Genomic DNA, 133,089 nt, shown 5'->3' with positions numbered 1-133,089 from the left:
TAATTAAATTATTTAATTAATTGATTAAAATTTTATTTAAAAGTAAATATTTGAATTAATTTTTATTTAAAATAAAAAGTTGAAAATTTGTATTTTATGAAAATTCAAATAAATAATCAATTTTTTTTATTTAATTTTGAAAATTAAATTCATTAAAACAATTATTTAATTTTATAAATATATTGATTTTTAAATCATTTTTTATCAGGTGGGTTTATCCCACTTTTAGCACTACAATTCCATTTAATTTTCAACTACTTGGTGTCATTACCATGTTGATTTGGTTTGCATGAATAAGATGGAATATATTTCAGCCATTTTTGTGCAAAAAGAGGGAGGACATGCAAGAAAAATTCGAGCTCAAAAAGCTGTTGAAGAAGGATTCTTCATAATTCTCTGCAATATCCCTCCTTCTCTAAATATCCCTTGAATTCACGATCAATTTTGGATACGACAATCCAATCTAAGGTTCTAGGGAATAGCAGGAAAGATCAAGTGGTGGTCTACATCCATTTGGAGTGAAGAATCAGGCTGATTTCGTGGATTGAAGAAGTTCTTCAAAGGTAACTTCTAAAACCATCTTTTTATCTTATGAGCATCCTGTCTTAATTGCTAAAATTGATGAATTAGAGTGTTTAATGATCTTGATTTCTTCCACTAATTACATACTAACTCCAACAGTACAATCGCCTGAATAGATATTTATTGAAAGAATGACATAAAAATAATTTAATATGTCTGTGTGTTTATAAAAAGTCACAATCAGGATTTGCTATTATAAATATATATATTGATCACTTAAATATAACTGGAACTTCATAAAAGCTTTCTAAAGCATTATAATATCTTAAGAAAGAATTTGAGATGAAATATCTCAAAAAAAAAAAAAATTGTTTTGGCATGCAAATTGAGCATTTATCAGATGAGATATTTGTTCATCAATCAACTTATACAAGAAAAATCTTTAAAAGATTATATATGGATAAAGCACATCAATTGAATATTCCATTGGAAGTTTGTTCATGAATGTAAAGAAAGATATCTTTCGACCCCGAGATGATAATGAAGTACTTCTTGGTCCTGAAGTATCATATCTTATTGCAATTGGTACATCTTGCTAATAATTCAAGACCAAACATTGCATTTTCAGTAAATTTATTGGCTAGATACAATTCTTTTCCAACAAAAAGACGTTGGAGTGAAATTAAACATATACTCCATTATCTCCGATGAACGGTCGATATGAGTTATCTATTCATATGTGGAGGAATTGCTATATCATGGAAATCAGTAAAAACATACCATAATGGCAACTTACTCAAATCATGCTAAAATTCTTACAATTCATGAGGTTAGTCGAGAATGTGTGTACGGTTAAGATCAATGACTCAGCACATTCGTGGAACATGTGACTTGTCTTCTAGTAAAAATCTTCCAACGATATTATATGAATACAATATAACTTGCATATCTCAAATCAAAGGAGAATATATTAAAGGAGATAAAACAAAGCATATTTCACCAAAGTTTTTCTATGCTCATGATCTTGAAGAAAATGGTGACATCAGCGTACATTAAATTTGTTCGAATCATAACCTGACAGACTTATTTACAAAACTTTTATTAACCGCAACCTTTAAAAATTGATGCACAACATTACAATACGACGATTCAAAGATCTCAAGTGATGTTTCTATGAGGGGAAGCAAACATATTGTATCTTTTTACAAGTATAAATAATATGAAATATGTACTCTTTTCCCTTCACTGGAATTTTTTTCCCATTAGGTTTTTTCCTAGTAAGGTTTCAACAAAATATATTTCATATATATAATGGGTATCTAAGTGGAAGTATTATAAATATTATAATAAAAATAGATGTACATTACTACCTAAGCTTAGTGTCCTAAAAACAACAAATGACCTATTCCCCCACTGGCCATGTGTTCTAAAAAGAACATGTTTCGTCCCCTCATTGTTCCATATGGCTTAGTATTCATGTGTCATGTAATTACACATTATTAGTGTCCAAATAAACCCATCTCCTACTAACCAAACTGCCTATAAATAGTGATATTTAGTGGATTGTAAAAGAATACACATCGGTGGAGTGAAATCCAAAAAGATCAGAGAAATTTGAGAAATATTTGATTCCACTTTTGTTATTTTATTTTATTGATTTGTTTTCTTACATTACATTATATTTATTTTAAAATTATATTTTATTAGTATCCATATTTTCATTGTATCTCGTTTTACTCCTCAATTTTACTATAATCTTTTTAATTATGAAATTTCTCATTTTTGTCCTTAATCACCCATTGAAATTTTATTATTATTATTATTTTTCTTCATTCATTCTCAATTATCTATGAACTTCCTCTTCCAACACAATATTTCAAAATAAACATTCCAGTATATTCCTATAGTGTATTCAAATACTATGAAACGTTGTAGTGGGTCTTACACCTTCAGATACAAGGTGTAGACCCACCAACTACCTAGTTTTTACAAAAGGTAAAAGGGAAAAACGTCATGTCAATAAAATAAGGTTAAAAATCACTTTTAGTCCCTAAACTTCCGTAAAGGTAATAATTTTAATCTCTAAATTTTGGATTGTAATGATTTAGTCCCTCAACTTTCAATTTTGTAACAATTTAGTCCTTAAACTTTACAATGCAACAATTTTGTCTTTGTACTTTAAAATTTGTAACAATCTAATCCCTATTTTAAAAATTAGTATTAAGATTTAACGAGTTCTCTTGCATAAATAAACCAAGAAATTAATTAGAGACTCAATATTTTCATAAAATACAAAGTATACATCATAAAATAATAAAATTTGACATCTAATTTTGATAAATTTGTTTACATTGGAGACTAAATTGTTACATACTAAAGTTCAAGGACTAAATTATTACAGAATTAAGAACTAAATCATTACAAAACAAAGTTTAGGGACTAAATTGTTACTTTCATAAAAGTTTAAGAACCAAAAATAATTTTTAACCATAAAATAATATACAATTTGCCTAATCATTTAAAATTGGCCACGTCACCACTCCTATGTCATTTAGGACTAACGACAAACTTTAACTTAAGAACTATTTAGAACTTTTTAAAAGAACATTAGGGACTAAAGTCCATAAAACTTTAGGGATCGAACAGACTCTAAGCTCAAATATTAGACACCAAAAATATATTTAAGAAATCAAATAGTTATTACTAAAAGAAATCACTTATATAATTTCATATTCATGGCATACTTGGTAGCATGTAATCACAGAAATTATTCCAAAGAAGACCAATCCAACCAATCTAAACACACAAACAATAAAAATAATATTACAAACTAACAAGCAAAAACGAAAAGGAAATGTTAAATGAATACAAAAAGCACACCTAGTGGGATGCGCAACCTTGGACAAACCCACCCCTAGTTTTTAACCAAAGCCCAATCACCAAATACTAAGCAAAACTGAAACCATATAAATATATATAATGCTATCAAAACCACAAATATAGGCCATTATTTGATGATCAAATTGGATTATTTTTTAAAATTGAAGGTGAGCCAAGATGCGACCGCAGTTATTGAAGCTTATAGCTATGGCCACTGTAATTGCAGCCGTGAGTTGGTGTGTTAATGGAGATTGGTTGGTCGGCGTCGGGAGCTTCGACATGACTGGACCGGCTGCCGGAGTGAACATGATAGGCTATGCGAACATGGATCAGAACACGGCGGGGATTCATTTTAGGCTGAGAGCCAGGACTTTTGTTGTTGCCAAGACTGTTGATGGGCCACGAATTGCGTTTATTAATTTGGATGCTGGAATGGCTTCCCAATTGGTCACCATTAAAGTGCTTGAGAGGCTCAAATCTAGGTATATTAATATGCATATTAATATAGGTGGTCGGTGAAATATTTATGTCCAATGAGCCAACAAAAAGGTTAAAAAAAAGGAAGGAAAAAATAACTACCCAACATTACCATATATAACTCAAGTGGTATAAACTTGTATTATCAATATCAAGTTCGATCTTTCCATCCCCTCTCTCTATATATAAAGATAACTACCCAACGCATAAGCATATATAGCTCAACTGACATGAACTTTATTATCAACCTTAAGTTCTCTCCACCCTAATTTTAGAAAACATATATTTTTTTTCTTTTTAAATAAATATGTTTTCTAAAATTAAAGTATATATAAAAAATGTAATAAAAAATTAAAAAATTTGAACTTTCACAATTTTTTTAGCTTTAGTATGGTTATAAAAATGTAATCAAATTCTTTTCTTAATTTAAAGTATAAAAAAAGTAACCACAACAAAAAGAAAAGAAGAAAAATTTTCAATTTTGACTTTTTTTTAAAAAAAAAAAATTAGTGTAATCTTAGAAAAATGAAGCGTACAAAATTTAATCAAAACTTCTTTCTTAAATTAAAGTATAAAAATGTAATTACAATAAAATTTGAAAAGGTTCAAAATTTGCCTTTTCATTTATATATAGTTTTAGTATAGTTACATAAATGAAGCTTATAAAATGAATAAAATCTATTTATTAAATTAAAGTATAAAAAAACATAATTATAAAAAAAAAGTTGTAAAAAAATAGTAGAAGGAAAAAAACCTAAACACAGACTAAAAATAACTTGCACCACACACACATACTGTTTAACCTACACCTAAGATACAAATTACTATAATCCCACAATTGTAATAACCAACTAATTAAGTACCTCAAAGAGTCTCTTAATGTTGTGAATGCAACCATAGTCTTACATTGACTATATAAAGGAAAGATCATAGATATATAAATAAGGATAGCTATCTCTAATAGAATGAGACCTTTTGGGTGAGATGAAAAAAAAAAAAAAAAATCATGAGCGCTTCTTATATCTAAAGACATAACGTCATACCATTGGAAGGGAGATATTTGAAGAGTCAATGTTCTAACAAATAAAAAAAAATACAAATAAATTTAACCACTTCTATTTATAAGATAATAAAAATAAATGTAAGATACAATTTTGATACTTAAACTTTAGAGTTAATTGTAAATTTGGTCTCTATGGTTTGAAGAATGCCTAAACTTTACAATTTAATTAAAAATTTGGTACCTATAGTTTGGAGGAAATTAAAATTCAATCTGTATATTTTTAAAGTTAGAATTTAGTCATATAATGGCCTGATTTGATGAAATTCTCATAGATAGTTTCTATCATAGAAACTCTTTATGAGAGTTAAACAATAGAGACCGAATTCTAAGTTTTTTCAAACAGCCAAATTTACAATTTAATCTAATTTTTATTGGGCCCTTGAGTTTTGTAAATAATCTTTGGTCTTTCACATTTCAATTTAGTTTCTATCTGATCTCTTTGAAATTTCAAAACTGATATATTTGACTGTGATGTGAATTTAATTTCTAGTTAGTTATTAAAATTTGACTTTGTTTTTATTTGGTCATTGAATTAACAAAAAACATACATATAAACAAACAATCTATCAGTATCAAGAATGAAAATATCTATCATTATATCGATATATATCAATAAAATCGAAAGGTTTGATATCGATATTAAATAATCTTGTTGTATTTTAAATGTCATGCCGTTGCCACAAACTAAAAATGAGAAGATTTTGTACAAAGGTTTGGTGATCTATACACAGAAGAGAACGTAGCAATAAGTGGAATCCACACACACGCCGGCCCTGGCGGCTATTTACAATACTTAGTTTACTCCATAACATCTCTCGGCTTCGTTCAACAATCGTTCGATGCCATCGTCAATGCCATTGAACAGAGCATCATACAAGCTCACGAAAGCCTCAAGCCAGGCTTCATCTTATTCAACAAAGGCAAGCAATCTGACACCTTAAATTTTGTCAATCGATTTTAGTTGTTGATGTTCAATGACGGTAGTAAAGTGACAGGGGATGTTGAAAATGGGGGGATTAATAGAAGCCCAAGTGCTTACCTTATGAACCCAGAAGAGGAACGAGCTCGATATGCAAACAATGTAGATAAAGAAATGAGTGTTTTGAAGTTTGTTGATGGAGAGAGTGGGAATAGCATTGGGGCATTCAGTTGGTTCCCTACGCATGGGACTTCAATGAGTAGAGATAATAAGCTGATTAGTGGAGATAATAAGGGCGCTGCTGCCAGGTTTTTCGAAGACTGGGTCGCCTCTAAACGTACCAAAATAACCTCCTCCAATAATACCTCAGGTATTAATATTGTGTAAATTTTTTTTTTTTTTTTCTTATTTTCTTCTGTTAATATAAAAGTTTTTTAAAATAGAAAGCCACTTAGTGGAGTAAATAAGTTTGAGTTAATATCTTGAAATTAATAAATTTTTATTTGAGATGTAAAGTTGTAAGATGATATTTTTCTGTTAATGTAAAAAGTAAAAGAAGAAAATAAGACTGAGTTACTCGATAAATAATGTGCAAACTTCAATAGTATTTACTATTCTAAAGGAGTGTTTGGCTCACCCCCTAAATAATATGCAAACTTCAATTATAATAAATTTAGGTTATGGGCCTAATTTTTAAAACTTAATTTGTCAAGTAGATAAAAAGCCCAAAAATTATATGTAAATTATTAGTAGACTAATAATATTTTCCTTTCAGCATACTTTGTCCTTATTCACATGCATCATAGGAAAATTTCCAAGAGGTCAGCCAACATAGAAACTCCAAGCTAAGCACGCTTAACTTTGGAGTTCCTATGATTGAGCCACCAAAAAGAAAGGTGCACCTTGTTGGTATAGCTAATGACTTTCAATTCTTTAAGCCTTTCTTAACCATACTTTCATGTCCTCAAAATCCCTGCCATTTAGATGTGATCTCGGTTCATTCATATCCCCCTCTTAAACTTGGGGTGTTACATGCCCACCAGCTTCCACTTTGTTTGTCTCAAACCACATCTTACTGGAAGAGGTTTCACTCTATACCATCTGTAATGCTCTAGGCCCAGGATTTGGACTAGGATTTGGAATCCAGATTTGACACCTGATGTCCCTCAACATTCCCCTACATCCCCTATAGCCTACCAATGCCATCTTTGCTTGACTTGAACCGGTTCCAAGAGTGAAGGCTATTATCCTCACACATGATGCACCTGTTGGTTAGATAGTGACTTTCAAATCTTTAAATCTTTCTTAACCATACTTTCATGTCTTCAGGATCTCTCTCATTCAGATGTGATATCGGTTCATTCATATCCCCCTCCTAAGTTAACTAGCACTAATGCATCAGATCTCATTAGAACTTCACAATTAAGTGTGCATGTAATGTCTCGAGTTTAGGAGGGGATATGAACGAACCGAGGTCACATCTGAATGAGAGAAATCATACGGACATGAAAGTATGGTTAAAAAAGGTTTAAAGAATTGAAAATCACTACCTATATCAACAAGGTGCACATTTCTTTTTGGTAGCTCAATCATAGGAACTCCAAAGCTAAGCATACTTAGCTTGAAGCAATCCTATGTTGCGTGACCTCCTAGAAATTGGACCAGTATTGGTTTGTAGGGATAACTTTAACTCTTAGAAACATTCAAGACAAGTAAGGATAACATTTCCAGGTCACAGGAGATGCATGGGAATGTCGAGGCCAACACATTCTAATTTGGATTTCGAATTTTGGGTCTGGGGCATTATAATTTTTATGTGTATTAACAACTACTTTTTTATATGTTTGGCACACTACTCTTACGTTTATTACTAACAATGTCATTTTTTATGTTTATCATTAATAGACTATTTTTACCTTTATCAATGACAGATATCTATTATTGATACATATTCATCGCTTAAATATATTTTAAAAAAATAGTACATACTATTGATTGAGAAATTTCAGTCAATTCCAAATCATCACATCATTAAGTTAAACTAATGATGGAGAAATTTGAGACCAATTTTAATGATCAATCGGGTCATGTTAACTAGTCTAGTCAAATTACACCATGTGCATTGTTGGACCTGAAGCTAAGGTATCCCAGGCTTACTAAAATGGATTTGGCCAAATTAAACAAAGTCGGTTTTAAAATATTGGATTAAATCTAAACCCAAAGGTTGGACCCAAAGTCAATCAAGCTTAAACCCATATAGTGTCTCTCAAACTCTATTAAAATAATAAAAAAAAAAGGTCGGCCTTCATTTGACAACATCAAAAAAATTTCAAGATTCAAAACTTAGAAGATTTAAAACTCATAAGATTCAAAAACTAGAAAACTTCAATAAATTGATACAAGTTAGAGGCTAATTCAAGCCAATCAATAAGCTAGAAACCAATTCAAATAGATCAATATGCTAGAGGCTAATCCAAACCGATTATAAAAGTTGGAGGCCGATCCAAAATCGATCATCTAAAAAGACTAATAATATCAAAAGTCAATCATCCAATATATCAACCAATCCAAAAAAGAAAAAACCCAATCACTTAGGAAGATCAACAAGCTTACGTACTAGAGAGAAAGAAATAGAGTATAAGAATCTGAGATGATAAAACTTATACTACACATTAATTTAATACAACTGCCAAAAAAAACTGTTAGATCAATTAAATCTAAATACTATTGGATCATTCAACACCATTTTATAAAATTAACTTTATGTTCCTTAATAATATATATTTGTTTGAAAGTGGGTAATCTTTGGATGTTTTCTAAAATGCATCCATCTTTATATATCTTATTTTCATCACTTACATAAAAAAAATTAAAATATTTCAAAAACGAAATAACAAGAGTTTGTCAAATGTGAAATTGTGATTGAATAATTTAGTAGGCTGAATAAAGAAAATGGGTCGGAATGCACTTAAAAATATTTTTTTTCTTGTAAAATAGTTATTTTGAAAACAGGTATCGTAGAGTTGATGAGGAAAGCAGAGACAATAAAGGCAACAGGAGGAAAACGCTGCAGCAAAACAAGTAGCCAAGCATCAAAAGTAAGGAAGAACGACGGATCACTCTTCGTAGCAGCATTTTGCCAATCCAATGTTGGCGATGTCACGCCCAACGTCCTTGGCGCATTTTGCATTGATTCAGGAAAGCCATGCGATTTCAATCGCTCATCTTGCCATGGCAGTGACCTTCTATGCGTGGGCCGCGGGCCTGGGTAAACGTTACATACAACAAAATTCTTTCTTCTACCAACCAAGTTTTTGCACATCACCTGTTTGTTAAAATGCCACACAGATTCCCAGATGAAATTCTGAGCACAAAGATCATTGGGGAGAGACAGTTCCAGAAAGCGGCTGATTTGTTCACAACAGCTACAGAGAAGCTAACAGGGGAGATCGATTTTCGCCATGTGTATCTGAATTTCACGGACATTGAAGTTGAATTGGATGGGAATAATGTTGTCAAGACATGTCCAGCTGCCCTTGGCCCTGGTTTTGCCGCTGGAACTACGGATGGCCCTGGCGTGTTTGGCTTTCAACAGGGTGATACTGAGGTCAGTACAATGCCAAATAGGATGAATCTTTGCCTTTCTTTTTTCCATTATCGTTGAATTTTGTTGCAGATCAATAAGTTATGGAAGAAGTTGCGAGATTCATTGAAGAAACCCAGCGAGTTTCAGGTTGGCTGTCAGAAGCCGAAGACGGTTTTGTTGGACACTGGCGAGATGTTCGAACCTTATGCTTGGGCGGTATGAAAGAATTTGTTTCCCTTCAATCAATTGCAAATTTGATTAGCTTTGGTATAAGGCTTCTATATGGTATATGTGATTCCATGGAAGAAGATGAGGGTCAAACAAAATTGATAAAACGAAAGAAACCCAAAATGAATTAAATCCCTGACATGTTGGGCATGATAATAGATAACACAAAAGAGTTCTTTAGTTGAATAAAATAAGGTGGACAAACTGGCAAACAAATGCAGTTTAAAATATATGTTGCTTGTGTGCGTTTATGGTTCGCTAGTCCAGGTTACATACTTTCTTGTGTCATATCATGATAAATTATCATTTGGTAGTCCAAAATATTTGTCACATAAATATCACATAAACATGTAAGTAACCCCTATTGATGAGAGAGATTTGTTTGAATCAGAATTGGAAGTTTTTAAACTTCAAGAGTTCAGTGGACATGAAACAGAATTCATCATATAAGCGAAGCCCTGAATGTGGTGTGCGAAAAAATGCTTATTGTAATTGACTGCTAACTTTGATGGGTGAATCTGCAGCCAGCAATTCTTCCAATTCAAATTCTCAGGCTAGGAAAACTGATCATACTCTCAGTACCAGGAGGTATAAATAGAAAGAGGACCCTAAAAATTTCGAGTTTTTACGCTCGGTGTAGCCTTAACCCTTTGTGTGTTTCAGAGTTCACAACAATGGCTGGCCGACGGCTAAGGGAAGCAGTAAAGGAAACTCTAATTAGAAATGGAAATGGAGAGTTTGATGATGATACCCACGTTGTGATTGCAGGGCTTACAAATACATACTCTCAGTATGTCGCTACTTTTGAAGAATATGAGCAACAACGATATGAAGTAAGCACTAATTTAGTCTCAAATTGAAACCAGGAAGAAACAACTCGAGGCTAGTTTTGAAAATTAAGTTATTTTTATTAATCATTCAATGTTTCCATGCTATCTTCAGGCTGCCTCAACTCTTTATGGACCACATACTCTATCAGCATACATTCAAGAGTTCAAGAAACTAGCAATAGCAATAGCCAAACATGAAAACATTGCCAAGCCAATCGCCTCGCCACCAGACCTTTCCTCCGTCCAACTCCGGTTCGTAATAGATCCTTTTGGAGAATCACCCCCAAACGGCATCAACTTTGGAGACATTCAACAAGACATCAAATTACCAACAAATGGTTGGTTCAAAAGAGGAGGCAAACAGAAACCAGCTGCCACATTTTGGAGTGCAAACCCAAGATTCGACCTCTTAACCGAAGGAACCTATGCCGTGGTCGAAAGGCTGGAGAAACAACGATGGACACCGGTGTATGATGATGATGATTTCTCCTTGTTTTTCAAATGGACATTAGACAACAACACATTTATCAACAGCATAGCAACTATCGAATGGGACATCCCGATAGATGCCGATCCAGGTGTGTATCGACTTCGACACTTTGGATCATCAAAGAGTACAATAAACTCAACCAACATATATTTCACTGGGGCTTCTCAAGCATTTGCAGTATTCTAAAGAAACATTTTACTTTAATACAAATGGAAGTTTGTAATATTGAAAGGTGTTTAAGCTTGAGGAGTAACAAGGGAGGAGGAGGTTGCTTCATTTGGTCATCCAAATCACACACCTAAGGCATTGGCCTTCACTTAGCAAATTGAAAGCTTTGTTGATGTCTTCAAACCCAACTTCATGTGTGATAAATAAATCCAATTGCAGTTTCTGTCAAGTTCATATATTCTAACATCAATGGCACAGTGTACAGGAACTCATATATATCAAAAACCAACCAAAAGCACCATTCCAAAGTTAAATGCTCAACTATTTAACATTGATCATGTTACAATTAAGTTGTGATTGGTTTAAATTATATTTTAGTCTCCAAACTTTTAATTTTATTTTAGTTTAGAAACTTCTCAATAGTATTTATTTTAATCATTTTAAGTTTTTCTTAATAATTTTTCTTTGTAAAGTATGTTATGGAAACTAGATTAATTAGATCATTTAATCTGATGGTTTAGGTAGGTATATATAGAATAAATATTAAATTATTTAAAATACTCTTGAACTTCGGTTAGCCTTGAAATTTAAACTATGTTAAAAAATATATATATATTTGAAGAGTTTTCTTGTTAAAATAAGATGAAAATTAGGGAATAAATGATATGTAAAAATTGAAAGACATACCTGACATTATTTGCAATAAAATTTACGTAAAATGTCATGGTAGCCGAGGTGTAAAAATTGTGTTTAACTTACTAATATATTTTTTAGATAAAATAAATGGTAATAACAATCTTAATTTTTGTAAATAAATTCACAAAGTATGCCTTTTAAGATATGCAAATAAATTGTCATGTCAATTTTTATGGTTTATTTGAGAGAAAAATATATATTTTGAAACAAGTTCATACATTAAGGGTAGTATTTGGAACAAAACTTTCCTAGTTGAGCAGTAATAGTAAACCTTTTTAAAATCTAGGAACATATAATTCAAACAAAAAATAAGTTTGTAGTTATCGTGAATAATTTAACCTAAAATAAATAAATAAATTTGGGTGCAAAATGAGATGCACTCATCTCTTATGCAGTCTAGAAAACACACAACGAATGTTTGTTATGTGTCAATTTTTTTTAAAAAAAATGAATTGTTTGTTTTTTATTTTTACTACGTAAAGTAAAAAATGCATGAAAATAGGTGCAACCATTATTTCTTATATAAAATATTATAACAAACACACAAACCAAAGAGAGGGAAAATTAGGGCAAAGATGTTGGTCACCCTCACCTTAACCATGTACCATTGTAGGAGTTTGGGACTATGTGATTTGGGCTTAAGTTCAGCATATAAGGATCCTATTATCATTTTCCCTTGAGCAATGAAATCTATAGATTTGATACCCAACATTGATGATGCTGGGTCTTCCACACCAAATAAAATTGTTTTCCCCAACCCTATACTCATTAATGCAAGAAAATCAATGAATGATGATTAGGCTAATATAACATACCTCCGTCTTGATGAATGAAAGTACATACTCATCGACTAAAATATTAGAGATTCAAAATTTCGACTTTCCTGAAAGGGGAGTATACCTTTCTACAACTTGCATATGTTTCCTTAGTTAAGGAATCTAGTCCAACACATTCAAAGCTATAGTCTGCACCTCCATCTTTCATCTCATTGATCACCTACAAATTATAACTTGAAAATTTTCTCTCAATTGTGGATTTGTGAAAATTGGCATTAGACTTGATCAATGAAATATCAATGTTAATTAAGAAATAAAAATTTATAAACTACTATTAAATCAGTGTCATATCATGCTAATTCATCTTTAGTTATTCCAATTAACGTGTCATTTTAATATTTAAAAACTTTTTAGAATCAGAATGAATACCATCAAATAGGTTTATCAAATATTAAGAAGAAAAAAAGTATTATTTCTTATAATATGACCATTTTTATCAGAGCATCTCAATATTTGTGCATTATTTTACTCAAGTCACATACAATAAATATTCAAAAATATTTATAACGAGAAGTAATAAGAGTTTGTTACCATCAATACAAGCATAGCTCAACTGGTATAAGCTTAATTATATTATCGATATCGAGATGAGAGGTTGGATTTCCTTATCTTATAATAATAATAATAAGAAGAAGAGTTTGCCAGCTGACCTACTTTTGACTTTCTGATATCTTTGTTACATGGTTCTTACCTGGTTCACAGATTTATCACCAATGCTTTTAGCATTAACAAACTCAGTGACTCCAAACTCTTTTGCTGCATAGAAAAAGAAGAAAAAAATTTGTATATGTCATAGAAAAACTGAGACGGTCCTAATAAAGGAACTATGTAATATAAATCCATAAAATATACGCCACATTTTGTTTTAGTTTAGACAAAATAGGATAGGTTAACTATCGACTTTTAAAATAGTAATATGTTACATGAGGTTGCTTAAGTTGATTTGATGCTAATTTTTAATATTGTTTGAAAAAAAATTGATATCAAACCCGACATATCTATTACTTAAGAAAAAAATTAGGTGCATCTTGAACTATAAAATCCATCCAACTGTCTAATAACAGTTATTTCCTATTTGACATATTCTTCTTTTCTCCCTTTCTTAAATATTTTTTAACTTTTTCTGTTAGGAATAAGATGCAGAAAGATAAATACATACAAGAGACACTCATGTACCCCTCTTACTTAAAATCTCAAATATAAAATATTAGATACCTCATACGATGTTGGTCAAAAGTTAAAAAGAAAAAAGTTTATGTACAAGAACTAAAAAAAAGATTGTATTAGTTTTAGAAATCAAAACAAAACCTTTAAACATACAATAACCAATTGAAAAAGGTGTAAAAAAGTTGACATTTAAACCATGATTAATTATAATTTATGAACGCTTTAAATGGAAAAAAGAGAAATATAATGTAAATTAGTATACAAAATACTTGCCCAATGTTAATTTATCTGGATTAACATCTACCCCAATAATCCTAGCGGCTCCAAATATTCTTGCTCCTTGTGCAACCTATATCCAAAAATAATAATAATATCCTTTAGCCAATTTAAGGTTTTAAGTGAATTAGCCTTTTCAAGTGAATATAATGGTTAATTCTTACAGATAAACCTATAGTCCCCCAGTCCAAAAATGTTGATGCCTTATCCACATTTGCTGTTCTCCAAGCACCACCCACCCCTGTAATTCTATAAATAGGTAACAATTATGTTATCTTTTCTACGAAAAATCTTTACAAAACTAACAAAAAACTCAACTAAATAGAAATACAAATTATATATTACCATTATTCAAATTCTTGTTCAATTCATCAACGTGTGAGCATAGCTTGATCAACTTCATGGTAATTAATCTATTTTAAATGAGGAGATTTGTAACTTGCATTATTCTAGAGTGAAAAACATATTCCCCTATGTTTTAGCTTGGTTAATAAATTTTAATCTTAGGTTATGTTTCATAACTATTTGGGAATGTTTGGGTTCCCAATTTTAAATAGGTAGAGTGGGGCTATTATAACTCATTCCATGTTTATGGCTTCAATTATAATAGGTGTTTTCAACTATTATAACTTACAATTAACTACAATATTACTATTTTAAATCCTCATTTGTTATAATGTACATCCCAAACAGACTAAAATAATTCACACCCCAAACACGTATTATTAAATCCAAACTAAATTAGTCTGTATCCCAGACACAAACTATTATAACATACAAACTACAATAACTACTGATTATATGTTAGTAACTCAAAATTACAAATTAGTTTTTGAGTTGGTCTAGTCAATTCCTAGTTTCTAGGAAATGGCTGAAGTTATTTTTAGTTGAAGTCAAGTCTAAGTTCATATTCTTGTGGAGTTAGTGGGATTAGTTGCTAACATTGTGGAATCTATTTTTAGACTTAAGATATGTATCTATATGGAGTTTTCTAGAATGAAATTAACACACTTTCCATTTTTCTCATTTCTCTCTCATTAGTTAGAATAACAGTGGTATTAGAGCCCTCAATTCTTAATGGATTTGTGAGTGAGGATCAGTGAAATATCTCCGAGAGAAACTAAGTGATACACCTGAGAGAGTTGTTAGAGATGGAATTAGGATCAAACAGTCTTTCTTCATTGGCTCCACCTGTGTTTGATGGTGAAAACTACCAGACATCGGCTATCAGAATGCAAACCTACATGGAGAATTGTGATTATTGGGAAGAAAATGAGCAAGATTATGAGATTGCTCCACTTCCTGATAACCCAATACATCAGATCAAGACTCACAAGGAGAGAGTCACCACGAAGGCAAAAGCTCGAGCTTGCCTATATACAGTTGTGTCTCTCGCCATATTCAACAGAATTTTGGCCTTGAAGTCGGCAAAGGAGATCTGGGAGTTCCTCAAAAGTGAGTATGAAGGTGTTGAGGGGATTAAAGGCAAGAAAGTGTTGAACTTAGTGCGAGAATTCGAGAGAATGCAAATGAAGGATTTTGAGTCCATTAAAGAGTACTCAGATAAGTTGATTGGGATTTCTAACAAGGCAAGAGCATTATGAACCACTTTATCTGACAATTAATTGGTTTAGAAGGTTCTAGTTTCAGTACCTGAGAGATATGAAGCAACCATTGCTTCATTAGAAAATACTAAAGACCTCTCAAAAGTTAAGGTGATAGAAGTGGTTAGTGCTTTGCAAGCACAAGAGCAGAGGAGGTTGATGAGACAAGAAGAAAGCATTAAGGGGGCATTGAAAGCTAGAGTGCAGTAGGGAGAAGGTGGAAGAGAGAATAAGGGAAGTGGCAGTAGTAGCTAGCTCAGAGTCTACTGCAAAGGATGCTAGTAGTACATGCAAGCACTGTGGGAAGAAGAATCATCCACATTTCAGATGCTGGAGAAGGCCAGATGTAAAGTGTAGAAGATGTCATTTATTGGGGCATATTGAACGATTCTGTAAGGAAACAAAAACTCAACAACAAGGAGGAGCACATGTTGTAGTACAACAAGAAGAAATCAACTCTTTGTGGCTACTTGTTTCTCATCAGCCACTCAATGCGATGGTTGGTTGGTTGATAGTGGGTATACCAATCACATGACAAGTGACAAAGAGTTGTTCAATGACCTTGACAAGTCATTCAAGTCAAGGGTGAAGATAGAAAACGGTGATTATCTAGAAATAAAGGGGAAGGGCACAGTGTCAATAGAGAGTTGTGCTGGAACCAAGTTGATTACTGAAGTGTTGTTTGTCCCTAAAATTGATCAAAACTTGTTAAGTGTTGGTCAATTAGTAGAGAAGGGATTCAAAGTTTTGTTTGAAGAAGGAAAGTGCCTCATTTCTGATTCCAATGGGAATGAGTTGTTCAAAATAAAGATATAGCACAAGAGCTTCTCGTTGGATCCACTCGAGAAGGAGCATATAGCTTTCAAGTGTCAAGTAAATGACACTGAGTTATGGCACAAGAGGTTGGGGCATTTTCATCAAAAAGGGTATGCACAAATCTGGGGAATTGATTTCTTTGAGACTTTTGCACCAGTTGCAAGAATGGATACAACCAGGTTGCTACTGGCTGTGTCAGCCCAACATGGATGGAAGGTGTATCATCTAGATATGAAGTTAGCATTCCTAAATGGAGTGTTAGAAGAAGAGATCTATGTTGAGCAACCAGATGGATTCATCATACCTGGATAAGAGCATAAGATTTATTTGTTGAAGAAGACTCTCTATGGGTTGAAGCAAGCTTTTATGGTATGGTACAACAAGATGGATGATCAATTGCTGAACCTGGGTTTTGTGTGAGTCGTTTTCAAGCTCTTAGGAGCAAGTTAGGTGTTTGCAGTATTTGAGTTAGGAGGAGAATGTTAGTAACTCAAAACTGCAAATTAGTTTTTGAGTTGGTCTAGTCAATTCCTAGTTTCTAGGAAGTAGTTGAAGTTATTTTCAGTTGTAGTCAAGTCTAAGTTCCTATTCTTGTGGAGTTAGTAGGATAAATTGCTAATATTGTGGAATCTATTTTTAGACATAAGATATGCATTTATATGGAGTTTTCTAGAATGAAATTAACACACTTCCCATTTTTCTCATTTCCCTCTCATTAGATAGAACAACATTATAATAACTAACTCAGTTCCTCAGATATCTTCTTGGTTTTTATTTTTGATTTTTGAAAATTAGGCTCTTACGTTTACAATTCATCTTTATTGAGTTAACATTAGAATACTTGGTCAGATTCCAACAACAAAAATAAGTTTTTGCGGTTTTTTTTTTTTAAAAAAAAATTGTATAGGTTTTGAAATTAACATTTTTAGGTAACAAAATATTAGAGTTTCATTAAGCTTAATTTTCAAAAACTAAATGGTTATTCAACATATTACTCTTAAATTTTTTAAATCGAACTCTAAATATAAACAAATTAATGATGACCCCCTCTGACTTTGCAAAACAATTATCCAAAAAAACAATGCCAACAAATTAAATAATGTTATAGGATTTATTATTTACCTGTTGATACACCACAACTAAGAAGGCAGCCCTACTGGGAGGGATGAGATTAGAACCAACTTTAACAAGATGAGCAACATCCACCACAGTGTATTCAGTGAACTTGAAACAAACATGAAATGATGCAAAATCATTCCATTAAGATCACTGAACCCACTGGTTCCACATCGAGGTATTCCACGAGAGAAACTGAATGGCAGTTTAGAGCAAAGATTGCTTTTTTCTGATATGCAATCTTTACACTCCACACTCTGCCATGAATGTTGGGATCACAATATCTCCTTGCTCTACTTCATTCACATCACTTCCTACACTCTCAACCTCACTTTAAAATTCCAACAAAAAATAAATTCTAGTTCAAATTCAATAGGATTATGTGTTGAGAGGATTAATTATTGGACATAATAATGAAAAAAAAAAAAGAATATTTAGGTCGCATTGTCACACCCCCTCTCAAGCTACCCTCTTAATCTGGAAAGAAATATATGAAGACAACAGATGTCAATCCTCTTATGACATCTACTACCCAGCTAGTACCTATACCCTGTCTCTTCACCTTTACTTAACTTGATAAACAAGTGTATATATATAACCAAACTTCTCAACCACACTTAGAAAGATTTCCTTCTTATTATTCTTCTTTGCTATGTTTCACACCTATGCAATAAAGATTAAACTTACTATGCATCTTAAAGCATACAAACACCAGAGTTAACTTCAATGTATAGATGCTTAGGAACTTAAGTTCTAGGGTTTACATGCATCGTGAGCTGTACCCATCTTTTTTCATCTTTCTACCCATCATCTAACTACAATTTATCACATGAGAAATTGTAGTTAATAATTTGAGATGTTATCATAATTAATAACTTTAGGACTTTTTTATAGTCATTTGACAAGCTATTGAAAGAAAAAGCTTACATGTGCTCCTCCTATGAGAATATATATTAGTGAAAATTTATTTTAAATGGAAAAAAAGAAAAAAAGGGAATCCCACATGAATTATTTTATCAATAGAAAGCCTCGTAATATGCCTCCACATTTGCTTATGGGTTTGGGCCCCAAGGAGTATCCATGTTTTAAAGGGGATGAGAAGATAGGCAAATATCATGGGTATGGTGAACATCTCATACGTGCACCGTTGTTCGGTCAGATAAGGCGTATGCGTATGTGTGGAATTATTTTCTATAAATAATAAAAAGAATAACCTTTTATTTTTTATTATTTATTTACTCTTTTAAAAATTCAATGTTGAATTTCGTTTCTTACGGTGCCTTCACCGTGAGTCGTGTGCGTCCTCCACCTTTACGTTGTGCATGACGTTTTTTTAGGGCTCTCTGCCTACAAATTGAGTGAACCTCTCCAGACAAAAGCATTAGAACGCGGTGTGATTCCCCTATTCTCTTCTCTACTCACAGACGAAAATACTTTCCTCTTCCTTTTATGTTTCCAAGCTTTTCCGATAGAAGGGTGTCAGAATTTCGATCAGTTTCAATGTATTTTCGATCGAGATAGAAGTTTTTAGGGACGGTGTGGGCTTATTCAGAACTGATTGCATAAAAGGTAGAGTTGTGAAACGTTTTAGAGAGAGCGAGATCCGCGACTCAGCCTACTTTCACCGTTTGTTCGTTTTGCAGGTTCTCTTTCCAACAATCGTCGTTCGAGCCGTTTTTTTGTTATAGTCTTCTGTCTGTCGAAGGAACCATTCCCAACAATTTTTAAGACGTTATCCATCTACCATGGTTTTTTATGGCCATGTCTACACATACCGACTTTATGCCCTCTGATCTCAACCGTCATTTCCAATTCGAAGGGGTGCACTTCAAACGTTGGAAGCAAAAGATGTTGTTCTTCCTCACCATCAAGGAGGTTGCTCACGCCCGCACCACTGAGAAGATAGTTGTCCCCAAAGAAGATCCTACTGAACAACAGATCAAAGATGTAGCTGTTTGGGAAGAAAATGATTTTCTCTACAAAAACTTTATTTTAAATGGTCTAACTGATGATCTCTATGACTATTATAATATAATGAAGACAACAAAAGAAATTTAGAATGCCCTACAAAAAAAATATGATACCGAGGAGGCCGATTCAAAAAAATATTCAGTAAGTCGTTACCTGAAGTTCCAAATGACAGATGACAAATGCGTGGAGGCCCAATCCCATGAACTACAGAAAATAACTCATGAGATAATAAGTGAAGGTATACCTCTTGATGAGAAATTTCAAATTGTTGTTATTATTGACAAGCTATTTCCCTTGTGGAAGGATTTTAAAAATACCCTAAGGTACAAGACTAAGGAATTCTCCTTGGAAATTACGATAACACGCCTAAGGATTGAGAAGGAAGCCCGCAAGCAGGACCAAAGGGAAGAGGTAAACACCTACCAGGAAGGCCCACCTTTACTGTGATAAAATCTAAACCAAAGTCAAAGGAAACTAAGAGGAAAGGTACAATTTCTTTGCTATAACTGAAACAAACATGGACATATGGCCAGGAACTATAGGAACAGATGTCATCCTGCTGAGCAGGAAAACCGAACAGAAGAACCGTTAGTAGCCATGATCACAAAAGTAAATGTGACCGATGGCTTTGAGAGGTGGTGAACAGACATTGGTGCTACGCGTCATGTCTGTCATGATCTTAGTTTATTTAAGACTTATTATGAAACAAAGGATAAAAATATTTTGTTGGGAGGTCACCACTCAACTAAAATTGCTGGAGTCGGTGAGGTGGAACTGAAGTTTAGCACTATGAAAACCTTCACTCTGAAGGAAGTTCTGCACACTCCAGAGATTAGTAAAAATATGATCTCGGGCTATCTCCTCAACAAGTTCAGCTTTATTCAGACCATAGGGGCCAAATTGTATACCCTTACAAAAAATAATATCTTCATGGGAAAGGTCTATGCAACTGATGCAATTTTTAAGCTTAATCTTGACGTAAATTAAACTAAGTCTTCCATTTATATGTTGTGTTCTTTTAATATTTGACATGTTAGGCTTTGTCATGTTAATAAATGAATAATTAGCAACATGAGTAAGTTGGAAATGATTCCTAAACTTTCCATGAACGACTTTGATAAATGCGAATATTGTAGTCAGGCTAAAGTAACTAAAAACTCTGCATAAATCTATATTTAGGGAATATAAGCCTCTATATTTAATTCATTCACAATTATGTGAATTTGATAGTGTCTTCACTAGGAATAGTAAAAGATACTTTATTACCTCTATTGATGATTGTTATGGCTTCACCTTTATATATTTGCTGAAAAATAAAAATGATGCTTTTGATGTGTTCAAATTGTTTGTGACTGAAATAGAAAACCAGTTTAATAGAAAAGTTAAGAGACTTTGTAGTGATAGAGGAAACTGAATAGGTTATAATTCACATGGTTCATGAAAAGAAAACACCTTATTCTCTTGAAATTAATGGAAAAATTGAATGGAAAAATAAAACTCTATCTGAACTAGTAGTTGCTATTTTACTTAATTCAGGAGCTGTTTCTTATTAGTGGGGTGAAATTATCTTAATGTGCGTTGTGTGCTAAATAAAATACCAAAGTCTATAAACACAACCTCACCTACAAAGTTCTTAAGAATAAGAAACCGAACTTGTCATATTTCAGAACTTATGGGTGTATAGCTTATATAAAAATACCATATCTCAAAAGAAAGAAGCTTACCAGTAGAGCCTACGAATGTGTCTTCATAGGATACACAACAAATAGTCAAGCCTATAGGTTTTGTGACCTAATAAATCAAGTGATTATAGAATCCAATGATGTTGACTTCCTTTAAGATAAATTTCTCTTTAAATCAAGAAATAGTAGTGGCTCGAGTTCTAGTAGTCTACCTTCAATTAGAATTCAAACTTCAAAATGAGGGGGCAAAACTATAGCCTAGAAGAAGCAAGAGAACTCGTACTGTCAAGGACTTAGGAGATGACTTCCAAACTTTCAATGTAGAAGAAGATCCTAAGAACCTAAAAAATGTCTTGTCTTCAATAGATGCCAATTTACTGCAAGAAGCTATAAATAATGAAATGGACACTCTTGAGTCAAGTAGGACTTGGCATTTAGTAGACGTAACCTCTAGTTGTAAAGAAAAATAGGATGCAAATGGATCCTGAGGAAGAAGCTCAAACCCGATGGAACAGTTGATAAGTTCAAAGCCAGACTTTTAGCTAAAGGTTTCAAACAAAGACAAAACATAGATTTCTTTGACACCTTCTCCCCAGGATCACCTCAATTTTGTGTTGTTTTCTCTAACTACTGCAAACAACCTTGTAGTTCATTAGATGGATGTAAAGACTGCATTCCTGAATGGTGAACTTGGGGAAGATATTTACATGGAACTTGGTTAAGAGAACAAGGTTTGCAAGTTAGATAAATCTCTTTATGACCTGAAACAAGCTCCTAAGCAATGGCATGAGAAATTCGATAATCTCATCACATCTAAGGGATTCAAAGTTAATGAAAGTGACAAATGAAGGAACTCTTAACGACGAGCATCCATAAGCGCATTCTAATCTTTCCAATTTCACCGTGACCAAAATACAACATATACATTCTAACATACAGTTATGCAAATTCAATCTAATTAAAGGCATGCTTAGAATTATAAAGTACAAACGAAAGAGTTCTCATACCAATTGAAGACCCTCTTCAAGTTTAGAACTCTAACGCAGTGGAAGACCTCTACACGATCTCTATCGCCTAGCAAATAAGTCGGCTGCAGCAGCACGATCGTCTACGCGAACGACAGCAACACGAATGGTCACAAACAAGTCAACGCAACGGAAACAACACCACCAAAATTGAGCCCTTGGTATTCTCAGAATGAGAATCCAAAGTGTGGTCTTTGGTGAGTTTGGTAGAGGTTGGAGAAAGAATTAATCGTGTAGACGATAAGCAAGTGGGAGAGAAAAAGAAGCTATCGTATAGCTAAATGCTTATCATTTAGAAGAAGCTACATGATCGTGTCGGTTTTACTAAGCGATCATTTAGTAAAAGGTGGACGATCGTTTAGAAAGCACGGCACACTATGTGATCGTTTAGGAAAGCTAAGCGATCATTTAGGAACTAGCGTGTGATCGTTTAGGCGCGAGGTGTGCGATCGTTGAGGCACTGAGCAACTATCGTATAGGCTCTCGATTATGCGATCGTTTACGTTTCCACACCGATGCCAAATTTTTTCGAACCTTTGTAAAATAAAACTAATTTTCATTTTATTCTTTGGTTACCATAACCGAAGCGGCTGCTCCCACTAATGCACGTCCGAGAGAAATTTTAGGTCAATTATCATAAAATTAATCAATTAAATAATTAATAAATATAATCAAATTATATTCTTAACCTATAGTTTGATATCACATATCTACTATAATAATTTCTCCTATACTTGATATAAATCATATTTATATCGAATTTCCTCCAAAATAATGTATCTCAAACATTTAGTCAATTATATCATATATAATTAACCAGTCCAATTATATCATATATAATCGAACTTCCTCTTGTCAATTTGAACATTTCAAATTAACCCAAACACTGATTCTCGACTTTACCCAAGCTACCCAGGGGACCTAATGGACCTGTGGCTTGAAGCTCCAACGGTACGTCAATAGCTAACTAAACTCTTTAGCCATAAGATCCATCATCCGTTAACTATGAGGCATTCCACTAAAGACCAACAACTGAACTCTTCTTACCACAGATCTATTTCTGTGTTCCATCGGATATAACCAATCATGAGTACGATGACCCTTCACAGATGCTCGTAAGTACATTTGAGCCAAATTACCGTTTTGCCCCTATAGTCACATGTCACTCTTTAAGTACCACTGATTCCTTTAATGAATAATACATCATAGTCTAACTATGTGTGAACACCTCTTGAGCTAAAAGAAGCTGTGTGGCACCACATCGTTCAAGCCTTGGAATCAGCCCTTAAGGGAGCTATCTATCTACTTACCCCTACCACAAGAAAGGAGTGAATTTCATCTTGTGTAGTTGAGTTCCCAACTCCCAAATCAGACAAATCCCCAAAATGGTAGGTTTAAATCGGCGACCTAGCCACTCGCACCCATACAAATCAAAAGACTGCCCTCAATGGCAAGAGTTCCCAACTCACTCAGGATTGAGGTCATGTTACCTATGGTCATCCTAGTGAAGTGAAGTCTCTATCATGAACGGTGTTATATAACGAGACGTTAACACTTCATGGTTAGATCTTATACAAACTCTTTATATAGAATGCCCCCACTCACATGTCCCCAACACGAATGATCAGTATCAGACCATCTATGACAAGTCACAACACTTGTGACCATTCCACAAAGCAGGCTGCATCTGTAGCATTATCAGGATAAGGTTTTCCTCCTTTATCCATATACTACAGACCATTTATGTTATCACTCAAGACATGATCTACTTATATGTGACCACATACATGCTTAAGTTATATACAAATAGCCAGGAATTTTATGTATATTGGTTTGTGTTAAAGCAAATAAAAGAAATAACTGAGCAAAAAAAAAAAAAAGATGTGAAGTAAATATCATATATTATACAACACAAGCGTTCATACAAGCTGTTTACAAACTACAAGACACAAGACTTTAGAGCATCAACCCCAACAATCTCCAACTTGTCCTAAAACAAAGTGAGGTGTACATAAAACTAGTACTAAACAATAAACTAGGGCATAAAAGCCCAGTACAAGAAAATCTCCCACTTCCTCTAGTCCAGCTGCAGGCGATCCTGTAGACCCATGCTCCATAGGTGACCCTCAAACATTGTAGCCGTGAGAGCCTTCGTAAACGGGTCAGAAACATTATGCTCCAAAGCGATCTTCGTGACGATCATGTCCCCTCGATGCACTATCTCGCAGATTAGATAATACTTCCGCTCTATCTGTTTGTCACGCTTGTGACTCCTCGGCTCCTTAGAGTTCGCCACTACCTCACTCTTATCACAATATAGGGTAATGGGCCTAGATATATATGGAACAACTTTCAGTTCTGTTAAGAACTTCCTGAGCCAAATGACTTTCTTAGCAGCTTCGCAAACCGCTATGTACTCCGCCTCCATAGTGGAGTCGGCGATGTATTCCTGCTTAGTGCTTCGCTACACTACAGCTTCTCCATTAAAAGTAAAGACTGACCCTGATGGGGACTTGTAAGAGTCCTTATCAGTCTGAAAGTCAGAATTCGTGTATCCAATAAGGATCAAATTCTTAGAACCATACACGAGTATGTAGTCCCTCGTTCTCCGAAGATACTTGAGGATGTTCTTCACTGTAGTCCAGTCACCCTAGCCTAGGTTAAACTGATACCTACTGACTATGCCCATAGCATAGCAGATGTCTGGACGAGTATAGAGCATCGCGTACATAAAACTACCAACGACAGATGCATATAGAACTCATCTTATCTCCTCAACCTCTTGAGGCATCTTAGGACACATGTCCTTAGACAAAGTGACTCTATGCCTGAACGGCAGTAGGCCTTTCTTGGAGTCCTGCATCGAGTACTTGAGCAACATCTTATCAATATACGATGCCTGAGACAGTGCCAGCACTTTGTTCTTACGATCCCGAAAGATTTATATACCAAGAACAAACTAAGCCTCTCCCAAATCTTTCATTTGGAATTTGGGTCGTTAGCCAGTTCTTAACTGCAGTCAGTAGACCTACATCATTCCCAATGAGTAGTATATCGTCTACATACAACACTAAGAAGACTACTGAAGCGTTGATGATCTTCTTGTAGACACAAGGTTCATCAACGTTTTGGTCAAAGACATACGACTTGATCGCAGTATCGAAACCATATGTTTCAAGATTGAGACGCCTGTTTCAACCCATAAATGGACCAATTCATTTTGCAAACTTTTTGTTCTTGACCTTGGGCTATGAATCCCTCGGTTGCACCATGTAAATGGTCTCCTCAAGATTGCCATTCAGAAAGGTCGTCTTGATGTCTATTTTCCAGATCTCATAATTATAATAAGTTGCAATGGACAAGAGGATGCGGATTGACTTTAACATGGCAACAGGTGAAAAAGTTTCCTCATAGTCGACTCCCTATACCTGGGTATAACCCTTTACCACAAGTCGAGCCTTAAAGGTTTGTACCTTCCCATCAGCACCCCATTGCGCTTGTAGATCCATTTACAACCTATAGGTCTTACCCCATCAAGTTGATCTACAAGATCCCATACTGAGTTGAAGTACATCGACTCCATCTCAAGATCCATAGCCTTGACCCATTCATCCTGGTCAACATCCTCCATTGCCTTCTGATAAGACAACGAAACCCCCACAGGGACTTCATGATCTCACGTACTGACACCATAGCTCATGTTTTTTGGCCAAGACTTCAGAAAGACTTGCCAAGATGTAGGCTCAGGCCTTCTCATTCGCCCTTGTCCATCGCTCGTATGCCTCCCAAATATTTCGAGCGACATTTGGAGCTGGAATAGGACAGGCCTCCGTGAGAGCGAACATAAGATCCTTGATGATTAGGATCATCGTGATCATGTGTTTCCATGTTGCAAAATTTTCGCCAGTTAATTTTTTAGCACTTAACAAAGCCAACGTGGCTATTGCCATTTTGAAAAAAAAGAGTGGTTGTTGAAAATACAAACAAAACGTTATTAGATTTTTGCTAAACCACTTTTAAACCAGTCAGTTTTGCAAAATAGTTTCAATACCCTAAGTTATAGACTTCTATTTTGCAATGATGCTCCAGTGAGGCAGGACAAACACCACTGGTGGGGTGATCAGTTGCCCCTTCGCTGGGATGAGAGATTCTCAACCATTAGGCAGAACCAACTCTTGGAACTGAACCTAACAACCACCATTTTTTGGTCCAGAACTATTAGCCTTTAACAATTCCACATAAGTGTGACCCCTCACTTTTGGTGCCTGAGTCCTGCCTTAATGAGCCTACCGTAGGGAAGAAGCAGATTAGGACAAGAGATGAAGTTACCTTATCCTCTTAAAGGAGATCAAATTAAGAAACGTGCAAAATAGCCATCCTTTAGGGGGACACTCCCAGGGTGCCTCGAGGCGATGCACAGTAACTTTATTCAACCTAACGAGGGAGACCGAGGGATTTACTGTCGCACTTCCCGCTCCCACTAACTATAAACACTCTCTCCATCCACCTTGATATTCACCTATCCAAACACCATCCGTTAGGAGGACACACCAAAGGTGCCTCGAGGCCGAGGGTAGATCTCACGGTGTGGACTATTTAGGAGAAACATGAAAGGTTTAAGTGAAGTATCTTATGCCCCAAGTACCTCCCACTGAATGTTCTACCTAGGGGTTCATTAACCTAGACAATCCGGCTACTGATTTTAGTCTAAATCGTCTTTTTAAACTCTGCTCATAAACAACATTTGTCTATGAAATATGAACAAGTTCAAGTAGTCACATTTAAACACTTTAATGGACTGTCCTTAACTTGCATGCATGCATCAAATTTATCTAATTCACCTTTCCAAATAAGTTCCCAGGTAGGGGTGTTACATTTCCGTCAACTTAAATACCCCAGCCTAGATAGAACCCGCCTTAGACAAAAGGTCCCTTTAGATAGATTTGCTACACTTTAACCTTTTATTAGCCAATTTAATCCTATTGAACTGATTAAAAGATTAAAGTCTTATGGTTGCTAATCATATTAGAACCGTGATCTTAGGTTTATGTGATTCAAGTTTTAAACATTTTAAAACCATGAATTAAACCTAAGTGAGCATGCATGTCTTTCTTATTTCTTTTAGTTCTAATTTCTCTTTAACTTTTAAAAAGAAACAACTAAAAAACCATTGTGCACAACAAAGGTATGTATAACAATTATAAAGTAACCTATGTATCATGCTTCATGCAATGTCTAGTCATTACTATACATAACTTTTATAACGCATAATAACTAAGCAAACATGTTATCATTCACCCTTATACTATAACAATTGTAATATAAAGATGATGCATGTCAATGCTTTTTATGCATGCATAAATATAACTCTTATATTATATGATGCATGAGCATGCTCTTACATAATTAAATCATGCTTCTCTAAATTATAACATTTACAATAAAGAGATGATGTATGTCCAATGCATAACCTAAAGTGGGATTTTCTATATGTGCATACCATATGACATATAAAAACCATACATCGCATGTAATAAATAAAGGATTAATGGACCGGGATGAGCCTTTACAAAAACCGGAGTGAAATATCTTATCTATTACATTTTTTATTGAGCGAATCGGTTCACATGCGAACCGGGTCTTGAACTTCCAGGAGAAATCCATCGTATAGTAAATCTCGTAGGTAAATGGTCGCCCAGCGCACACTAGACGATAGACGCAAAAACTAAACAATCGCGTAGACGACTATGAGGCTGCAAAGTTACTAAGCGATCAACGCGTCGACATGTAAACAATTTACCTTGCATTACTAAGCGATCGTTTAGTCAGTTACTAAGCGATGAAACTTCCTGAGCTAAACGATCGTCTAGTGCGCGCGTGCGTTAAACGATACGTGAGCATTCCATCGACTACACGGCTCGATACTCAGCGATCACTTACACCATCATCTACACGATGCGATCAACCCTTGATCATCTCCTTCCTCAAAAAACTGCAACCCTTTCTTCGATCTTCGTCACGAACAACTCAAGACTCAAACTGACTTTGAATTACAGACTCATAACGATTATTAATGCCCAAAAACGCAGGGGCCTTTACAAACAACACAAAATGTAAAAGAATTAAATCAAACCGAGGCTAACATCCATGAAAACATCCATTAATCCGCACATCCACAACAATTTAACGATTAAACAGAGCAGATATGCACCCACCAAAATGTTTATGTAATTTGTTGCAATAATGAAATTGGAATATCAGAACCTAGCTCCGATACCAATTGAAGGAACTCTTAACGAAGAACATCCATGAGTGCATTCGGATCTTTCCGACTTCACCGTGACCGAAATACAACATATACATTCAAACATACAGTTATGCAAATTCAATCTAATTAAAGGAATGCTTTGAAAAATAAAGTACAAGGGAAAGAGTTCTCATACCAGTTGAAGACCTTTCAAGTTTAGAACTCTGACGCAGCGGAAGACCTCTCCGCGATCTCTATCGCCCAGCAAACAAGTCGGTTGTAGCAGCACGAACGGCAGCAACACGAACAGTCACGAACAAGTGAATGCAACGGGGACGACACCACCAAAATGGTGCCCTTGGTATTCTCGTAGTAAGAATCCAAAGTGTGGTCTTTGGTGAGTTTAGTAGAGGTTGGAGAAAGAATTAATTGTATAGATGATAAGCAAGTGGGAGAGAAAAGGAAGCTATCGTATAGCTAAATACTTATCGTTTAGAAAAAGCTACACGATCGTGTAGGTTTTATAAGTTCAAAAACAATCAATGCACTCTCATATGTTTGTATGTAGATGATTTCTTAATTTTTTTTTTTATCAAACTTGCACGTTATAAAGATGTGAAATCCTTGTTGAGTGCAAATTTTGATATGAAAGACTTAGGAGAAACAGATGTAATCTTAGGCATAAAAGAAAGTATGTATGAAAAGGGAATTTTCTTTATATCAATCTCATTAAATAGAGAAGATTCTAAAGAAATATAATTACTTTGAATGTAAACCAGCATGTACTCCTTATGACCCTAATGTTCAGTTGTTCAAGAACACAAATGATGGTGTTAATCAATCTGAGTATGCGAGCATCAGGTAGTCTCAGATATGTTACTGACTGAACTAGGCCTGATATAGCTTATGTTGTAGGATTACTTTGTAGGTTTACAAGGAAACCTACTATAGAACATTAGAATGTTGTAGAAAGAGTTATGAGTACTTGAAGAAAACCCAAAACCTAAGATTACATTATCAGAAGTTTTCCACTGTCCTAGAAGAGTTCGTGATGCTGACTATAACTCCCTCTCAGATGATTCAAAGGCTACTAGTGGCTATATTTTAAATATAGCAGGTGGAACTATTTCTTAGAAGTCCAAGAAACGGACTATTTTAGCCCAATCTATAATGGATACATAAATGATAGTACTAGCAACAGCTGTGAAGAAGTAGACTGACTTAGAAGTCTGCTATCAGAAATTTCCTTATGCAAAAAACTAATACCAACCATATTGATCCATTGCGATAGTACTACAACAATCATAAAAGTTTAGAACTGTTATTACAATGGAAAGAGACGACAAATACGTCATAAGCACAGTACCATGAGAGAGTTCCTCACTATTGGTACAGTTAGAGTGGATCACATACTGACTGATGAAAATTTGGTAGATCCTTTGACGAAAGGACTAGCCAAAGAGAATGTTTTCAAAACCTTAGAAAAGATGGGACTCATGCCTATAGAAATATGAACCACGTGTGAGGAAAATCCAACCTGTAGACTGAAAATCCTAAGAAACATGTTCAACGGGTAATAATTGATCATAAGTCATATGAAGTGAATCATGCTAAAACAAACAGAGAGTTCCTTTCCTATGACCTAGAGTCTGAGGATAATATCCTGAAGTGTAAAAAGGTTGAACCTAGTTCTTAATGAGATCTATACTTGATGTCAAATGAGGTACCTAGCTATAGGAGTACTCTTGATAGACTCACCTATGTGAATGTTGAAATGGGGGCCGATTCTTATGGAATTTTAGACAAATTCTCTAGAGTATTCACTAAACCGGGATATATGTGCTAGGCTCTAAAGCACGAGCTTTCGAACTACATCCTAATAATGTTGTGTGGGAGATGTTGTTAGAGATAGAGTTTAAAACCAAGAGTTACTCTAGTATATTCTAAATCATCTTCACTATGTCAAGGTTCAAGTCGTAAGACACCTTTACTTATGCACGATATTGTACAGACTGATATTGCTCGATGGAAAAAAGTTTTCTTTTGTTTTAAATTTTCAAGTGGGGGATTGTTAGTGAAAATTTATTTAAAATGGAAAAAAGAAAAAAGAGAATCTCACATTGGTTGTTTTATCAATGAAAAGCCTCCTCACATACCCCCACATTTGCTTGTAGGTTTAAGCCCCAAGGGGGTACTCATGTTTTAAAAGGGGTGAAGAGATAAGCAAATGTGGGTATGGTGGACATCCCACACGCATGTGCCGCGACTGGACGGAATTATTTTTTATAAATAATAAAAAAGAATAACCTTTTATTTTTTTATTTTTTTATTCTTTTAAATATTCAATGTTGAACGACATTTCTTACGGCACGTTTACCCGTTCTTTCGCTTACGGCACCTTCACCTATAAATATGTTGAACGACATTTCTTACGGATTTTGAGCAGTCACTAGAGTTTGGCCTTAAATTGTTGGTTCACGTCATGTTTTGGATGTATGGCAAAATTTTTAGGTTGCTAAAGTTGTCGTCCAGCCGAGTAAAGGGGGAGTCGACGAATCTTGGTGAAGAGTAAGGCTCTAAACTTATGTGGGTTGTTAAGCATGTTGTATGTTTATGAATTTCTGGATTTAAGTTTGACTGAACCATAGACTGCGGCCTAAAATAATTTGCCATGATGTTGGGTGTTAGGTTTGGATCTTGAGGTGTCCTGGTGTCTTTGTTTTGGGTGTTTTTAAGTTTGATCCTGTGGGCTTTTTGTTTCGTTGGACAAGGAAGAGGTTGAGCTTGCTAGTTTCTGGAATTTACAAGTAAAGGTAAGTAATCTTATCACTGGAACTGCCCACGGGCCAGGCTCTAGTTGTATGCTAGCATGATAAGCGTATGTTATGGTAAATGTTAGCATATTGATTGACAGTATGACTTGAATCAAAGTATGTTCTGGCACAAATTCTGATTTGTTTACATACATACCTAACTGCTTGATCGTTAGTATGTGATAGTATGTGTTTTCATATGTCGATGTCTGATCTGCTGGCATTGAGGAACACTTGTATGTTGTGGCTTTATGATATAAGTTATACATGGATGATGTATAATATGTTGTTAAGAATTATAGGTATGTGATGCAGCCATGGTATTAAGGATTTTTATGTATCCTTTAGAACCGTACAATGTTGAATCTTAGCACGTTAAGACTGTGTGAATATCCTCATTGATTAGTTAGATGCTTACCAGTTTGTGTTTCCTTCGGGATTCACCAGTTTGTGTTTCCTTCTGGATTCACCAGTTTTGTGTTTCCTTCAGGATTCACTAGTTTGTGTTTCCTTCGGAATTCACCAGTTTTGTGTTTCCCTCGGGATTCACCAGTTTGTGTTTCCTTCGGGATCCACCAGTTTTGTGTTTCCTTTGGGATTCACCAGTTTTTTGTCTCCTTCGGAATTCACTAGTTTTGTGGGCATACTTAACTACAATAGGATAGGACTCAGTCTCTTATATGTTACATGTATTTATGTGCCATAGGCGGGTATCTAGAGGACATAGATGCCTAGCCTGACCCTAGTGGTGGGGTTACTTACTGAGTATTTCATACTCATTCTTTCTTATGTTGATGTTTCAGGTAAGGGTTTCTTATGTTGATGTTTCAGGTAAGGGTAGAGATGCACCGGCGATGGCGCAGCGGAATTCATGATCTAGCCACTGGGACTAGATTTTACGCTTCTGCATCATGAGATTTAGAGTTCTTTTCATGTTTCCCTTAATGTTTAGTTTTGATGTTTGAAACTTATTATTAAGAATTGTTTTTCATATGTACTTATTAACCCTTATTATTTATGGGTACCCTATTATTGTTTTTAACAATTGCATTTAATAAATGTCTTTTGAACTTCTCTTGTTTTTAATTAACATTTATTTCAAATGACTGAGCGTCGTTTTAAATTCTTTGCATGAATTTATTTTAGTAACGGCCTTACTTAAGTTCTAGGGGGTCGGGTCGTTACAAAAATAATTAATAAATTAATTTTAAATTAATAAAGCTATATATATATATATATATATATATATATAATAACTACCTTAATATATATATATAATTATACGTTATATGACATAAAACATATAACCTATGGTTTAATATTGTATCACATACAATATAACCTATAGTTTTACTTCTCTTATCAATGGCATTTAATATAAATCTCATTTTTATTAAATTTAATTATATGAATCAAATTCATATAATTAATATTTGAATCATATTCAAATATTTATTTCCTCTCAAATAAACTTTATATTATAATGTATCAAATACATTATAGTAATTATATCATCTATAATTAAATTAAATTAATTATATTACATATAATTAATTTCATCAATTAATTTGAATAATTCAAATCAATCCAAAATTGATTCTTATTAAGTCCCTGTTGAGCTACAGAGGGGACCTCATGGACCTGTAGCTTGAAGCTCCAATGGTACTTAAATAATTAATTGAACTCCTTTAATTAAATTATTCAACATCCATTAATTGTCGGGCACTCCACTAAAGACTAACAGTTGTACTCTTCGCACTACATATATATTTCTGTGTCTATTGGATATAACCAGTCAATAGTACAATGACCCTTCACAAATTGCTCGTAAGTACAGCTAGGCCAAAATTACAATTTTGCCCCTATAGTTACATCTAACTTCTTAAGTACCACTGATCCCTCTAATGAACAATAAGTCACAGTCCAACTATGACCAACCCCTCTCGAGCCAAGAGAGGGTATGGCATCACATTATTCAAGCCCCGGAATCAGCCCTTAAAGGAGCAATTTATATACTTACCCCCGACGTCAGGGAAGGCGTGTATTCCGTCTTGTGTAGCTGTGTTCCCAACTCTCTAATTATACGAATCTCCAAAATGGTAGGCTTATTAAGTCGGCGAACTAGCCACTCTCACCCATTCAAATCCAAAGACCGCCCTCATAGACAAGAGTTCACATCTCACTCAGAATTCAGGTCATGTCATCTATGGTCATCCTGGTGAAATGTAAGACTCTATTATGAACAATGTTATATAATGAGACTAGTCAGTTCAAGGTCTGGTCTTATACAAACTCCTTTGTATAGAATACCCTCACTCACATCTACAAAGCGAGTTGTATTCATAGTGTCACTAAGATAAGGTATTCATCCTTATCCATCTACTATAGACTATTTAGGTTATCATTTAAACATGATCCACCCGTATGTCTCTACATACATGTTTAAGGTACAGATGATAACCTTGGATGTTAGTTTATTAGTTGTGGGTTTAATGTTACCAAATGTCAAATAAAATATCTCATATTTTATTAAATAAATAAAATATTTGTATATCATAATTACAAGCTACAGGACCCTACAAGATTTAGGGTATAAACCCCAATAATCTCTCACTCGTCCTAAAGCTAATGGGGTGTACAATATACAAGTCACACTAATATACAAATATGAAAAGAAATAAAATAGGGCATAAAATGTGCCCAGTACAAAATCTCCCACTTGCCCTAGACTACATTTTTTCTGTCCCATAGACCCATACTCTGCAGGTGTCCCTCGAACACCTTAGCTATAAGGGTCTTTGTAAACAGATCAGCAATGTTGTTCTCTGAAGCTATCTACGTGACGATAACGTCCCCTCGATGCACAATCTCTAGGATGAGATGATACTTCCCCTCTATATGCTTTCCACGCTTGTAACTCTGAGGCTCTCAGAAATTAGCCACAACACCAATATTATCACAATAAAGGGTGATGGGCTTTAACATGTCTAGAACTACTTCCAGATCAGTCAAAAGTTTTCTCAGCCACACAGCTTCCTTAGTAGCTTCACAAGCTGCTACGTACTCAGCTTCCATGGTGGAGTCAACAATGCACCTCTTCTTAGTGCTCCTTCAGATTACTACTCCTCCATTCAGAGTGAACACTGATCCTGATGTGGATTTCCTAGAATTCTTATCATTCTAGAAATTAGAGTCTGTGTATCCTGGAAGGATCAAATCCTTATAACCATATACGAGCATGTAGTCCTTCATTCTCCATAGATACTTGAGGATGTTCTTAACGACGGTCTAGTGATCAAATATTGGATTAGACTGATATCTACTAACTATCCCTACCATATAGCAGATGTCAAGTTTAGTACATAATATCGAATACATCAGGCTGCCAACAACCGATGTATAGGGGATTCGTCTCATTTTCTCAACCTCTTGAGGTGTCTTAGGACATTGTTCCTTAGACAATATAACTTCATGCCTGAAAGGGAGTAAACTCCTCTTGGAGTTCTACATCTTGTCAACATACGATGCTTGAGATAGAGCTAGCATTTTGTTCTTTCGATCTCTAAAGATTTGAAGGCTCAGAACAAACTGTGCCTCTCCTAAATCTTTTAATTGGAATTGGGTCGCTAGCCAATTTTTAATTTCAATCAGTAGACCTACATCATTAGCAATGAGTAGAATATCGTCTACAAATAGCACTAGAAAAGCTATTAAACTGTTGATGATTCTCTTGTAAACACAAGACTCATCAACATTTTGATCAAAGCTATGAGATTTGATTTCAGTATCAAATATTATATTCCAAGATCGAGAAGCTTTCTTCAATCTATAGATTGACCGATAAAGCTTGCAAACCTTTTGCTTTTGATCTTGGATTATGAATTCCTCAGACTACTCCATATAAATGGTCTTGTCATGATTTCCATTCAGAAAGGTAGTCTGACGTTCAATTGCCAGATCTCGTAGTCATAATATGAGCCAATGGACAGAAGGATTCGGATAGACATCAACATGGCAACAAGTGAGAAAGTCTCCTCATAGTATACTCCCTCAACTTGGGTATAACCCTTTGTCACAGGTCTAGCCTTAAAGGTTTGCACCTTCCCATCAGCACCCCATTTTCTCTTGTAGATCCATTTGCAACCTATAGGTTTAACACCATCAGGTTGATCTACAAGATCTCAAACAGAATTGAAGTACATAGACTCCATTTCGAGATCCATAGCTTTGAACCACTCATCTTTGTCAACATCCTCCATTACCTTCTTGTAAGACAATGGATTATTAATATCTTCGTCAGCTACCACAGCTAGAATTTCTGTTAAACCCATATGACGAACAGGCAGGTTCGCAACCCTCCCACTATGTTGAGGCTCCCTCAACACTTGAAGTGGATTTGACCTAATAAATGATCCAACTTCAACAACTCTTGTTGAGGTATTGGGTTCTTCAACAATTCTTGTTGAAGGTTAAGTAGCTTCGTTGGAAAGTTCACTCAACATAATCTTACTGCAGGGCTTATACTCCCTTATATGGTCCTATTCTAGAAATGTAGCATTTGTCAACACTTTATTTTCTTTAGGGTCATAGAAGTAACCACCTCTCGTTCCTTTAGAGTAACCTACAAATAGGCATAATTTTGAACGAGATTCTAGTTACTTGAATTTTCCTTAAGTACACGTGTTGGACAACACCAGATCTTGAAATGACATAAACTAACTTTACGACCATTCCATAATTTCAAAGGTATTCTCGTAGCACTTTTGGATGGAACATTGTTCAAAATATAAGTTCAGTCTGTACTACATAATCCCAAAATGAGTCCGGTAGGGAAGCATAACTCATCATAGACCAGACCGAACCATGTTCAACATGGTTCGATTTCTCCTTTCTGATGCACCATACTAAGGTGTACCAGGTGTTGAGAGTTGGGATACAATTCCATGTTCTATCAAATAGTTCTAGAATGTAAGATCCAATAACTCTCCACCTCGATCAGATCGAAATGTTTAAATTATTTTATTTAATGTATTTTCAACTTCAGCCTTAAACTCTTTGAACTTTTCAAAAGCATCAAAATTTTATTGCATTAAATAAACATACTCATATCTTGAATAATCGTCAGTCAAAGTGATGAAATATTCAAATCCTCCTCTTGCTTTAACATCCATTGGACCATAGTGGTCTAAATGTATAAGCTCCAAGAGTTCATTGGCCCTATGATCTTTTACAATACAAGATCTTTTAGTCATTTTTCCTTCAAGGCATGACTCATACAAGTAAAGAACTTTCTTCTAACTCACTTAGAAGTTCATTCTTAACCAATCTCTCAACCCTATCGAGACTGATGTGTCCTAACCTTAGGTGCCAGAGACGGGCAATTTCTTTAGGAGAAATTTTAAGTCTTTTATTTTGAGTTATCGCAGTTTTAAACATTTCATTGTTAAGGAGGGCTTTAGTTGCTAACAGTCTTATCACGTATAAATTATCTTCCAGCTTAGCAGAACAAATATTGATACCATTTTTGCAAATAAACGCTTTATTTATATTAAAGAAAATAGTATAATTATTTCCAATAAACACTTTACAGAAATTAAGTTCCTCTTTAATTCAGGAACAACAAATACGTTTTCTAACAAAATATATCTATTATATAAAGTAAGCCAGAGTCCTCCTAGTACCACAGCTAAGAGATGTGCCCAGTTCCAATATACATCGTCACATCTGTAGCTTCCAGTTGCCACCAGGAATTAATTTCTTGAAATGAAGAACAATAATGGTTAGTAGCGTATGAATCAATTATCCAGACTGAATCATCATTTTCTACTAAACAAGTCTCCAATATAAGTAAATCATATTTACCTTGTTTGGCCTTCTTCTTTTCTGCCAAGTATTTGGGACAATTCTTCTTCCAATGTCCCTCATAGTTATAATGGAAATAAATTCCCTTTGCAGCCTTGGCCTTCTTACCCTTCTGAGCAGCAGTTGGTGGGTTATCTTTCCCTTTTTCACCTTTCTTCTTCTTCCATTTTTTGGTGTTGGAAGAAGAAGGCATAGCCTTAGTTTCAGAGGATAATCCTCTGTAGAACTATTTAGAGAATGTGGTAACATTTGTCTCTCCCTTTTGTCCTTTGCTTTTTATCAAGGACTGGAAAGTCTGTAGCTCATTGAGCAAAGTGGTCAGGTTGTAATCAATCCTATTCATAACAGCATTTTTGCGGAACTGTAGGAAAATTTTCAGGCAAAGATTCTAAGATGAAGCTTACCTGACTGACCTCATCGATGACAAACCCATTCATCTCCAACATGTTGAAGTGGACCATCATGTTAAGAACGTGTTCTCTAATAGATGCCCCTTCTTGCATATGGGCATTGAAGATTTGTTTTAAAACGTCATGCTTGAGTTGTGCGGACGGTTGTCCGAACATCTCCCCCAGGGACTCCATGATCTCACGGGCAGTGATCATAGACTCATGCTTCTTAGCCAAGACTTCAAAAAGACTAGCCAAGTTATACGCTCGGGCCTTCTCATTTTTTCGTACCCAACGTTCATATGCCTCTCGAACGTTTCGAGTGGCGTTTTGAGTTGGTACAGGAGAAAAATCCTCTATAAGGACAAATCTAAGGTCATCGATGATCAAAATTGTGTTGATTGTGTTTTTCCATGTAGTATAATTTTTGCCGATAAGTTTGTCTGCAGCAAGTAAGTTTAGTGTTGCAGAATTCATAATGTAATGTGTTGAAACCATATAATTTATTTATATTAGTACTCCATGCATTATCCCATTTGCAAAAAACCAATCAAATTTAGCAAAATAATCTAATACACTCTAAATGATATCTATTTTGCAATGATGTTTCAGTGAGACAAGACAAAAGCCACCATAGGGTGATCAGATGCCCCTTCACTGAAATGATATTATCTCAACCAATAGACAGAAAAACTCCTTGTTACTATAACTATCAGTCACCATTGTTTGGTCTAGAAACTGTTAAACTCGCTTAACATTTTCTTGTAAGTGTAACCCCTCATTTTAGATTCTAGAGTTCCACCCTAATGAGCCAATCGTAAGGAAAAACCGATTAAGGTAAAAACTAAAGCAACCCTATCCATTTCTAGAGTTTGAAGTAAAGAATTATGTAAATGCCATCCGTAGGGGGACACAAGAACTTGACTTAGACAAAAGGTCCCTTATAGATACATTTGCTACAAATTTAAGCTTTTAATTAAATACCAATTTAATCCTATTAAACTAATTAAAAGATTAAACTTAATTTCTAATCTTATTAGAATTTATCTTAAGGATATGTGAATTATATTTTAAAACTATTTTTTAAAAATGATTTTAACCTAAGTTTTGCATGCAATTATAAATTATTGATTTTAATTTCTAATTTCATTTAATTATAACTTTTATAAAATAAATGAAATAAATTAAATCCATACAATTTCATTCATTGACATACTTAGTAAAAAATATAACAATTATAAATTACCTAAGGATAATTGCAATTGATAGCATTTTTAGGAATAATAACCAAGTGTATAACATCATCTAAAAAAAATTGCAAATATAGACAAGTCTATCAGCTATAGACTTCTATCGTTGATAGACTCCCAAGTCTATCAGTGATAGACTTTGTTGATAGACTCTTACTAGTGATAAGATCTATCACTGATATACTTCTACCAATAATATGGTCTATCACTAATAAACTATTTAAATTTGGCCATATTTTCAATTTTTTTTATATTATGTTATATCTGCTAATATTTTGGGTCTAATGTCTACATTTGCAACTTTCCCATACCTAGAGTAGTGTCATGCTTCATGCAATTCCATTTCATTACTAACCATATATAACACTTATATAATAAAGTAATGCTATAATTAATAACATACATCCATACAAACATTCAACTATATATTATAACACTCTATAATATAAATGATGCATGACTATGTTATTAATGTATTCAAACATATACTATAACACTTATATTATATGATGCATGAGCATGCTATAACATTAAATCATGTAACTACATATTATAACATTTATAATATAAATGATGCATGACTATGTTATTAATGCATAACCTATGGTAGGATTTTTACTATATGGCATACATTATAACATATATAAAATTAAAAATAAATCATACATCAAATGCATAATTTAAAATAATTATTGGACTGAGATTGGACTCCTAAACAATTAATTAAATTAATATAACCTAATTCTATAATAAATAGTTAATTTTGATTAATTAAATTAATATAACACTTATATTAATTTAATTAATCAAAATTAACTATCTATTAAAGAATTAGTTGTCAAATCGGTTCAAAACAAGTGAATTGGATCTTGAACCGCACAAACTGGTTCGCTCAGCACCCGAACCGGCCCCGAATCACTTGAACCAACCAAATCGGACACGAACCAGCCGAGCTACGAATCGAACCGGGCGCGAACCGATTTGTTCTTTTTGTCTCGCGGAATTGCAATACTACGGATAGAACATGTCATTCACCAAATTGTAACGTTGCAACGCTAGGGTTCAACGAACGTTTCAACGCTATCGTATAGTAGCCACTATTCAGTTGCGATCCCCTTCGAAATTCCTCTGTTTTTGGTCTCGTTTTCTATAGAAATCCACTGAAACGACCACGAATGACTCAATAATACAGACTCCATAACAAATAATGCCAAAAAACTAAGGGCCCTTACAAATCATATTTGTAAAAATTAAAAGCTACAAAACTAATATCCAATCCTGAAATTATCCAAAAATTGTAAACCATTTAAACATTCTATACATTCATCACATAAAATCACATAATGAAAAACCCACCATGAATCTATAAAATCAATTATGGAATAATAAAAATTTAGGATCAAAACCTGGCTCTGATACCAATTGAAGGAACCGATGAAGGTCCAATGTGGAAGTGGGGATCGGTCCCAAAAATCATTTTCATAGAATACAAGATTTTACAGAAGAAAATATGCATATAATCAACAATTTATAGCGTGCCTTAAAATTAAAAACCGAATAGGAAAAATTAGGGTTTGAAGAAAACCCTTATCTTTGAAAAACTTTTTCTTTCCGTGTATCCTCTTCTCCAAAATGTCACAAACAAATCCAAATGGCTAGCACCAAAAGTCTTTCCTCTATATTCTCTAGGATGAGAATCCAAGGAGTTGTGTGGGCTCTTGGAATTTTTGAGAGGGAAGGAGATGGAGAGGAATTGAGAGGGTGTGTATTCTTCCTATGAGATTTTCGTGTTCATTTTTTTTTTCACAAAGAGAGCACTGTCTATTCTTCCAAAAAAAATTTGTGAAGAAGAAAAGCCAATCTCATAACCACGACCATTCATTACGTGAGCTGAGAGAAACTAGAGGACGAAAGTTATTTCCCTCCCTTTAATTCAAAATATAATTATTAATAAATTAATTTAAATTTAAATAAAACTATTATATATATATATTTATTTATTTATTTATTTATATAATAACTACCTTAATATATATATATATATATATATATATATATATATATATAACTATAGTTACATGACATAAAACATATAACCTATAGTTTAATATTGTATCATTTACAATAGAACCTATAGTTTTACTTCTCTTATCAATGGCATTTGATATAAATCTCATTTATATTAAATTTAATTATATGAATCAAATTCATACAATTAATATTTGAATCATATCAAATATTTATTTCCTCTCAAATAAATTTTATATTGTAATGTATCAAATACATTATAATAATTATATCATATATAATTAAATTAAACTAATTATATCACATATAATTAATTTCATCAATTAATTGAACAATTCAAATTAATCCAAAATTGATTCTTGTTAAATCCCTATTGAGCTACAGAGGGGACCTCATAGACTTGTAGCTTAAAACTCCAATAGTACTTGAATAATTAATCAAACTCCTTTAATTAAATTATTCAACATTCATTAACTGTCGGGCACTCCACTAAAGACCAACAGCTGCACTCTTCGTACTACAGATATATTTCTGTGTCCAATAGATATAACCAATCAATAGTGTGATAGTTGGGATTGGTGTTCTAAATCTTTTTGTAATCTCGTAGTTTGTAAACTCTGTATAAACATATTGTTGTTAATAAAATAAGTGTTATTTTATCAGCATATACTCAATCTAATAAACTAAGATCTAAGGTTATTCATGTAATTTAAACAAGTATGTAGAGACATACAAGTGGATCTTGTTTAAATAATAACCTAAATGGTCTGTAGTAGATGGATAAAGTTGGGTACCTTATCCTGGTAACACTATGGATACGATTCACTTTGTAGGTGTTACAAGTGTTGTAAAGTGCTACAAATGATCTAATCCTGATCATTCATATGGCGACATGTGAGTGGGGGTATCCTATACAAAGAGTTCTATAAGACCGAACCACAAAATGATTAATCTCTTTATATAATGTTGTTAATAACAAAAACTTACATTTCATGAGAATGACCATAGGTGACATGACCTGAATCCTAAGTGAGTTGTGAACTCCTACTCATGAAGATAGTCCTTTAATTTGTATGGGTGAGAGTGGTCAAATTGCCAACTCAACAAGCCTACTATTTTGGGGATTTGTCTGACTTGGGAGCTGAGAATACAACACAAGATGGAATTCATTGCTTCCCCGATGCAAGGGCAAGTGGATAAATTGCTTTCTTAAGGGTTGATTCCTGGTCTTGAACATAGTGGCCACACCCTCTCCTGACACGAGAGGGACTTGGTCATAGTTGGACTATGACTTATTGTTCATTAGAGGGATCAGTGGTACTTAAGGAGCTAGATATAACTACAGGGGCAAAATGGTACTTTTGGCTCAACTGTACTTACGAGCAATTTGTGAAGGGTCATTACACTGTTGATTGGTTATATCCAATGAACACAGAAATTTATCTGTAGTGCGAAGAGTGCAGCTATTGGTCTTTAGTAGAATGATCGGCAATTAACGGATGTTGGGTAATTTAATTAAAGAGTTCAATTAATTATTCGAGTACCATTGGAGCTTCAATCTACAGGTCCATAAGGTTCCCTCTATAGCTCAACAGGGATTTAGTTGAGAATTAGTTTTTGATTAATTTGAAGTGTTCAAATTAATTGAGGGAATTAATTATATATGTGATATAATTAATATAATTTATTTGATACATTATAATATAAGGTAATATGAGAGAAAATTGAATATGATTCAAATACTAATTATATGAGTGAAATTCATGTAATTAAATTTAATATAAATATGATTTATATTAAATACTATAAATAAGTTGAGAGGAATTAAATATTTGAATATGATTCAAATATCAATTATGTGAATAAGATTCATATAAGTGAATTTAATATAAATGTGATTTATATTAAATGTCATGTATTATTGAGAGAAAATAAAATCTATAGGTTATGTTGTATTTGATACAATATAAAACTATAGGCTGTGTGTTATATTTGATATAGCATATAGTATGTGCGTATATATATATATATATATTTAATTAATTAATTTAAATTAAATTAATTATGGAAGGAGTTACAACTCCCTCCCCCCATTCTCTCAGTTAATTTTCGTGGGTTGTGAAAGAAGGATGTGGTTGGAGATTCATCTTTTTCCTGAATTCTCTCTGAGAGAATAGTTCTCTCTGGAAAAAAATTTATAGAGAAGAAAAGTTCTTCTCTTCCCTCTCCTCCTCTCTATCTCCTTCCCTCTTCCAAGGATTCAAGTCAAGCCCACAACTCTTGCTTGAATCCTTTGTCCCAAGAGAATACATAGGGTTCTCAAGTGGTGGTGTTCCTGTTTGGAGAAAGAGATCCGTTCGTGATTTGTTCGAGGGATTTTTGAAGATTAGTCTTCAAAGGTAAGGGTTTTTTAAACCCTAAGTTTTCTCCTTTATTAATGCATGCTATGATTTAAGTAAATACATATCTTGTTCTTATTTACTGTAAAACTTATATTCAATGAAAAATGAAAATTTGGGTCGATCTTGCTTCCACTCAAGGATCTTTCCCTCAGTTAGAGTTCCTTCATTTGGTATCAGAGCCAGGTTGTAGGTTTTCTAATCCCAAATTCCATTCTTTTCTGTTGAGTCGATTTTACAGTAATGGTGGGTTTTATATATTCTATATTTTGTTCCATGTGATGAATAGTTTTGAATGTGGTTTTGTTTATGGATGTTTCAAGATAGGATACTCTGTTTTAAGGCTTTATTTGTTTACAAATTTGATTTGTAAAGGCTCCTGTGTTTCTTGGCATAATTATTGCTATAGAGCCTGTAATTCATTGGTTTGAGTCGCTCGTGCTGTTCCTAGGGAGCTTCAAACAAGAAATTCAGAGCACTAATACGATGAGGAATGTAGCTTTTCCTACAAGATCGTGCAGGTTTTACTACAAGATCGTGTAGCTTTCACTACAAGATCGTGTAGCTTCTACTACAAGATCATGTAGAAAATTTCTGCAAGACTTACAACTAGTTATGCTACATGATTACTATAGAGACTTCCAAAGGTGGTAGTTCGATTCGAGCGGTTCAAGGCCTAGTTCATCTATTTCGAACCGGACAACTCTTATGTTGTAATAGTTAGCCTTTAAATTTTCTTTTAGGTGTCCTATCCGGTCCATTAACTATTTGTATTAAATATACATATGATGTATGCTTTTTCTTATATATCATATAGAATCAAAACCCACCATAGTATGCATTTAATTTCATGCATCATTTATATTATAAGTGTTATAATATATGTATATATATGATTTAATTTTATAACATGCTCATGCATCATATAATATAAGTGTTATACTATAAGCTTGCATGCATAAATAACATAACCATGCATCATTTATATTATAATCGTTATAATATATAGTTTGAATGTATGCATGTAGTGTATGTTATTTAATTTCATTACTTTGTTATATATAAGTATTATGTATATGTAGTAATCAAATGAACATTCCACGATACATGACATTACTTTAGGTAGTCTTATAAACGTTATAATTTTATAAAGTATGTCAATCAATGCAATGTAGATTTTTATTTGTTTCATTTACTTTATAAGAGTTGTAGATAAATGAAATTAGAAATTAAAATCAATAAGTAAGAGTTGCATGTGAACTTAGGTAAAATCATTCTTTAAAATAGTTTTAAAATATGGTTCACATAAACCTAACTTCACAAATTTCTAATGAGATTAGAAATTAGATTAATCTTTTTAAATCGGTTTAATAGGATTAAAATGATTTCAATAAAAGATTAAATTTGTAGCAAACATATTTATAAGGGACCTTTTCTCTAAGGCAAGTTCTGTCTAGGCCGGGGTACTTAAGATGACGGAAACAGAACACCCTTACCTAAGAACCTACCTGGAAAGATGAATTAGATAGATTTGCTACAAGCATGCAATTGATGAACATTTGTTAAAGTGTTTAACGAATATTAATCAAAATTGTTTAACTTTTCAAAGAAATAATCATTTAGTAAAAATAATTAGCCATATTTTGCCTAAGTAAATTAAACCCTAGGTTGTTAGAATACTTAATAGAAGGAAATGTGTAGGTTACAATTTCGAGTGATCTACTTGAACGTGTGATTTATGCATTTACTTCGTGAATATTCTTCTCAACCCTACTTCTATCCATTCAAATTTAACACTCATCGCACAGACTGTCTCACATAGATTATATTGTCCATCGCATTTGTCATTTAACCAACTTTAGCATTAGAATAGCATAAAACCAACTCATCACTCATTTAGTAATTTAGACGCGTCAAGATCGAAACAGTAATTTTCAATGCATACTTACAAAGTAATCCCTGAGTTTGACCCTGGACTCATCAGGACTCTAGCTGAACTTACACTTGGGTTCGACAAGATAAAACAGTGCGTTATAAATCAATATTTAGCATTCATTTCACCACATATTAAAAACGCATCAAATGGTCTACGAAAAGAAAGCTTGAAAATGTAGTATTTGGAGATATAGATCTTCAAAGAAAGACTCTTGGCGTTAGGTAAAAACCCACGTTAGAGTTGTTGGGTGAAAATGAACTGTAAGTGAATTTTCTACCTAGTTTCTACAGCAGAGTATTAGTGCATTCATTATTACATATGAGATGTGTAAAACTGGATAGCTTCTTTTATGAAAAGGAGTTCAGAGCACCTATACAATTTCAAGAAATTTTTTGATATAGTATCATAATCAATGACTTTAAGTGATGATGGTATTCTTGTACAGACAAGAAAATGAAACGTGGATATTTATCTGTTCTATATTGATATTTGCTCATTATGAAAGAAATGAAAATCAATATACAAGTTTTGACTGTTCAACCAATTTCAAATAGTTTATTTAAAGTGATTTTGTATATCAAAAGTCCACATACAGATGTTTCAGACATGTTGTTTAATTTGTCTCATGAATCTTACATTTACAAAGTAGTTGTTTAATGTTCGATGTGATTGTTAAAGATGGAATGGTAATGTACCAATCTACAATGACGTTGATATGTCTAAGGAAAATGTTTCGTAAGACACCCCAAATGTTGAAGGGATATCAATTTTACATGAGACTTCATTAACATTTAATACACAATTGGTTGGTTTAATCAGGGAATTCGATGGTATGACCATTGAATGTTGAAAATTAAAACTTACGAATAATGAAACTTCAATGTATATAATTTAAGATTTGATTTTTTACGAGTTACACTGTTTCATATTGGAATTAGAGAAATCCAAATTTTATCCTAGATGGTCTCTATTAGACTGAGAGGCAGTATTGTGCTTGTGAAACAATAATTTTCCTATGTTCAAGGTGTCTTGATTTATTTGAAAATTGTTTTAGATATAACTTAATATATTCACTTTATGAAATAATGTGATTCAAGGATTAGGTTGGAGACCATGTGTAAGCACCTAGTGGAAGGAATAACATAAAATGTGAGTACATCTCGTTGGTGAACAGATGGTTCTTATTGACATAACTGTTTGTGTTATATAAAAGGATTCTCTAGGCTACAGTGTGAGAAGATCTCTTAGATTGTTTAGGACTACAAGAAAGGTCTCTAGTGTGCTAGGGCAAGTAGGAGAGCATGTAAGATATAGTGTATGCCCTAGGATACATGTCTTACCGGTTCATATTTCCCCAGCTTTAGTGCAAGTGGGAGATTGTTGGGGTGTATGCCCTAAATCTCATAGTTTTATGTTAGTTGAATCAATGGTTGATTAATTTTATACTACTTGTGCAATAATCCATTAACCTAAGATCCAAGGTTATCTAACATAACTTAAACATGTACGTAGAGACATATAAGTGGATCATGTTTAAGTGATAACTTAAATGGTCTGTAGTATATGGATAAGGTTGGGTGCCTTATCCTGGTAACACTACTGATACAGCCTACTTTGTAGTTATTATAATTGTTGTAAAGTGCTACAAATAATCTGATCCTGATCATTCTTATGGAGACATGTGACCGAGGGTATCTTATACAAAAGAGTTTATTGAAGAAAATCGAACACAAGAATTTCCATAGCAACGGAATAGATCATTCCAAATTACAATCATGTATGAACATTACAAATTACAGTCGTAAATAGAGACAAATGGTTATGCACTCATTACAGAAATTACAGCATAAAAATACAAATGAACAAGGAGAAATGCTACGAATATTTATCGACTCGTCTCCATGCTCCTTACTTACGAACGCTCGAACGCAGCAACCTCAAACACTCGAACAACACGACCACTACACAACACGAACACCACGCACTCGAACTCTGCAATCGCCTCGATCACGAATACCCCAACAGCATGGACGACCTCCACAGAACCTCGACGGTGTCGAGTTGTGTATGACACCACCAAGAAAGCTTCCTTGGTATTCTCGGTGTGAGAATCCAGAGGGTGGGCTCTTGTGAACTTGGTTTGAGGCAGAAAATGAAGGAAACAACAATCGTGTAAACGATTGAGCAAGTGGGAGAAGACTAAACCTATTGTATAGGTCGATGCCCAATCGTTTAGCAAAAGTTAAGCGATCGTTTAGCTCATCGCTTTGTTCCGTGTCTGTCGCTTACAAAACACTACACGATCGTTTACATCGCTCAAGCTGTCGCTTAGTAAATCGTATTTACTTGACAACTTCCGTGAGATTCTTTTTCCGAGAGAAAATCTCAAAATAAATTTTTGATAAAAACTTACTAAAATTAGGAAAACAATTTTCCTTTTATCTCACGGTTATCATGAACCACCAATAACCTCTCACTCAATTGGTTATTAGAGAAAAAGATTTAATTATCCAATAATTAATATTATTATAAATATAAATGATAACCAACTTATCATACTATATTTATAACCTATAGTTTTAATATTTCATCTCATGAAACATATAAACCATAGTTCTTTTTCTATTTCATGGTACTTAATGTAAATCTCATTTACATTAATACTCCACTAGATGTATCTCATACACCATATCGATCGTATCATATATAATCGAATTACCTATTGTCAATTTGAATATTTCAAATCAACACCAAGAATTGATTCTTAACTGAATCCATTGAGCTACCAAGCTTGAAGCTCCAACGATATGTGAATAACTTACTAAAATCTTTAGTCACGGGATCCACCATCCATTAACTACCAGGCACTCCACTAAAGACCGACAGTTGAACTCTCCTTACCACATATATATTATGTGTCCATCTTAACCAATCAGCAGTGCGATAACCCTTCACAGATTACTCGTAGGTACAGCTGAGCCAATAACTAATATGCTCTTGTAGTTACATCTAACTCCTTAAGTACCACGGATTCCTCTAATGAACATAAGTCATATTCCTACTATGACTGAGTCCTTTCTTCCAAAGAGAAGTTGTGGCCACTAAGTTCAAGCCCCGGAATTAGCCTTTAAGGGAGCAATCTCTCTACTTATCCCTGCTTCGGGAAAGAAGTGAATTCCATCTTGTGAATTGAGTTCCCAGCCTGCAGATTATTAAGTCTCCAAAAAGGTAGGCATGTTGAGTTGGCAATCTGGTCACTCTCACCCATACTAATCAAAGGACCGCCTTAAAAGGCAGGAGTTCTCAAAACACTCAGGATTGAGGTCGTGTCACCTATGGTCGTTTAGGTGAGATGTAAGTCTCTAATATCAATGCGTTATATACAAAGTCTAGTCATCTCGTGGTCCGGGTCTTATACAAACTCTTTGTATAGGATACCCCCGCTCGCACGTCTCCACATGAATGTTAGGATCTACTATCTATAGTAGTTTATAACACTTGTATTTCTCTACAAAGCGGATCGTATCCATAGTGTCACAAGGATCAGGTATCCCACCTTAATCCTTATACTACAGACCTATTTAGGTTATCACTTAAGGCATGATCCACTTGTATATCACATATGCTTAAGTTCACATAAGATAACCAAGGAGCTTTGTTTATTGGATATGAGTAAAAGCCAGAATGAAATAACATTTATTTTATTCATCAAACAATGTGTACCATTACAAACAACGAGATTCCGGGAGAATTATGACACCAATCCCAACATTTATATGAAGATAGGACCACGAAATGTTAAGTCTCTCTTTATAACACCATTGCTAGAAGAGACTTACATTTCACCATGATGACCATAGGTGACTTGACCTTAATCCTGCGTGAGTTGTAAACTCCTGCCTATGAGGGCGATTCTTTGATTTGTATAGTGAAAGTGGCCAAATTCGCCGACTCAATAAACCTACCATTTTAGGTCTTCGTCTGATTGGAGAGTTGGGACAAGAAAGAATTCACTCATTCCCTATAGTTAGGGTAAGAAGATAAATTGCTCCTTTAAGGGTTGATTCCGGGGCTTGAATAATGAGGCGCCTCACCCTCTCTCGGCCTAATAGAGGTTCGATCATAGTTGGACTATGACTAATTGTTCATTAAAATGATCGATGGTACTTAAGAAGTTAGATGTAACTACAAGGGTAAGACTGTAATTTGACCTAGTTGTACTTACGCGTAATTTGTAAAGGATCAACGCACTGTTAATTGGTTATATCCAATGGACACATAAATATATCTAGTGCGAAGAGTTCAGTTGTCGGTCTTTATTAGAGTAACTGACAGTTAATAAATGTTGATTAATTTTATTAACAGAGTTTAATCAATTAATCTCGTATCATTGGAGCTTCAATCATTGGTCCATAAGACCCCCTCGTTAACTCAATGAGGACTGATGGGAATCAAATTAATTTTAGTGTGATTTGAATTGTTCAAATTAATTAAAGGGAATTAATTTTATAAGATACAGTTGAATAATGTATATTGATACATTATAATGTATGTTGATACATTTTTATGAGAGAAATAAATGTTTGAATATGATTTAAATATTAATTATATGAATATGATTCATATAAAAACTATATGTTGAAATTTAATGTGAATATGATTTATATTAAATTAATATAGTTTTATGATAGAAATAAATGTTTGAATATGATTCAATAGGAACTATATGTTAAATTAATATAAATATGATTTATATTAAATTTATATATTTTATTGAGAGATGTTATAATTTGAATATGATTCAATTATTTATATGAATGTGATTCATATAAAAACTATAGGTTAGAAATAATATGAATTTGATTCATATTAATACCTTAGTTTATTTGAGTGAATAATAAACTGTAGTTTATGTTATATGTGATATAATATTAACTATAGGTTATATGTTATATGTGATATATCATGGTTTAAATATATAAGTGGTTAATATAAATACATATATTAAATTCAATTTTTTTAATTTGAATTTATTAAAAATAAAGGGGAAGGAGTTATAACTCCCTCACTCTTTAATATCTGCCTCTCACAGATAACAAATTGGAAGAGAGAGAAAGTTCTCTCTCTTTCTGTGTCTTTCTCAGGTTCTCCTTCTCTCTGTGAATTTCACAAAGAAGAAAAAACTCTTGGTTATCTTCTCCTTCTCTCATGTCAAGATTGAGTCCAAGCCCACACCTCTGCATGGTTCTCGTCCCTGAGAATAACAAGGAAGATCCCTTGGTGGTGTCCTTTTCTATTCGCTAAGTTAGTGGATACCAAGTTCGTGAGATCGGGAGAAGACGACTTGAATTGGAGAGGAACGTGAAGATTTGGTCTTCAAGGATATGTGATTTCTTTATTCATTTCTCTTTATTTGAACTATAGAAAGCATGCTTAGGTTTATCTTTTACAATGGTTTCCGTTAGTCTAAATTTTTTGTATTCTGTAAAACGAAATTTAGAGATTGATACGTCCAATTGTTTCCGCTGCGGGGAATTCTAATCCCTTAACGAATTGTAAAAACTACCCTCAAATTTTCAATTGTAAAAATTGAGTCATCAAACTTATACAAATGTTAAAATTAGACCTTCAAACTTGAAATAGTTGTAGAAATTGGACTCTCAAATGATAAAAATCGAATTCTTACACTTATACAATTGTTACTATTTCTACAATTATATAAGTTTAAAGGTCTAATTTTGACACTTATATAACTTTAAGGGCTCAATTTTTACAAGTGAAAGTTTGAGGATATAGTTGTAACTACCACCGTATTTTAAGGGTGATTTTTGTAATTTGCCCAAACTTTATTGGATAAATACAATAGGTAACACTTTTAGGTTAATAATTAACTATATAACAATATCTTTAAAGAATTGTAAATATAACAAAATCTATCAATGATAGAATCTATCGCTGATAGACTCCTATTAGTGATAGACTCTATCGTTGATAGACTTCTGTCAGCAATATAATCTATCATTGATAGATTTTGAGAGCTCGATCTATATTTTGTTATATCTACAAATTATTTTTGCACTGTGTTATATTTTCTAATACTTTGGGTTTGATTGCTATTTTGGCAATGTAGTGGCAGATTTAGAACTTGAAGGGATCGAATCCCGAGCAGAAGCGTGTAAACACCTTGCATTTCGATTTTCGATTTAAATGAAATAAAATCAGCACAAAAAATAGAACCAAACAGGGGATAAACATGTAAAATACCAGCATGCTAATTGAAAAGTAGTAAAGAGGAAGAAGAATAGCACATACCTTCATCATCTTCTCCAAAACGATTCTCCAACAAACAATGGATACTACCATAAGTGAAACCTCGTTATTCTCTTAGGAACCCAAGGCTAGAAGAGTAGTCTCGACACTTTGGATGAGGAAGAAGAATCTTATATGGAGAAGAGAAATTTTAAGAGGAGATTAATTTGGAGGCTAGAATTTCATTTCACCAAATGAATTTTCTTAGCCTAATTTGGGCAAAATAACAAATTTATATTCTCCATAGCTTTCCAAAATTACTCTTAAAGCTAATTTAATTAATTAGCTCATTAATTAAATAACCCTATTAAGTCCAATTTTATATATATATATATATATATATATTTGACTAATTAATAAACATCATATGTTGATTTGCATCCACCTCTCAAAATTAATTAATTAATTCTTTATGAAGAATTTGATTCTTGAATCCTATTCAAATATTTCTCTCTTAATTATAGATCACGTCTATAATTAACCATATCATATTAATCTTATTAATATGTTATTCCATCAATTGATTTGAACAATTCAAATCATTTCTCTTTTCCTTTAGTGAGCTAACAAGGGAACCTTACAGACATACAGATTAGAAGCTCCAATGATATGAGATTAAATGATTAAACTCTTTAATTAAATTAATCGATATTCATTAACTACCAGGCACTCCACTAAAAATCGATAGCTGCACTCTTCGCATTGTAAATATATTTCTGTGTCCACGGATATAACCAATAACAACAAGTTAGTCCTTCACGAGTGTTCATAACACCAATTGAGTGAAATTATCATTTTACCCTTGGGTTACCTCTGTATCCTTAAGTACCAATGCTCGTCTAACGAACATGTTTGTGATCCAACCAATACATATAAACCCCTATCAGGCCAATGAGAGGGTAGGGTCCTTTGTTTAAGTCTTGAAGACAACACTTAAGGGAACACTCATCTATTTATCTACTTACCCTGAAGTCGGGAAGAAGCGAATTTCATCTTGTATTATTTGTCCCCAAAATAGTAAGCATATTGAGTCAGCAGACTGACCACTCTCACCCATACAAATCAAAGGGCAATCCCTCGTGAATAGGAGTTCATGATACACTCAGGATTAAGACTAAGCTGTCTATGTCATCCAATTGAAATAGAAACCAAACTAGTTAACGGTGTTACATCTAGTGGTTATTATTTCGCGGTCTGGTCTTATACAAACTCATTTCATAGAATACTTTCACTTGCATGTTACTTACACGAACGCGTTGGATCATTGTGTTTGTATCAAATACAAAATGGGTCATATCCATAGTATTACCAGAATAAGGTACTCAGTCGTATCCCTATACTATAGAGCATTGTTTCTTGAACATTGATCCTTATATATCTCCACATGCCATTCAAGACTCATAAGACATCCCTAGATGATAATTTATTGGATTTAGGGTTATTAAGATAAAATATAATACAACACAATCGATAACGTTTATTGAATTAACATTGATAACTCTTTGTTGATGATGGAAATTGATAACATTTACTATCTACGAGTTTTAGGACATAAAACCCAACAGAATTTCATGTCAGGGACACAAATATATATAAAGTTAGAAGTTTAGCCTATATAAACTTCAAGATTTTTTGTTATTTATATATTAGTTCTTAAACTTTAAAAAATATTTAATAAGTCCATGAGTTATTGATTTTTGTGTTTAATAGATTCCTAAATACTGTATTAAAAAAACCTAAAATATCAATTATGCATTCAATAGATCTCTTATCCGTTTGAAAATGTTAAAATTTTAATGTTATATTAGATATCAAATTTAACTTTATGCTTACTAGGTTCGATTAGACATTTTTTTTCAAATTAATTTATCTATTAACTATAAAATTTAAAATATAAGATTCAATTAGACAAACTTTTTTTTGTCTTATAAAACAATTAACTTTTATATATTTTAGTATTTCTAAGATCTACTAGATATAAAATTGGGGCTTGTGGATTTATTACACTTTTAAGGACTACAATCAAAGTTAAAAGTTTAGGGATTTATTAATAACAATTTTCAGATCTTAGGGACTAAACTTATAATTTAACCTTCACATAAATGTAATTTTAAATACATTGATATATATTATCTAGAATAAATAATAACAAAATTGTTATGAATCTTTATAGAATCATTCAGTAAAATATATAAGTAAAAAACATCTCATCATTTTACGTAAAATAATTTTATAAAGCCCAAAAAATATTTGTATATTCTTTTTAAAAAAATTATTTTAAATAATAAAACTACTGAAAATATTTACAAATAATAACAAAATATCATAGTCAGTATGTGATAGGCTATCTTTGTCTATCTGATCGCAAATAAACCATGAAATTTTACTATATTTATAAATATTTTAATTCATTTTTCTATATAAAAATAAAATGGAATGAACTTTTTTCGATTTGTTTCAAGTATACTAAAAATTAGAATATTATATATTTTTTTAAAATAAATGTAAATATATTTGGTGAAGAAAGTTAGACACAAAAATATTACTTTTTTCTAATAGTTCTTTCTAACAAAAAAAATATAATTGCCACGTGACACACCCACTACAGAAAAAACGACACCTTGCACCACTACAGCATTCTCTGATTATTTGTGTTTACTAAATGGACAATATATATTAACTATATCTACAATTTTTTAATATTTAATGAAAATCAATATACAAATATGTAAATCTGTCACAATTTGAGGAGCACTTGCTCCTAGCCCTTCATAGATCCGCCCCTCGACAACTGCCCCAACTTTATTTGTGCAACCTGTACATAATGCTTTTGATTTCCCAGCCAAAATACAAGAAAGTGAACCAACATATATTTCATTGAGGCTTCTCATCCATTTCCAATGTTCTAGAAAAGAAACATTTAAACTTTAATACAAAAGGAGTTTGTAATAGTGGAAGTTGCTTGAAGAGTGAGAAGGCAGGAGGCTGCTTCATTTGGTCATCCAAATCACACACCTAAGACATTGACCTTCACTTAACAAATTGAAAGCTTTGTTGATGTCTTCAAACCCAATTTCATGTGTGATAAATAAATCCAATTGTAGTTTCTGTCAAGTTCACATATGTCTAAAATAAATAAAATTGCACCATGCAGAGGAATTTGCATAAAAAGTACAAACAAAAGTGAAAGATATAGTTGAGATACTATCACTTATATTTTGACAACATCATATCTTCATTTTAAATTTTATGTCTCAAAACTTTTAATTTTGATCATCAATATAATCTCCAAACTTCTTAAAATTCTATTTTGCAGGGTTAGTTACAAAATTGGATCCCTTAAAGTTATAATAATTTTTTCTTTTATGTACAACTACAAAGGTGGAGAATTAAACCTCCGACCTCTATGGAAGGTTATGTCCATTACTATTGAGCTAAGCTCACTTGAGCAAAACTTTTGCTCATAATAATTTTCATATAAAATTATGTTTAGGAACTAAATTAGAGCCTTTGGTAGTTTTGGTAGCAATATAGAATAAATATTAATTATAAGATTATACACACACAAGCAAAAAGGAAAAAAGTAGGGTTCACATTAGTTGTTGTTGGGTACCTTATCTATGTACCATTGAAGGAGCGTAGGAATGTCTGATTTAGGCTTAAGTCCACCATATATGCATCCTATCACCATTTTCCCTTGATAAATGACATCTATAGATTTGAGACCTAAAAGTGAAGCTTGCTCCTCCACACCAAATATAATTGTTTTCCCCCAACCCTAAACTCATTGAAGTTAAAGAAATTGTTCGTCATTAGTTAATACAGAAAAATAACGCAAACAAAACCAACTCAAATGTCAACTTAAAAATAAATCAACTTTGTTACTATCAGATGTTCAAATTTTTACTCTTACATTGACGTTAAACTAAAATTTGAAACACCAAAAACTATATACATAATGATACCTTTCTGCAGCATGCAAATGCTTCCTTGATTAAGGAACTTTGTCCAACACATTCAAAGCAATAATCTGCACCCCCATCGGTCATCTCATTGATTACCTGCATGTCAAATAAAAAATGTTAGGATTCAAAAGTTTTAGTTGAAAATTAGAGTTAATTCATTTTTTTAATATTTTCTCCCATTATTAGTCGAATCAATGTCCAACGATTAAGTACTGTCGTTATAAGAATAGATTTTTTAAAATTAAATTTGAAAATTGAAAAATGTAATTGAAAATCTTTTCTAATTTGAAAGACTACACAACTATCAAGCTTTAGAAACTAAAACGGTGTAGTTGGAGAAATATGAATTTGAACTCCAGATCTTCTATTCAGCTAAATAAAAAATTAAGTTTATATATACAAAAAAGATATATATAATTCATCATTTTAATATATGTTTTCAACATTATCAAGATCATAAAATTTGTGGCTCTTACCTGGCTCACAGATTTATCTCCAATGCTTCTAGAATTAACTACCTCTGTGACTCCAAACTCTCTTGCTGCATTGAAGAAAATAAATAATTCATTAGAAAAATGTGTGGAAACTCATCATAGTAAACTCAATGCTTATATTAGACTGTAATATAAATGCATTTTTCTTGTTACTAAACTTCTTGTTCAACTTGGAAAAAAATTTAAGCCAAACATTTAAATACTTGATATCAAATCCGACATTTGTTACTCAAATCTATCAAATATTCACGAGCACGTGAGCATAACTCAGCTAGCATATGCTTGTGTTATATACTAATCTCGAGGTCAGAGGTTCAGTTCCCCCACCCCACATATTGTAAGGAAAAAAAAAACAATCTATCAAATATTCATGCTATGATGCCATAGAATTTTGTTAATAATTAATAATGTAGAATAATGTGTGAATAGTTGAAATTTGAACCTTGACTTGTTAAATATGTAAGAGATACTTGCCCAATGTTAATTTATTTGGGTTGACATCTATCCCAATAATTCTAGCTGCTCCACATTTTCTTGCTCCTTGAGCAACCTGAATACCAAACAATCCTTAGCCATGAAACTTTTGAATGAAGTCTTTGAAGTGAATAATGAAGTCTTACTGCCAAGCCTACAGTCCCCAGCCCAAAAATGGCAACAGTAGATCCCTTTTCCACATTTGCTGTTCTCCAAGCAGCACCCACTCCTGGAACCAAATGGCTAACAATCAATAGCTTTCTTACTACTACTCTCACAGTTAAAATGCATCTTTTTGTTTGTTTAAAATTTATTTTAATCAACAAAAAATTCAAAACTAAAACCCAAAAAAAATATTCAATCCCAATTTTTTTTTTTTTTTTTTTTTTTGTAAAAGGTCTTAGAACTCAATACCTAAACATCAAAATGTTCCAAACACAACCAGAACAAATCTACTATACCCAAAGTAATTGTTGGATTTTGGCAACATATTTGAAGAGAGAAATCCCACATCTTAAATGATTGGGAAAGTCATGAGTTCCTGCAGCTAAAAAATATAGGAAAGTAATGGGTTTCAAGTAATATAAAATGAGTTTGACTTTGTTTTCAAGTTGTTCCAATTAGAAACAATCTAAGTTTGGGTGTGCTAACTTTAGTCAAATTCCCTTTTAGTATTCTCTAGTTGAGAGTGAAAATGGTGTAAAAAGTTTTGAGAGAGTACTCTTGTAACCGGGAATGTGGAGAGAATTCAGTATTTGTGACAAATTTTCACATAGTAAATTTCTTTCTGATGGATTATGGTTTTTCTTTGAATTTGGAGTTCTCCACATAATTTCATGTGATATCAGAGCTATAATCGGACTCAGCCATACTGGTAGAATCATGGAGCATCGAATAAGAAGTGGATCCTTGGAAGATGTAGTCATGATGGTATCCATTTGTGGTTGAGCTTTTGGGCAGGCAGTGTTTAAGTGTAATTCGAAGGGTGACTATTTCCAGGTTGAGCTTTTGGATGGGTGGTGTGCTCAAGTATAATTTGAAGAGATGACTATTTGAAGGGAGGCTTGATGGCCCTTTATTTGAGGGGAGAATTGTTTGAAATACAATCAAAGCCCCACATTAGCAAGATAAGAAGATGATCATGGATATATATGGGAGGACAATTGTCTCCAAGGGTATAAGACCTTTTGGTGAAATCAAAGGCAAAGTCATGAGAATTTATGCCCAAAGTGGACATTGAAGAATATCATATCATCGTGAAGATATGATTTAGAGGTTCATTATTCCTAACGGTAATGGTCTCATTGTCAATGTTTGAATATTTGAATGTTTAGGTATTGAGTTCTAATATTAAAATGGACTCAATGCAAGAATAATATATTAGAACTACCTGTTGATACGCCACAACCAAGGAGGCACGCCTTGTCAGGAGAGATGAGAATAGGATCAAGCTTAATGAGATGAGCAACATCCACCACAGTGTATTCACTGAAACTTGACACAAACATAAAATGATGCAAAACCTCTCCATTAAGATCAGTGAACCTACTTGTCCCACATCGAGGCATCCCTTGAGAGAGTTTGAAAGGCTGTTTAGAGCAAAGATTGCTTTTACTTGATGTGCAATCTCTACACTCCCCACACTCGGCCATGAATGTTGGGATCACAAAATCGCCTTGTTTTACTTCACTTACTTCACCTCCTACACTCTCAACCTCTCTGCAACACAAAATAGCTTAACAATAAGCAAATTTGTAATAGGGATTTTAAATAGCAAATTTTAATTCAAATTTGAATTACAACTTTCCTCCCTTTTTGGCTTATAAAATAGGGTCCTTTCCATAACTTCCATCTTCCAACCATATCTTCTTCTCTTTTCTTTTTTTGCAAGGCTGGTTTTCTTTCTTTCTTCATTTTATTTTTGCGGTCCATTTGTGGCTAGTGATGATGATGTGAGTTTGAACACCTTTGGTGATGGTGCTTCTTACTCTAGCCATGACTCATTTTATTTTTCTTATTATGAAGTTGATCCATATGCTCAGGGATTTGTAAGGCCACAAATAATATATACTTATAAAAGAAGGAATAAAAAGGGAAATATCACAACAACCAATGATGATCAAGGAAAAAATGTGGGGAGAGAGGATGGAGGGGACCACGAGTCTGTTACAAAAGGGCAAGGATCGTACTAAAGGAGGCAGGAAAGGAATTTGCTAAAAGTGGGGAGACTTTTAGGTAGGAGAGAAGTACCCAGCTCTCTCTAAGGTGCTGGGATATTCCTTGTTTGTATTTCTTCTTTCGGGGAGGCAGAAGGGAGTCCTTTTTGGGGAGAGGTTTGCTCCATTTTGGGGAAGGTTTAGAGAGGCTGTTTAAATGACTGTAGGAATGGATTATTATAGAAGAAATCGTTCATAAATAAAAGCAAGGAGTAACAGAGCTACATTTTCAATCATCTTCACCCTTCTTCTTGTCTCTATTTTGCTCTTTTCTGTTTGTTGCTCTTTTAATTCGATTTGCAGGGAGTGAGATCTTACAAGTGGTATCAGAGCCACTTCATCCTGGGGCGTACACGAGCGATGGCTCAGAAACAAATAGAAGAAAGGCTTGAAAAGAATGGGAAGGAAGTATCGGAGATGAAAGAGATGCTGCTGGGTTTGTGCAAGAACATCGAAAAGTTGACAGAGGAGATGAGAGAAAGCAATACGGCTCGGAAGGCTGAGGAATCGGGTGCTTCTGATGGGAGGAGGATGAAAATGAAAGGGAAGGCTGACGAAACAGAGTCGACCCCCAGCAATGGAGGAGGGGGATCCGATAAAAGTAAGTACAAGAGGCTGGAAATACCCGTTTTCACTGGAGAGAACCCGGAGTCTTGGGTGTACAGGGCAGAGCACTACTTCGAAATCCACGAGCTATCTGATCAGGAGAAGGTTAAGGTCGCGGTCATCAGCTTTGGGCCAGAGGAAGTGGACTGGTTTCGATGGAGCCACAACCGGAGACCTATCAGAATATGGGAGGAGCTGAAACAGAGGATGTTCGAATACTATAGACCGACCGGAGAAGGGAGCTTGGGCGTAAGATTGTTGAGAATAAAGCAAAAAGGAACTTATGCAGAGTACGTGAAGAAATTTGTCACGTATTCGACACCCCTACCCGACCTGGCGGAAGAAGTTCTCAGAGATGCGTTTGTAAATGGACTGGAACCAACCTTGAGGGCCGAAGTGATCAGTAGAAAACCAACCACTCTGGAGGAATGTATGTATGAAGCCCAACTGGTGAGCGACCGCAATGTAGCCCTGAAGATAGCTTTAGCAGATCTGGGGGTTGTTGGGCCTTGCAAAAAGGAAGCCCAAGGCAAAGAAAATTCGATACTGAAGAGCGGGAAGAGCTTGGAGACATAAGGGACTAAAAGGATCACCCTACCTGTGAAGAGCAACTTCGTGAAGAAGGAGCCACCCATGAAACGGCTTTCAGATAGTGAGTTTCGCGAATGGCTGGACAAGGGACTATGTTTTCATTGTAATGAGAAATACAGCCCAGGCCATCGATGCAAGCAAAAGGAGAACCGGGAACTGATGTTATTCATCACCAATGATAACGAAGAACTCAACCTGGAGCAAGAGGAAAAAGAGGGGCCGTGAGAAGAAGAAGAAACAGAGGAAACGGCCGAAATTGCTTTGAGATCGATATATGACCTATCAGCCCAGGGACGATGAAGCTGAGGGGGGCAATGAAGGGAGAGGAGGTATTAGTGTTGATCGACTGCGGAGCCACACACAATTTTGTGCATAAAAGGTTAGTAGACGAACTGAAAATACCAATGAATAGAAAGAGTTTTTCTGTAGTCATTGGAAATGGGGATGCTATAAGAGGGGGAGGGATCTGCAAGGCGATTGATCTTAAACTACCCAACCTCAGTGTGAAGGTCGACTTCCTAGCGATTGATTTGGGACAGATGGACGTGGTTCTAGGGATGCCTTGGTTATGCACGACGGGATTCATGGGAGTATATTGGCCATCCTTAACCATGTCATTTATGTCAGAGAACTCATAAGTCTTTTTGAAGGGTGATCCTTCCCTAACCAAGGCAGAGGTTTCCTTCAAGACACTCACAACATCCTGGGAAGAGGATGACCAAGGGTTTTTGGTAGAGTTTCAAAATTATGAGTATGACAGTAAAGAAAAGAATGAAGGGAAAGAGGAACTCGAGGAGGCAGAAGAACTCCCACTAATGATCCGAGCTCTGATCGAAGAAAATAAGGACATTTTCGAGGAGATAAGAGCTTTACCACCTAAAAGAGCTATAGACCATCGTATATTGATGAACACGGAGCAGAGACCAATCAATGTAAGGCCATATAAGTACGGCCACTGCCAAAAGGAAGAAATTGAAAAGTTGGTGGAGGAAATGCTGAAGGCAGGGATCATCCGGCCAAGTCACAGCCCATATTCCAGCCCAGTCCTATTAGTGAAGAAAAAAGATGGAGGATGGAGGTTTTGTGTTGATTATAAAAAACTAAACCAAGCAACAGTGGCTGATAAGTTCCTTATACCGGTCATCGAAGAGTTGTTAAATGAATTACATGGGTCAGCAGTCTACTCTAAGTTAGATCTGAGGTCAAGGTACCACAAAATCAGGATGAATGAGAAGGACATCAAGAAGACAGCTTTCCGAACGCATGAAGGTCACTATGAATTTCTTGTCATGTCGTTCGGACTCACAAATGCACCAGCCACCTTTCAATCATTAATGAACCAGGTTTTTCGTCCTTTCCTTCGTAAATTTGTACTTGTTTTCCTTGATGACATATTGGTGTACAGCCCTGACCTATCAACACATGAAACACACTTGGGAGTGGTCTTCAATGTGCTTCAAGATCACAAGCTGTATGCAAATCAAAAAAATGCACCTTTTGCCAAGTGCGAATACAATATTTAGGCCATTGGATATCAGCTAATGGAGTAGAAGTTGATGATGGGAAGGTTAAAGTTATGAGGGAGTGGCCACAACCTCAGAATGTGTCTGAGTTAAGAGGATTTTTGGGGCTCACGGGTTACTATCAACGCTTTGTGCAAGGGTATGGGAATATAGCAGCCCCTCTTACCAAGCTTCTCCAGAAAAATTCATTTAAATGGAGTGAAGAAGCCAATCAAGCCTTCATGAATCTGAAGCAAGCCATGGTCACGGCCCCCGTCCTAGCCCTCCCAGACTTCTCAAAAGGATTTGTGATAGAAACAGATGCATCAAGAACTCGCTTAGGGGTTGTTCTGTCCCAAAACTCGAGACCTATAGCATATTTCAGTCAGAAATTATCAGCAAGGGCCCAAGGGAAGTCTATTTATGAAAAAGAATTGATGGCAGTTGTTCTAGCAGTAGAAAAATGGAGACACTATCTCTTGGGAAGCAAATTCACAGTGATATCGGACCAGAAGGCTTTGAAATTCTTGATAGAGCAGCGAGAAGTACAACCCCAGTTCCAACGGTGGTTAACCAAGCTACTTGGATATGATTTTGAAATCCTATACCAACCGGGGTTACAAAACAAAGCCGCAGATGCCTTGTCAAGAGTGCGAGAACAAGGGGAATTTAGTACACTATCAGCACCTACTATTATAGGTATTGAAGTTGTTTTGAAAGAGGTGGAGGAAGATAAGGATCTACAGAAAATCATCACCCTTTTGAAGGAAAATCCAGAGGGAATGCCGAGATATAAATGGCAACATGACGTTTAACTTACAAGGACAGGTTAGTGCTATCAAAAAAATCTAGTTTAATCCCTTCACTATTGCATACATTCCATGATTCGGTGTTAGGGGACACTCGGGATTCTTGAGAACATACAAGAGAATGAGTGGAGAGCTATACTGGCAAGGAATGAAATCTGATGTAAAGAAGTACGTTGAGGGGTGCGAAATATGCCAAAGAAACAAGTTCGAGACCCTCACTCCAGCAGGCTTACTTCAACCACTCCCTATTCCATACATGATATTGGAAGACTAAAGCATGGACTTCGTGGAAGGGTTACCAAAGGCTGAAGGGTATGATGCTATAATGGTTGTGGTAGACCAATTGAGTAAGTATGCTCACTTCACCCCTTTCAAACACCCTTTTTCAGCAAAGCAAGTCGCGGAAATATTTATTCAGGAAGTAGTGAGACACCATGGAGTACCCGTTTCTATTTTAACTGATCAAGATAAAATCTTTGTGAGCAATTTTTGGAAGGAGATGTTTACAACGATGGGAACGAAACTTAAAAGAAGTACATCATTCCATCCACAAACTGATGGACAAACGGAGAGGGTGAACCGATGTCTAGAGACTTACTTGCGCTGTTCTTGTAATGAACAACCAAGGAAATGGAACAAATGGATAGCTTGGGCTGAATTATGGTATAAAACAACTTTCCATATCTCCATCAAAACCACCCCTTTTCAAGCTGTTTATGGGAGACCACCACCACCCCTAATCACTTATGGGGACAGGAAGACGTTCAACAACACCGTGGAACAACAGTTGCAAGAGAGGGACTTAGCACTCAATGTCTTGAAGGAGAATTTGGCCATAGCACAGAATAGAATGAAGAAGCAAGCCGACAAACATAGGAGAGAATTGAATTTTGAGGTGGGAGAAGAAGTATACTTGAAGCTGAGACCTTACAGACAGAAAACATTGGCTAAAAGAAGTGTAAAGCTGGCACCGAGGTTCTATGGACCTTATAGAATAACTGAACGAGTGGGAGAAGTAGCCTACAGGTTAAGCTTGCCACCAGAAGCTGAAATACATAATGTATTCCATATCTCTCAGCTCAAGAAGAAGCTCGAACAAGGCCAACAGGTCCAACAGCACCCTCCCATGTTGACTAAAGAGTTTGAGCTGCAAATTGCACCTGAGACTGTTTTGGGGGTACGGTGGAATGGAGACATGGCAACACACGAGTGGCTGGTCAAATGGAAGGGGATGTCCGAGAATGAAGCAACCTGGGAAGATGTTCGAGTATTGAATCAACAGTTTCCTCATTTCAACCTTGAGGATAAGGTTCATTTTGAGAAGGGGGGTATTATAAGGCCACCAATAATATATACTTATAAAAGAAGGGGTAAAAAGGGAAATGTCACAACAACCAATGATGATCAAGGAAAAAATGTGGGGAGAGAGGATGGAGGGGACCACGAGTCTGTTACAAAAGGGCAAGGATCGTACTAAAGGAGGCAGGAAAGGAATTTGCTAAAAGTGGGGAGACTTTTAGGTAGGAGAGAAGTACCCAGCTCTCTCTAAGGTGCTGGGATATTCCTTGTTTGTATTTCTTCTTTCGGGGAGGCAGGGGGGAGTCCTTTTTGGGGAGAGGTTTGCTCCATTTTGGGGAAGGTTTAGAGAGGCTATTTGAATGACTGTAGGGAGGGATTATTATAGAAGAAATCGTTCATAAATAAAAGCAAGGAGTAACAGAGCTACATTTTCGATCATCTTCACCCTTCTTCTTGTCTCTGTTTTGCTCTTTTCTGTTTGTTGCTCTTTTAATTCGATTTGCAGGGAGTGAGATCTTACAGGATTCAAGATGGGCGATGAGGTCCATCCTTTGAGTTCACCATCTTTTGTAATTGAGACTCAACTTGAGCGCTTGAGATACGAATATAGTCTAATGGATGTACATATGAGGGTCATGCTCCCAATGAATGCATTGCTAACCCTCCTCTTGGTGAGGTCACTTTTTATCTTTCTATGTTTCCATTTGGTGTCTGTCTTCCCTTATATTTTTTTTTCCTTCAAGGCTTTCTGACACTCATACAGCTTGCCCCTGCTCAAATCTCTCCCAATGGGTGAAGCCATCTCATCTGTTGCCATGCTCGTTGAGCTAGATATGGCAATGGGTCTCCTTTATCATTGCTAACCTCCTCTTAGCCAAGTCACTTTTTATCTTTCTATGTCATTTCAAATTTTGATCCACAGTTCAACTTTTGGCGAATATCTGTAAATCTGAACTTTAAGGAAGAGGTGATTGTGAATGGCCCCACTTATATGAAAAATTGGAAATATGGTACTCTAGGATTGGGGGCGAAGCTAAACTCCTTTCTCAAAGTTTTGCTTTCTGGTAGGGTGCGACACGAGGTGTACTCCTCAACCCACTAGTTATGACGATCCAGCTACAACCATTACTCAGACTTTGAATGATTATCACGACGTAAGATGAATCCTTTCTTTCCAGGGGTCGACCTCAAGTTTCCTTTCAATAGGGTCAGCCTCGGCCTGTACCTCACCAGAATGAATTTTAGCTTCCACTCTAAGGCCAACCCCAACAAGAGCAAGGTCAAGACCGATCATGGTAAAAGGCAGACAACTATCGAGGAAAGCAGCAAACAAGAAGCGTCACTTTAAACGTCATGAAAAATATAGTAAAATGCAAATAGCTTTTATGATAATATAAAAGTACGACATAAGAAGCATGAAAGTCTAAAGTTCCTAAACTTCATGATGAGTAACTGTCCTTGTTAGCTTCAGTATCAACCTCAAAGCTCACATTCCCAGAAGTGAAAGCGTAGGGTTCTGGCGCAAGGTCTCGAAATCTTTGGTTAAATAGTCAAAGTTCATCTCAATTTCTTTCCTCGCTCCACTCCACCCTGTATTCCATCACAACATCTTGCATTCTAGTTAAAACTTCAGTTTCAGTAAACTTCTCCTTCATATATGTGGTATTTGAAAGAAGATCTTCAACTTTCTCAAGTTTAGCCGGGACCTTGGAACAGTTAGTTTGAAAGGATTTGAGTTCAGCCTTAGTTCGGTGAGGGTTCAATTGAGGCAAGTTATATTAGCTTGAGCTTGAATCAACTTCTCCCAAGTAACTTGTGTCTCCATCAAGTGATTGATATGGTTGGTTAGGCTCACTTTAGATGTGGTGATTCAAACAAAGGACTAAGGTAACAAAGAGGTGTCAATTAGCAACAACAGATAAAAGACGAGGCTAAAATTAATTCTGATGAGGTACGAGCTAAGGCTGACCATATCAAAAGAAAAGTCGATGTCAATCCCCCTAGAAAGAATAATGAAGATCTTATATCGTGAGAATCATTCAGAGTCTGAGTGATGGCTAAGCTAGATCGTCATAACAGGTGGGTTGAGGAGTATGCCTCGTGCCGACACGCTACCAAAGAGCAAAGTTTTAAGAAAGTTAACATGAGCATAATTCAACTAAAATAAAGCTTCTACTATCAACCTCGAGGTTGGAGCTTTGATTCTCCCACCCCATATTGTCAAAAAAATGTTTGAAAAATAGAAATACAAATTATGGTTTACATGCTAGATATTTAGAAAGAAAAACAAAAAGTCCAAGAGAATGGAGATATTGTGACTTACCCAACAGCTTCGTGGCCCAAAATTCGTGGAACAATCCCTGGAGGATCCTAATAACATTCGAACAATAGGGTTGGATGAATTTGATATCAATTGATGGGAGTTTGTTACAAAACAATTTGACTGGATAGACCTTTTTAATTTTCATTTAGAAGATAGACAAAAATAAATCGGAATAATAACTCGACGCAATGACAAAACTCCGTTAACAAACGAGAAGAAAATGAAGCAGAAACTGCATATGACAATCCAGTGAGGGAAGCAATTAGGTTCAAATAAAACTCATGGTGAGTTTTTGGCATCAAACCGCAATCCAATTTTAAACTATTCTATATGGTTTACTTTCCCATTTTTAATGCTAATGAAGTCATTTTTGAGATGATTAGGTTTTTGTAGCTTAGAGTTACACTCTAATGTTTCTAGAATATTTCTGGTGAGAGTTACACTCCAAACATCAGGTATTTGTGTTTTGTTGATTTCAATTTCATGTAGATTTTCATTAAATTTGTAAATTTCAAAAGTACAATGATGGGGAAAATCTCTTTGGTTGACAATTCTCCAATAATAATTTGAAAAATCACGTTTCCATTTTCTCACTTCCAAAAACTTATTACCATATTTCAAAATTAATGAAACTTATCGACCATTATAACAAAGGGTAGAAGACAGAAGTACTTTGTTGTGTCTAAACGAGAGGGTTTAGGTTGGATCAACAATGGGGGGATTTACCTGGTTCAAAGGGTTAAGGAATGTCAATGATGCAAGGCCTCGAGGGTATTTTGGCCCTTTTTGTATGGACGTGAAAACTCTCTTTATTCAACATGCTTCTTTGCCAACGGAACAAATTAACTAATTCCAACTATTTGATAACACGGGCTCCATTTCAAAACCAATTGATAGTGAGAGTAGTCCATATATCTTTACAAACATTGTGAGATTTCTTGATTTTTCTAACATGGGATCCTCCACATGTCCTCTCAAGATGGTGTCTCTTTATGTTCAACATCCTTGGATCGGATTATAATTTTTTTTTTACCAAATGCTCGTTTTAGGTTAGACGTAAGCATAAGGTTAGATTTCATACATTTGTAAGGAACAGGTCATCAATCATAAAAACACTTGTGAATGGGTCAATCGTACAAAAAAAACTCCTCGATAGATTCAAAACCACAATTCAATCACACAAATATAAGCTCAATGACATACATTAATCACAAAATAAGCTAACCATACTTAATCACAATTTAATCATACAAATAGGCTCAAAATCACACAAGTCACACGTTATTAATCCCAAAATGAAACTTTAAACGCACATTAGACTTTATATCATAATTTAATTACAAAAAAAGGCTCATAATCACAGTCTAATCACACAACAAGCCCCAAATCAAATATTAATCGCATAAATAATCTACAAATCACACTACAACCCATACATAGACTCCAAATCACATTTTGAACACACCATTCACTCAAAATCACAAATTAATCATACAAAAAAAATTGTTTTGAAATTTTAAAAAAAAAAAAAAAAAAAAAAAAATTAAAATGAAAGGATTAAGAGAAGAAAAAGAACCTTCATGTTCCAATATTTGATATCGGTATGACAGAGGGAGGTGCAAATGATCCGTATCCGAACCTCATGGGTCATCGGCGGAGCCACCATTATGTCCTCCATTACCAACGCCTCCCCAGCCTTCCGGCACACCGCCGCTAACAATTTTCAATAGTTTCAAACATACACAACAGAAATTACGAAATAGAGAGAAAATGCAAGGAAAAGAAGTTGGTACCTCTGCACCGGATGGGCTTACCGCCGCTCGCCATCCACGATTTATGCTCCATCGTTGACAAGATAAGAAGTAGCCCGGCCGGCTATGAGCTTTTCAAACTCACTCTTTTGTTTTGTTTTGTTTTGTTTTTTTCCCCCTTTACATCCCTTTTTCAGTCTTTTCATCCCATTTTCTAATATCTGCCATTTCACTCATATTTTTCAAATTTTATTTTCATTTCTAAAAAATAATAATAAAATGCTTAAATGTTTTTTAGGATAAGATCAATACAACAACAACCAACCACCTACACAGGAAATCATGAGATACAGACAATGTAAACCATTCACGATAAGGAGTAGAATGAATTAAAGACTTTTGATCCACCGAAGCTTTGCACCAACACATTCTCACTATGACAAATATGAGAGAAAAACAACTCCAGCTCATCACCCTTATCCTTAGCTTCCTTAATAAATAATGGAACTTTCGAGTAATCGACAGCAACATCATTCAGTAGATTTATGACCTCCAGGTAATTGCATTCAATCAAGATAATCGAAACATGGATGGTATACATATTTTTCAAGACCAAATATCGTCATAGTTTCAAGGAGCTTCACCTCTTGACATTTGGGGATAAATGTCAGGTCAGCCAGCCACTCACAATTCAAATGATCTCAAAGCAGCTAACCTAGCCCCCAAGTTTCTAGGTTCCAAGTAGCGCCAGTATTCAATTTCCAATAAGAAGAATCCGGAGCTGCCATATGATCTATCCGGAGCTGCCATATGATCTACTTTAGGATATACGTAGGAAGGGACATCTCATTTCCTTTATTATCAATCTGTGCACTCCAAATGGAAAAGTAAAAAAATATGTCTGTTAATCACATCCCAAATAGTCTTAGCATCAATCCGGTGTCCCCGAAACACCACTGTATTTCGAGCTTCACAAAGTTGCCACACTATGATTATAACCTTATCAAGATCCATAGATACAACAAGAATAAAAATCCAATACCAATAATCCTTGTTATAACTTTGGTTGGCTGATAATATTTTCGTTTATTGCGTTGGATATTTTGTCTCTGGCTTGGTGTGGGTATTCTTTCCTTGTCGGTGGCAGATTTGCTAGGGTGATCTTTTCCTTGTTTGGGTTGCTGTTGGTGGTGGCTTTCTTACCTGATGAGAATTGCATTTTTTTATGCCTTCTTTGCGGTTTTAGGGTAAGCCACATTTTCATCTTTAGAGGTTGATCGATTGTAAATCAAATGATCTCTTTTGTTCAGTGTAGCTACTTAATCAGTGTTACAAACAGAAGTTATGTGGTCTTTTTGAAGCTTGGTCTGATCTGTTGGAGTAAGAATGCAATTAGTGAAAGCAAACAGAATCATTAAGCACTTTAATTCATTAATTTTAGCAACTAAAAAAGCATGTTCATATATTAGAAAATAGGGTTTCTTATATACCTTTGTAAAATTCCTTTAATCCACGAAATTCAGCTTCAATCTCCTCAGCAATAAGGTGTGAACCACCACGTGATCTTTTCTACTATTTTCTAAAACCTTAGATTGAATTGTAGGATTCAAAATGAGTAGGAATTTAGAAGATTATTGGAGAAGAGAAGTCAGATTTTTTTGGGTTTGTTGAAGAACTCTTCTTCTTCAAAACTAGTCAGCATTCAGCAATGCATGATCTTCATTTCAGCTCAACCTTGCTCAGTTTTGTGCAAGTTATTCATGCAACTTGTTTTTATAGAAAAATGAAAGCACCTACTTGCAAGATTAAGTGGATTTTGAGTGTTTAAGTTTGGAATCATGAATCTTTATTCATATAATATTTAAATCAAATTTAAATATTATCCAATTCTCCAATTTCGTTTAATTCAATAATTAAACGTGTAATTACATCATATATAATTATTGATTCCCTCAATTTGAACATTTCAAATTCTCTCATCGTGTTATTCTAAGGTTTAATTCATTTATGAACTAGTAAGAAAACCTAATAGACCTACAAATCATGGGCTCCAATGATCCAAGATTAACCGGTTAAACTCTTTAACCTAATTAACCAACATTTGTTAACTACCAGGTCACTCCACTAAAGCCTAGTAGTTACACTCCTCTCATTGTAGATATAATTGTATCCACTCGATATAACCATAATCAGTAAGTCAACCCTTCACAGGTTGTTTGTAATAACAACTAGGTCAAAAGTTGTTTTACCCCCGAGATTACATCTTATTCCTTAAGTCTCATTGATCCTCTAACGAACAATCGGTTTGTGATCCATTCACTAAACCAAATCTTTCTCAGGCCAATAAGAGGGTAGGGCCCATTGTTCAAGACCCAGAGTCAACAATTAAAGGGAACAACCTCTCTATTATCCCTAAAAGCGGGTAGGAACAAATTCTGTGTTGTACCCTATGTCCCCAGCTATCTATCCGGTCTTACCCCTGAAATAGGAGGCTTATTGAGACGACACTGTTGAGTCAACCCTCACCCATGCAAAGCGGGTAGGAGCCGACACAGGAGTTCATAGTTAGTTCAAGATTAAGGTCAAGTTACCTAGGTCATCACTTTGAAATAGTCAGTCTTAAATAGTAAACAATGTTATAAAGTAAGAGTGACTAATTTCTTGGTCCGATCTTATATAAACTCCTTCGCATCGAACACCCCACTCACATGTCTCCACATGAATGAATCAGGATCACTTCACAACAATTGTAACATCTACAAAGACGACACTTGATCTATTTTTATGTCTCCACATGAAATTTAAGTACTCATGTAATAGTCATGGATCTTAGTTTATTGAATTTAGGTTATTTCTAAAACGAAATGAGCAATTTAAGCATTCAATAACAACTTTATTGAATCAAATTTCAATAACATTTATATTGATTAACATAATAAGATTATTGTTTACAAATCATGAGTTTTAGGACATAAAACCCAACATGACCAAGTAAATTCTTCGTAGTGTTATGGCAAAGTATTGGTTGAGCGTTCTTTTAACTAGCAGGTGAAGAGAGGGTACAGTTGTTGTTGTGGCATCAGATTTAGGGGGAGCCTAAATTTGCAGACTCATCATAAGCAATATCAACGTTAGGGGGAGCCTAACTTAGTGCTCACTAGTTATGAGTAGATCGGTTTTATGTAATCTTAGTTGAAGTGTATGTTGTAGAAATTAAGTTACATTCTAGTGGATCTCTTTTCACATAGGCAGAAAGCCTCCCAAACGTAGGTGTGATTACACCGAACTGGGTTAACAAGTCTTTGTGTGCATCTTTTCTACTTTTTATTTTTGTCTATTTGTCTTTAATTTTGTCAATAGCATTTTTCCTAGGTTGTGGAATTATTGTGATTCACTTAGTTTTCAATTGGTATCAGAGTAGGTTGTGTAACGACCCGGCTCCCTAGGACTCGAGCTAGGTCGTTACTATACACATGCATGCATAGAATTTAAAATGATACATTTTTCATAGTGAAGTAAATGCTAAATAAATAAAGTCAAATAAAATATTTGCATTAAAACTAAATCAAAGTCAAATAACAGGGTACCCATAAATCATAATTAGAAATTTAATGAGTCTAGAAAACTGTAAAAGTTTAGAAACGAATACTAATTAGTAAGTTTCAAACATGCAGACCGAAAGTGGAAAAACATGAAAGAAATCTAAACATCATAAGCGGAAGCATAAAACTGGTCTCAGTGGCTCGATCACGGATTCTGTTTGTCATTCACCGGCGCGTCCCTACTTTTATCTGAAACATAAACATGAGAAAGAGTGAGTATAAAATACTCAGTAAGTAACCCCACTACCAGGGTCAGGCTAAGCATTTATGTCCAATAAATGCAACATGAACTGAAACTCTCTACTAGTCGGACCTGAATATTTCCCTTACATGGCTCACTCCTTTTTTTTCCTTTCCCCTAGAGTACACCTCTTATGTACACCTCAAGTCCTCTCTATGATTGTAGGGATGTGTACCTCTTTCGACACATGGTTATACCTACACCTCTTTCGTATACACATAACCCACTAAATGTGTACCTCTTACGTACACATGGTTATGCACACCTCTTTCGTATACACATAGGCCACTTAATGTGTACTTCTTTCGTACACATGGTTATGTATACCCCTCTTTCGTATACACATAACCCACTAAATGTGTACCTGTCACACCCCGCTTTAGATTAACCTATTAACTTGGATGGAATGGTGACTGCAGCAGTTACCAACTCTTTTGCTGGCACTTACTGCCTATCTAACCTGTTAAATTTTGCTTAAACCTTGAATACATACATATCACCAATATACGAACATATTAACTCAGAACTTAACACATTTACATTACAGGGTTTCACAACATTGTTCATACATGAATATTACAACTTAGTGAGCCCCATCAAGAATACTAGTCACTAGACAGACACATGTGTACTAACTAATACAGGTCTTCAATTACGCTTCCTTCAACCTGTTTCTTTGAGTGGCAGAGCAGCAACAGAAAAGTCTTTTGGGAACTGACCGCTACCTGAAAGGAAAACATTTGAAAATATGAGCTAGAAGCCCAGTGAGTAACTTAATAAAAACATAAATCTCATGCTTAAACTGAAAGTTTGAAAACATAATACTAGAACTAAAATATGCCAAGCAAACATGTACATAAAACCTTTAAAACTATTGTATCTGAAACCTGAATCTTAGTTGAGAATGAACATTCATCGCTCTAATTCTCAGTGCCAAACCATGGCCAGATGAGACCCCTACTTCGATCTCTTCATACTGAACTATGGTTAGTAGAGACCCCTACGTCGATCTCTTTAAGTAACCCGATGGGCATCTCAAGCAACTCCCTCTAAACATAAACATTGATAACTACTCTTAATCACCATTAAACATCATTATTCCCTACTTGAGAACGAGCATACATCGCTCTAGCTCCCAACGTCTGTTACCGGCTAAGAGACTCATACTTCGGCCTCTCATTCAGAACAGCCTACGTGCATGTGGAGTTTTCTATGTATCGTCAACACCTTAGGTACATTTAAAACATAGTACATCAAGCTTCATTCAACCTTAGCTTTAACCCTAACGCATGCTTCATACTTTGTAAAATAAGTTGGCTTAAATCATGTTGAACTAGCTTGTAAAAACCATTAGCATGCGTTAGGCATGGAAAACATACTTGGAAAACTCATACATTAGTAAACATCATACGTTGCTCATGCTTTCAATCATAGAAATAAGTTGCTTGGAATCACATAAAATTTAGCATGAGAATAACTTTGCTCAATCCCTTGACGTCGTATTACTTACGTGCCGTGCTTATAACTGAGAACCGCCATACCTTAGGTACTTAACTAGGATACCTTCTCATTGTCCTTCAGTATCCTTAGGATACCTTCTCGTTATCCTTCAGTATCTGTCATATAACTAGTCATAAACATTTAGTTGAGAACTAAGGTTTAGTGCTCAAATCATCATACTAGTTCATCATGAAAGTGGAGTTACTAAAACATGCTGGAAGTATTTGGACAAGATAACATACTTAAATCATATATTTGAACTTGATTCACATTTATGTCACTACATAAAGTTCAAACTTAAAACTTAATAGCCTCAGAACCTTAATTTATTGGATTCATGAATATAAAATTTAAATTTACTAAAGATTTTCAATAACAGCTTTATTGAACAAGAATATGATATTACAAACTACGAGTTTTAGGACATGAAATCCAACAAACTCCCACTTGGACTAAAACTCCTAGTAGGATCAAACGATGATGAATTTAACTGTGAGAAATTACTATTACATGTGAGTACAATAAACATATGAATACAATAAACTAGGGCATTCACACCCAACTTAATCTCCCACTTGTCCTAGTTTAGAAACACCGTAAACCTAAACTCTGTAGATGACCCTCAAAAACTTTAGCCGTGAGGGTTTTTGTAAAAGGATCAGCAATGTTTTGCTTAGAAGGTATCTGGGTCACTACAACGTCACCACGGTGTACGATTTCCCGGATAAGATGGTACTTGCGTTCGATGTGCTTTCCCCATTTATGGCTTCAAGGTTCTTTTGAATTTGCAACTGCACCGCTGTTGTCACAATACAAGGTGATGGGTAGATACATATTTGGAACAACTTCCAAATCTGTTAAGAATTTCCTAAGCCATACTGCTTCTTCTGCTGCTTCGTAAGCAGCTACGTATTCAGGTTCCATTGTGGAGTCAGCTATACAGGTTTGTTTTACGCTTCTCCACACTACTGCTCCTCCGTTAAGAGTGAACACTGATCCAAATATAGACTTTCTAACATCTTTATCAGTTTGGAAATCAGAATCAATGTATTCAGTAAGGATAAGATCCTTAGCACTATACAAGAGCATGTAGTCCCTAGTTCTCATGAGATATTTTAAGATGTTCTTAATGGTAGTCCAATGATCACGTCCAGGATTAGACTGATATCTACTGACGATCCCTACTGAGTAGCATATGTCAGGTCTAGTACATAACATTGCATACATCAGGCTTCCAACTTCGGAGGCATAGGGAATATTTCTCATATCCTCAACTTCTTGAGGTGTCTTAGGACATTGTTCTTTTGACAGATGAATTTCATGTCTGAAAGGCAACAGACCCTTTTTGGAATTTTTCATTTTATATCTAGACAATATTTTGATGCTTGAGACATGGCTAGTGTCCTATTCTTGCGATTCTGAACAATTTGGATCCCAAGAATATACTACGCATTTCCTAAATCTTTCATTTAGAATTGTGTATCTAGCCATTGTTTGACGTCAGTAAGATATCCTACATCATTCTCAATAAGTAGAATATCATCGACATATAAAACTAAGAACGTTATAGTAGAATTGACGATCTTTTTGTAAACACAAGGCTCGTCAACATTCTGTTCAAAGCCATAAGATTTGCTCGCAGTATCAAATCTTATATTCCAAGATCTAGAAGCTTGTTTCAACCCATAAATGGATTTTTGAAGCTTACAAACCTTTTGTTCTTGACCCTGTGCAATAAACCCCTCTGGTTGAGCCATATAGATACTCTCTTCAAGATCGCCAATTAGAAAGGTTGTCTTGACATCCATCTGCCAAATTTCATAGTTATAAAAGGTGGCAATGGATAAGAGTATTCTAATCGACTTAAGCATGGCAACGGGAGAGAAAGTTTCTTCATAGTCCACTACCTCTCTCTGGGTATAGCCCTTTGCCATAAGTCGAGCCTTAAAATTTTGTACTTTACCGACTTGATCGCGTTTTCTCTTATAGATCCACTTACAACCAATTGGTTTTACATCATTTGGTTGATCTACAAGTTTCCAGACAGAGTTGAAGTACATAGAATCCATTTCGAGGTCCATGACTTTGACCCACTGATCACGGTCCACATCTTTCATCGTTTGTTTATAGGTCGATGGATCCTCTATGCCGTCATCAGGTATGATGACTTGTGTTTTTGTTAAACCCAAGTAACGGTCAGGTTGTTGAACAACCCTCCCACTACATTGAGGCATTCTCAACTCTTGAGAAGTATGTGACTGACCTGATGTACTAGTTTTATCTACTACTTTAGTAGATGAACTAGCTCTATCTGTAACGTCTTTGGAAATTTTATTCAATACTAGTTTACTGCGAGGTTGATGACTTCATATGTGGTCTTCCTCTAAGAATGTGGCATTTGTCGATACAAATACCTTATTTTCTTGAGGATGATAAAACAGACCACCCCTTGTTTCCTTTGGATAACCTACAAATAGGCATAATTTTGAACAATGTTCTAATTTCTTGGGATTTTGTACCAACACATGTGCTAGGCAACCACAAATTCTAAAGTGATGTAAACTACTTTTACGCCCTTTCATAGCTCATAAGATGTTTCTAAAACACTTTTAGAAGGAACATTGTTCAAAATATGGAGAACGGATTTAAGTGCATATCCCTAAAAGGAATCAGGCAATTGAGCATAGCTGATCATAGAGTGAACCATATCTAATAAGGTTTTGTTTCTTCTTTCTGATACACCGTTCTGCTGAGGCGTACTAGGTGCAGAGATTTTGACTGGATCCCATTTTCTATCAAATAGTCTTGGAATCGTATGTCCATATACTCTCCACTTCGATCTGATCGAAGTGTCTTTATTGTTTTACTTAATTCATTCTCAACTTCAGCCTTATATTCTTTGAACTTTTCATGAGAATCAGACTTATGATGAAGCAGGTAAACATCACCATATCTTGAATAATCATCAATAAAACTGATGAAATATTCATACCCACCTCGAGCCTTGACATTCATTGGTCCACAAAGGTCCGAATGTATAAGCTTTAAGGGTATTTTGGCTTTGAGACCTTTTCCAGTAAAAGATCTCTTGGTCATCTTTCCTTCAAGATAGGATTCACGTGGAGGTAAAGAGTTATCTTCTAACTGACTTAAAAGTTCACTCTTGACCAATCTCCCTATCCTATTGAGATTTATGTGACCAAGTCTAAGGTGCCATAGATAGGCGTTGGAAGAAACCTTTTGTTTTTTATTCTGAGTTTCTAATGTTCTAAACATTTCAGTATTTAAAAAAATTGCTCTAGTTGGTCTTAAATTATATAAGTTGTCTTCAAGTGTAGCAGAATAAACTTGAATACCTTTACAAAAAATGAACGCTTCATTTATATTAAAAGATATTGTATATAAGTGTTCTATAATACAAGCGATAGATATCAAATTCCTCTTCATAAGAGGTGCATACAAAAAAATTTTAAGTACTAGATATCTATCTTCAAAAAACAACTTCAGATCTCTCACTGCTTCAACTGAGATAACCTCTCCTATTCCAACTTTAAGGGTTATCTCACCTTCTTCAAGCTTTTTCCAAGAACTAGTTTCCTGAAACGAGAAACAAATATGATTAGTGGCTCCTGAATCTAGTATCCAGGTTGAAGTATCATATTCCACTAAACATGTTTCAACGACCAGTAAATCATATTTACCTTGTGCCGTTTTCTCAGCTTTCTTCTCTGCAAGGTACTTCGGACAATTTCTCTTCCAATGCCCGTTTTAGTTACAGTGGAAACATTTTTCTTTATCTGTATCCTTCTTTCCCTTCTTTATCGTGGGAGCCTGCCCTTTTCCCTTCTTTTTCAATTGAGCTTTAGAGGGTCCAGCTTTGAATATAGAGGACGATCCTCTTAAAAACTTTTTCTTAGTGGTAGCAACATTTGCTTCCACTTCCTTCCCCTTACCTTAAGTAAGGTTTTGGAATCGCTAGAGCTCGTTAAGAAGGGTAGTGAGGTTAAATTCTATCTTATTTAAAGACGCAATTGTCTCGAAAGGTATAAAACTCTTCGGAAGAGATTGTAAGATAAAGCTAACCTGGTTAGCCTCATCAATGGGTCCGCCATTTACTTCAGCGATATTGAAGTACATCATCATGTCCAGGACATGTTCTCTAACAGAGGTCCCCTCCTTCATCCGCTTCGTGCAAATGTGTTTAATTGCCTCGTGTCTAAGGGACTATGATGGTTGCCAAAACATTTCTCTTAATGAATTTATTATCTCTTTAGCCGTAGCTAAGGATTCATGTTTCTTTACCAAAACATCAAACATGCTGGCAAGAATGTAAACACGGGCCTTTTCATTGCTCTAACCCATCGATCGTATGCTTCTCGAACAGTTTGATTAGCATTTGAGGCTGGGGCTTGAGGACATTCCTTAGTTAAGATAAATCTTAAATCGTCAACTACCAGTATTGTGTTTAGATTTGATTTCCATGCCGAATAATTATCGCCGTTTAGTTTCTTGGAAGCTAAGAGTTGAATTATTGAGCTATTCATGCTGAAAAAGATAAACATATTCTTTTAGAAAAAACTATAATCACAAAGTAACCAATTTAATTTAGCAAACACTAATAATGTACCCTTCATTATTATATTTTGCAACGATATTTTAAAAGTTGAGAGTAATCTCCACCGAAGGGTAATCGATTATTCATCTTTTGAACCAAGGCAATCTTGACTAGATGCTAACCCCAGAATAACTCTTTATTCTTATAGCACTTTAGTTATTGTTACTTTGGTCGAGAATATACTAACATTAGTAATTCTTGTAAGTGTAACCTTCCATTTTTGGATTTCAGAAACTAGAATCAACATGCTCCCAAAAGTGGAAAGTCAATATGAAAACTGATCTAAGAGAGCCTATCCAGATTTGGAGTTCGCGGTGTTCCAAATCCTATAATACAACCCTTTAAAGGGAAAGGTCGCTCCAAGGCAGACATGCAGGTGCATTATAGGAATCTCACGGTGCGACCTAATGGAAGAGTCCGTGGGATATGTTGTTACATACCCCTCACCCACTTACTATGAACTACTTCCCCTATTCACCTTGATATTGATCCATGCAAACACTTTCCGAAGGGAGTCCACTCCTAAGCACGGCCCAAAGCCCTACATGGACCTCATGATGTGAACTCTTAGGGATGCTAGAGCTAAAAGTACGCTACTTCTCTCAAGCTGAAGTGTTCTATAACGGTTTAGGGTATAAAAAAATACTTAGAGATATATTTCGGCTAAATTAAACATATCCTAAGTCTAGGTGATAGATCCATGTATAACTCTTATACTGGATTTTAACCTATGATGTCTAGGTGATAAACAAATTTTATTACCCCACATCTCTCACACATGCTCATTAAAACCAAGGTTATTTGACTTAGACGCCAGTTTGATCTCCAGGTAAGAGGTGTTCCGTAAACCGTCATCTTAAGAACCCCCAACCTTAGACAAGATCTCCCCGGGTAAGTAAATAATTCTTTGTTTAACAAGTAATCGACCTATTCTAACTCTTTAGAAAAGCCGATTGAAATTATACCAATTTAATCCCAGGTGAGCATGCGACTTTTACCTTTGTTATAGATTTTAAAGTCTAGGTTATTTTATAACAATTATAAAATAAAAATTACAACTATTATAACCCTAGAATCATACATCTATAACATACATTCATACTTGATTATCAAGCTTTAATATAACACTTTATATTAAAAAAAATTAACATGCATACTATATACATTATAACAATTATAACATGTATCAAATGTATGTACATGTTAACCTATGGTGGGATTTTAAATCTATATGGCATACTATATGCACAACAAGATTCAAAATTTAATTAAAACATACATCAACATGCATAATTAATTAAACACCCTAAAATGAATTGGTTTTGGTTCTTAAATTAAGCTAACAACTAAATCATTACAATAATAATTTAGTGTAGTACAAAAAACCGCTCTCGAACCAGCTTCAAACACTCGAACCGGCCCAAAAACTCCAAAAATTAGGTTGAATCGGTCAAACCGGCTCAACTGGACCGGCTGGTCAACTAATGCAGGGGGCGGTCAACGGAAGCCGCGGGGCATGGGTCGCGCGAAACGGAGGCAAACCAGGTCGGATCTGAGCATGTCTCAGGTTTGGTGGAGTGCATGGAGTACGCGAGTGAGGTCCGGGCTTCAGGTCGAGCCTATGAGCACCCTTTCTCGGGTCTGGGAGCAAAAATCGAGTCTGTGAGCATTTTTTTCTCCATTTTGAAGCCGTCCTCTTTCCCAGAACTGAGCAATTACAATCTAATTTCAACTCTAATAACTAGCAAATTTACAGACCCTTTTTTCACACATTAATGCTCATAAACATGTGAGCAATTACAAGTTAATACTACAATAGAAAACTTAATTTAATTGCCAAAACCTAAAAACCATTTTAGTTTCCAATCTCAATTTTATCTAATAAATTGATACCCACCACATGCAATTGAGTAAAATTAAAACATGCTCTGATACCACATGAAAGAAATATCGACATGCGCAGCGAAAATGAGAATCGATTTTACTCTAATTGCCTAAATTAAACATGCAACCCTAAATGAATTAATTAGGGTTATTTTGAAATAATACCTTTGAAGCTCCCGAAACTCCTCTATCTCCGATCGAACACGAATCAGACAACTACTAGAGCTGATCTACTATCCTCTGGACTCAGAACGGGTTGTGGGACCCGATGGATGAAGAACCCGAGAGAGAGAAAAAGAGATAGAAATAGAAGAGTGAAATTTGGGTTGGGTTTGGATTTTTTTTAGCCCTATTTTAGAAAACTATTTTGGAAAAAAGTCCAAAAGTCTTTAATCCAAAAACACAAGCCCATATTTATAGAAAAGGGCCATGCAAAATTGCATGAAAAAACTTCACAAAATCCCAACACCTAGAATCCACTATCTAAGTGGGCTTAATGTCTCCACTATAAGCCAACACTTAGCCCACTATTTTGTTAATGGAATTATCCAACAAAAGTTTGGATTTTCCCACTAACTTTAGTCAAAGGGCAAAATAGTCATTTGGTCAAAGTCAAACTTCGACCCAAAAGTCAACATTTTGACTTTTTGTGATTTTTTTCGTGTTGACTAATTTTGACCTCCCGAGCATGAATCCGCATTCATTTTCTCAAAATTCAAATCACATTTGAATATAAGGTCGGTCAAAGTTTGACTTTTCAAAGTCAAAAGTCAACTCTTTGACTTTTTACATCTTTGACCATTTCCATTATTTCCGAGCTTCCGAATATGAACGTATTCATATTCTTGATATTTAAATCACATTTAAATATTAAAGTTGTATCTCTAAACTAAAAAATCGACCACTATATCACATATACTTGTCGGTTTCTCTCTTTTTACCTAATTCGAACAATTTGAATTATTCTATCATACTGTTCTAAGTTTATTCCATATGAGCTAGTAGAGGAACCTAATAGACCTATAGATCATGGGCTCCAACGATTCGAGATTAGCTGGCTAAACTCTTTAGACGGAGCTAATCAACATTCGTTAACTAATGGGTCATTCCACTATAGTCCTGTAGTTGCACTCTCCTCACTATAGATATATTTGTGTCCATTTGATATAACCATGATTAGTAAGTTAATCCTTCACAGGTTGTTCGTAATCTCAACTGGGTCATAAAAACCATTTTACCCCCGAGACTACATCTTATTTCTTGAGTTTCACTGATCATCTAATGAACAATTGGTTTAAGATCCAACCTATAAACCAAACCCCTCTCGAGCCAATGAGAGGGTAGGGCCCCTTGTTCAAGACCTGGATTCAATATTAAAAGGAACAACTTATCTACTATCCCTATAACGAGTAGGAGTGAATTCCGTCTTGCACCCTATGTTCCCAGTTATCCACTTCATCTTACCCCTGAAATGGGAGGCCTTATTGGGCCAGCGATAATGAGCTGTCCTCACCATGCAGATCTAAGGATAATTCCGAGTGAACAGAGTTCATAGTTAGCTCAAGATTAAGATTAAGTTACATAGGTCATCAATTAACGAAATAGTCAGTTTTATACATTAAACGGCATTTAAAACGTAAAAGTGATTATTTCATGGTTCAGTCTTATGTAAACTCTTTACATAGGATGCCCCCATTTTCATGTCTTCACATAAACGGTTTAGGATCACATCGTTTGTACTAACTACAAAATGGGCTGCATCCATAGTGTCTCTAGAACAAGGTGCTCAACCTTATTCATATACTATAGACCATTTTGGCTATATATATTTGAACTTGATCCACATTTATGTCACTACATAAAGTTCAAACTTAAAACTTAATAGCCTCGGAACCTTAGTTTATTGGATTCATGAATATAGAATTTAAATTTACTAAAGATTTTCAATAACAGCTTTATTGAACAAGAATATGATATTACAAACTACGAGTTTTAGGACATAAAATCCAACACTAAGTGCAGTCCATCTTAGTGCTAACCCATGTTACATTCTAAAACTAAGCATGTGGAGATTTGATATATATTTTGTGCATTATCTTGCTTTGCAGAAACGTATCATTGTTCAACATCTCCCTGCTTTTGCTCAGGTTGCTGATATATTAATGAAACCTTTATCTGCCACTAATTTTCTTCGCTTACGAGACAAACTCAATGTTCGTGATTCTTCAACCATTGGCTTGCGTGGGGAGGGGGTGTGAAGATAGCCCATTAATTTGGCATATGCGCAACACGTGATTGCATCTTGATTTATTTATTCTTTTCTTAATTACTTGAGAGATGCAATCTTCCGACTTTTATGTAAATTTGTTGTGCGTGGGTTTAGGAGTTTTTTTCCCTCATTTGCCTGTATGTAGGGCATTTCATCGTGTACTTATGAAATGAAAAATTCAATGGAATACAGAAGGGTTTCTCCTGATTTGTATAACTTTAACTCTATAATTTATTTTTAATAAATTGTTAAGGCAGGTTGGTTTCCATGATATCCACCCGTTCAATCAAGCTCTGTAAACATACATGGGACATCTTAGAAAAAGAACATTCATCGGTAGCTCGAATATTAAAGGCAAAGTATTTCCCAAATTCCTTTTTTCTCCATGCAAGTTTGGGCTACCGACCTTCCTATACTTGACACAGCATTCTATGGGGTCATTAGCTTGCTCTCAAAGGTGGGCATTGAAGGATTGGTGATGATCGATAGATCAAACATTCACTCTAATCAGTGGATTCCTAGAGAAACTACTTTCAAGCTTCTTTCTTTACCACGTCCCCTTTCTGTATCTTCGTGGATAGTCTGGTCAGTGTTAGGCAATGGAATAAAACTCTGTTATCTGAGTTATATTCTATCTAAAAGATGTTGATATTATTCAGAGTACCCCCTTATGCTCCACATTTCGGCTGGATAGTTTATTTCGGCATTATGATAGAAAAAAGGGTCTATATTCCATAAAAAAGTGGGTACAAGTTAGCTTATGCTTCAATTATGGAAGCATTGTCCACCTTTTGCATTGAAATGGATAAATTCTAGAGATTGATGTAGACCTTTCTATCCTTGAAAGGCCCTTTTTTTGTGGTGTGCTTGCCTAAACTCCCTCTCTACACGTAATGCCTTGGCTCGTCGCTTCATCATTGCTCGCAGAGACTGATCGCTTTGCTATTGTGCTCCTGGGTCATGTATCCATGCTCTTTGGTACTGTAAGGGAAGTAAACACATCTGGTCTCTCTAGCTTTCTAGCCTTCCTCTTTTTGACTTACATTACATTGTGTTGCTTCTCTTCTTTGCAAAGCTTGAGAAATTGAATAAATTGGATGTGTGAATCTTCGCCTTCATTGTGTCTACCATTTGGCATCGACGCAACGTCCTAGTTTTTTATGGCCACATGTCTCCAGTTTTTCATCCTATTCGATGGGCGGTGAACATGGTGGAATCTATTAGTCAATCTGAGCAAGCTCCCGATCCTTTGATTCGCCCTCCCTTCTTCTTTGAGAAAGCTCCCAATTAGCCAGCTCCTCTCTTAGGCTCGTATAAGGTGAACTCTCATGCAGCTTATCGGGATGACAAAGTGGGTTTCGGTGTCATTGTTTGCAATTCGTGTGGTGATCTCATGCTTGTTATGGAAAGTCACTTTACTTTGATGGGCTCTGTTGATCTAAAGGTTATTGATATGTTTAATGGGATTTCCAATGCTTTTGAGACTGATATTTCCCTTCTCTATGTCGAAACTAATTCCAAAATTCTTTGGCACCTTTTGGTTGGGAATTCTAGCTTTACGAATGAAGTGCATGCTTTCGTTGACACTCTTAAAGATCTCCATTTTATTTTCCATCCTGGGTTTCCTGTGGGTTAATCACAAGTGTAATTCTATCACTCATGATTTAGCTATCCATACTTGATGTTTTGGACACTCAACTATGTGGCTTGAAGACCATCCTCCATGAACAGCCTTTCGTTTAGATTTAATTTGTCCTTAAATTTATTTCTATTTTTGTAGTAAAAAAAGTGCCTTTATTTGTTTTTATTTTTCTAAACCTCACAACAAACAAATTGATTGATGCACATAATTAGTAATGATCGATTGATTAAGATAATCACTAATTAGTAATAACTTGGTCATTTATTAATCGAATAAAAAGACAATTTAATTGAAAGTCAATCACAAATTATATATCGATTATTGAAAGGGACAAATCGCTAACTAAAATATAATTTAATTAATTAAAACATATATTGTCTACTAGAAGGTGAGAAGTTTGAGTCATCAATTCCCACTTTTTTATTGAACTAATTTTAAAAAATTACACTTTTAATATTTGAAGTTCTAAATTTATATCATATTACTTTCTAGGTTTCAAAGTTGAGCAAATTAATCCCTCGCGTTGCATTAAATTGAATAATATAGTCCCTAACATTTCATTAATACATGATTTTAATCTCTCAATTAACAAAAATGATCATTAATAGAGTTACTGACGTGACATTTTTAAAAATAAATAAATAAACAACAATAATAGTGATTATTATTACTATTATTTTAAAAAAACCACACATTTCCCTCCCTTTCCCTCCCGTTCTCCTCTACTCTAACCGAGGAATACTTAATAAAGGGAACTTTAGAAACACTACTTCTATTTATAAATTTAATTAAGTTTTTGAAAATTTTAAGATTTTAAAAATTAGATTAATAATTCAAATATTTAACCAACAAATATCAAAACTATGCATAGCTAAAAAGTTGAGGGAAAACGTGCATACATTAAAAAAAGGGGGGGTCAGGAATCAACACTTAACTAAAGGAACACTTTATTTAATTTTTTAAAGAAAAGGGGAAAAGAAAAGAACAGTTTATTTAATTAAAATAAGGTTATAAGGATTTTATTTTAAATGGATATAGTTGCTGACAAATAACGATGAAACCAATGCATGTGAGGTGGTTGCTCAATTGTTCATCCAAATCACACATCTCAATGACTTTCCTTCAATTAGCAAATTGAATGCTTCATTGATATCTTCAAAACCCACTTCGTGTGTCACAAATTTATCCAGCTCAAGTTTCTGATAGGTCAAACATTATTCTAATATCAATAAAATGGCAGAAATAAATATAATATAGCACAACAATATTTCACATTAAAAAAGAAAAGGAAAAAGTTTTGTTTGATAAGGTACCTTATCTGTGTACCACTTTAGAAGAGTGGGAATATCTGATTTGGGCTTTGTCCCTCCAAATAAGGATCCCATAATCGTCTTCCCACGATGAAGGATATCATAAGAGCTAAAATTCAATACTGTTCCAGGCTTGTCTACTCCTAATACAATTGTTTTTCCCCAACCCTGAGGTCAAATATGAATTTCTAGAAATTAATTTCTAGATATGACGCTAAACCATATAATCATTTTGTTTTCAGTACTTTTAATTTTTTATTTTGTTTAATTCTACTTTTGAACTTTCAATTTGAGCCATTATGTTCTCAAACTTATGACACCATATTGTAATTTTTTTTTTCCAATATAATTGAGAGTATGAGGATCCAGAACCACAAATCTTGTGGTTAACAAACTTGTATGTCAGTTGTCGCATAGCTCTATTAATAAACCACAACCCACCTTATTTAAAGAGTTACAATTAAAAGGATAGTTAAAACTATCATCATTTTCTTAATTGTTTTTATAGGTAAGATTATTTATAAATCCATCTTCAAATTGGGACTAAATTCAAGTCACTATTTAATTGTATTAAATTAATGTATAATTTCAATATCAACTGAGCATTGAGCATAGATCAGCTGTCCGTATTTCAATTTAATCATCATTTTGATAAAAGTTAGGTAGGAAGCCTATATATATATATATATTTGGATAACTTTACCCCACTATTCACGTGATAATTTCAATAATGTAAATGCTCTGCTATATAAAAATATAGTAAACAATTATATAATTTATCTTCTATCTCCAAACTTTTAATTTGATAGAAATAAAACATTTTTATTAAAAACTTTAGAGTAGTCTCGCTAAATTATAGTATTATTTCTTTTTTAATTTAGATTATATCATTGTTTTGAATAATAATGTAACATATAAAATATCAAATTGAAGACAGCTCAATGGCAATTACATATACTACTTCTTTTGAGGTCAATGATTCAAATCCACATACCTCACTTGTGTGTACATATACGTGCACATATATAAAATCTAAAGCATTTTCTTATATAATTGTATATTTCTTTTATATAAAAAATAAATGAGATGTTTGTTTATGTAAACGTTTTAACTTTCATAGATTTTTTAAAAATTTTAATTATTATTGTTAAATAATAATTCAGATAGAGATATATAATAATAATAATAATAGAATTAAAAAAATTTTAAAAATGAGGAGAGTGTTGGCTTTGGAATAATCGGGACCCACATGTGAGGGTGTGAATATAATATACCATTAAAATCCACGTGCTTAGAATCTCTGAAAAAAAAAAGGGTAAGGTGGGGAACAAAACATGGTTAGACTTTTGCAAACTCATTTTTATTTATTTAAGAACCTACTTAGGGAGCGTTTGGAGCAAGAAGTTAGTTATTATAATTCTAGATTATTATAGTTGGATTATAATAGTTTGTGTTTTGAGTATAGATTATTTTAGTTTGAATTATAATAATATGTGTTTGAGGTGTAAACTATTTTAGTTTGAAAAGAAAATAGTAAACATTATAATAAAGAATAAAAAAATAATGAATGTAAAATAGTAAAAACGGTAGCAAATTAAAGTTTTGAAATAGTGTTCACGATTGTTAATTGGGAGTTTTGAAATAGTATTACTGTAGCAAGAGGTGGTTATTATAATTTTAAGATAGTTTCGGTCCCGAATATCCCCTTAAGGTGTACCAGTATCAAGCATGCCTATCACATGGATTTCAGTTGAAAGAGTTAAATGAAACAAAGATAGATACCAAACCAAAGTATAGTCATGGTTAAGGAAGAATATTCATGGATAACAGAGAGAGAAGGGTGGACCTGTCTGCAGCATGTAAATGCTTCTTGAACTAAGGAAGCCGCTCCCACACATTCAAAGCAATAGTCTGCACCTCCATCAGTCATTTCAATAATCACCTGCTCCCCATTAAATTGTGTAAATAATCCAATGGCATCAATAATTCATTTCCAGTAAAATTCTTTAGATAAACTTGTAAACGAACAGTGAATTCTGAGCTATTATTTGTATTTAAGGAATGTGAAACCAAATCACATTCAATCTCATTCATAACCTACATACCTGGCTCACAGATTTATCGCCAAGAGTTTTGGAATTAACAAACTCAGTGACTCCAAACTTTTTTGCTGCATTTGGGAAATGAACACATTTTTAAGACTACTTAAAAATAATATGATCTTTAAATGCTTATAATGAACTTTTAAGTTTAAATAACAGTGCTTTCACATGATTGGACCATGTTACCTTCAAACTAATGACCCTTCAATAGGATGGAGCTTCACAATAAAAAATTTAAGACATAATAGAGAAATAAAAGTACTCGCCAGTTTCAAACTTATCTGGGTTGATATCGATACCAATAATCCGGCTTGCTCCGCATAGTCTTGCTCCTTCAGCAACCTATAACAACAAAGGTAAACCATGAAGTTTTAGGCGTTTGAAAAATACTTGGGTGCATTTCAGGTTACACATATCTTTATACATCTCACCAAATTGTCCAATCATAATTTTTCACAGCAAATTCTTCTTTATTTTTTTAAATATTTTAATTCATTATTCGTATGGGTAATGAAGAAAGGAAGAATAAAGATGGATGCATTCAAATATTGCCTATATTGAAACTAAGTCAACAAATAGCTCATACATACAGCCAAACCTATGGACCCTAGTCCAAATATGGCAACAGTGGATCCCTTCTCTACATTTGCTGTTCTCCATGCCGCACCAACCCCTATAACCAAATGTTTAACATTCTGTTAAATTTTGAGTGCTCTCAAAATAGTTGAGTATACACAAAAATGTTATCCTGTTGATATGACATTTGAGCAGAAATAGGTAGGAAGAATACGAAAACCAAGGCTTCTGTCCTCTCAACAAATTGAAATTCTAACCAAATAGAGGTCAAAGTTTCTTAATGAGGTATACAAGTTTTTAAGGAGGAAACTGCACTAGCAGCATTTTAAGAACAGAACTAGATTTTGTGCTCAATTAAACAGCCACTAATTAGTTATGTACTCAAACTCAAGAGCATTCAGGAGCATACAATTCAAATCTTCATAGTATTAAGTAATGAATTAGAAGTTGACCTGTTGTTACCCCACAACTAAGAAGACATGCCCTGTTTGGAGGGATTGCAGGATCTACTTTGGTTACGTTGACGATATCTACCACTGTGTATTCAGTGAAACTTGATACAAACAAAAGATGATGAATAACCTCTCCATTTAAATCTGTGAATCTGTTTGTCCCATATCGAGGCATTCCCGGAGACAGACTGAAAGGAAAATTTGTACACAGATTGCTTTTACTTGACAAGCAATCTTTACACTCCCCACAGTCAGCCATGAAGGTTGGGATTACTGTATCTCCTTCCTTAACTTCAGTAACATCCTTTCCTACACTCTCAACCACTCTGCAACATCAAACAACAAATCTGAAGCAGGTCTATTTTTAGAAGCAGAGATTTGGAATAGAATTAACTCCCTATTCTCAAGCACAAGGTATTTTCAGATCAACTACAAATTATTAGCTGTTCTTTTATTGCTTCTGTTCTGGTATGCAAAGCAATAACACAACAAGCATATTCATATGTAGTTGTCTTTGGCAGAATGGCCAATCGATCAATCAACCAGTAAATACAATTACAACAAATGATTGCCATAAATTGCTCATGTTTACAGCAGGGTACAGCTAAGAAGAAAACACAGGCAGCATTTTTCGTAGAGTATAATCCTTCCACAATATCGCTAAACAACAAATGAAAATCATAATCACAGGTATTCAAAACTTCAACACCAGATTTCATTTAATAAGGTAGAATTATACTTAAATCCATGAAAGATTGAAAATAATTGAAAAGGAGATGTGGAACTCACCCGATAGCCTCGTGGCCAAGAATTCTAGGAAAAAACCCCGGAGGATCCTTCGGAAATGGAACAACCAAAAGTCGAGTAAAAGAAATACTTCATTTACAAGATTTAACACTAAAAAGAAGAATGATTAGAAGACGAACCTTCAATTTCCAGAAGATGAGATCGCTGTGACACAAAGAGGTACATATTATCCGAATACGAACTTCACCAGCCTTAGGCGGCGCCACAATTATCTCCTCAATCACTAGCGGCTCTCCAGGCTTTCGGCAGACAGCAGCTAACAAATTTCAAACGCATTAAAACAACGGACATTTGAGGAAGAGACATTGGGTAAAAAATTAATCGGAAAGACGATACAACTGAAGAACAGAAGAAGAACCTTTGCAGCGGATAGACTGAAGTCCAGTTGCATCGGAGGAGTTATCTCCCATGGCGGAGGTCGGGAGGAGATTTCCGGTGACGAGAGCCCCTCACTCCGGCGATGTGTTGACCGAGAGATATGGTACAATAATACAATATCGTTGGAATTGGAGGTCTGAAGTGGGATTTCAAAGGCATATCTTCGTCCCATTATATAGCAACTCGTGAATAAATTAAATAAATTTGAATCTCATTACCTATTTTAGTTTTTTTTTTCATTTTCTGAACATCATATATATATATATATATATATAGAGGCTAACATCATATCTTTATAATTTGAGTTTATATTAGTAGTAATCGTTCTCAATTCCTATCACATCTTGTCCCCCTAAAAAAATAAAAAATTCACATCACATTTTTAAACCTATAAAGTTAAAAATCGATTATGGTTATGAGTTGATGCTAGAGATTGCTTTTAATATGATTAAAATTATTTTTATCATTTTGAAAACTATTTGATTTTCTTTTTAAACATTCAAAATATGTTTTAATAATATGAAAATGTATTTGACAGTGTAAAATTAAATATTAAATTAATTTTAAATGATTGAATGTGTGTTTTAGAGTGATTTAAACATAATTTTAACTTTTTCAAAACCACTCTCAAGCATATAAGTACGTAGGCTCTATTTGAAAATGGTTTTGTTTTTTCTCTATTTGTTCTATTTATACTTATTTCTTTTCAATTTTTAATTATAATTTTCACTTTAGTAAAAGAAACACTAGAAACTTTAGTCAAATTCTAAAATAAAAACAAGTTTTTGAAAATTACACTTTTTAGTTTCCAAATTTGACTTGGCTTTTTTTAAAACGTTAGAAGAAAGTGAATAATAAGGGTAGAAGAAGTGTTTATATTTTTAATTTTCAAAAACAAAAAACCAAACAGTTATTCAAATTGGGTCATAACAATTTAGTCTAATAAAAACTTCCATCAAAATTAAATGTTGATTTATTATTTTAATATTTAGACTTTATAGTCATATAAATATCAAGTCCATAATTAGTTTATCGATCTACCTATGTAAGAATTAATTTCATTAAATTTTAATGGTAATCTTTATGATAAGAATTGTTACAAAATTTTGAAAGTACATGGACTAAATTGTTACATACATGAAAGCCTGGAATCGATAAATAAAATTGATTGTAAATTTTCTAAGTGTTATTGAATTGATAAATAAAGAAAACAAAAATGTAAAGCAATAAAAAATCGATATACAAATTTATGTTATTAACTAACAGTGTGTTAGTTACGTCTACAGGCAAAAGGAGAATAGTTTATTATTTGAGAGAAAAATTCAGAATACAGAACAAAGGCACCTCGTATTTGATCGTTCAAAGTATCGGATAACAGATTCAAAGCATTTTATGAGGATTATACTTACAAAATTTCATTTGATTGATGATTTGACAACCTTCACATCACTACTCTTAAACTGTAAAGGGCCCTTTGAGCCTCAAATTAGGCTCCAACTATTAAAACCACACATTGTTATAGTAAATATTATTTTGTAATCTCCAATTAACGGTAGTCAACAATATTTACTATTTGTTATAGTTTTTACTATTTTACATTCATCAATTTTTTTTTTATTATTTGCTACAATGTTTACTATTTTCTCATTAAACTAAAATAGTTTACACTTCAAACACATACTATTATAATCCAAACTAAAATAATTTATACCTCAAACACAAACTATTATAACCTAACTAATAACCACCGACTATAATAACTAACTCAATGCTCTCAATGCCCCTAAGTATTTTTACATTTCAACACACTCAAATGGGTCATAATATAGGAATAGTTACAATCGAACATAATTTTTTATATTATTTTTTGTTTTCTTAAATTGAGATATACATCTCAAGCATCAACTTGAAAACTATTTCTTTAGAAATTAAAAAGATTGGGTTAAATTCTCACAACTTTATAGTTAGAGAGTTTTTTTTATAGTAATAATTTCTGGTTGATGTTTTTAAATATAGAAAAATAAATTAAAATATTTACAAAATATAACAAAATTTTAAAACTATCAATAATATATATTGATAAACACTGATAATTCTAAAATTTTGTTATATCTTATAAATATTTTCAACAGTTTTATGTTTTGAAATAATTTCCCTAATTTCTATAGTTTCAAGGTGGGTTGGGCATGTTCAAAATATTTAAGAATTTAATTGTGAAACAATTTTGTTAAGTTTAAGGGAGTAATGGATAAAATTGAAAGTCGAAGAATGAAACCACTCTTTTGCAAAATTATAAATATTTTATTTTTATTACTAATCTCAGAGGGGAAAAAAAGGCAAATTTACAACCGGACATTAACTTTCACACGTCTCATTTAGACGTGTGTTTTATTTATTTATTTAACTTTACTAGAAAAAGAGGATAAGTTTTAGCACTTCTTGTCAAATGGCCGTTTTTATTCAAAATCTTCTAGAAAGTAATGACATTATGCTTTATTAAGCATATTTTTTATTTTGAGATCAAGTTTTCAACGGTTGCTTGATTTGTGATTTTTTTTTCTTTTTTTGGGATTTTGGCCTCAATGAATATTAAAAATGTATATATAGTTTTCTTTTGTAATATTGACCGACCGATATACTTTTTCTTTATTATCCCTCGTTATTCCCTTTTATGTGTTAGCAACCAATTTGTCAACAGCCAAATTGGAAAAACACTAGCTTAATACTTTTAAACAATTCCATTGAAATAATAATAAAAAATAACTAGATATATTTTGGTTATTAAGATTTGAAATAAATGTCTATTTGGCATTCAATGTCTGTACAAATATTTTGGTTATGAGATTTGGAAACGTTCTAAATGGCCTATAAGTTAACATTGACAGTTAGTTAAATAACGAAGAAAATGGTGAATGATGCTGACTGCAATATCGTTATTTTCAAAATCTCATAATTGAAAATGGTGAATAGTACTAACTCTCTTGTCTATGTGGCATCTCTTTGAGCCTCTTCAAGATCTGTGATGGTATGTAATAGTCAATGTTCTTTATAGAATTTCTTTGTTAGTTTTAGTGTTTCTCATTGATGGTTGGAGGAAGTGATATGAATCGTCTCGGGCATCAAATTATTATTGATGTTTTATTTAATACTTTTGATATAATTTTAGTACTTTTTATTTTTATCCATTTTATATCATATTAAATAGGGGTATTTTTGTCATTGTATTATGAACTATGATGTGGCACTAGGGTTTTCTATGGTAGGTTTTTAAAAACCATGCCTTTAAGTTGTTTTCAATAGTTTTGGATTTTGAATTTGGGAATCATAATTTCTTTGTGTCGATAACAACAATTCATATCACCAACCTTTTTTGCAATTCTTGATCTAGGATTGAATGCTTGAACGATCAAATAAGATTGATCCACTTGCTTGTGAAGTGTTCAAATCGTGAGTAGGGAAGTAGTTATTTTTGCTTCATGATATGCGATCAAAAGGTAATTCAATCTCTTTGATTTTACATCATTTGAATTGAGTTTTTTAGAATTTTTTTTACTAAGAATTCATGGAAAGGCAATTTAATTATAATTCTTCTCTTTAAATTGACATCAGTTGACTCGAGGATTTTGGAATATGTTATTAAAGGTTGATTGAAAAGGTTTCTAATTTATAAATTTATAGGATTTTCATATAAGGAAGAGACATAAGAATTTTCTTCCACCAAATTTGGGTAATAATTGACTTCTTTTCCTATCTCTCTCGCTTTATTATTATTTTTTAAATTATAGGTGGAGTTAATTGATTAAGTGTTTGATTCTAATAGGGGTTATTTGAAAAAAAAAAAATGAAATGATGACTTTCTTTCCCCTGCCTCTGTTTTTTAAATCTTTAGTGGAATTTACCAACCAGGGATTTTGTTTTTCCATTTTGAATATATAATTTTTAGAAAAAATTATGTGAATTTGAAATTTTAGAACGTAGTTCCCCACGTAAGACATCGATGTTATATAAGATGTTTATTTTAGCAAAGTCAGAGACAACAAAAAAGTAACAAATAATAAATCAAGAATAAACACATAGGAATTGGTAACCTAGTTTGGTGATAGACCACCTATGTTTTGGGGACAGTGTGCTCAGAAAAGATGATTCACTGATATATAAAAGTCAAACTATTACAACATTGTACTTATCTGTAAATAACAATGATTACAGCGACATACGTAGAGCCTAACTTAGCTAATCATCTAGGCTCCCCCTAGATGTGAGACTCTCTCTCACTCAAACTTAAGCTCCTCCGGAGTATGTAAATATTAGTAATGTAATACTTAGGTGAAGAAATTGAATTCCTCGTGAAAGCGTGTGAATGCAGTGCCTTTGGAGTTCAATTTTGAAAATATAAAATACAGAGAAGAACGACTGAATAAACATTGATACAAGCATGCTTTGATAAGGAGAAAAGAAGAGATCATGAGGAAACTCACCCTTGAAGACACTATTCTTTGTGATTCCTCTCCAAGCCTTAAACAGTCTCCAACTTCTCTACACAAGTATGTGAGGTTAAGTATGTGATGATGAAGATGCATATCTTCTGTCATGTTCTAAACAAGTATGTGAGGTTAAGTATGAGCCCGAGCTTCATCTCGAGGATCGCCAGGTGATAGAGTTAGAGCCTGCAAAACCTGTTTTGTTCTTCCCTTTGACATCTCTTTTATTTTTTAATATTGCTCACTTCATCCTCACAAGTCCTTTGAGTCTTTATTTTCAGTTGAGTCAGTCAAGTCTATCTTTATTTTTCCAAAAAACACAAAAAATAAAAAATATTTTTGACTATGGAGCCTTTGAACGCTTCAAAAACTCGCTTCCTTTAAGCAACTTTGTGGACTCAAGGAAGAAAGGGCCCGAGAAATATGAGATTTTTATGTGTCTTGATAGGAACACAACATCGAGCAAACGACATTAAAAATTTGTGCTTCCTGGAGGCAGCCAAGTGATAATTTATTTTATTGCTTCCTTTTCTTTTGATTGCTAGCTTAGCTTTTTGTTTTTCTTTCGTAGGTCCCTCTTTTACCTAGATAAGAAGGAATATCATATGAATCTGCGAACCAAAAATCATCACCATCCAGTATGCCAAATTTCAGGAGTCTTCTATTTCCCTTTTTAGTTTTGTCCTTTGTTTTCTATTCTTATCACATTGGGGACAATGTTAGATTTTATGTTAAGGGTGGGGTATGTCTGTGTTTTGGTTGGAACCCTTGATAATACTTTCCATATTATAACACTTATAATTTCATCATGCCATATTATAATACTTATAATATATGATGTATGAATAATTGCACAACCTAATGTAGGTTTCAAATCTATATGTCATACACTATGCCATATAAATCACATACATCTTATGTATATTAAGCAAAAAATTGATAAATCGGGATAATTTGCCCCAAAATCCTCAAAAACAAAAGCTAACTATTACAAATGCAAAGAGTCACCGGTTCAAAAAGGTGAATCAGGTCTTGAACCGTCCAGTCGAAATTTGCGTCTCCACTGATCATGTACCAAACTTCCTCGCGATCATCTACACGAAAGAGTAAACACTTTACTCAATCGTTTACCTACGCTTCCAGAGCTAAACGATCATTTAGCAACGATCGTGTACCTTTTACTATGCGATGAAGCATGAGGTACGCGATCGTGCAGCGCGTAGCGCATAACACAAACCTTAAACGATCGTCTAAACAACAACGATGCGGTGAAGCACAATCGTCTAAACAATTGTTGAGTGAGCGTTTAAGTATCGTATACCGTGTGATCGTGTAGTCAGTAACTACGCGATGAGCATGCTAACTACACGATCGTTTAGTGCGCGCATCTTTTATTAAATGATGAGCATTAAATGCTCTCACTCGATTGTTTACCTCCAACTTCTACGCGATAAAGCAAACACTTTACCCTATCGTTTAGCATTAGCTAAATGATCGTTTAGTAAACACTACACGATTGTATAGAAAAAACTACACGATTGTGTAGACAAATCCCAATGATCATTTATCTGAGGCTACATGATACGACCAACTCTTGGTATTCTTTCTCGCTGAGAACCGCATATCCATGCTTCAAAACTTCATCACGAACGACTCGACTAACTCAAACACTTTGAATTACAGACTCGATTGCTTGTTAATTATGCCAAAAAATACAAGGGCCCTTACAAATTAACACTTTGTAATCAAAACAAAGCTTTAAATAGAGGCAATTAACCTATAAACATTCATCAATGCCATCCACAAACGCATTTAACACTTAAACGCAAATGCAGAAAACCTACCACGACTGTAAAAGAAGTTCAAAATAGAAGTGAAATTTGGAATATCAGAACAACCTAGCTCAGATACCAATTGAAGAAAATCATACATGAGGATTTCCATGAACAACGGAATGATCATTTTAAATTCCATTCGTATTTGAATATACACAATTACAATCAAGAAACAAAAACTTACAGGCTATGCACAATACGAAATTACAGCATGCTTTTAAGATGATCAAGGAAAAGATTAAACATACCTTTGAAGACTCAACTTCAAACTCCCTCAATCATGAATGCTCGTTCAGTCTTCAAGACAGTAACGCACGAACGCTCGAACACAGTGACCTCAACACAACACGATCAACAACAACCACGAACACAACGATCTCCAAGATCATGAACCCAACGAATGGCCTCCAAAAATCTCGAACTACGTCGAATTGAGTAAGACACCACCACAATGGCTACCTTGGTATCCTCGGTGTGAGAATCCAGAAGTGTGGGCTCTGTGTGGACTTGGTTAAAGGAAGAGACTGGAGGAATAAAAATCGTGTAAACGATTGAGCAAGTAGGAGATGGCAAAGCTCTATCGTATAGACAAATGCCCAATCGTTTAGCAAATGTTCCGCGATCGTATAGCAAATGCTCCGTGATCTTTTAGCTATGACCAGTTGAGTGAACTATCGTGTAATATCACTCTATAATCGTTTAGTCTCTCTTCAGCTAATGTTTAGTGAATCCTGTTCACTTGAAGCAAATCGTGAGTTTTTTCGAGAGTAGAAACTCTTTCTCAAATCTTACTAAAATTAGGAAAACATTTTTCCTTTTATCTCACGGTTACCATGAAACTATCAATAACCTCCCACTCAATTGGTTATTAGAGAAAAAGATATAATTATCCAATAATCAATATTATTATAAATATATATGATAATCAACTTACTATATTATATTGATAACCTATAGTTTTAATATTTCATCTCATGAAACATATAAACCATAATTCTTTTTTTATTTCATGGAACTTAATGTAAAGCCCATTTACATTAATCCTCCACTTGATGTATCTCATACATCAGTAAGCCTACGCCATTCCAATTGAGTAGGATATCGTCTACATATTGTTGGGAATGCCCTAGAACTCGCAGTTCGTGTTAAACATTCTATTTTATCAATAACAATGACTTGTTGATTTTGCATCTTATTATGAAAATCCAATAAGCGCATCCTTGGCTATAGTCATAGTGACATAAACAGGATCAAGTTGACAGTATATAGCCTAAATGGTCTAATGAGTATATGGATGAAATTGGGTATCTCATCCTGGTAACACTATTGGATGCGGCCCACTCTATAGTTGTTACAAAAAGTTGTAAGGTGCTACAAACGATGTGATCCACAAATCATTCATGTTGAGACATGATAGTGTGTGCATCCTATGCAATGAGTTTGCATATAGACTGGACCACGAAAATAGTCACTTTTCTTTATAAACTGTTAAAACTGACTATTTCATTTATTATATCACCTAGATTAACTCGATCTTAATCTTGAGCTAGCTATGAACTCCTGTTTGTTTGGAATTATCCTTTGATCTGTAAACGGTGAGAGTAGTCCAACAGTACTGCTCAATAAGCTTACCATTTTGGGGATAAGACCGAATGAATAGCTGGGGACACAGCCTTGCAAAATGGAATTCACTCCTACCCTATTTAGGGTTAGTAGATAAGTTGTTCTCTTAAGTACTGACTCCAGGTCTTGAACAATCGGGGCCCCGCCTTCTCATGATAGAGAAAGGATTTGATTCATAGAGATTATGAATCAGAATTGTTCATTAGAGGATCAGTAGAAACTTAAGGAACAAGATGTAGTCACAGGGGTAAAACGGTATTTTTGACCTAGCTATGATTACGAGCAACCTGTGAAGGATCGACTTACTGATTATGGTTATTAAGTGGATATAATATATCTACAGTGAGGGGAGTTCAACTATGGGCTATAATGGAGTGTCCCATTAATTAACGAATGGGGGTTAGATCAGACTAATGAGTTTAGCCGATTAATCTCGAATAATTGGAGCCCATGATCTGTAGGTCCGCAAGGTCCCTCTACTAGCTCATAAATGGATAAGCTTTAGGGTAGCTTGAGAAATTAATTTGAAACATTCAAATTAAACGGAATAAGAGAATAAATATTTAAATATGATTTAAACATATAAAGATGATTATTGTGCAAAAATTAATTTAATATTTGATATTAAATAAATTTATGAAAATTAAATTTTGAATTAAAATGGTTTTAAATCATTTTATTTTTAAAAAAAGAAAATGGAAAATCGTTTGCATGGTTCACAAAATGAAAATGAGTTTTCTTCATTACTATCATCTTTATGCTCACACAAAAGCCATATCTTCTCTACTTTGATTCTCCAAGCATGAGTTGCAAGCCATGCACTCCATATATTTGCATGTTCATCTGATATATATAAAGAAGATTGGAGTTGTTGGAGAAGGAGAGATATAGAATTTTGAGAGAATTTTCAGAAGAAGAAAGTGTCTTCTTCAGTCGGGCTGCTGTGAATTTTTCTTGTTTCTTCACATCTTCAAGCTATTCTTGAGTCCCACAACTCTGCCTAAAGCTCCAAGAGTATAGTAGAGAAGGCTTTGAGGTGGTTCACGTTGATATCAAGTGAAGACAGCAGCTGAACAAACGTTTTCTTGGAGAGTTAATCAAAGGTATGTTCTGAAAACTCATTTTTTAAGAAGGGCATGCTTTAGTTTTTACCAAAGTTAGTGAATTAGAATGCTTATGGATCCTTGATACTTCCGTTGCATGTTGTTTAACCCTTTCACATATAAAACTAGGAAAACTACTGAACTGTTGATGATCTTTTTGTAGACACAAGGCTCATCAACGTTTTGGTCAAAGCGATAATATTTGATCGCAGTATCAAACCTTATGTTCCAAGATCGAGATGCCCATTTCAATCCCTAAATGGACCAATTCAACTTGCAAACCTTTTTCTCTTGACCTTGGGCTATGAATCCCTCGGGTTGCACCATATAAATGGTCTCCTCAAGATTGCCATTCAAAAAAGCAGTTTTGACATCCATTTGCTATATCTCATAGTCATAATATGAGGCAATGGATAGGAGGATGCATATAGACTTCAGCATGGCAATAGGTGAGAAAGTCTCCTCATAGTCGACTCCCTCTACCTGGGTATAACCCTCTGCCACAAGTCTAGCCTTGAAGGCTTGCACCTTCCCATCAGCATCCCATTTCTTCTTGTAGATCCATTTACAACCTATAGGTTTAAGCCCATCAGGTTGATCTACAAGATCCCAAACTGAATTGAAGTACATAGACTCCATTTCGAGATCTATGGCTTTGAACCATTCATCTCTGTCAACATCCTCCATTGCCTTCTTTTAAGAGAACGGATCCTTAACCTTGCCATCAGCTATTATAGCCAGGATTTCAGTTAAACCCATATAGCGAATAGGTGAGTTCACAACCCTCCTACTACGTCGAGGTTCCTTCAACACTTGAGGTGGATTTGACCTACTAGATGAACCTACATCAATAACTCTTGTTGAGGTAGCATGCTCTTCAACAACTCTTGTTGAGATAGCATGCTTTTCAACAACTCTTGTTGAAGATTCAGTAGTTTCTTTGGAAAGCTCATTCAATACGATTTTGCTTCTAAGTTTGTGCTCCCTTATATGATCCTCCTTAAGAAAAGTAGCATTTGTCGATGCAAACACTTTATTTTCTTTAGGATCATAAAAATAACCCCCTTGTGTCCCTTTGGGGTAGCCTACAAATAGGCACAACCTCGAACGTGGTTCCAATTTTTTAGGATTAGCTTCAAGCACATGTGTTGGGTAACCCCATATGCGGAAATGACGTAAACTAGCTTTATGACCATTCCACAACTCCAAAGGTATTTTGGCAACACTCTTGGAGGGAAACAGTTTAGGATGTAAGCTGCAGTCTCTATTGCAAAACCTCAAAACAAGTCAGGTAAGGAAGCATAACTCATCATCGACCGAACCATGTCTAATAGGGTTCAATTTCTCCTCTCTAATACACCATTCTGTTGAGGTGTACCAGGTGCTGAGAGTTGGGAAACAATTCCATGTTCTATCAAATAGTTCTGAAACTCAGAATCTAAAAATTCTCCATCTCGATCAGATCGAAGCATTTTAATTGTTTTACTTAATGTGTTTTCAACTTCAGTCTTGAACTCTTTGAACTTTTCAAAGGACTCAGACTTATGTTGCATTAAATAAACGTACCCATACCTTGAATAATCATCAGTAAAAGTGATCAAGAATTCGTAGCCTCTCCTGGCTCGCACATTCATCGGACCACAAAAGTCTGAATGCATTGACTTTAGAGGCTCTTTGGCCCTATAACCTTTTCTAGTAAAAGGCCTTTTAGTCATTTTGCCTTCAAGGCATGACTCGCACATAGGTCAAGAATTTTCTTCTAACTCGCTTAGATGTTCATTCTTCACTAACCTCTCAATCCTATTGAGATTAATATGCTCTAAACGTAGGTACCAAAGTAGGGCATTTTCTTTAGGAGAAACTTTAAGTCGTTTGTTTTGAGTTACGACAATTTTAAACATCTCTATGTTATGGAATTTTCTGCTAATGGTCTTAGCACATACAAATTGTTTTCCAGTTGAGCCGAACATATATCAACACAATTTTTCAAAATAAGCACTTTATTAACTGAGAAATTTAGTGTATAATTGCATTCGAGCAAAGACTTTACAGAAATTAAGCTTCTCTTTAACTCGGGAACTACATAAACATCATTCAAAATGATAAACTTATTATGTAAAGTCAACTAGAGACCTCCCACTGCCACAATTAAGACGACGTGCCCGGTTCCAACTCGCATCGTCACCTCATTATCACCAAGCTACCACCAGGAACTAATTCCCTGAAATGAAGAACAAACATGGTTAGTGGCCCCAGAGTCAATAATCTAGATAGAATCATCATTCTCCACTAAACAAGTTTCCAAAATAGTAAATCATATTTACCTTGTTTGGTCTTCTTCTTCTCAGCCAAATAACGTGGGCAGTTCTGCTTCCAGTGCACATTCTGGTTGCAATGGAAACACTTTTCCTTGTCAACCCACGCTAGTTACCTACCCTGAGGAGCAGCAGGCGCTTTCCCTTTACGACCCTTTTTCTTATTTCACTTGCTGGTGCCAGAAGAAGAAGGTACAAAATTAGTTCCAGAGGCTGAACCTTTGTGGAACTTTTTGGAAGATGAGACAACATTTACCTCACCGACCTTCTTCTCCTTGCTTTTCAGCAAATATTGGAAAGTCTGCAACTCATTCAATAGAGTTTTAAGGTTGTAATCAATCCTGTTCAGAACAATGTTGCTTACAAAGTGAAGGAAGCTTTTTGGTAACGACTCCAGAATTATGCTAACCTGGATGACATCATCGATGATCGACCTATTCATCTCTGCCACCATTGAAGTGGACCATCATGTTTAGAACATGTTCTCGAACAAACATTCCTTCCTTCATTCGCGAATTGAAAATGTACTTAAGAGCGTCGTGCCTAAGTTGCGCGGACGATTGTCCAAACATTTCCCTCAGGGACTCTATAATTTCGCGTGCAGTGATCATGGGCTTATGCTTCTCGGCTAAATCGTCGTTAAGGTTGGCCAAGATGTAGGCTCAGGCCTTTTCATTCGCCCGTGTCCAACACTCGTACGCATCTCGAACATTTCGAGCTGTGTTAGGAGGTGGAATAAGAGGACACTTCTCCATAAGGACGAACCTTAAGTCATCGATGATAAGTATCGTGTTTATGGTATTCTTTCAACTAGCGTAATTCTCGCAGTCAATTTATCATGAAGTGAAAGAGTAGCGGTAGCCATAATTTAAAAGTTGCTGAAAAAAGAACAAACTTAATAAGTCTATTTGCATTAAACCACTTTTAACACCAACTAAGTTTTAGCAAAATAGTTCCATTGTACCCTACGTGACATCTATTTTGCAATGATGCTTCAATGAGGTAGGAAAAAAGTCACCATAGGGTGAACAAGTGCCCCTTCCCTGGAATGAGACAATCTCAACCATTAGACAAAAACAACTTATTGTAACTGAATCTAACAATCACCATTTTTCGGCCCATAATTTGTTAACATCCTTAACAATTTTGTGTAAGTATAACCCCCTCATTTTAGGCCCTAGAGTCCCGCCCTGATGAGTCAACCATAGGAAAAAATAGATTAGGACAAGAGACTAAAGCAACCCTATCTATTTCTGAAGATCAGATAAAGAGTTGTGCAAAACAACCATCCTTTAGGGGGACACTCCCAGGGTGCCTCGAGGCGATGCACAAAAATTTTATCCAACCTAATGAGAGAGATCGAAGGATATATTGTCACATATCCCGCTCCTACTTACTATGAACATTCTTTCCATTCACCTTGGTATTGATCTACCCAAATGCCATGCGTAGGGGGACACTCCCAGGGTGCCTCGAGGCCGAGGATAGATTTCAAGGTGTAAAATTTTTAGGGAGAAATGTGTAGAGATAAAGTGAAGTATTATATACCCCAATTACCTCCCACTGAATGTTCTACCTAAGGAATCATTAACTTAGAAAATCCGACTACTGGTTTTAATTAAGTGGTTGTTTAATTTGCTAAAAAACAACACTTGCTTTTGATGATTAAATAAGTTTGATTCAAGTCTTATTAAACACTTTAACAGACTTTCATCAAATATGCCATGCGTAGGAGGACATTCTCAGGGTGCCTCGAGGCCGAGGATAGATCTCAAGGTGTGAAATTTTTAGGGAGAAACGTGTAGAGATAAAGTGAAGTATCATATACCCCAATTACCTCCCACTGAATGTTCTACCTAAGGAATCATTAACTTTGAAAATCCGACTACTGATTTTAATTAAGTGGTTGTTTAATTTGCTAAAAAACAACACTTGCTTTTGATGATTAAACAAGTTTGATTCAAGTTTTATTAAACATTTTAACAGATTTTCATTAAATTTGCATGCATGTAACAAATCTATCTAATTCATCTTTTACAGGTAGGTTCCCAGGTAGGGGTACGACGTTTCCATCGACTTAATTACCTCAGCCTAGCCAGAACTAGCCTTAGCTAAAAAGTCTCTTATAGATATATTTGTTACATATTTAATCTTTTATAGTCAATTTAGTCCTATTAAACCGAATTAAAAGATTAAACTTAGGTTTCTAATCTTATTAGAAATGTGATCTTAGGTCTATCTCAATAAATTTTATAACTCTTTTAATACATGATTAAAGCCTAAGGTTTGCATTCAACTCTTTCTTATTGATTTTAATTCTAATTTCATTCATTATAACTATTATAAAGAATGAAACAATTAAAACCATTCATATTGCTAAGCTAGACATTCACAAGGTATTTATAACTTTTATAAATAAGCCTAAGTGTCATGCTTCATGCAATTTTTATTCATTACTAATATATAACTTTTATATAACAAGTAATGAACTAAGCATACATACTAACATTTGACCTTATATTATAACACTTATAATAAAAGTGATGCATGGATATGCTTTAATGCATTCATATATTATAACTCTTATATTATATGATGCATGAGCATGCTTTAAGTAATTTAATCATGTAAACTACTATACTATAACACTTATAATATAAAGATGATGCATGAATAAAATGCATAACCTATGGTGGGTTTTAAAACTATGTGACATACATTATGATATATAATATAAACATACATCACATGCCCATTTAATAAAAGTTGATGGACCGGGATAACTTGTCTCAAAATCGGAATTAAAAGCTAAACTATTACAAAAGAATCTGAGTCAATCGGTTCGAACAGGTGAATCGGGTTTTGAACCACCCGCCTTAAAGCCTTGTCACTTGATCGTGTAGAAAATCTTTCTGATTGTCGATTAACACACATCGAGTATAATGATCATGTAGTGATGATCGCGTGGCTAAGGACTATGTAATGAGCATGAAAGTCCACGCGATCATGCAACGCGCTTCGAGTAACGCATGCCATGTAATCGTGTAGCTAACGACTATGCGATGAGCATGATAGCTTACACGATTGTTTAGCGTGCATGCCTTACGTCGAGTATCAAATACTATGCAATCATTTACCCTGAGCATCTACGCGATCATGTAGCCAACGCAACAAGATCGAGTAAACTCTTTACACAATTGCGTAGCATTAGCTATGCGATCGTTTAGAAAATACTACATGATCGAGTACAACATTTCTACACGATCACATAGCCAAATCTAAACGATCATCTAGCTTAAGCTACACGATGCGACCATCGATTCGTCTTCTCCCTCGAAGCGAACAACAACTCCTTGCGTCTGAAGCTTCTTCACAAACGACTGAAAATCATAAATGAATACAGAATCGATTGCAAGTTATTATGCCCAAAAACGCAGGGGCCATTACAAATTAACTTTTGTAAAAGTAAAGGAAAACATTAAACAGAGACAATTATCCCGTAAACATCCATAAACAACATCCACAAGACTATAAACGAAATTCAATACAACAATGGAATTTGGAAATTAGAACAACCTAGCTCTGATACCAATTGAAGAAACTTTAAATACAGAGGACCTATGAGCGGAAGTAGATCGTCTAAACTCCATCGTGAAAGAACTCATACATTTACAGTTAAACAGAACAAATTATGCATATAATTTAAATTACAACATACTTCTTGAAATACAAACAAAAAATCAAGAAAATATACCTTTGAAGAATCTTTCTTCAAGTATATCCCTCGATCAAACACGAACTCATGGAACAACACGAACACAGCGAGCAAGACGATCTCCCTCGAACAACAACAAGTAGAAACTCGATCCTCGAACAAACCAGACAGAACCACAAGATTACCTTGGTATTCTTGGTGTGAGAATCCAGGAGTGTTAGCCTCTGGCTTATTTTGGTTTGAGGGAAGATTTAGAGTGGAGGAGGAGACGGTCGAGTAAATGATAACACGATCGTTAGAAGATGAAGGTCTATCACATAGACTTGATACTCGATCGTGTAGATAAGAAAGCTATCGTATAGTCTCTCGATGCTACCGTGTAGTAACTCGATAATGTATCTGATATCTCGTAGAAACATTAGAAAACTGTTTTCATTTTATCCCTCAATCGCCACAAAACCGTACAACTACCCATTAAGGGTGGTTATTGTGAAATTTTTTTTTAATTATCAAATAATTAATAAATATAAATAAGTATGATAACTAACTTATCATATTATATTTATAACCTACAGTTTTAATATTGCATCATATACAATATATAAACCATAGTTATTTTTCTTTATTTTATGACATTTAATATAAATCATATTTATATTAAATTTAATAACTATGAATCTTATTCGTAGAATTTATATTTGAATCATATTCAAATATTAGTTCCTTCAATCAAACGATAATTTATCAAATACATTATATCAATTATATCATATATAATTGAATTAATTTAATTATATAATCAAATTCCCTCTTTTTAATTTGAACATTTCAAATTAACCCAAAAACTAATCTCAACTTGAATCCATTGAGCTACCAAGGACACCTACCTATAGCTTGAAGCTCCAATAGTCAGTTGACTATACTCTTTAGTCACATTATCTACCATCCGTTAACTGTCAGAGACTCCACTAAAGACCGACGGCTGCACTCTTCGCACTACAAATATATTTCTGTGTCCATTGGATATAACCAATCAACAGTACGTTGACCTTTCACAAATCGCTCGTAAGTACAGCTGGGCCAAATTACCATTTTACCCCTATAGTTACATCTAACTTCTTAAGTACCACTGATTCATTTAATAAATAATAGATCATAGTCCTACTATGACTAAACCTTTCTCGAGCCAAGAGAGGGTGTAGCACCACATTGTTCAAGACCTGGAATCAACCCTTAAGAGAGCAATTTATCTACTTACCCCTGTTTCGGGGAAGAAGTGAATTCCATCTTGTGTAGCTAAGTTCCCAGCTCCCCAATCAGACATATCCTCAAAATGGTAGGCTTGTTGAATCGGCGATCTGGCCACTCTCACCTATGCAAATCAAAGGAACGCCCTCATAAGTAGGAGTTCACAATCACTCAGGATTAAGATCATGATACCTATGGTCATCCTAGTTAAATGAAAGTCTCAATTATGAACGACATTATATAACGAGACTAAACATTTCATGGTCTGATCTTATACAAACTCCTTGGTATAGATATCCATGCTCACATGTCTAATACATGAATGATAAGTATTAGATTATTTGTAGCACTTTACAACATTTGTAACACCTAAAAAACGGGCCATACTCGTAGTGTCATCAGAATAAGGTATCCATTCTTATCCATATACTACAGACCATTTAGATTATCACTTAAAATACAATCCACTTGTATGTCTCTACATACATGTTTAAGTTACAATGATAACCATGGATCTTAGTTTATTGGTTTGTGGTTAATGTAACTAAAATATCAAATATTTCATAAATTGAAGTGAATAAAATATCATATATTATAAATCACAAAATGTTTGTTCATACAAATATTTACAAACTACAGGATCCTATGAGATTTAGGGTATCAACGCCAAAAAAAGGACCTTTCCAGTACCAACTTGAAGAGTCATCTCTCCAGCTTCCATTGCCTTTAGGAACTAATTCCTTAAGAGGAAGAACAAATATGATTAGTGGCATTTAATTCAATTATCTAGGCAAAATCATCATTCTCCAATAAACACATTTCCAAGACAAGCAAATCATATTTACTGTTCTTGGAATTCCTCATCATGAACAGTGTGATCAACTTTAATCCCCTTAGCGTAAACTAAAGGAAATCAAACATGAGGATTTCCATAAGCAGCGAAATGATCGTTCCAAATTCCAATCGTATTTGAACATAAACAATTACAACACAAAAACGGAAACTAATTGGTCATGCAACACACAAAATTACAACATGCATAACAAAGATCAAGGGATAAAGAATCATACTTTTAAAGACTCATCTTCAACCTCCCTTGTTCCCAAACACTTGTTCAATCAACAAGATAGAAATCACGAACGCTCGAACACTACGTTTGCAACACAGTACGATCACAGCGACCACAAACACAACGATCTCCAAGATCACGAACACAACGAACAACCTCTAAAAAACCTCGAACTATGTCGAGTTGAGTACGACACCACCACAATGGCTACCTTGGTATTCTTGGTGTGAGAACCTAGAAGTGTGGGCTCTGTGTGGACTTGGTTAAAGGGTGAGACCAGAGGAAGAACAATCGTGTAAACAATTGAGCAAGTAGGAGATGACAAGGTCTATCGTATAGATGATGCCAAATCGTTTAACAAATGCTATGCGATCGTTTAGCAAAAGCTTTGCGATCATTTAGCTAATGGCCAGCTAGTGAACTATCGTCTAGTCTCTCTTCAACTATCGTTTAGTGAATCTAATCCACTTGACAGCCACCGTGAGTCTTTCTGAGAATGGAAAATCTCAATTCAACAATCTCTAAATTTAGGAAACACTTTTACTTTTATCTCACGGTTACCATAAAACCACCAATAACCTCCCACTCAATTGGTTATTAGAGAAAAAGAGATAATTATAAAATAATTAATATTATTATAAATATATATGATAATCAACTTACGATAGTATATTTATAACCTATAGTTTTAATATTTCATCTCATGAAACATATAAACCATAGCTCTTTTTCTATTTCATGGTACTTAATGTAAATCTCATTTACATTAATCCTCCACTTGACATATCTCATACATCACACCGATCATATCATATATAATCGAATTACCTCTTGTCAATTTGAACATTTCAAATCAACGCCAAGAATTAATTCTCAACTTGAATCCATTGAGCTACCAAGAGAACCTTATGGACCTGTAGTTCGAAGCTTCAACGGTACGTGAATAACTGACTAAACTCTTTAGTCACGAGATCCACCATCCGTTAATTTCCAGGCATTCCACTAAAGACCGACAGCTGAACTCTCTTTACTATAGATATATTATGTGTCCATATCAATCAATCAATAGTGTGATATGTGTCCATATCAACCAATCAACAGTGTGATAACCCTTCACAGATCGCTCGTAAGTATAGTTGGGCCAATAACCGTTATGCCCCCGTAGTTACATCTAACTTCTTAAGTACCACTGATCTTTCTAATGAACATAAGTCATAGTCCTACTATAACTGAGTCCTCTCTTACAAAGATAAGTTGTGGCCACTATGTTCAAACCCCAAAATCAATCCTTAAGGGAGCAATCTATCTACTTACCCCTGCTTCGGGGAAGGAGTGAATTCTATCTTGTGTAACTGAGTTCCCAGCTCCCAAATCAGACAAGTCCCAAAAAAAGTAGGCATGTTGAGTTGGCAATCTAGCCACTCTCACCCATACTAATCAAAGGATCACTCTCAAAGGCAAGATTTCCCAAAACACTTAGGATTGAGGTCATGTCACCTATAGTCATTTAGGTGAGATGTAAGTCTCCAGTATTAACGGCGTTATATACATAGACGAATCATCTCGTGGTCCGGTCTTATACAAACTCTTTGTATAGGACACCTTCGCTCGCATGTCTCCACATGAATGGTCAGGATCTACCATCTGTAGTAGTTCACAACACTTGCAAACCTCTACAAAGCGAGCCGTATCCGTAGTGTCACCAAGATCAGGTATCCCTTCTTAATTCTTATGCTATAGACCTATTTAGGTTATCACTTAAGGCATGATCCACTTGTATATCTCGTATAAATGCTTAAGTTTACATACAATAACCATGGAGCTTTGTTTATGGGATATGAGTAAATACCAAATAAAATAACTCTTATTTTATTATAACAATATGTACAAATTATAAACTACAAGACTCCGGGAGAATTAGGACACCAATCCCAACAATCTTCTACTTTTCCTAATGCCTCGGAAGACTAATGTACAATACAAGATAAATACATGTACAATATACAATAAACTAGGGCATACCCTAGTATCATCTCCCACTTGCCCTAGACAAGATGCCGCATGTCTCGCAGACCCAGACTCTCCAGGTGACCCTCGAACACTTTAGCCATAAGAGCCTTTGTAAATGGATCAACAACGTTGTGCTCTGATGCGATCTTTGTGACTATCACATCACTGCGATACATAATGTCCTTGATCAAGTGGCATTTTCGCTCTATATGCTTGCCTCGACGATTACTCTGAGGCTCCTACGAATTTTCCACAGCCCCGCTGTTATCACAATACAGAGTGATCGAAAAATTCATATTTAGAACAACTTCAAAATTTGTAAGGAATTTCCTTAGTCAAACAGCCTTCTTAGCTGCTTCACAAGCGGTTACATATTCGGCTTCCATAGAGGAGTCCGCGATGCATCCCTGCTTGATGCTTCACCACACTACAGCCCCTCCATTCAGAGTGAACAATGACCTCGATGTCGATTTTCGAGAATCTCTATAGGTTGAAAGTCAGAGTATGTGTATCTTGTAAGGATTAGATCCTTATCTCCATACACAAGCATGTAGTTCCTCATTCTCCGAAGATACTTGAGGATCGTCCTGACCGCCGTCCAGTGATCTAATCCTGGATTGGACTGATAACGACTGATAACCCCTATTGCATAGCAAATGTCGGGTTTGGTACACAACATTGCATACATTAAGCTTCCAACAGCTGAAGCTTAGGGAATCCATCTCATCTTCTCAACTTCTTGAGGTGTCTTAGGACATTGATCTTTAGACAAAATGATTCCATGCCTGAAAGGTAACAAACCCCTTTTGGAATCCTGTATCCTATACTTGATCAATGTTTGATCGATGTATGATGCCTAAGGCAAGGCTAGCCTCTTGTTCTTAGGATCTCGAATGATCTGAATCCCTAGAACATACTGTACCCCACCCAAATCTTTCATTTGGAACTAGGCAGCTAGCCATTTCTTAATGTCAGTCAGAAACCCTACATCATTCCCAATGAGTAGGATATCATCCACATACAGTACCAGGAAAGCTACTGAGCTGTAGATGATCTTCTTGTAAACATAAGGTTCATCAACGTTCTGTTCAAAGCCAAACGACTTGACTGTAGTGTTAAATCTAATGTTCCACGATCGAGACACTTCTTTCAACCCATAAATGGATCTATTAAGCTTGCAAACTTTTTGCTCTTAATCGGGAACTACGAATCCCTCTTGTTGAGCCATGTAGATGGTCTTCTCAAGATTATCATTAAGAAAGGCAGTCTTGACGTCCATTTTTCATATCTCATAATCATAACATGTGGCTATGGACAGAAGTATCCTGATAGACTTGAGTCTGACAACAGGTAAGAAAGTTTCCTCATAGTCTACTCCCTCATCCTAGGTATAACCCTTTGCCACAAGTCTAACCTTAAAGGTTTGCACCTTTCCATCTACACCTCGCTTTCGCTTATAGATCCACTTACATCCTATAGGTCTTACCCCATCAGGCATATCCACAAGCTCTCAGACTTGATTGAAGTACACAGACTCTATCTTCTGGTTCATGGCCTTAATCCATTCATCCTTGTTAACATCCTCCATTGCTTTCTTAAAAGACAATGGATCCTTGATCCCATCATTAGAAATGGCGTTCTGGGCTTCAGTTAAATCCATGTATCGTTCCGGTGGGTTCATAACCTTCCCACTACATCGAAGCAATCTCAACTCTTGAGTTGGTTGACTAGATGTACCGACCTCAACAACTCTTGTTGATCTGTCAGTCTATTCAACAACTATTGTCGAACCTTCAGTAGTCTTAGTCTCACTAGAAATCTCATGTAAAACAAGCTTACTTCGTGGTTTATGATCCTGGATGTGGTCTTCTTTAGATAGCATTTTTTGAAACAAACACTTTATTTTCACTCGGATCATAGAAGTATCCACCCCTCGTTTCCCTGGGGTAGCCTATAAAGAGGAAAACTTTCGAACGCGGTTCCAACTTCCTCGGGTTAGTCACAAGCACATGGGCCGGACACCCCTAAATTTAGAAGTGGCATAAACTATCTTTACGACCTCTCCACAGCTCAAAAGGTGTTTCAGAAACACTTTTTGAGGGAACGTTGTTCAAAATGTAGTAAGCAGTCTCCACTACAAAACCCTAAAACGAGTCTGGAAAATGAGCATAACTCATCATAGACCGAACGATGTCCAATAAGGTTCTGTTGCTCCTTTCCGATACACCATTCTGCTGAGGTGTACCTGGGGCCGAGAGTTAAGATGTAATCCCATGTTCTATCATACAATTCTGGAAGTGAACGTCCATATACTCTCTACCACGATCAGATCATAGTGTTTTTATCTTCTTACTTAACAAGTTTTCAACTTCAGCCTTATACTCCTTGAACTTGTCAAGGGCTTCAGACTTACGTTGCATTAGGTAGAGATACCCGTACCTTGAATAATCATCTACGAAAGAGATGAAATATTCATATCCACCTCGAGCCTTAACACTCATTGGACCACAGAGGTCAGAATGTACAAGCTCTAAGGTTTCCTTGGCTCTGTAACCTTTTCTAGTAAAAGGTCATTTGGTCATCTTGCCTTTGAGGTATGATTCACACACCTGCAAAGAGTTTTCTTCTGAACTCTTTAGAAGTCCACTTTTCACCAACTGCTAAATCCTATTGAGGTTGATGTGACCTAACCTTAGATGCCCTAGTTTATTGTTTTGTACTAGTTTTTGTACACCCCACTTACTTTAGGACAAGTGGGAGATAGTTGGGGATGATGCCCTAAAGTCTCGTGTCCTGTAGTTTTTAAACATATTTTGTACGAACGCTTGTGATGTATAATATATGATATTTACTTCATTTCTTGACTTTGCACATTGGATGTTTTTATTTGCTTTATCATAAACCAATAAACTAAAATCTCTGGTTGTCATTATGTAACATAAACATGTATGTGGTGACATACAAGTGGATCATGTCTTAAGTGATAACCAAAATAGTCTGTAGTATATGGATATAGGAGGGAAACCTTATCCTGGTAATGCTACGGATGTGGCCTGCTTTGTGGGATAGTTACAAGTGTTGTGACTTGATGATGATTTATTTTATGAAGTGGAAATGTGGATGATATGCATTGATGAAGTTACGTTGTGCACTCAAGTTTCCTCAGTGGAATTCAAGTGTAAATTCCACTGAGTTTCCTGGTAAGTCCAGGGTCGAACACAGAGACTTGTGAAAACAGGATGCGTTGGTAATTTTTATGAAAACCTTGCGGTAACCAAGTAAATAAATTGTTGGTTTGTTGTTGATTGCGTTAATGAGAAAATAAACAAATGCGGCGGATTTGAGAAAAGTCAGTTGTGTGATAGATGCAATGAGTATACGATGAACGGGTTGAGAAGATCTTTAGCTAGCGTTACTTGGGAATGCGTCATACTATGCGATCATGTTACAACCATGCACAGCAAGTCATTTTCCAATGCAAATGTGATGCTCCTAAGTCTAGGACGCATGTGTTGAATGCAAAAGTGTCCATAGAGCTTATCCTTAAGTCTCTACTCTTGTCCTATACGATGATGCAAAATGCATAAAAGCAAGGTGACCGCATACAATCATATCCCATCTCTAGGATGCATGCGATGCATTAATAACAAATAGTGCTCATTACTAAGCTCCTATCTCTTGATTATGCATTCTAATCTGGCTCTTCGGAGCTTAGATTCTAACCTGACCTTCGCAAGTCTAGATCATGTCCTTAGACTACCATCCTAAGTATCTTTAATGGACGAATGAAGCATACATAATACAAGATAATCGCAAAGCATGAAAATTACCTAGTTGTGCTAGCTAAATGCTTCTCAACCCATTCAACTGATTTAGCTACTCATGCGTAAATAACAGAGAGTGAATAGATATAGAGAAGGAAATTCCATTTTTATAACTGCAATCTCTATTCGGTTCTAAAGATGTTCTTGCTTTCGCAGGCGTCGGTCCTCTCTCTGTCCTTGAAGCTTCCGGCGCTCTCCCAAGCTTACCGGAATGATCTGTCGGCACAACCTCCTCCCTCGTGTCCGCCTTAAAATGAAAGAAAACTATGAACAAAGACGTGTGAACGTATGAATTTTGAACTAAAGAATGGTGAACCCCTTTTCTGAAGGCTACCTCTGGTATTTATAGACATCGAAGGTGAATGGTGACTTCTCTCTCATGATTGTACAGATAGGACGGCTTTAATTCTTGATTGATGTACTGAATATTTGTCATCGAAAAGCTAAATGTACTTGTGATCGTTATCGGCTGTCAACTTAATTCGGAGTCGACTGTCATCAGCTTTCTGTCCCATTGTGATTAATTAGCCTTTCACCCAGATGCATCTACTATGTTGCACTGACTAAGTTGCAGCGATCCTTCTCGGGCGAATGTTTACGAACACAATCATCGCAAAGCCTTGCGGTGAAGTTTAGCTCGACCAATGATTTCCTATGATCGTAATTCTTGTATTGCGTCAACGCATATTCTGCACAAAAATAAAAAATCGACTATTCTAATGCGATGAACGCATGCGACCGCAATATTATGAAATTGATGCTTAATGGATGCAAATTAACATATTTCATCAACGCAATCCAACATTGTTTAATAATTAGCACTATGATAACGTGCATTTCTGCCCGTTATCACTTGACACAGATGGTCTGATCCTGGTCATTCGTGTAGGGACATACGAGTGGGGGCGTCCTATACAAAGAGTTTGTATAAGGCTTGACCACGAAGTGCTAATGTATCGTTATATAACGCCATTTATGATAGAGACTTCACTTCACTAGGATGACTATAGGTAACATGACCTCAATCCTAAGTGAGTTGGGAACTCCTGCCATTGAGGACGGTCCTTTGATGTGCATGAGTGCGAGTGGCCAGGTCGCTGACTCAAACCTACCACTTTGGGGATTCGGCTAATTTGGGAGCTGGGAACTCAGCTACACAAGATGGTATTCACTCCTTCCCTGAAGCAGGGGTAAGTAGATAGATTGCTCCCTTAAGGGTTGATCGTGGGGCTTGAACAATGTGGCGCCACACACTTTCTCATGGCCCGAGAGGTGTTCACACATAGTAGGACTATGTTGTATTGTTCATTAGAGGGATTAGTGGTACTAAGGAGAAAGATGTAACTACAGGGGCAAAACGGTAAATTGGCCTAGTTGTACTTACGAACATCTGTGAAGGGTTATCGTACTGGTGATTGGTTATATCCACTAGACACAGAAATATATTTGTGGTAAGAAGAGTTCAGCTGTTGTTCTTTAGTAGAATGCCTAGCAGTTAACGGATGGTGGATCTCGTGGCTAAAGAGTTTAGTCAGCTATTCACATACCGTTGGAGCTTCAAGCCATAGGTCCATAAGGTCCCATTGGTAGCTTGGATTCAAGTTGGGAATCAGTTTTTGAGTCAGTTTGAAATGTTGAAATTAACAAGAGGGAATTTTATTGTATATGATATAATTGAACTGGTTAATTATATATGATATGATTGACTAAATATATGAGATACATTAATTTGGAGGAAATTGAATATAAATATGATTTATATCAAGTAGATGGGAAAACACTATGGTTGATATATGATATCAAACTACAGGTTATAAATATAATATGATTATATTTATTATTTTATTAATTGGACAGTTATGGGATAATTGCCCAACGTTTTCTCCATAAACATGCGTTAGTGGGAGTTTAACTCGGTTTTCGTAACTGAAAAATAAAATGAAAATTGTTTTTATTTTGCAAAGAGATTGAAAAGACACATAATTTCTCACGGTGAGTTTTGCATTCAATCGCTTAGTAAATCAGAACCTATACAATAAGCCCACGTTTGCTAAATGATTGCTCACCCGTGCACACTCTTCTCTAAACGATTGCTTAGCGCCCAAGCTTTACTAAACGATCATATAGACGACCGTCTAGCTTTTCGTACACGTTCGTATACCTCGCCTAAACAATCAAGCACCTTGATTATACTATAGTCATTGCCTTCTCCCACTTGCTTGATCGTTGTACACGATTTTTCCTCCTCACCTTTACCAAATTTGAACAAAGCCCACACTTTTGATTCTCACTCCGAGAATACTAAGGGCTCCGAGTGTTGGTGTTGTCCCCATTTTCCTACTGTTCGTGTGAAGCCATTCGTAGTAGATGACCGGGGTGTTGCTGAACAATAGCTTGCTGTTCTAGCGAGAGCGCAATGAGTCTGGTCGTGTGAGAACAAGTTTTGTCAAGAAGAGAGTCTTCAACTGGTAAGTGTCTTGTTCTCTGTGTTGTTTATTCTTTAAGCATGCCAGTAATTTAGTAGTGTTAATGCATATCTGTATATGTGGATATTCTTTCACAATGAATTGGAAAGATTCGCTTCTGCTAAGAGGTACTCTTGTATAAGAGTTCCTTCAACCTTGATATTGACCAAATACACAAAACCCATCCGAAGGGGGACGCTGCCAGGGCGCCACGAGGGAGTACAGAATGATCTCACAGTGCGAACCAATGATAGAGACCGTAGAACGTGTTGACACACACTCTTCACCTACTTACTATAAACACTCTCTTTGTTCACCTTGATATTGACTCATGCAAACACCATCCGAAGGGAATGCTCCTAGGGCACCACGAGGCCAGGCATGAATCTCATGGCATGAACATTCAGGGAGAAACTTGAGTGGAATCATTGACATATCAGATAGAATCATTGACATATAAGATACATCTCTTCCTCCCACTGATTATTTTATAACCTAGGGTTTAGTTTACTTAGAAAAAACATGGCTAAGAATTTTAACTAAGTGACTTTTTAGGTTTGCCTAAGAGTAACTTTTACCTTGGATAGTTGAAACAACTTTTGATCATCATCCATTAAACTCTTCAACGGAGTCTTTGACCAACTTTCGCATGCTTGCATAAAATCTATCTAATTCACCTTTCTAGCTAGGTTCCCAGGTTGGGGTATTCCATTTTCGTCAGCTTAAGTACCCCAGCCTAGACAGAACCCGCATTAGACAAAAGGTCTCTTATAGATAGATTTAATACAATATTAATATTTTATGTTAATCAATTTAATCCTATTAAACTGATTTAAAAATATTAAACTAGGTTGCTAATCCCATTAGAACCTTGAACTTAGGTCTATTTCAATCCAATTTTAAAACCCTTTTAAAATATGAGTTCACCCTAAGTCCGCATGCAATTCTTTCTTATCGATTTTAGTTGTAATTTCTATTAACAGAAACAACCAAAACCATTCATAATGCGAAGCAAACACATACAAGGCATTCATAACTTCTATAAACAGCCTAAGTGTCATGCTCCATGCATTGTTCATTCCTTGCTACTTTTTATATAACATTTATATAAAACAGCAACGAACCAAGCAAAACATGCTTCCATTCACCGTTATACTATAACGCTTATAATATAAAGATGATGCATGGATATGCTTACTGCATGCAAAAATATAACTTTTACCTTTCATGATGCATGCACATGCCTTGTAATTTCATCATGCCATATTATAACACTTATAATACATGATGCATGAATAATTGCACAACCTAAAATGGGTTTCAAATCTATATTTCAAACACTCTGCCATATAAACCACATACATCTCATGTATATTAAACAAATGTTGATGAACCGGGAAAAATTGCCTCAAATCCTCAAAAACAAAGCTAACTATTACAAACACAAAGAGTCTTCGGTTCAAATAGGCGAACCGGGTCTTGAACCGTCCGGTCGAAGTTTGCGTCTCCATTGATCGTGTACCAAAAAACCCTTGCGATCGTCTTCATGAAAGAGTAAACGCTTTACTCAATCATTTACCTACGCTTCCAGAGCTAAGCGATCGTTTAGCGACGGTCGTGTACCTTTTACTATGTGATGAAGCACGAGGTACGCGATCGTGCAACACGCCGCGCCTAACGCAAACCTTAAACGATCGTCTAAACGAAAACAATGCGATGAAGCACAATCTTCTAAACGATCGTTGAACGAGTGCCTTCGTATCGTATATCGCGTGATCGTGTAGTTAGTAACTATGCGATAAGGCATGCTAACTACACGATCGTTTAGTGCGCACCTTTTACTAAACGATGAGCATCAAATGCTCCCACTCGATCATCTACCTCCAGCATCTATGCGATCGGGCAATCAACGCTACGTGATAGAGTAAATACTTTACCCCATCGTTTAGCATTAGCTAAACGACCGTTTAGTAAATACTACACGATCGCATAGAAAAATCTACATGATCGTTTAGCCAGATCCCAACGATCATTTACTTGAGACTACACGATACGATCAACTCATCGTCTTCTTCTTTGCTGAGAACCGCATCTCCATGCTTCGAAACTTCATCACGAACGACTCGACTAACTCAAACACTTTGAATTACAAACTCGATTGCTTGTTAATTATGCCTAAAAACTCAGGGGCCCTTACAAATTAACACTATAATTTAAAGAAAACTTTAAATAGAGGCAATAAACCATAAAACATTCATTAACGCCATTCACAAACGCATTTAACAATAAAATGCAATGCAGAAAACCCTCCACGACTGTAAAAGAAGTTCAAAACAGAAGTGAAATTTGGAATTTCAAAACAACTTGGCTCTGATACCAATTGAAGGAAATCAGGCATGAAGATTTCCATGAGCAACGAAATGATTGTTCCAAATTCCAATCATATTTCAATATAAACAATTACAGAACACAAACGGAAACTAACTGGTCATGCGACACATGAAATTACAGCATACCTTTAAGGACTCATCTTCAACCTCCCTCGATCCCGAACGCTCATTCAATTAGCAAGATAGCAATTATAAACGCTCAAACACTACGACTGCAACACAACATGATCCCAGTGACCATGAACAATCCGATCTCCAAGATCACGAACACAGCGAATGGCCTCCAAAAAACCTCAAACTATGTTGAGTTGAATACTGCACCACCACAATGGCTACCTTGGTATTATCGGTGTGAGAATCCAGAAGTGTGGGCTCTGTGTGGACTTGGTTAGAGGATGAGACAGAAGGAAAAACAATCGTGTAAATGATTGAGCAAGTGGGAGATGACAAGGTCTATCGTATAGACGATGCCCAATCGTTTAACAAATGTTATGCGATCGTTTAGCAAAAGCTCCGCGATCGTTTAACTAATGGCTAGCTGAGTGAACTATCGTGTAGTATCACTCCACGATCGTCCAGTCTCTCTTCAACTATCGTTTAGTGAATCTGAGCCACTTGACAGCCACCATGAGTCTTTCCGAGAATGGAAACTCTCAATTTAACAAACATTAAATTTAGGAAAATATTTTTCCTTTTATCTCACGGTTATCATGAAACCATCAATAGCCTCCCACTCAATTAGTTATTAGAGAAAAAAAGAGATAATTATCTAATAATTAGTATTATTATAAATATATATGATAACCAACTTATCGTAGTATATTAATAAACTATGGTTTTAATATTTCATCTCATGAAACATATAAACCATAACTCTTTTTCTATTTCATAGTACTTAATGTAAATCTCATTTACATTAATCCTCTACTTGACTTATCTCATACATCACACCGATCATATCATATATAATCGAATTACCTCTTGTTAATTTGAACATTTCAAATCAACACCAAGAACTGATTCTCAACTTGAATTCATTGAGCTACCAAGGGGACCTTATAGACCTGTAGCTCGAAGCTCCAACAGTATGTGAATAACTGACTAAACTCTTTAGTCACAGGATCCACCATCCATTAACTACCAGGCACTACACTAAAGACCGACAGCTGAACTCTCTTACTGCAGATATATTATGTGTCTATATCAACCAATCAACAGTGCAATAACCCTTCATAGATCGCTCATAAGTACAGCTGGGCCAATAACCATTAAGCCCCCGTAGTTACATCTAATTCCTTAAGTACCACCGATCCCTCTAATGAACATAAGTCATAGTTCTACTATAATCGAGTCCTATCTTCCAAGAGAAGCTGTGGCCACTATGTGCAAGCCCTAAAATCAGCCCTTAAGGGAGCAATCTATCTACTTACCCCTACTTCGGGGAAGGAATGAATGCCATCTTCTGTAACTGAGTTTCCAGCTCCCAAATCAGACAAGTCCCTAAAAAGGTAGGCATGTTTATTTGACAATTTGGTCATTCTCACCCATACTAATCAAAGGACCACCCTCAAAGGCATGAGTTCCCAAAACACTAAGGATTGAGGTCATGTCACCTATGGTCGTTTAGGTGAGATGTAAGTCTTGTAGGATTGTATTAGCAATAGTGGAAGTACAAGGATCATCTAAGCACCCAAATTCACTAATTTTGGCAAAGTATAAAGCATGCTTTTGCAGAAAACAAGTGAGTTTCAAGACATACCTCTTGTAGAACTTCTTCAAAGCTCCTTCTCTAGCTGCTATCTTCTCCAAATCTTGTTGCAGACCACCTTAAGATCTTCCCCACTATTTTCTTGGTGCTCTAGATTGAGTTGTGGGACTCAAAACAAGCTTGAATCAAGGGATGAAGGAGAAATGCTCACTGCAGTAATTTTGTTGAAGAACTCTTTCTTCAAACCGAATTTTCTCTCAAATTCTCTATAGACTGCATGTCTGATTTTCACTCCAATCTCTTGATTATATTGCAGATCAACATGTAAAGGAGAGATTTGTATGAGTTGCAGCTCATGCTTGGAGAAGACAAGGCCAAGAGAATGCTTATTGTGTGAGCAAGTGAAGAAATGGATAATGAATCAATATTTTCCAGTTTAGTGTTTTGTTTTCTAATTTTCTAATTTTATCTGAAAAATCAAAATTAGATTTTATAAAATCTATTATGATTTTCAAAAATTAAAAAATTAATTAATTTCATAAATTAATTATTAAATAAAATTTAATTAATTTAATATCAAATATTAAATTTATTTTAACACAATCCATCTTTATATATTTAAATCATATTTAAATATATAAATTCTTTTATACCGTTTAATTCATAAATTAAACATGTAATTATATCTCATATAATTACTAATTCCCTTAATTCTAATTTGAACGTTTCAAATTAACTTATCACGCTATTCTAGAGTTAGTCCGTTACGAGCTAGTAAGGGGACCTCGCGGACCTATAGATCATGGGCTCCAACGATCCGTGATTAATTGGCTAAACTCATTAGACCAAAGTAATCCCCATTCATTAACTAATGGGTCACTCCACCAAAGCCCATAGTTGCACTCCCCTCACTGTAGATATATTATGTCCACATGATTTAACCATAATCAGCAAGTGAACCTTTCACAGGTTGTTCGTAATAACGACTGGGTCAAATATCTGTTTTACCCCCAAGATTACGTCTTATTCTTCAAGTCTCTACTGATCCTCTAATGAACAACTGGTTTTGATCCAATCACTAAACTGAACTCTCTCAGCTCAGTAAGAAGAGGGGCCTCTTGTTCAAGACCTGGATTCAGTACTTGAGAGAACAACCTTTCTCCTATCCCTAAATCGGGTAGGCGCGAGATCCTTCTTGCACCCCATGTCCCCAGCTATCTATCCGGTCTTACCCCTGAAATGGGAGTCTTATTGAGTCGACGCTGTTGAGCCAACCCTCACCTATGCAAATCTAAGGGCAATTCCGAATAAACGGGAGTTTATAGTTAGCTCAGAATTAAGATCGAGGTACCTAGGTCATCTAGGTGAAATAGTCAGTCTTATACAGTAAACATTGTTATAACGTAAGAGTGACTTATTTCTTGGTCCTGATCTTATGCAAACTCATTGCATAGGACGCCCCAACTCCTCATGTCATAACATGTACGAATTAGGATCACATCGTATGTAGCACTTTACAACTCTTTGTAACAATTATAGAGTAGGCCACATCTAATGGTATTATCAGAATAAGGTACCCAACCTTATTCATGTACCATAGATCATTTTGACTATTTACTCGAACCTGATCCACTCTTATGTCTCCACATAAAGTTCAAGTACTCATACAATAGTCATGGGTCTTAGTTTATTGAATTTAGACTTTCATACAATTTATGAAATCAATAACAAGTATATTGATTATAGAAAATGTTTATCATTTTATAAACTGCGAGTTTTTAGGACATAAAACCCAACAATACTCCCAGTTAGACTAAAACTTTAGTGGATCAATATATACAAATATATACAATGTTGAGTTTACATAAAGAGAATAAAATGTACAAATACAATAAATTAGGGCATTACAATACCCATAAATTCTCCCACGTGCCTTAGTGATATAAAACTCGTAGACCTAGTCCTAAGAAGTGACCCTCAAACACTTTAGCCGAGAGGGCTTTCGTAAATGGATCAGCGAAGTTGTCTTGGGAAGCAATCTGAATGACGATAACGTCTCCTCTGTGTATAATCTTCCTGATGAGATATTACTTCCATTCGATATGCTTTCGCCTTTTATGGCTTCGTGGTTCCTTGGAATTTGCAACTGCTCCACTGTTGTCACAATAGAGAGTGACAGGCAGGTGCATATTAGGAACTACTTCCAGATCTGTCAAAACTTTCTGAGCCATATTGCTTCTTTTGCTGCTTCGCTTGCAACTACATACTTACCTTCCATTATGGAGTCTGCAATACAACTCTGCTTGATGCTCTTCCACACAACTGCTCCTCCGTTTAGAGTGAATACTGACCCTAAAGTTGATTTCCTCGAATCAATATTGGTCAGTTGATTTTCTCGAATCAATATTGGTCTGAAAGTCAGAATCAGTGTATCCAGTAAGGATCATATCCTTAGGACCATACACGAGCATATAATCTCTCGTTCTCCGCAGATACTTGAGAATGTTTTTAACAGTAGTCCAATGGTCATGACCAAGATTGGATTGAAATCTATTGACAATTCCTATGGCATAGCATATATTGGGACGAGTACATAACATTGCATACATCAAACTCCCCACTACAGATGCATATGGAATTCGATTCATCTCCTCAACCTCCTGAGTTGTCTTAAGACTCTGTTCCTTAGACAGGTGAATTCCATGCCTTAAAGATCCTTTCTTGGAATTTTGCATTTTATACCTAGACAACATCTTGTCTATATAAGATGCTTGAGATAATGCCAATGTTCTGTTCTTGCGATTCCGAACTATTTGGATTCTAAGAACATACTGTGCTTCTCCCAAATCTTTCATTTGGAATTGTAAAGCCAACCATCTCTTAATGCCAGCTACATATTCTACCTCATTCTCAATGAGTAGAATATCATCAACATACAACACCAGAAAAACGACAGTTTTGTTGACGATTTTCTTGTATACACAGGGTTCGTCAGCATTTTGTTCAAAGCCATAAGATTTGATCGCAGCTTCAAATCTTATATTACAGGATCTAGAAGCTTGTTTAATCGATAAATGGATCGATTAAGCTTGCAAACTTTTTGCTCTTGACCCTGCTGTATAAACTCTTATGGTTGAAACATATAGATACTCTCTTTAAGATAGCCATTCAGAAAAGCTGTCTTGACATCCATTTTTCATATTTCATAATTATAAAACGTGACTATGGACAAGAGTATTCTTATAGACTTTATCATGGAAACTGGAGAGAAGGTTTGTTCAAAATCTACCCTCTCTCTTTGGGTAAACCTTTTTGGCACAAGTATAGCTTTGTAGGTCTGTACCTTACCAGCTTGATTCATTTTCTCTTATAGATCCATTTGCAACCGATGGGTTTTACCCCTTCAGGTTGATCTACAAAATCCCAGACAAAATTGAAATACATAGATTCTATTTCAAGGTCCATGGCTTTATCCATTGGTCTTTGTCCACATCGTTCATTACTTGATTAAAAGACAATGGATCCTCTAAACCATCATTTGGTATGATGACTTGAGTTTCAGTTAAACCTATGTATTGGTCAGGCTGTTGCACAACCCTCCCACGACAACGAGGCATTCCCAACTCTTGAGAAGGATGTGGAGTATCAGTTTCATCAACAACTTTGGTGGACCTGCTCTATCAACAACTCTTGTTGATTCATTTGTCGTTTCTTCGGACATTTCTTCTATTACTAGCTTACTGCGAGGTTGATGGTTCTTTATATAATCTTCCTCCAGAAAGGTTGCATTTGTCGATACAAACACTTTATCTTCCTGAAGATCATAAAAGAAACCACCTTTTGTTTCTTTTGGGTAGCCTACAAATAGGCATACTTTTGAACAGTATTCTAGCTTTTTAGGATTTTGTACCAGCACATGTGCTGGATAACCCCAAATCTTGAAGTGATGTAAATTTCCTTTATGTCCCATCCAGAGCTCGTAAGGCATTTCAAAAACGCTTTTCGAGGGAACTATGTTTAAAATATACACCGCAGTCCCAACTGTGTGTCCCCAAAAAGAATTTGGTAATTGAGCGTAACTCATCATGGAATGAATCATGTCCAACAAGGTTCTATTTTTCCTTTCTGCCATACCGTTCTTCTAAGGTGTGCCAGGGGCTGTGAGTTGAGACTCAATTCCATGTTCTATCAAATAGTTCTGGAATTCTATGTCCATATACTCATCATCTCGATCCAATCGAAGTGTTTTAAATTTTTTACCTAATTTGTTTGCAACCTCAGCCTTATAGAATTCACCATATAGATAGAAGTTAGCTTGTTCATAGTTTTTCTTTTACTTAGAAGGTGGAAGATCATCCTGGTGAACTTGGAAGAGTACCGGGAGCATCGAAACCAGAAAGAGGGCCAACTCTTGTGGAAGCAAGAACATCTTTTAGGCAGAATAGAGATCTCACAGTGTAAAAGCCTTGGAAAGTAAGGAATTGCTACCAAGCTCTCAATCGTCATTGCATATTGTTACCACAAAGTGATCTAAAATTAACATCGCATATTGTCTTCCTTTGTCCCTGTGTTCGACGCTGGGCTTACCAGGCAACTCAGTAGGATTTATACTTGGATCTTGCTGAGAAAACTTGTTTGCACAACACATATTCCACCATCGCATTCTACTCCATTATTCCATTGCATAAAATAACGCATCAAGTTTTTGGCACCGTTGTCGGGGACTTCGGCAATACATTGTGATAACGGTAATTTTTTTAATTTTCTTTGCAGCTTTCAATCTTTGGCGAATTACGACCCAGAGATTGGGTAAAAGCTTAATAAATCACGATGGGACAGAAAGCTGATGACGATCGATTTCAAATTAAGTTGACAAGCCATTAACGACCTACTGTAGTAAGTACACTGAACTTTTCGATGAAAATTATTCAGCGCATCAGACAGAGAGTTAATGCCATCCCATCAGTGCAATCATAAGAGAGAAAAAGCTCTTCTCCCTGAAGCTCTATAAATACCGTAGACCACCTTCAGTGAAGGAGTTCCTTCAGTTAGTTAGTTCAGTTCGCTCAGTTTACAGAATTCACCATATAAATAGAAGTTAGCCTTGTTCATAGTTTTTCTTTTACTTAGAAGGCAAAAGTGAGTAAAAGGAGATTACACCGAGAGATCGTCCCGATGAACTCGAAAGAGTGGCAGGAGCGTCAAAACTAGAGAGAGGGCCAACTCTTGCGAAAGCAAGAACATCTTTTGGGCAGAATAGAGATAACACAGTGTAAAAGCCTTGGGAAGCAAGGAATTGCTACCAGGCTCTCTACCCTTATTTCCATTGTCATTTTGTACTCTGAACTTATTTATAAAAATGGAAATTGCATCTTTATATCTGTCCACTCTCTGTACATTATGCATGAGTAGCTAAATCTGTCGAAGGGGTTAAGAAGCACTTAGCTAGCATAACCTGAGATCTTCATGCTATGCGATTATCTTGTATTATGTATGCGTCATTCGTCCATTAGAGATACTCAGAAGGGTAGTCTAAGGATAGAATCTAGGCTTGGAAAAGTCAGATTAGAATCTAGGTTCGGGAGAATCAGATTATAACCACATAATCAAGAGGTAGAAGCTTAGGAATAAGCTCTGTTTGCTATTAACGCATCGCATGCACCCTAGAGATATGATATGATTGTATGCGGTCACCTTGTCCTTGTATGCATCTTTATCGCATAGGCAAGAAGTAAAGACTTAGGAATAAGTTCTATAGACATTATCGCATTCATCGCATGCATCCTAAAATTAGGAGCTATCACATTTGTATTGGAAAATGATTTGTTGTCGCATGAGTGTAGCATGATCGCATAGCTTGAACGCATTCTTGGGGAATGCTAGCTAAAGACTTTATCAACCCAATACTCCGCATACTCATTGTATCTATCGCATAATTACTCTTTTCTCAAATCCGCCGCATACTTTTTATACCTTAAACAACAAACCGACCAAACCATTGATTTAATTGTTACCGCAAGGTGATCTAAAATTACCATCGCATATTGTCTTCCTTAGTCCCTATGTTCGACCCTGGGCTTACCAGGCAATTCAGTAGGATTTTACTTGGATCTTGCTGAGAAAACTTGTTTGCACAACGCATATTCCACCATCGCATTCTACTCCATTATTTCATCACATAAAATAACGCATCACTCTAACATTTAGAGGCCCACAAAAATCTTAGTGAATAAGCTCTAGGGGTTCTTTGGCTCTAAGACCTTGTCCAGAAAAAGATCTTTTTGTCATTTTACCCTCAAGATAGGACTCACGTAGTGGTAATGAACTGTCTTTCAACTTATTTAGAAGACTATTCTTAACCAATCTCTCAATCCTCTTGAGATTTATGTGACCCAGTCTCAAGTGCCAAAAATAGGCATTTGGAGAAATCTTCCTTTTCTTATGAGTCCTAGCAGTTTTAAACATCTCTATGTTCAACACAGCTTTATCCTCAGTTGCTTTAACATGTACAAGTTATTTTCTAATTTTGCAAAGCAAATCTATTTATTTCCCATATTGATGAACACTTCACCATTTTCGAAATAAACTTTATAATTTTGTTTTAGCAAACAAGAGACAGAAATTAGATTCATTTTCATAGAAGGAATATAATATACATTTTTCAAATAAATGTACTTATCTCCTATAAATAACTTCATATCTCCCACTGCTTTGGCTGAAACAATCTCCCCGGTCCCTACCTTAAAGATTGTTTCACCTTTTGTCAACTGTCTCCAGGAACTTGTTTCCTGTGAAATAGTACATACATGATTAGCGACACCTGAATCAATTATCCAGATTTTATCGTTTTTCACTAAACATGCTTCGATAATAGGTAAATCATATTTATCTTGTTGATCAAATTCAACACTCTCATCTATATAATTCATAATTTCATATGAGTTGGGAGATAGAGGACAATCCTCTGTTAAATCTCTTTTGGTGTAATCAACCACTAGTATTTTCTTTGTCGATTTGATTTTACTGTTATGTACATTGGGAGTGAGTATTCTAGAATTCGACATGCTGATAAAATTCAAACAAATTCTAATTAGCAAATTGTAACTAAATCCAAGATCAAATTTTAGCAAAAAGTAATAATGTACCTATAACCATTATTTATTTGCAACGATATTTAGTGAGTCAGAATATATGCTACCGAGGGGTAGTCACATACTCCTTCACTAAAACAAATAATTTTGACCAAACACTATCTCTGGAATAACTCTTATTCCTATAGTCACTTAGTTATCGTTTTCAGTCAAGATCTTTATTAACAACTTAGTAATTCTTGTAAGTGTGACCCGCCATTTTCAGATCCTATAGAACGGTATGAATTTGCCTCCGAAATAGAAGACAACATCCAAGACGAAACTATAAGACCCTATTCATTTTACTGAAGCCTATATTGTTCCGAATTCTATGTTACAACTCTTCGAGGGGATAGCTGTCAATAAACGACTAGCAAAGGGCCGTCTAAAGAAAACCAGCAGGCACAACATAGGAATCTCACGGTTCAGACTAATGGAGGAGACCATAGGATATATTGACACATATCCTTCACCCACTTACTATGAACTACTTCCTCCGTTTACCTTGATATTCACTCATACAAAACACTTTCTGTAGGGAGGCCACATCTAGGGTGAAACGAAGTGTCATATGAATCTCACGGTATAAACTATGTGGAGATGTGGCAGTTGAAATCTATTTATTGTATAATAGACTTATGTTTGAACAACTTCCTTTTATTCACCAAAGTCTAGATTTAAGCTAAAAAATACTTTCCGTAGGGAGGTCACTTCCAGGGTGACACGAAGTACCGCTTAAATCTGAATTGTGAACTCTTAGAGACGTGAGAGCTATAAATAACGTATCGTATATGTTATTAATCTCCCACTGAAGTTTTCTAATAACTCTATCATATAGAAGCTATTAAACTGTCACTGAAGTGTTCTATTTTGGGTAGATTTATACTTAGGTTCTTTTCGGCTAATAAAACAACCCTAAGTTTATGTGGTTTATCCAAGTATAACTCTTATAATTGGATTTTAACCTACGATGTCTAGGTGGTAAACCATTTTATTACCTCAATCACTCACGTATGCTCATAAAACCGGTTACCAATGATCAATAATTCGGCCATAATCCCCAGGTAGGAGGAGCTTCGTAAACCGTCAACTTAAGTACCCCTAGCCTTAGACAGGATTATATACCGGTTGAGTTTGTAACCTAGGTTTTATAAGTTTTAACCATTAAAACAGGTGGTCAACCTACGTGAGCATGCAGCTGTTGTTTATGGATATTAAATATCTAACCCAATTTATAACAACTTATAAAACTTTAGACATGCTAAACATCCAAAACATACATAAGGCATTCAATATTTAATATAACACTTAAATTAAATACAAGAAACCCTAACATGCATACTATATATTATAACTATGATAACATACTTTTAATGCATGTAACATGCTTCTTATGGTGGAATTTTAAATCTAAATGTCATACTATATGCATATATAAAATTTATTTAATTATAACATACATCAAATGCATAAATAATTAAACACTGAATGATATGGTTTTAGTTTTGGCAAAAACAAGCAAATAGAAGCCTAATTATTACAAATCAGCTTCAAAACTACCTTTGAACCACTCGATCCGCTCCAAACCGAACCCAAGCATCTTGAACCGAGCTGGATGAGTCTGAACTGGACCATCAAAGTCTGAACCGGACCAGCCAAAACATTTTGAGGCTAAATCGGATTGGACCTTGAGAAAACCGATCGAACCAGCTACACTCGGTCCAACCTCAAAGTTTTACAAAGGCCGATCATGTAGTGTGAAGGCTATCGTCTAGCTCTAACGCCTTGTATTGTGAAAGGCTACACGATCGCTTAGTGTTTGCCTCAACTAAACGATCGTTTAGCTTTATCGCATAAAACTACATGATCACTTAGTGACTGTCGAAGCTAAACGATCGCTTAGCTCTATCGTATAGAACTACACGATCATTCAACTCCATCGCTTACCTATCGCTTAGTTCTATCATTAGAATAAACGATTACTTCTATCATTAGAACTAAACGATCGCTTAAAACCATCGTCTAGCGCTTCATGTCATCGTTTAATATCCGTAGTAGCTAAACGATCACTTAGCTCCATTGTATAGAACATCATCGTGTCGCTTAGCATTTCGTCTACACAATCGCTTAGCTCCGTTTCTAAACAACTCAGCGCCATCACATAACACTTCATCACATCACTTAGAGCGCATCATAGCTAAACGATCGAGTAGTACCATCGTATAGTAAATTCAATATATCGTTTAGTTCCCACACCAAAACTAAACGATCGCTTAGTGCTATCGTATAACAAATTGAATGCATCGTTTAGCTCCCACAGGTACACGATCGTCTAACGTTTAACATCACAACGACCAGTGCCCATTGCTATACGATCGTCTAGCTTTTCTTCACATCGTGTAGCGTCTAGAACTAAATGATTGCTTAGCAACTAGAACCTCAACAATGATTTTGAGCAGAAGCTGAAAACTAGAACAACAGCTCGACCTCCTTCACTTGTTTCTACAATTACATCTTAATTTCGACTCTAATGACTCCAAATAAATTACAGACTCTTGCTAACACATAAAAGCTCATCAAACAAAAGCCAATTACAAATTTAAATTAGAAATTAAAGAGAATTAAAATGCCAAATCTCAAAAAACTATATCAGTGCATCAATTTCATATTTCTCATATAAAATACCCACAAAAAAAAATTAAATCGAATTGAATGCTTATTTGATGGTCTAATACCAATTGTAGGATTGTATCAGCAACAGTAGAAGCATAAGGATCATCTAAGCACTCAAATTCACTAATTTTGGCAAAGTATAAAGCATGCGCTTGCAAAAAACAAGTGAGCTTCAAGACATACCTCTTGTAGAACTTCTTCAAAGCTCCTTCTCCAATTGCTATCTTCTTCAAATCTTGTTGCAGACCACCTCAAGATCTTTCCCACTATTCTCTTGGTACTCTAGATTGAGTTGTGGGACACAAAACAAGCTTGAATTAAGGGATGAAGGAGAAATGCTCACTACAGTAATTTTGTTGAAGAACTCTTTCTTCAAACCAAAATTTCTCTCAAATTCTCTATAGACTGCATGCCCGATTTTCACTCCAATCTCTTCATTATATTGCAGATCAACATGCAAAGGAGAGACTTGCATGAGTTTTAGCTCATGCTTGGAGAAGACAAGGCCAAGAGAATGCTTCTTGTGTGAGCAAGTGAAGAAATGGATAATGGAAAATCAATATTTTACATTTTAGTATTTTGTTTTCTAATTTTCAAATTTTATCACAAAAACCGAAATTTGATTTTATAAAATCTATTTTGATTTTAAAAAATGAAAAATTAATTAATTTCATAAATTAATTATTAAATAAAACTTAATTAATTTAATATCAAATATTAAATTAATTTTAACACATATGCATCTTTATATATTTAAATCATATTTAAATATATAAATTCTCCTATACCGTTTAATTCATAAATTAAACATGTAATTATATCTCATATAATTACTAATTCCCTTAATTCTAATTTGAATGTTTCAAATTAACTTATCATGCAACTCTAGAGATAGTCCGTTACAAGCTAGTAGGGGGACCTCGCAGACCTACAGATCATGGTCTCCAACGATTTGAGATTAATTAACTAAACTCATTAGACCAAATTAATCCTCATTCGTTAACTAATGGGTTACTCCACTAAAACCCATAGTTGCACTCCCCTCACTGTAGATATATTATGTCCACATGATTTAACCATAATCAATAAGTCGACCCTTCACATGTTGTTCGTAATAATGGCTGGGTTAAATATCTGTTTTACCCCCGAGATTACATCTTATTCCTCAAGTCCCTACTGATCCTCTAATGAACAACTTGTTTGTGATCCAATCACTAAACCAAACTCTCTCAGCCTAGTGAGAGGGTGGAGCCCCTTGTTCAAGACCTAGATTCAGTACTTGAGAGAACAACCTTTCTTCTATCCCTAAATCGAGTAGGCGCGAGCTCCTTCTTGCACCCTATGTCCTCAGCTATCTATTCGGTCTTACCCCTGAAATGGGAATCTTATTGAGCCGACGCTGTTGAGCCAACCCTCACCTATGCAAATCTAAGGGCAATTCCGAATAAACGGGAGTTCATAGTTAGCTCAGGATTAAGATCGAGTTACCTAGGTCATCTAGGTGAAATAGTCAGTCTTATACAATAAACAACGTTATAAAGTAAGAGTGACTTATTTCTTGGTCCTGATCTTATGCAAACTCATTGCATAGGACGCCCCCACTCCTCATGTCATAACATGTACGAATTAGGATTACATCGTATGTAGCACTTTACAACTCTTTGTAACAACTACAGAGTAGGCTGCATCCAATGGTGTTACCAGAATAAGGTACCCAACCTTATACATGTACCATAGATCATTTTGACTATTTACTTGAACCTGATCCACTCTTATGTCTCCACATAAAGTTCCAGTAATCATACAATAGTCATGGGTCTTAGTTTATTATATTTAGACTTTCATACAATTTATGAAATCAATAACAAGTATATTGATTATAGAAATGTTTATCATTTTACAAACTGCGAGTTTTTAGGACATAAAACCCAACAAGTCTCCAGTATTGATGCGTTATGTTATGCGATGAAATAATGGTAAGAATTTCGTTGGTGGAAAATGTGTTGAGCATGCAAGTTTTCTCAATAAGATCTAAGTATAAATCCTACTGAGTTGTCTGGTAAGCCCAGGGTCGAATTCAGGGACTAAGGAAAACAATATGTGATGGCAAATTTTAGATCACTTTGCGGTAACAAATAAATTAAGTGGTTGGTTGGTTTGTTGTTTACAGTATAAAATGTATGCGGCGGAGTTAAGAAAAGAGTTAATAATACGAAAGATGCGATGAATATGTGGGGGAACGAGTTGAGAAGGGGTTTAGCTAACACTTCCTAGGATTGCGTTCATTGTTATGCGATCATGCTACATACATACAACAACAAATCATCTCTTAATGCAAATGCTACAGCTTCTAGTTTTAGAACGCATGCGATATATGCGATGATGTCTATAGGCTTACACATAAGCCTCTATTCTTGTCTATGCGATGATGATTTACACACACACATATAAGGCGGCTGTATACTACCATAACCTATCTCTAGGATGCATGCCATGCATGTTGGCAAATAGAGCTTATCTCTAAGTCTCTATCTCTTGCTTATGAAGATCTAATCTTACTCTCTCGAGTCTAGATTCTAACCTAGCTCTCTCAAGACTTCGGTTATTTCTTTAGACTCTCTCTCGAGTAGCTCTAAAGGGGTGTTGGGTGCAACATAAGACAAGATGATCGCATGCAATGAAGATCCTAGGTCATGTTAACTAAGTACTTCTCAACCCATTCGATAGATTTAGCTACTCATGCGTGTTTTAAAGAGAGATAACAGATGTAGATAAACAAGTTCCATTTTATAGATATATAATCGAAGTACAGAATGACAATGCGGAATAAGAATAAAGAGCCTGGTAGCAATTTCTTGCTTCCCAGGGCTTTTACACTGTTCTTCTTTACTCTGCTCAAAAGATATTCTTGCTCTCACAAGAGTCGGGTCTCTCTTTCTTTCCACGCTTCCTGGGTTCTCTCTCAAGCCGACCAGGACGATCTTTCGACGTCTTTTTCCTTCTCTCACTTTTTCCTTCTAAGTATAAAAAAAACTAAGAACAAGAACTCTAAGACTAGGCAAACTAACTAACTAAACGAACTCCTTCACTGAAGATGGCCCTCGGTATTTATAGAGCTTCAGGGTGGAAAGCGTATTCTCTCTTATGATTACACTGATGAGATGGCATTAATTCTCTGTCTGATGCGCTGAATAATTGTCACCAAAAAGTTGAGTGTACTTGTTATAGTAGGTCGTTAACGGCTTGTCAACTTAATTTGGAATCGACCGTCATCAACTTTCTGTCCCATCGTGATATATTAAGATTTCACCCAGATGCACCCACCTTGATGCGCTGACTCTATGTGTCCATCTTCTCGAGCAGATTTTCGAACGCAAACGATTGCATAGCCTTGCGGTCGCAATCTCGAGCAGATGTTTGAACGCAAACGATCGCGTAGCCTTACGGTTGCAATATTGAGCAGATTTTCGCGAGCGCAAACAATCGCATAGCCTTGCGGTCGCAATTTCTTATGCGTTCAAACGTTAATTTCTTCGGATCACATTTTCGCCTTGCGTCAACGCATTTTCCTGCACAAAAATACATAAGTTAACTGTTTAATGCGATGGACGCATGCGATCAGAATGTTGTGAACTTAATGCCTTTGGACGCAATATTATATATTTTTATCAACGCAATCCTGTATTATTTTCTGATTCTGCACTGTAATAACGTGCATTTCTGCCCTTTATCAAGTATCAACAGCGTTATATACAAAAACTAGTCATCTTGTGGTCCGATCTTATACAAAATCTTTGTATAGGACACCCCCGTTCGCATGTCTCCACACGAATGGTTAGGATCTACCATCTGTAGTAGTTCAAAACACTTGCAAACCTCTACAAAGCGGGCCGTATCCGTAGTGTCACTAGGATTAGGTATCCCTCCTTAATCCTTATACTATAGACCTATTTAGGTTATCACTTAAGGCATGATCCACTTGTATATCTCATATACATGCTTAAGTTTATATACAATAACCATGGAGATTTGTTTATTGGATATGAGTAAATGTCAAATAAAATAACTCTTATTTTATTCATAACAATGTGTACAGATTACAAACTATGAGACTTCGGGGGACACCAATCCCAACATAAACTCCATCTTTTATCTTAGAGGTCAAACAACTTTGATCAACTTCATTGCAATTGACAATATTTGCTTCCTCTATCTTTGCCTTGACACTCAATAAGAACTGGAGTTCATTTAGGTTGTTGACATTATTGGTTTCGTCAAATACAACCTCATTTTGCTGGAACTGTCTCTCACCCAAACAATTCTTTCAATGGTTGCATGATCTTAAGTGCAGTGACCATGCTCTCATATCTTTTGACTAAGACATCAGATATGTTTGCCCAAATATAAACCCATGCCTTATCATTGGCCCTTGTCCACCTTTCATATGCATCACGAACATTTCGTGTTGCATTAGAGGCTAAGAGTGGAGGACATTTCTTAGTCAAGA

General features: G+C 35.1%; 4 protein-coding genes and 1 pseudogene across 5 annotated transcripts; 2 read left to right on the top strand and 3 right to left on the bottom strand.

The window, feature by feature from the left end:
• Positions 1–8,530: 8,530 nt before the first annotated feature.
• Positions 8,531–11,392, top strand: LOC120076191 (neutral ceramidase 2-like). Of its 2 annotated transcripts, none has more exons than XM_039029955.2 (6): positions 8,531–9,129; positions 9,210–9,468; positions 9,538–9,663; positions 10,200–10,263; positions 10,339–10,508; positions 10,618–11,392. In XM_039029955.2, the coding sequence occupies exons 1-6, from the start codon at positions 8,888–8,890 to the stop codon at positions 11,179–11,181; spliced, it is 1,425 nt and encodes a 474-aa protein (XP_038885883.2). In that variant the 5' UTR covers positions 8,531–8,887; the 3' UTR covers positions 11,182–11,392. The 2 variants fall into 2 exon arrangements, with proteins under 2 accessions (XP_038885883.2, XP_090168726.1); XM_090312600.1 differs by having other exon boundaries at positions 8,759–9,129; positions 9,218–9,468.
• LOC120076189 (alcohol dehydrogenase-like 7) lies at positions 11,269–20,295 on the bottom strand (annotated as a pseudogene).
• A 33,962-nt stretch (positions 20,296–54,257) lies between these two features.
• Positions 54,258–68,001, bottom strand: LOC120075432 (alcohol dehydrogenase-like 7). The gene is made up of 10 exons (XM_090313386.1): positions 67,658–68,001; positions 67,441–67,577; positions 65,865–65,911; positions 57,909–58,237; positions 56,665–56,747; positions 56,515–56,594; positions 56,027–56,087; positions 55,551–55,646; positions 55,199–55,363; positions 54,258–54,692 (listed from the first exon to the last, which is right to left on the bottom strand). The coding sequence occupies exons 1-10, from the start codon at positions 67,707–67,709 to the stop codon at positions 54,576–54,578; spliced, it is 1,167 nt and encodes a 388-aa protein (XP_090169512.1). The 5' UTR covers positions 67,710–68,001; the 3' UTR covers positions 54,258–54,575.
• On the top strand, positions 58,387–64,379 carry LOC150036688 (uncharacterized). The gene has a single exon (XM_090313385.1). The coding sequence runs from the start codon at positions 59,095–59,097 to the stop codon at positions 59,914–59,916; it is 822 nt and encodes a 273-aa protein (XP_090169511.1). The 5' UTR covers positions 58,387–59,094; the 3' UTR covers positions 59,917–64,379.
• A 16,297-nt stretch (positions 68,002–84,298) lies between the features above and the next one.
• Positions 84,299–89,229, bottom strand: LOC120075670 (alcohol dehydrogenase-like 7). Its single transcript, XM_039029273.2, has 10 exons — positions 88,974–89,229; positions 88,735–88,871; positions 88,598–88,644; positions 87,809–88,134; positions 87,371–87,453; positions 87,047–87,122; positions 86,784–86,848; positions 86,525–86,620; positions 84,682–84,846; positions 84,299–84,567 (listed from the first exon to the last, which is right to left on the bottom strand). Exons 1-10 carry the CDS (start codon positions 89,023–89,025, stop codon positions 84,451–84,453), a joined length of 1,164 nt encoding a protein of 387 aa, XP_038885201.1. The 5' UTR covers positions 89,026–89,229; the 3' UTR covers positions 84,299–84,450.
• Positions 89,230–133,089: the final 43,860 nt, after the last annotated feature.

Source organism: Benincasa hispida, chromosome 4, assembly GCF_027475165.1.
Source record: "Benincasa hispida cultivar pf3 chromosome 4, pf3_genome.v1.1, whole genome shotgun sequence".
Taxonomy (NCBI): Eukaryota; Viridiplantae; Streptophyta; class Magnoliopsida; order Cucurbitales; family Cucurbitaceae; genus Benincasa; species Benincasa hispida.
The sequence above is the reverse complement of the archived record's forward strand: the minus strand, read 5'-3'. Positions and strand labels throughout refer to the sequence as shown.

What these genes read in the sequence shown, in the direction of transcription:
- LOC120076191 (XM_039029955.2), top strand. Translation starts at nt 8,888, where the DNA reads ATGAGGAAAGCAGAGACAATAAAGGCAACAGGAGGAAAACGCTGCAGC. An exon ending in TCGAACCTTATGCTTGGGCG is followed by an intron (nt 9,664 to 10,199) that starts GTATGAAAGAAT and finishes GTGAATCTGCAG; the next exon opens with CCAGCAATTCTTCCAATTCA. An exon ending in CATACTCTCAGTACCAGGAG is followed by an intron (nt 10,264 to 10,338) that starts GTATAAATAGAA and finishes TGTGTGTTTCAG; the next exon opens with AGTTCACAACAATGGCTGGC.
- LOC150036688 (XM_090313385.1), top strand. Translation starts at nt 59,095, where the DNA reads ATGGCTCAGAAACAAATAGAAGAAAGGCTTGAAAAGAATGGGAAGGAA.
- LOC120075432 (XM_090313386.1), bottom strand. Translation starts at nt 67,709, where the DNA reads ATGGAGCATAAATCGTGGATGGCGAGCGGCGGTAAGCCCATCCGGTGC. An exon ending in TAAGCCCATCCGGTGCAGAG is followed by an intron (nt 67,578 to 67,657) that starts GTACCAACTTCT and finishes GAAAATTGTTAG; the next exon opens with CGGCGGTGTGCCGGAAGGCT. An exon ending in TGGTTGTGGCGTATCAACAG is followed by an intron (nt 56,748 to 57,908) that starts GTAGTTCTAATA and finishes ATTTGGTTCCAG; the next exon opens with GAGTGGGTGCTGCTTGGAGA.
- LOC120075670 (XM_039029273.2), bottom strand. Translation starts at nt 89,025, where the DNA reads ATGGGAGATAACTCCTCCGATGCAACTGGACTTCAGTCTATCCGCTGC. An exon ending in TAGTTGTGGGGTAACAACAG is followed by an intron (nt 87,454 to 87,808) that starts GTCAACTTCTAA and finishes ATTTGGTTATAG; the next exon opens with GGGTTGGTGCGGCATGGAGA. An exon ending in TAAAGTGGTACACAGATAAG is followed by an intron (nt 84,568 to 84,681) that starts GTACCTTATCAA and finishes TTGACCTATCAG; the next exon opens with AAACTTGAGCTGGATAAATT.